The following is a 144179-nucleotide window of genomic DNA, read 5'->3' on the forward strand; positions in this document are numbered from 1 at the left end:
ACGTATCAGGCACTGGAACTATAATCATGAAAGAGACAGTTTCACTTCCACAGAGCTTATATTGGGAGGAATCTTTACATACATAATTACACAATATTACTCTATTTGAAATCTTTCAATGGCTTCCTGTTGCTGGTTTAAAAAGTTCTTTGTGATCCAGACCAAATACCTATCTGGTTTTATCTCCCAGAATTCCCTCTGCTCCAGTCACACCAGCTTCCCTTGACTTCTGGAAATCCTCTGAGGAAAAGTCCTTTGCGCCATCACTATACCTGGCACCTGCCTGTGGGGCCCTAAATGGGAAACCTTAAAAGAGATGGGTTAGCTTTGCGGTCAGAAACTAAGATGGCGCCTGGCGGAAGAGATAGGGGCGTGGTCTATGTTACAGTTTTTGATTGGCTCTCTTGATTTCTGTGCACGTGGACAGCGCGTGATCACCATAGACTCTTGTTATAATGAAGGCACATGACGATTTGACCTTTACCGAGATTGGTGCAACTATGGCACATGACGATTTGACCTTTAACATGATTGGTGCAACTATAGAAAGTCCCTCGCAAAACCCCCCTGCTTGCCTATATAAACCAAGAGTTTGTGGCAATAAAGCGCAACTGCTTAGACGGAACCCGTCACGTGTGATTGTCTCTCGCTTGCCGAGGGGCTGGGTTGGGGGACAGCAGGCTCACCTCTCCTCGGGACCCCTAGGCTTTGCTGAGGGAAGTTCCACTGCCTCTCTCTTTCTGTGGAGCACCCCCTGCACCTGCCTACTTTAAACTCTCATTACAGCATACTGGACTAATTTATATGCTACTGAACTATCATCTTTTGAAGGTCAGAGGAGTCTTACTCTATATCAGGGTTGGTGCAAGTAGTGAATAAATGCAAGGATTTTGGGGGGGGGGCACAAACTATTACAAGAGTTCAGTAGGAAGATGAGAGGTTACTGAGTTAAACCAAGAAAGAGTTCCTGGAGACAGAGGATATAGAACAGACGTACTTCCAGGAAACATCTGTCACCTTGGATAGCTCAACTTTTCTCTAAATCTACTTCATTGAAATCAAGTGAACAAGTGAGACTGCACAAGGATAGATCTTCTTGAGCACAGACTCTTTTAAACTGGCCTATATTTTGTTCCCCCAACCAAATAGTTTAACAGAATTTTTAATGTGTGATATTTTAATATGTATGTATCAGCATAAATGTCCTGAGTTCTGAAAAGAATGTGACGAGACTATCACTTCATTGTTATTTCACTTCCCCTAAATCCAATCTTACCAAAAACAAAATTTGCTTTCCAAAAAGAGGTAGTTGGATATAACAGATGACGTGTGTGTATACAGAGAAGAAGCCATAAGCACAATCATGACTACGAATATACTGTACCCATTTCCTCATGCCCATACATAATCCTTTTCTCCAGCTCCTTCCTGGAGCCCACTCACTCCCTGGCAGCCACTGACCTGCTTTGTTATTCTAGATTAGTCTGCAGTTTCTAACACTATGTATAAATGTGTGTATCAATAGACCATTCCTTTTTATTGCAGAGTAGTATTCCATTAATACAATTTACTCCTTTGTTGATGGGCATTTGGGTTCTCTGTAATTTTTGGCTTTTACAAATAGAGCTGCAATGAACATTTGTGTAGACATCTCTGTGTGGATATATGCTTTCTTTTGGCACGTATGCATTTCTTCTGGGTAAATACCTCCGAGAAGAATGGCTGGATCAGATGGTAGGTGTGTGCTTATCTTGAAGCTGCTCCACTGGTTTCTAAAGTGGACAACTCCTAGCGGCTTTACATTTTCCATTCCTGCCAGCAGTGTGAGTTCCAGTTGCCCCACACCCTTGCAAACACTTGATAAGATCAGTCTCGTTAATTTTAACCATTCTTGGAGAAGGAAATGGCAATCCACTCCAGTACTGTTGCCTGGAAAACCCCATGGACAGCGGAGCCTGGTACGCTAGTCTATGGGGTCACAAAGAGTCGGACACGACTGAGTGACTTCACTTCACTTCAGCAGATGTGCAGTGATTTCTTGCTGTGGTTTTCATTTGCATTTCTCTAATGACTACTGATTTTGAGCATCTTTTCACATGCATATCTGCCATTTTCATATCCCTTTTTCAGTGAAGTACCTGTTAAAAATCTTTTGCTTTTTAAAAATTTCGTTATCTTATTATTGAGTTCTTTACATATTCTCAGAGAATGGCACCCTACTCCAGTACTCTTGCCTGGAAAATCCCATGGATGGAGGAGCCTGGTGGGCTGCAGTCCATGGGGTCGCTAAGAGTCAGACACGACTGAGCGACTTCACTTTGACTTTTCACTTTCATGCATTGGAGAAGGAAATGGCAACCCACTCCAGTGTTCTTGCCTGGAGAATCCCAGGGACGGTGGAGCCTAGTGGGGTGCCGTCTTTGGGGTCGCACAGAGTCCAACATGACTGAAGTGACTTAGCAGCTTACATATTCTAGATATAACTTCTTTGTTGTGTATGTTTTGCAAATAGTTTCTCCTCATCTGTGGCTGCATTTTCACTATCTTGTGTTTTCTTTTAAATTGAAGGGTAATTACTTTGCAGTATTGCATTGGTTTCTACTAAACATCATGAATCAGCCATAGGTTTACCCATGTCCCCTCCCACCTGAACATCACTTCCACCTCTCTACGTTGTTACTGAGCCCCGGTTTGAGTTCCCTGAGCCATACAGCAAATTCCATTGGCTATTTTACATAAGGTAATGTATGTTTCCATGTTACTACCTCCATACCTCCCACCCTTTCCTTCTCCCTTTAAGTGCCTTTAAAAAAATTTTTTGCCACACTGCATGGCATGTGGGGGTCCTAGTTCACTGACTAGGGATTGAACCCATGTCTCCTGCATTGGAATCACAGAATCTTGTCAGGGAAGTGTATGCTCCTCGGTTCTGTCTGGTCACAACAAAGATTTGGAGTGATGGACATTTAAGCCCTTGGTGCGTCACAGCTCTCAGGTCTTGCACAGACCATGTTATAGCTCTTAGACAAATCAGTGTTACATACAGCTCCATGCTACAGCTCTATTTTATTTAGAAGGTAGCAAGAGAATCCATCCTCAGGCGCAAGGGCATGCCGACCCAAAGACGTGAAGAGAAGAGTGGGGGAGTGCAGCAGCGCGGGGGGCGGGGGCTGGGGGAGAGAGTGAGCAGGCTTTGGCTCCTCTTTTATGGTTTTTCCTTCCCCCTGGGCCTGCCTTATGTAAACTGGGCTAGCCAGGAGTGCTGTTTGTTCTACCTGAGGTCCTCACTCAGGTCCTCGGACCTTCCTTTGTTCTATTTTTGCGGGCTTTTCCCTTCCTTGTCTTTTCAGTTCAGTCGCTCAGTCATGTCCGACTCTTTGCGACCCCATGAATTGTAGCACGCCAGGCCTCCCTGTCCATCACCAACTCCCAGAGTTCACTCAGACTCACGTCCATCGAGTCCGTGATGCCATCCAGCCATCTCATCCTCGGTCGTCCCCTTCTTCTCCTGCCCCCAGTCCCTCCCAGCATCAGAGTCTTTTCCAATGAGTCCAACTCTTCGCATGAGGTGGCCAAAGTACTGGAGTTTCAGCCTCAGCATCATTCCTTCCTTCCAAAGAAATCCCAGGGTCGATCTCCTTGTAGTCCAAGGGACTCTCAAGAGTCTTCTCCAACACCAGAGTTCAAAAGCACCAATTCTTCGGCGCTCAGCCTTCTTCACAGTCCAACTCTCACATCCTTGTCTTTTAGCCACCGCCATTTTGGACTCATGTTTCCTATTCTAACTACCTAACAAACTTAACTACTGAACCCCCAGGAAAGTCCCTGAATAGTGTCTTTTAAAGAGCAAGTTTTTAATTTTGATAAAGTATGTCTTGGTTTTAAAAACTGGCGCATGCTTTATACGTTATATTTAAGAATCTTTGCTAACCCCAAGGTCACTAAAATTTTTGGTTATTGATTTTTAGCAAATAAAATCCTACCATATTCTTTTTAGAGATCCTTTGAAGCACAAGGTTTGAAAAAAATTTCTGAATAGTTGGGCTATGATTCGGTGACTATTTTTTAATCACTACGTCTGTTATCGAAATGGGAGAGATTATTTCAGCCCAAAAAGGATCACACTTGAAATTCTTCATATTAAATAATGAGTGTTTTTATTTCTCTTATAATTTAAAAAACATGAACATTCTGTAATTTAGCTGTAGCCATTACTTCCAGGTGACTTCATTAGGTTTCAATTCCCTGCATAGAAAGACAAAAAAAAAGGAGGAGCAAAAGTGTAAAGAAAACTTTTATGAAAGGAAGAAAAGGGAAAGTCATGAGAATATGAATTTGGTGTTTTATATTGTATTAAACAGACCCATTCAAAAATTATTAGATTGAGAATATTCATTCTATTGTGATTTTAAACCTTTTACCACCTCTTCAATTTCATTTTTCCAGATTAAACAACTGTAATTTCTTTTTTAACAACTGTAATTTCTCATTAGTCTATAGGAAAGCAATTATCCTCAGTGACTTCATTTAATGTTTTAGACCCTTTGTAGCTCATTTTATCTGTCTCGAAATCCCTAACTATGAATCTCCTCTGTACACCTCCTGTGGCTGCTGCTCGATTCTCTTGTCGTGTGAGCTTCCTCCTTCCCAGCATCACAGCCAGTGGTGCATACCCTGTCTTGCTAACTCTAACTCTGCTGCCAAATAAGCCATCTCCAGAGACACAATGGGACAAGGCGGCTGCCAGTTGCTATTTGATCACCCAACCATCCTGCCTAAAGCTCTTGAGGAGTGTTGCTTAGGCCAGTGCCTCAAGCCATTAGTGCTGTTGATTTCAGCTACATCATGGACTAAGTAAGACAGTATATGATAATATATGTTAAAGCTGCATACAGAATAGGCTTTGATGAGATGGTATAAAACTGGTACATTAAAATGTACCTTGAAATAAAAGACTTTCAAAGATCTGAAACAGCCTGTTCAGAAACTAAAGACTTGTTTACACTGCAGAAGTAATTATACTGCTTTATGTAAGGGCTTTGGAGGAGCAGGAATTACCCCTTCTGTTTATTTTTGGCACAAATGACATTAAGAAGATACTTCCAAAAGCTGACTGTTGGTTTAAAAAAATACAAAAACTAACCTTTTATATAACAGACTCTTGTTCCGGAAGGCAGTTAGTTTTTCATCATTCTTCCTGTCTAGATAATATCCAAAGACAAATCCCACAGGGACAAGTACATGTATCCAGTGGTCACGCACAACCTGAAGTAAGTTCATCATGAATGCTATAAAAAACAAAAAACAAAAAACCCTGAAATATAGCCACTTTTGAAATATCTTTCAAATCACACCTGAAACAGGAAAATAGCTCTAAATATAGGAGATAGATCTTAAAAGCATAATAAGCCTCTTCAGAATGTAGTATATTACTTAAAAATCTACTTAATGAAGATTACATAGGTGACAATGAGTATGAAAATTACCCTGCACTAAAGTCAATTTATTAATTTTCAAGTTCCACCAGTGATCTGATATATCACAGGAATGGAGAGAGTATTAAAAAATTCTACCTGCAAAAGCTGAGTATTTTCACCCTTCTAGAGAATTCCAGAGAGAGAAGAAGAAGAGAAGGCAGTGGCACCCCACTCCAGTACTCTTGCCTGAGGAATCCCATGGACGGAGGAGCCTAGTAGGCTGCAGTTCATGGAGTCGCTAAGAGTCAGACACGACTGAGCGACTTCACTTTGACTTTTCACTTTCATGCATTGGAGAAGGAAATGGCAACCCACTCCAGTATTCTTGCTTGGAGAATCCCAGGGACGGGGGAGCTTGGTGGGCTGCCGTCTATGGGGTCACACAGAGTCAGACACGACTGAAGTGACTTAGCAGTAGCAGCAGAGAATCCCAGAGATGGGGGAGCCTGGTGGGCTGCCGTCTATGAGGTCGCACGGAGTCGGACACGACTGAAGCAACTTAGCAGCAGCAGCTGCTGATTTAAAACTTTTACACATGTAAAAATTTTTAGATTGTAGCATAGCTCACAATGTTAAAACTGATATAACAATAATATTGTCAGAAGCAGAATTCTTTAAAGCTATGATTATTGAAAACTATTTTTTAAAACTGATTTTAGAAAGGAAATGAAAACATGAGAAATTTTTTTAAGAACCATACTGAATAATGTCACAGTAGATCTAAATATCAAATAACTCTACAAAAGATACGGAGAGAAGGGACCTTACTCTTGTAGAATGACTACTAGGCATCAGAGCCATGACATAGTCCAATGTATAACATGAAAAATTATTACTTATTTTACAGATAACAAAACAGTTTAACCCAAATAGGTATTACATATAAAGCTGGAATTCAAACACAGGTTCATCCCAAAGGCCTGCTGCTGCTGCCAAGTCACTTCAGTCGTGTCTGACTCTGTGCAACCCCATAGACAGAAGCCCACCAGGCTCCCCCGTCCCTGGGATTCTCCAGGCAAGAACACTGGAGTGGGTTGCTATTTCCTTCTCCAATGCATGAAAGTGAAAAGTCAAAGTGAAGCCGCTCAGTTGTTTAGCAACCCCATGGACTGCAGCCCACCAGGCTCCTCCATCCATGGGATTTTCCAGGCAAGTGTACTGGAGTGGGGTGCCATCTCCTTCTCCGTCCCAAAGGCCTAGATCCTATTATATTGAAATGCCTCTCATAGAGACCCGTCCCCAAACTGACATTGGCATTTATGGTACTTAAGACTTATTAAGTTTTTAAGAGTTTCCAGAGCTTCCCTGGTGGTCTAGTGGTTAAGAATCTGCTTGCCAATGCAGGGTACATGGGTTCGATCTCTGGTTTGGGAAAATCCCACATGTTCCAGAGAGACTAAGCCTGTGCGCCGTAACCACTGAGCCCATGTGTTGCAACTACTGAAGCCTGTGTGCCAAGGGCCTGTGCTCTGCGACGAGAAGCCACCGCAAGGAGCAGGCTGTATACTGCAATGGAGTAGCCTCTGCTTGCCACAACCAGAGAAAGCCCACATGCACAACAAAGGCCCAGTTTAAAAAATAGTGTTTAAAGAGTTTCCAAAAGGCAGAAGAGGATGACACCTTTATAGAAGAACTAGAAGTCATCACATGGAAAATGAATCTGCACTAATTCAACGGAAACATAGCTGAATCATCAATTTTCTGTAAAAATTTGGATCTAAAGATGAAATACATACGTATGCACATGAATCTATAATGAATAAATGCTATATAATGTCTGAGAAGACATGGCAACATCCCAGAAAAAGAATACATTACTGCTAATAAAAGGGCTTAGCTATGTTTGGGAAGAAGCTGTGCTTTCTTATCTTAGCACTCAACTGTGCTAGGATTATGTAGACTGGATTCCTGCCTCTCCTAAGAAACTGGTTCTCACACACATTCTAATTATTTCTCAAAGTCTACTCACTAGGGGCACTGAGTTAGGAAACAGACATGAAGTTAAAAGTCACACAACTATTATACACTGCTTTCATAGAGTATAATGTTACACACAGCAGATTCCAGTCTGAGTATCAGAGACCTAAGCAACATTACCTTGTTCCTAGAAGGCGGTGGTTTTCTTAGCATTGTACCTCCCCTAAGTAACATTATTTGCATTCAGATCTTTAAGACCTTAATAAAACCTATTAAGACCTATTTAATAAAACCTTTAAGACCTATTTAATAAAACACTCAGGAACTTTTTGTGATTCTGATCAAGTTAGCCACTTGCTTTTTATAAACTTAAGCCAGTCAAGTATGGGAATAACAATGTGTGCCTTAATCAAATTATGTAACCTGGAAAGCACTAACCTACAAAATACTAGACAATACAGGTCTCTAGAGAAGTCCTATATTGTGGAGAAGGAAATGGCAACCCACTCCAGTGTTCTTGCCTGGAGAATCCCAGGGACAGCAGAGCCTGGGGGCTGCCACCTATGGGGTTGCACAGAGCCGGACACGACTGAAGTGACTTAGCAGCAGAGAAGTCCAGGGGTCATCTATTCTTCCACCTGTCATAAGTTTCTTAAGAGGTGTCAATTTTAACCCTCAGCACAGCTGACTGTTAGATAACCGTACCATCACTGACTGGACAGACAGGAATTTGAGCAAACTCTAGGAGATAGTGGCTTCCCTTGTGGCTCAGACGGTAAAGAATCTGCCTACAGTGTGAGAGACCTAGGTTCGATCCCTGGGTTAGGAAGATCTCCTGGAGAAGGGAAAGTGAAGAGGAGCTAAAGAGTCTCTTAATGAAAGTGAAAGAGGAGAGTGAAAAAGTTGGCTTAAAATTCAGCATTCAGAAAACTTAGATCATGGCACCTGGTCCCATCACTTCATGGCAAATAGATGGGGAAACAATGGAAACAGTGACAGATTTTATTTTCTTGGGCTCCAAAATCAGTCACCATCTGCCATGAAATTAAAAGATGCTTACTCCCTGGAAGACAAGCTATGACCAACCTAGACAGCATATTAAAAGGCAGAGACATTACTTTGCTGACAAAGGTCCATCTAGTCAAAGCTATGGTTTTCCAGCAGTCATGTATGGCTGTGAGAGCTGGACCATAAAGGAGGCCGAGCACCTAAGAATTGATACTTTTGAACTGTGGTGTTGGGGAAGACTCTTGAGTCCCTTGGACTGCAAGGAAATCCAACCAGTCAATCCTAAAGGAAATCAATCCTGAATACTAATTGGAAGGACTGATGCTGAAGCTGAAACTTTGGCCACCTGATGTGAAGAACTGACTCACTGGAAAAGACCCTGATGCTGGGAAAGACTGAAGGTGGGAGAAGGGGACGACAGAGGATGAGATGGTTGGATGGCATCACCGACTCAATGGACGTGGGTTTGAGCAAGCTCTGGAAGTTGGTGAGGACAGGGAAGCCTGGTGGGTTGCAGGCCATGGCGTCACAAACAGTCAGACACGACTCAACGACTCAACAACCAGGAGATAGCCAAGGACAGGGAACCCTCGTGTGCTGCAGCCCAGGGCGTTGGAAAGAGTCGGATACAACTTAGCGACTGAACAACAACACAACACTGAACCAAAAAAAAAAATTAATTGCTGACTCTTGGTCCAAGACTTTAGCCCACAGCCACCTGTGGGCTAATAAGCCATTACTGTTTGCACTCTTCTAACAGGGCCAGCAATGGCACCCCACTCCAGCACTCTTGCCTGGAGAATCCCATGGATGGAGGAGCCTGGTGGGCCGCAGTCCATGGGGTCGCTAAGAGTCGGACACAACTGAGCGACTTCACTTTGACTTTTCACTTTCATGCATTGGAGAAGGAAATGGCAACCCACTCCAGTGTTCTTGCCTGGAGAATCCCACGGACGGGGGAGCCTGGTGGGCTGCTGTCTATGGGGTTGCACAGAGTTGGACACGACTGAAGTGACTTAGCAGCAGTAGCAGCAACAGGGCCAGCAGGCATTTCTGTCTGCCGTTTGACAGAATGTGGTCCACTGGAGAAGGGAATGGCAAGACACTTCAGTATTCTTGCCTTGAGAACCTCATGAACAATATGAAAAGGCAAAATGATAGGATACCAAAAGAAGAACTCCCCAGGTCATTAGGTGCCCAATATGCTACTGGAGATCAGTGGAGAAATAATTCCAGAAAGAATGAAGGGATGGAGCCAAAGCAAAAACAATACCCAGTTGTGGATGTGACTGGTGATAGAAACAAGATCCGATGCTGTAAAGAGCAATATTGCATAGGAACCTGGAATGTCAGGTCCATGAATCAAGGCAAATTGGAAGTGGTCAAACAGGAGATGGCAAGGGTGAACGTCGACATTCTAGGAATCAGCGAACTAAAATGGACTGGAACGGGTGAATTTAACTCAGATGACCATTATATCTACTACTGCGGGCAGGAATCCCTCAGAAGAAATGGAGTAGCCATCATGGTCAACAAAAGAGTCTGAAGTGCAGTACTTGGATGCAACCTCAAAAATGACAGAATGATCTCTGTTCGTCTCCAAGGCAAACCATTCAATATCACAGTAATCCAAGTCTATGCCCCAACCAGTAATGCTGAAGAAGCTGAACGGTTTTATGAAGACCTACAAGACTTTTTAGAACTAACACCCAAAAAAGATGTCCTTTTCATTATAGGGGACTGGAATGCAAAAGTAGGAAGTCAAGAAACACCTGGAGTAATAGGCAAATTTGGCCTTGGAATGCGGAATGAAGCAGGGCAAAGACTAATAGAGTTTTGCCAAGAAAATGCACTGGTCATAGCAAACATCCTCTTCCAACAACACAAGAGAAGACTCTACACATGGACATCACCAGATGGTCAACACTGAAATCAGACTGATTCTATTCTTTGCAGCCAAAGATGGAGAAGCTCTATATAGTCAACAAAAACAAGACCAGGAGCTGACTGTGGCTCAGATCATGAACTCCTTATTACCAAATTCAGACTCAAATCGAAGAAATTAGGGAAAACCACTAGACCATTCAGGTATGACCTAACTCAAATCCCTTATGATTTACACAGTGGAAGTGAGAAATAGATTTAAGGGCCTAGATCTGATAGACAGAGTGCCTGATGAACTATGGAATGAGGTTCGTGACACTGTACAGGAGACAGGGATCAAGACCATCCCCATGGAAAAGAAATGCAAAAAAAGCAAAATGGCTGTCTGGGGAGGCCTTACAAATAGCTGTGAAAAGAAGAGAGGCGAAAAGCAAAGGAGAAAAGTAAAGATATAAGCATCTGAATGCAGAGTTCCAAAGAATAGCAAGAAGAGATAAGAAAGCCTTCTTCAGCTATCAATGCAAAGAAATAGAGGAAAACAACAGAATGGGAAAGACTAGAGATCTCTTCAAGAAAATTAGAGATACCAAGGGAACATTTCATGCAAAGATGGGCACAATAAAGGACAGAAATGGTATGGACCTAACAGAAGCAGAAGATATTAAGAAGAGGTGGCAAGAATACACGGAAGAACTGTACAAAAAGATCCTCACGACCCAGATAATCATGATGATGTGATCACTACTCTAGAGCCAGACATCTTGGAACGTGAAGTCAAGTGGGCCTTAGAAAGCATCACTATGAACAAAGCTAGCGGAGGTGATGGAATTCCAGTTGAGCTGTTTCAAATCCTGAAAGATGATGCTGTGAAGTGCTGCACTCAATATGCCAGCAAATTTGGAAAACTCAGCAGTGGCCACAGGACTGGAAAAGGTCAGTTTTCATTCCAACCCCAAAGAAAGGCAATGACAAAGAATGCTCAAACTACCAAACAATTACACTCATCTCACATGCTAGTAAAGTAATGCTCAAAATTCTCCAAGCCAGGCTTCAGCAATACGTGAACCGTGAACTCCCTGATGTTCAAGCTGGTTTTAGAAAAGGCAGAGGAACCAGAGATCAAATGGCCAACATCCGCTGGATCATGGAAAAAGCAAGAGAGTTCCAGAAAAACATCTATTTTTGCTTTATTGACTATGCCAAAGCCTTTGACTGTGTGGATCACAATAAACTGTGGAAAATTCTGAAAAAAATGAGAATACCAGACCACCTAACCTGCCTCTTGAGAAATCTGTATGCAGGTCAGGAAGCAACAGTTAGAACTGGACATGGAACAACAGACTGGTTCCAAATAGGAAAAGGAGTACATCAAGGCTGTATATTGTCACCCTGCTTATTTAACTTATATGCAGAGTACATCATGAGAAACGCTGGACTGGAAGAAACACAAGCTGGAATCAAGATTGCCGGGAGAAATATCAATAACCTCAGATATGCAGATGACACTACCCTTATGGCAGAAAGTGAAGAGGAACCAAAAAGCCTCTTGATGAAAGTGAAAGTGGAGAGTGAAAAAGTTGGCTTAAAGCTCAACATTCAGAAAACGAAGATCATGGCATCCGGTTCCATCACTTCATGGGAAATAGATGGGGAAACAGTAGAAACAGTGTCAGACTTTATTTTTGGGGGCTCCAAAATCACTGCAGATGGTGATTGCAGCCATGAAATTAAAAGATGCTTACTCCTTGGAAGAAAAGTTATGACCAACCTAGATAGTATATTCAAAAGCAGAGACATTACTTTGCTGACTAAGGTCTGTCTAGTCAAGGCTATGGTTTTTCCTGTGGTCATGTATGGATGTGAGAGTTGGACTGTGAAGAAGGCTGAGTGCCGAAGAATTGATGCTTTTGAACTGTGGTGTTGGAGAAGACTCTTAAGAGTCCTTTGGATTGCAAGGAGATCCAACCAGTCCATTCTGAAGGAGATCAACCCTGGGATTTCTTTGGAAGGAATGATGCTAAAGCTGAAGCTCCAGTACTTTGGCCACCTCATGAGAAGAGTTGACTCACTGGAAAAGACTCTGATGCTGGGAGGGATTGGGGGCAGGAGGAGAAGGCGACGACTGAGGATGAGATGGCTGGATGGCATCACAGACTCGATGGACATGAGTCTGAGTGAAGTCCGGGAGTTGGTGATGGACAGGGAGGCCTGGCGTGCTGCGATTCATGGGGTCGCAAAGAGTCGGACACGACTGAGGGACTGAACTGAACTTACTCTGACAAGAAAAGATAACCACGCCCCACGGGCTCTTGCTTAATACAGATTCTCAAAGAGACTACAGATAAGGCAGTAGGAGTGACAGATAAAAGGATTCTGTACACTTAGAACCCAGAGTTGGAGTCAATCACCATGATGGATTTCCCTGATTGCTCAGTTGGTAAAGAATCCACCTGCAATGTAGGAGACCCTGGTTCGATTTCTGGGTTGGAAAGATCCCCTGGAGAAGGGAAAGGCTACCCACTCCAGTGTTCTGGAGAATTCCACGGACTGTAAAATCCATGGGGTTGAAGAGTTGGACATGACTGAGAAACTTTCACTTTCACTATGATGGAAGCTATTTCCATCCCTGAGAGAAGAGTGGCAAATCCTTTTCCCAGAGGCATTTCATATTACAACTGCAGAATCTACTACTTCATAATGGGCTTTGGGACCAGTGAAATGGAACGTAAAATTTGTCCTGCATATGTCACTGCAAGTGGAAAGACCTGGAAAGACAAAGACTGATGAACATAAAAAGTGAGCTAGATGTCTAGTAGAAACCAACATCATTCTGTAAAGCAATTATCCTTCCGTTAAAAAATAAACAATTTTTTAAAGAAAGTGAGCTAGAATGATCCCCTTGAGAAGGGATAGGAGGAGGAGTGTAGACAGGTTCATGGTCACAGGCCCAAGACCATAAGATGGCTCTATTTGATGGACGGAGGGCAGGAAGCATCTGGGACAGTCTCTAATGAGACAAGTCTGCTGCTGCTGCTAAGTCGCTTCAGTTGTGTCCGACTCTGTGTGACCCCATAGACAGCAGCCCACCAGGCTCCCCCGTTCCTGGGATTCTCCAGGCAAGAACGCTGGAGTGGGTTGCCATTTCCCTCTCCAATCCGTTAAAGTGAAGTCGCTCAATTGTGTCCGACTGTTAGTGACCCCATGGACTGCAGCCTACCAGGTGCCTCCGTCCATGGGATTTCCCAGGCAAGAGTACTGGAGTGGGTCCATTGCCATTGCCGTTTCTCAATGAGAGAAGTCTAGGTATGGATAAAGAGTGACATCCACACGGGTGCCCTCAAGGGCACTGTACATATTACTAGTGTCTTCTTTATATGAAGACTCAAGAAAAATTTTGCTTCTACTTCAGAACTGAGAGTAGCTATGGTATTCCTGAAAGAAAGAAAAAAAAAAAAACCTAAATGGTTTTTAATCTTCTGAACTCAGGTAATTTTGGTATCATACCAAAATTATCCAAAATTTTCTCCCTACTTTTGGAAAAAGCTGACTTTTAGAGCATTCTCTGTCAGGCATGGTTCTTAACTGCTTTTCATAATCCCCAATTCATGTAATCCTTACGTTACTATATATGCATTAACTAATGTCATGTCCCCAGTGAAGCAGGAATACTTTTTTCAGATGAGGAAGTCCAGGGACAATCAAGTCGTCTAAGGTCACAGAAGCAGCAAGTGCTAGAACTGGGATTAATACCCAGGCAGTCTGGTTCCTTGGTCCATGCTCTTTATTCATGCTTTTCTGTCTTTTGCAGTAAGTATAAAGGTCAATGTGTACATTAATCTTACTCTTGGCTTATCTTATTTTTCCTACTGAAAGCATAACTTGAGATACTACAAGTTTCATTCCAAACCCCTGCAATAAAGCGAATAGAGAGATAAAGTAAGTCATGAGAATTTTTTGGTTTCCCAGTGCATATAAAGGTTGCCATACACCTTCAGTTTGTAAAAAGTGCATTATCTGTGAAGCACGATAAAATATTTGCCTTATTACCTTTTCTTCAACCCAATTTTTCCCGCTTAACATCTATAAAGAAAATTGTATATGGTATGATTTTTTTGAGTCCTCCTAAATCCACACCGGAAAAACATGGATGGTTAGACATTAGTCCTTACAGCAATTTATGTGTATTGATCCAAAGTGTCGACTTAACCTATAAAAAAATCAGTTCTGGATGCAAGGAGAAACTGAACTCTTTGAGGTCCGGAACCTCGATTGAATGACATGTACACTCTAAAAATCAAGAACAAGTATTACTTTCTTAGAAACTACATTTTAAAAAAAGTGTGTATTTGGGGGCTTGGCGGCTCAGGAGGGTTTGAGACTTAAAAGACAGTAAGGTTAGTTTCCAATCCTGAATAACGAGGAAGACAGAACTCTGAAACTTGGCCGAATCGGAAATGCTCGCGGAGAAGCTGCCCCTTCCAGGCTGTATAGCCCGGGAGCTGTGATCCCTGTTTGGGAGCTTTGATCCCGGCCGGTTTCCCCTCCGGTCCCATAACATCTAAAGATGTTTTCCAGTTAGGACAACCTCAGAATACGCTTTCCCAAAAGCGCCAGGCGGGAAGCATGAGCGCAGCCTCCCACCTTAAAGTCCGCTCCTTTCCTTTCTCGATCTCCTTCGCCCAGAAGTCTCAGGAAGCCGTCCCAGCCCCGAGAAGGCCCAGACCAGCCCAACCCCGGTGCACACGCCGCCGCCGAGCGCTTTCCTAGAGGTGCACCCTCCCCGCCTGCACAACGGCGAGAGTCCCCGCTCCGACTGCCCTGGACCCGAGACCCACCTGCGGCCTCTGAGCCAACAACGACCCCACGACCAAGGACAGCGGCGAGCGCAGCCACTCGCGCCGGCGGAAGCGGCGGCCTCGGGACCCACCATTAGCCGCGTCCGGTCCGTGAGAGGGGTGGCTCCGGGAAATCATATTTCTTCTTCCTTTGACTGCTCGACTCCTCTCATATTTATTTTAGCTTCAACACGTTATAAATCCTTGAGAAGTGAAACTTCGGCCCCAGGTGATGAGACTCGGTGAAGCGCCACCCCCTTCCTCCAGTTTTGTCTCCCCCCGCCGACCCCCGAAGATGGTATCACCCCGTGTCTCCCCGCCTTCGCGGGGTCGCCATCAGTTTCAAAATGGCGGCGGCCGTTGCGGGGCTTCTCCTGGCTGATCGTTACCGGCGCTGCTGAGCCAACGTCAGCTTTTCTCGCTCTTGAACGTGGATTCGATTAGGGGGTTGGGAAGGGCAGTGGACCACGTTGGGGGAGGACTGATGAGGCAAGTGGGGGCGGAAGGAAGCTGTGCGCCTTTGGATGGGGGAGGGGGGTCTCGGCCCTCGGGGAGAGCCCGGCTCCGACTCCGCCCGGGTCTCCGCGCGGGGACGTGCCCCCCAGGGCTTCGGGTGCGACCGTCCGGGTCGTCCCTGGCGGAAGTACTCAGGGAGGGAAAGATAGTGACTTCTCCATGGATCCAAAGCTCCCAGTCTTTCGTGGCAGTTCCTACGATTCACTCCCAAGCTCTCCTTCCCTCCTTTCTGCCGTTTTCCTCCTCCCTTTCAGTCTCTCGATGCTGGAGGAGTTAATCCGACGCCAGCTTCGGTTCCTTAGCCTTTTGGCTAACTTGTTCTCAGCCCCCTTCCTCTGGGTCTTCCCGTCGTCTCGTACTGAGAGACGACGAGGCTGCTGGGCACAAAATAGGCGTTCTTTTTAGTTAATCGACTCCATAGACCTTGAAGACGTTACCATGCTTTTGAAAACAGTCTCCGCAACCCCACTCCCGGACCCTCCCCCGATCCCCGTATCGCCTTTGCGCGCTCCCAGCATCATCACTATATACATGCTCAGTGGTAAACAGGAGGTCAGAATAATTTTAACTCCGGCAGGTCTGGCTTCCTGTGACCTGGCGAACGTGCGTTATCAATTGCCCGTGCTCTGATTTTTTTTTTTTTTTTTTAATTTTAGAGCCTCTTGGAGCCTTTTATGAAACTAATGCTCTCCCGGAACTGACCAAGAGGAGACTTTTCTCACTCGAGCTCCAGAGCTAACCCAGACTCTTTCGTTTTCCCTTAGATTTTGCATGGTTCCCCTTTGTTGTCATCAGCGTATGCAGCCCTTATTGAGAACGAGTGGCTGTGACAGATAAATGAGGTGAAATGGTCAGCAATCCCCGCCTAGAAGGAATTTATATGGTGAGGATTCATTCCGTTCAGTACACATTTGTGTTGCTTTGAGCCTTGTGCTTGGCATTGGCGATAAAAAAAAAAGATTCATTTTACTCTTTTCCCATTCATTTAACATCCATTCAACATATATGCTTTGAACATACATTCTTTGTGCCCACTTGTGTTAACTAAAAATGAAAAACATGGCTTGGAGACACCAAAATAGCTTTCAGTTGAACTGGATCATTAAGGGTCAAAAGGAAAGTACTAAAATCAGGAAAAGGTCGTTCCTGGATACAGTACAGAGATGCAGAGACTGGAGAAGTTTTGGCTTACTTAGGGAGAGCAGGAGAAAGCAGCCTTGAGCATGCAGTGCAAGGGTGGTTGGTGAAGCAAGAGGGAGAGTAAGGTAAACTTGGGAAGGACCTTGCTTTCCAAGGAAGGTGTTCAGACCTAGTAGTTAGCTGGAAATCACAAGAAAGAGGCGCGAAGATGTTTGTTTTTTAGGATGGTCTGTGATTGCTTTGTGGAGAATCAACTTGGAACAGAAAAACTAGATGAGAGGAAATTGCAGTCATTCAGGTAAGGTAATGGGTGCCTCCGCTGAGGCAGGAGAATAAAGGATGTCAGAGAGACTTCTGAAATGTCAAATAGGGTTTAACTGATGGGAGCCAATTTGGTGATCAGAGGGTGACTTAATTTCTAGCCTGGGAGATTAAGTGGTTGGTGATACCATTAAAATCAAGTCTAAGAGGTGAATGTAAAAATAGTATGATGCGAGCTTGCACTTTAGGAGTGGCAAAGCACAGTACAAAGCATTGATTTTAGAGTCTAGACTTGGGCTATTACAGTAGCCACTAGCTACCTGTAACTGTTGTGCACTTGAAATTGTGGTTGGTTTGAATTGAGAGGTGTTGTAATCATAAAATACAATGAGTTAGTACCAGAATTCATTAATGTCTTAATGACTGCATGTTGAAATGATATTTTAGAAATATTGGGTTAAATAAAATGAACTTCACAAACTTCAGTGTGACTGTGAAAAAATTTTAATTACGCTTGTGGCTTGCATGATATTTTTGTTGGACAGAGCTGTTCTAGTCTAGACTAATGATACAGGGATTAGTGATGATGTTAGATTTGAGCTGGGCCTTAAGATGGTGATAGTGGTGATCTCAGGGCAGCTTGCTGGCGCCCTCCGTTGCCTGTTAAGGCATTCAGGTTTTGTTTTTTTAAACAGAAGCCTTCAGAGATTTTTCAGCAATGGATCATATTTTAGGGGTGTTTTGGAAGGTTAATCAGCAATTAGGTTTATGTTGAGGTAAAGGAAGGAAAGGCTGCAGGCCAAGAGAAACTCTAAGGTAGTGAGACCCTGTGTAAGGGTGCTTGCAATATGAATGGAAAGAGAAGAATAAATGTACAAAAGCATTCTAAGGGGGAAATAATCAGGAGTTGCTAACAGTCTAATAGTCCAAGGAGTAAAGGAAGCAGTCGAACATGTAGAGTTTCAAGTCTTGGTTACTTAAATAACAACCAGTGGATTCTGTGTCATAGAGTTATAAGGTACATGGGGCTAAAGAAAAGTGAAAGTGAAGTCACTCAGTCGTGTCCGACTCTTTGCGACCCCATGGACAGTAGCCTGCACCAAGCTCCTCTGTCCATGGGATTTTCAAGGCAAGAGTACTGAAGTAGGTTGCCATTTCCTTCTCCAGGAAATCTTCCCAACCCAGGGATTGAACCCAGGTCTCTCGCATTGTAGACAGACACTTTACCTTCTCAGCCACCAGGGAAGTCTGGGGCTAAAGAAAGTTAGTCTCAAAATAGAACCAGTAAGTTTGAAAGGAGGAAGTGGGCTGCTAAATACTCTCCTTTTTTTTTTTTTAAAAATCTTGCATTTTCTTTCTTCTTTATCCAATAAGTCATGTATACCAGCTAGTTTTTTTTTTTTTAATACAGAACTACCTGTATCATGTCATCTTGATAATTGACCTTAAAATGCCTCTGTTGCCTCTTCTCTGTTTAGCAATTATCATTAGGGCCAAAGTTTCTAAGGTCTTCCATTAGCTGACCTTTTTCTATTCATTAAGACTTTTTCATTTTTTTGATTCCATGAAATTGTGCCAGGCAAGTTTTTGTTTTGTGCTTTTGATCATGTTTTTCCCTTGTTTTGAATACCTTTTCTCTTTATCTCTTTTTACCCATGGCCTACCAGTCCATAATGAATAATTTAAGAGCCCACCTCTTTTATGATTCTCAATAACATAAATTAATGTCAGTTTTAAAAATCTTATTTCCAAGATTTTTTTTTTAAAGGACCATATATTATTGTATTTGCTGCTGTTCACTGTCTTTACCTTAGGAGAAGACATGGAAGTTAAACACCAAAATTAAAAACAGAAGTAAATCATTATACCACATTCATGAGACTCTTATTTATTTTTTAGATATATAAAGAAGTCTTCCTTTGAATTCATGGTGTTTCATCCCAAATACAACTGAGATACCAGTAAGTAAAGATTGTCTAATAAAGATACAGCTTTATTATATTATAAGCAGTTATAATAAAAATATCTTTTCATCTGTTGCAATCTGGGTTTGGCTGCAAAAGTTATAAATGAGCTCATTCGGTTCTATCTGTAAGACGCTTTGTATTTTCATGTCATAATCTAAATAAAGAAAGTGGGAGAGTAAAGTAGATTTAAGGTGGAAAAGGGTTTCTCTTAGGCCATTATTATAATTGGTACACGGAGATTTTTGACAGGGAGATCGAAGTCCTATTTAAAACTGTATTTATAAATGCGTTTCTTCAAATAGAGAATTAGTATCTGTGTATTTCTCATACCTTAAAAATAGGAACACACCAAGTCAATGTATTTTTAATTTCAGTTTGTTTGTTTTCGCAACAGTGATTGTTAAACATGCACTGTGTAAGACATGCTTATATAGTAAGGGTACAAACATAGAACAAACTAGTCCTGCGTTCAGAGAGCTCTCCCAAACCAAAGGAGGTGCATATAAATAGGTAGCTGTTCAGTTCAGTTCAGTTGCTCAGTCGTGTCCGACTCTTGGCGACCTCATGGACTGCAGTACGCCAGGCTTCCCTGTCCATCACCAACTCCCAGAGCTTACTCAAACTCTTGTCCATTGAGTCAGTGATGCCATCCAACCATCTCATCCTCTGTTTCCCCCAGTTTACCCCTCAGTCAGTCTCTCCCATTAGGAAGGTTCTGTAAGCTTCTTTTCCTTCTCCATCAGAGGGCAGACTGAATGAAAACCACAGTCAGAGACAACTAACCAATCTGATCACATGGACCACAGCTTTATCTAACTCAATGAAACTATGAGCCATACTGTGTAGGGTCACCCAAGACGGATGGGTCATGATGGAGAGTTCTGACAAAACGTGGTCCTCTGGAGGAGGGAATGGCAAACCACTTCAGTGTTCTTGTCTTGAGAATGAAAAGGCAGCTGTTAATGGTGTGGAAAAGCTCAGTATTAAAGCTCATTTAATACTAGCCATCTTCATTTATTCATTTAAGAACCACTTATTGTCCACCACTATGTGTTAGGCACTGTAGGGGTGCTGGAATATAATTATAATCAAAATAGACAAAAGTCTCTACTTTCATGGAGTCCTTATTCTGATGTAGGGGTTAAAAGGAGATAAGGGGTTGGACAAAGTGAGCAAATAAGCAGCAAATAGAGGTGGGTACTATGTATTTTGAAAAAAATAGAAGGAAAACACACATTATAGGATGTAACTGAGGTGGGGGTGGACTTTAGGTTTATCAGAAAATGTCTCTGAAAGAATGAATTTGAGGTCGGGAAAACAATAACTCAGACTAGTTAGAAATCTTGGTGACACCGGAGATAGAAGGAAATATATGAGAAATTATTATACTTGAGAAATGTAATAGAGGTAAAAAGGCAGGATTTACTGATGGATTAGATGTGAAAAACAAGTAAAAGATCAAGGATGATGCCTTCAGAGACCAGATGATCTTAAAGCTGTAAGACTGGAAGATTACCTAGAGAGAAAAGAGAAAGTCCTGCAGAAAAGCACTGCCTCGTGTAGAGATTGGGGGAGAAGGAGGAATTAATTAAGGAGCGTGAGGAATGGCCAGTTAGATAAAAGGAAAATCAGGAGAGGGTTGACCCAGAGGAGCAGAGGAAGGTGTTTCTGGGAGGATGGAGCTGTTAGTTTTGTTGAATGCTGCTGCAATTTCCAGTAAGTTGGGACCACAGGAATGTCCATTGGCTTCAGTTGTATAGAGGTTTGTCAGTGACCTTCATGAAAGCTCTTCTCGTGATATGGTGGACAAAGATATCAGATTCAGTGGTTTGAATGGAAGATAAGAAAGTAGAGACAGGTCTGTGGACAAATATTCTGAGAAATTTTGCTGTGAATGGAGAGCGTAGGAGTGATAAAGCAGTTCCAGGGGACTGTAGGATTGAGAGAGGGATCTTTTAAGTTGAGAAATTCTAGAGTATCTTTGTATGCTAATGGGAATGGTACATCGATAACGTAGAAGGAGGGGATGACTGAAGAAGTTATGGAGAAGATAAACAGGAGTGGGATTCTGAGCACACACACAGGATTGGCCTTGAATGAGAGCTGGGCTGTTCGTTCTGAATGATGGGAGACACAACAGCGTACGTGCAGATAGGTTAATGTAGTAGCTATGGTATTTGGAAAATGTGGAGTTACTGTCTGATGACTTTTGTCTTCTAATTGAGGAATGAGGTGAGATTATCAACAGAGTAGGGTGGAGGGAAGGGTGCGTGATGCTTGAGCAGAGAAGAGATGTGAAATGATGGTCTCAGATGGAAAGTCAACCTACTAGGAAAAATCAGATTGGTAGGTAGGACATAGTGCCTGTTTGAGATTTGGCCATGAATTTAAAGAGCAAATAGCATAGTTGTGTGATTGGCTTTTTCCCCCTCTGGCAGCATTGAGCTGCTAGAAAAGACAAGGTGCATGATTGGAGTGAGTGAGGGTTAGGATTTTGCCAGACTTGTACAAAGAAGGACTAGAGCTGCAAAACACTTCAGTATTTGCAAAATAATCATGATGGCTCATGGATCCATATAACATGAGTGAAGACAGGAGGTGGTCATGGACAGTGGAAAAGTAGTCAGTAAATTAGAGATACAGTGAGGCCAAAGGGTTTTTGCAGTGGGAATTCTAGAGTAGGGAAGGTGGGAGTGAGATGGGGAGATCATTGAAAGTGAAATTTTGAAAGTGCTGCAGTCATGATAAGGTCGTGATAAGGTCATGGTTTTGACTGTGGTGCCGGGTGGCTGAAGTGAAAAGAAGACTACTGGAGTTGAGAAAGTCAAGAAGAGAAGAGGTCAGTAATGAAGCTACTCAGAGGAAGACTGAGTCAGGAACTAAAGTCCTCCATTAATGAGGAAGGACAGGAAAGGCTCACAGCGAGCTGGCTGGGCAGCATGAGTTTAGCAGGACTCTCGTGTTTCCAGGAGGAAGGAGAAGACATGCACTAGAGGCTGCAGTGATGAACAGGGAGCACATGCTTCCTGCTTTTGAGGGCAGGGAATCCAGGAGAAAAAAGGCCTCTTGAGAAGGCTGGAGGAGACACAGAATCATTTGAGAAGAGCTAGGTTTCTGTGAAGATTTGCAGATGAGGAAAACCTTCAGAGAAGGGGTGAAGTTCTCGGTGAGTGTAATGGTTTCAGAGGGAATACTGAAAAGATTTGGAAGGCAGAAGAGGTAGTGAATTGATCCCACTAGGTGGACTTCAGTGATGATGGACAACCTCAGAGTCTTGGGTCTTTGGCCGTGACCGAAGTAAACAAGGATGGGAGATGTGACAGTCTGTTAAGAAAGCTGGGCAGTTTACCTTAATTTGTTGATACGACCTTGGGCAGATGTTGAAGGATCATCAGCTGTGCAATGACCTCTCTCTTTTTTTCACATAATAATAATTTTAATAATAGATGCTATAGAGCAATATTAACAGTAATGAAAAGGCACATTAATTAGAGGGAGGTCTAATAACTTAGAAAACTTTTGAATCTTTCAACATCCCCTTTTCTTCTAAGCACTCTAAGGATACATAACTGTGAATGAATAATTCTCTTACTTGCATAGTTAACCAGAAAAGGCAAATTTACTTTAAGAACCTAAGATCTGAAATCTTGCTGTGGAGTTGTGCTTTGCTAATGAATGTTTTTAATAACATCTATATCAGTTCAGTTCAGTTGCTCAGTCGTGTCTGACTCTTTGCGACCCCATGAATCGCAGCACGCCAGGCCTCCCTGTCCATCACCAACTCCTGGAGTTCACTCAGGCTCACGTCCATCAAGTCCGTGATGCCATCCAGCCATCTCATCCTCTGTCGTCCCCTTCTCCTCCTGCTCCCAATCCCTCCCAGCATCAGAGTCTTTTCCAGTGAGTCAACTCTTCTCATGAGGTGGCCAAAGTACTGGAGCTTCAGCTTTAGCATCATTCCTTCCAAAGAAATCCCAGGGCTGATCTCCTTCAGAATGGACTGGTTGGATCTCCTTGCAGTCCAAGGGACTCTCAAGAGTCTTCTCCAACACCACAGTTCAAACGCATCAATTCTTCGGTGCTCAGCCTTCTTCACAGTCCAACTCTCACATCCATACATGACCACAGGAAACATCTATATAGTAGCACACAATTCTAGATCCTAAATCCCAATAGATGTTTTCATGTTGTATCTTCTTGAAATACATAGTAAGTATCCAAACTGTATTCCATCAGATATGTTTTGAACACCTACTATGTGTCAGAATCTCTTCAGGAAGTGCAAACTGTAAGGTACTACAATTGTTGATCAGTTGCTCATGTTCCAGTGCGAGGCTTCTTAACAAAATTCCCTGAAAAATATGTGAATTGCTACATGTATATGGACCGTTTTGTTTTTTTAAGGACTGAGGGGAGCAGGAAAGATCCATAGCTTTTATCACATTGTCAAGCGGTCCTTTATTTAAGGACCACTGGTTTAGTAGTAGAGAAAGACACATAAACTAATAACATTGTAATGCAATGTAATCACTGCCATCTCAGAGCAAAATAAAGGAGGAGCAAATTCACCTTGAAGAATAAGTTCGCTAGTTTAGTACACTACATTTATTTACTGAGAAACTTGGTGGCCTCCCTTCTAGGTAATTTATACATCATTTGAAATCTTCTAACATCCTTTTAATGTATATATTAATATTCATATTTTATAGGATACATAAGTGAGGGAAAATTTAATTGACCTGCTCAGAACCATATAAGCATAGATTCCAATACAGGTCAGTCTGATTCCAAAACCTAGTACTTTTCATCAACCACAATGGGGGGCCACTGAAGGGCTCTATATACAGGAGGGTGTAAGATTATGTGTGTTCCTTCACACTTAACGATGATGGAAATAGGTCTTTAAAATGACTCTGCTTTTATGTTTAACTATGTTTTTATTTCCGTTGAAAGAACCTTTTGGATTGTTGTTGTTGAACCGAAAAAATGACATCTATTATCAAATTAACTACCCTTTCTGGGGTCCAAGAAGAATCTGCTCTTTGCTATCTTCTCCAAGTCGACGAGTTTAGATTTTTATTGGACTGTGGCTGGGATGAGCACTTTTCTATGGATATTATAGATTCCCTGAGGAAGTAAGTTACTGTTAATATTTCTACACTTTTAGTAAATCAACTTCTCTTTTCTATGCTGTAATACTATTTTGATGTTACATAGTGTTTGCTGTTTTGCTCTAATTTAGTTGAGAGTAAAACAGTTTTATTTAAACTGAGGAACCAAAAAATGACTTTTTATTTGCGTAGTTTTGATTGACTTGTAAGCTGTGTTTATTGAATGTCAGCAAAATCTTAAGTTAATTGTTACTTGATCAATGGATCTCAATAGAAATTTTTGCACCCTAATTTTAGAAAAGAGCAAAATTAAATTTGTAAGAATTTGAAGAGAGGAAAGCTGTACTTGTAAAAGTTCTGGAGTCAGATCAAATTAGCTTATTTTCTTTTAATCTTTTGATGCTTAGACATTTGAGAATTGGTGCTTAGAATAAAGCCCATGAGATTCAAAAGGATTTAATCCATCAAAGAAAAACTTAGTTGTGTTAGCAGTATTGTACTAATTATGGAATGGATGAGAACTTAAATATTGAAAAAACTGAATAAGAACTTAGAGCAAAAAATTTTTTTATTTCTTTTGTTAATGAGAATATATTATTCATTGACTAAAGTTACACTATCATGAATATACTGTCATTATGCTAAAAAGCTGAGACAAAAATCCATAATAAATATGTGGCCTTTTAAATGTCCTTTTCTTAACAATTTCTTAAATGCTGAGTTCTTGAACTTTAATAGTATATGAGATAGCCGCTTGAAATCAGTTTATATGTGGTGTCTACTGTTTTCCTTCCTTTTTTGAAAAAACATGTCTAGACACTATATATTTACGTGCAACTCATACCAGTTTTGATCTCTATGTAGGACAGGGGTAGTACTAACTGAAATTCATAGGTAGCGTAATTTTAGCTCTCAGTTGAACATGGGGTCTCAGAGTCGGACATGACTGAGTGATTTCACTTTCACTCTTTTACCCCATCATAGTCTTCAGCTCATAATACTGAGAGGAATCAGAACCGGCAGATTAATTTTGAGTATCCTGCCTGTTCCTTTAGGAACAAGACTCAGTAACAGTCGTCTTGCTTGTGTTCTAGGCACGTTCACCAGATCGATGCGGTCTTGTTGTCTCATCCTGACCCCCTCCATCTTGGCGCCCTCCCCTATGCTGTTGGAAAGTTGGGTCTGAACTGCGCCATCTATGCAACCATTCCCGTTTATAAAATGGGACAGATGTTCATGTATGACCTTTATCAGGTAATTTAAGCAATTTTAAAAAAAAACCTGTTTTAACACCCCTGCAGTGATCATTTTTAACCTTTTATTTGTATTATTATTTTTTTTAGTCCCGACACAATACAGAAGATTTTACACTCTTTACCCTAGATGATGTGGATGCAGCCTTTGATAAGATACAACAGTTAAAATTCTCTCAGATTGTGAATTTGAAAGGTAAAACATGTTTCCAGTAGCAAATAATTGGGCAAATGGTGTTTGAACTACTGAAAAGTACAAGGGAAATTTGTAGTAAAAATTATAGGCACTATTGTCTGAAGAATAAAAAATTAGCATTTTTTTCAGAGGGAACTGTGAACTTCCCCAAAATCATCTGAATTTTAAAATATTCCAGGCTAAATTTTAATAAAATGTAACAGCTCAGGCCTCCTTTTCACATTTAATTTAGGAAGACTTACTTAGTGATTACTGTATATAATGCACAAAGGTAACATGGTCAGATTCTCGTTCAAAGAGCTCACAGTGAGGTTGAGGAGAAAAAGTAGCTCAGATGACTAAATGGAGTGATGGAAGTAAATGAAGTGCTCTGGCAGCACAGAGTAGAACATGACTGAATTCTAGAAGATGAAAAAAATTTGTCATTTAATTAGGAAGTCATATATATATATATATATATATATATGTCCCTAAATATACATTTATCATCTGTAGAGAAGGACATGGCAACCCACGTTCTTGCCTGGAGAATCCCAGGGATGGGGGAGCCTGGTGGGCTACTGTCTATGGGGTCACACAGAGTCGGACATGACTGAAGTGACTTAGCAGCAGCAGCAGCAACAGAGAGAACTATTTAAATATTTTCATAAATTTGGTACCATAAATACGAAAAAATGGTGTACAAGTGGACTCTGAAGTTTAGCCAGAAGTAACAATGGTCTCAGCAGTTTGGCTGGTACTTAGTTTTCTATAGGATACATTCTTTACCATAATGAGATTTGAATTGTCAATTTAGAGGTTAGCGAAGATGGAAACACTTCATAATTTATGTGCACAATATGAATAGTAAAGTTTATTAGCTCATACTAAGTTATTGAATAGTAGTGGCAATCTCTAGCCTTTTATTTTTCAAGCACAAATATTATGTACAGAGGCATGATGAAATTATAAGCGTGCCTCCATGAAGGTATGAGGTAGCTGGGGGACTGGAGGGTGAGACTTGCATTTCACTGATGCCTTCTTACTTTTGAATTTTGTATCATTGCACATGTTACTTATTAGAGAATAGCTAATAATAAATAACCTTTCTTTAGACTTGTAATAAGAAATCTGAGTATTGTCATTATCTTGTTGACCTAGGCAAAGGACATGGCTTGTCTATCACACCTCTGCCAGCTGGTCATATGATAGGTGGAACAATATGGAAAATAGTCAAAGATGGAGAAGAAGAAATTGTTTATGCAGTTGACTTCAACCACAAGAGGGAGATGTAGGTATATCAAGATAAAAGCTAATGGAAATGCTGGTCTTGTTTCATTGTTTGGAGGGAAATTTAAAAACAGTTTTCTTTAAACTAGAAATCTAGGGCAATTTAAAAGTACCAAGTAGTGAATATTTTCAAAGTTACTTGAATTATTTGCATTGTAAGGAAAAAGTTTGATATGAGATATAAGATACTGTTTTGAAATTTACATGTAGATATCTACTCTATAAAAGAAGTATCTCTCTGGAGATGTTGCATAGGAGATTAATTTTTATGCATCAAATTATATTTTATATATTCTTGACTTGTTATTTAGAGGAACTTTGTGGGTGGGTTTTTAAAAATTTTTTGATAAAATTCATGAATACCATCTAATATAATGATTTAAAGTCAGACTCCCTTTAGAAGAGTAGGTAGCCTACCCCTTCTCTAGCGGATCTTCCCGACCCAGGAATTGAACTGGAGTCTCCTGCATTGCAGGTGGATTCTTTACCAACTGAGCTATCAGGGAAGTCAACTTAAAAGGGGACACAATAGTTTCATTTGAAAACTTCATTTTGTACTTACAGCATTTCTTTTGTAATTTTTGTACATTAAGTACATAACTTTTATATTAGTATATAGTATCCTTAAGATCTTTTGTATCATATTAAGAAACATTTAAGGCTAATATGTTGAATTTTAGGCTCTTGTAATTACAGGTTAATGAGAAAAGACGGGTATTTGAGTGAATGATATTCAAACATTTTGGGAAAAAGCTCATTTTATGTCCTTTTTATCACTTAATAAGATAAATTTCAGGTGGATTAGAATTAATTAGAAAAGGAAACAATACTGGTGAGTCTGATCTCTTGATTTGGAAGACTTCAGTAAGCAGAAAGGAAATGGACTAAGTTATAAACAAAAAAGAAAGACTCTGCTACATTTGATTACATACACGTTCAAAATGCCTGAAACAATAAACTAAGTCAGGGCCTCCCTGGTGGCTCAGTGTAAAGAATCTGCCTGCCAATTAGGAGACACAGGTTCAATCCCTGATTCGGGAAGATCCCACAGGCCATGGAGCACCTAAGCCCGTGTACCACAGCTATTGAGCCTGTGCCCTAGAGCCTAGGAGCTGCAACTACTGAGCCCACTTCTCGCAGCTACTGAAGCTCATGTGCCCTAGAGCCTGTGCTCCGCAGCAAAGAGAAGCCATAGCAGTGAGAACCTGTGCACTGCAATCAGAGAGGAGCCCCACTGCCGCACCTAGAGGAAGAAAGCCCGTGCAACAGTGCAGACCCAGCAGAGCCAAAAATAAACAAATAAAACAATTTTAAAAGACCTACATTAAAAGACCTATAAACTAGGGAAAATGTTTCCATAAAGTTGATCAAAGACTTATTTATAAGACCAGGTATTAATCAATCAGAAAGCTACCAGTTGCAAAATGGACAAAAGTTATAAAGTCAAAAAATAGAAAATTTAAATAATGATTTTTTAAAATTAAATACCATTAAAATTGCTTTTAAATGGTAATGTTCTTCTGGGAATTATTTCATGAGTTGGTCATTGTTTCTGTTTGAACCTTTCTGGAAAAGGGAGAGCTTTCTCAGAAGGGTCAAACCTTTCTGGAAAGCCATTTAGCAATTTGTATATTTTAGTAAAAACATTTCTAGGAATGTGTCCTAAAGAAACAATTAGAAATGCAACAGAAGCTTTTTGCAAAAGTTTTCTTTGAGAGTATTTATAATGACAAAGAAAAGTAACCTAAATATCAATAAAGGGAAATGACCAAATATTTATTGTACAAACACACAGAAAGCTTTTATACTTATTAAAAATTAGACTTAGAAAATGGTTTTAATGTCATGGGAGAAAACTAGGGTATAAACTGGATATATAAGCATCTACATGAGATGCCACTTTAGTGAAATACATACACAGATATATGCATAGAGAATATGTACTTAGAAGGATATGCACCAAGATACTATGGCGATTATCTTTGGGTGATGGTACTCTGGAAGAGCTTAGTTTTTAGTTTCTGAATTGACTAGATTTTCTTATCACTGAGCATGTAAACTGTTATAGTTAGAAGAGGAAAAAAACCTTATAAAAAGGTTTTTTTATTTTTGGTAAGAAAAGCTGTTGTTTATTTGAAGTGATACAAAGTATTCCTGTTCTTCAACTTCCTTATAGCCACTTAAATGGATGTTCCCTGGAAATGCTAAGCAGACCCTCCTTACTTATCACAGACTCATTTAATGCTACTTATGTGCAGCCCAGGAGAAAACAAAGAGACGAGCAGCTTCTGAGTATGTATTGCTTATGATCCTTTCTACAGAGCTGTGGAGGTGCATGGTAGTATAATGACTGTTGGACATTTTTCTTGTCATAAGAGATTGGCTAACTCTAGTATTTTTGAAAGAATATTTTGTAACCATGTCAGTATTTTTACAAAAAGATGCTTTTGTTGGTTTGAATTTAACTTTCCTAGAATAGGTATAAAGGTTGGTTTCTTCCTGTTATTCAGCACATAGCTAGCTTTCCTTGGCCTCATTGAATGTCAGACAACATATTTTGATGTCTAGCGAACATCACAACATATAAAGATCTCATATAAATACTAGAAAAACACTTATACTCAGAAAAATGAATGAAGGAGATAAATGAGGGTGTGCATAGTCTGTGACTTTGGTGTTTGGGTGTTTTATACTCTAATACAGTAGTCTTGGTTCTAAAGAGATGCATCCAGGCCATCCCTGGTTGCTTCTGCTCTGGCTTGAGCCCTTTTATCTTTTATTCTGTTTTTGTAAGCTGCATTGGAATTCAACAGGGTAAATCGGATTCCAGTTTCAACATGTTTGAAACCACCACCTTCATTTATCTACTTAAAAAGTATGACATATACTATGTTACTCTAAGATGATTTTCAATTCTTGGATTTTTGTTGTTGTTATTTATTTTTGCTAGAGTTTGATTTGACTAAATAATTCCAAGCAGATTTTCATCTAGAAAGTCTTTTATTGTAAGAAAGAATGTTAATTTGTCTTTTATTCTATAGGCATCCATACATATAAAGCATGTATGTATTAAAGTATAAGTGTGTGTGTATAAATTTTGGAATTATGTTTCATAATGAAATTCATGGAGGTGAGAGGTGAGGTGAAGCAGGTGAGACCAGAGTGACCTGGAAACACAAAGCTGATTGCATTTGGCTTGTTAGCCGAATTTTCCCGATACATTATACAAATGTCATTATCTGTGTGTACTATGGGTGGAAAGGGTTAGAAACCATGATTTATAATTTTTCAATTAAAAAAATGGAGTTAATGGCATTGTTATAAACCATAGTCTTAATAGTGAAAACATGAAGATAAAAGTCATCTTTATTCTTACAGCAAGACATTGATATGTCCTGTTGGGATTTTACATTCTTGTTTTCTAGCAAATGTCCTGGAAACACTCCGAGGTGATGGAAACGTATTAATAGCAGTGGACACTGCAGGCAGAGTTCTGGAACTTGCTCAACTCCTTGATCAGATTTGGAGAACTAAAGATGCTGGCTTGGGTGTTTACTCACTGGCGCTCCTCAATAATGTCAGTTATAATGTGGTGGAGTTTTCTAAGTCCCAGGTTTGTTTTCATGTGATGTGTAATAAAGAAGTTTGCTACAGAAATTGGACTTATGGAAAACAGTATCTTAAATGATCTTTGAATTTTCTTTTTCTGTTGAGGTTGATGATGATGATGATGATGATATAAACTAAAAATCAACCACTTACTGTTATGTATTCTTTACATGTATTATTTCACTTAATCCTTAAATATCCTATGAAGTAGGTTCTGTTTTTGTTCCCCTGTTACAGACTGGGTAGGTTGCTTCTCTAATGCATAGTATCACAATCTGTAAAACAGGGACAGAAATAGAACCCACCTCATAGGATATAAATGTTAGAATTCATTTTTCTCTTCCTTTTGAATAAGCTCTTTTTCTTGAAATAGCGATATCGCGGGTAAGATATTCATTTAGAACTTATATATGACCTTCTGAATAAGATTTAAGGCGACATAACTGAAACGTGGTGTAAAATTACAGACTTTTAAGGATGAACATTTGGCTGAGGAGATTTGTTGCGGAATAGAAACAGACAATAAGCTACTTGTCAGCATGGTACAAATTTAAGCAACCATTGGTGGAAAAAAAGACTTAAGATGGACCTTGAACGCCTGAACTATTGTAGAACACATTCAAGTTATAATGTAGTATTTTCTAATTATTGCCGTCTTTCCCCCCATTATTAGGTAGAATGGATGAGTGATAAGTTGATGAGGTGTTTTGAAGACAAAAGAAATAATCCGTTTCAGTTTCGTCATCTCTCTCTGTGTCACGGTCTTTCTGACTTGGCTCGAGTACCTAGCCCTAAAGTTGTACTTGCCAGCCAACCTGACCTGGAATGTGGATTTTCAAGGGATCTCTTTATTCAGTGGTGCCAGGACCCTAAGAACTCGATCATTCTGACTTACAGAACTACTCCTGGGACTTTAGCACGTTTCCTAATTGATAATCCTTCCGAAAAAGTTACAGAAATAGAGGTAAGTGCTTGTGTGTGAACCTCATCTTGAAATTGTTTGGGGGATACGTGATGGATGATGTTTATAACAGTCAGTGACCAAAAATAAAACTTGAAGTTGTTCCAGGATTTTTATCAGGCTGACTGTAGCGGGGCTTTAACAGCATGCCTGTCAGAGCTCCTAAACTGGAAGTTTTCAGTATCGAACCCTTAGAGTATCGAACCCAGAGAGTATGCATATATACTGTATTCTCACTCACTCTGAAAAATTCCTTTCACATTCTTCCCATAATTGAAATCTGGCTATCTCCTAAGATTTCTTTTTCCAGTAGCCTTCTCTTTGCTGTGTCATGTATTTAAATGGCATAGGTGTCCTTGTTCTGCGTTGTAGCTTTCAAGCTATTTCTCTTCCCTCTGTAGCTCATGCCGTCAGACTTGAAAATAAGCTGGCCTCCTCTTGTTCCAGACACTTACTGTTCTCTTGGTCAGTGTCTGTCATCCATTGGTGCCTTGAGACCCTAGTTCACAGCCTTCCTGTCCACTCATGCTCAGGACTCCGTTTGTGATGACTTGAGCATCCATATGTATGATTTCTCCAGTTCTTGCCCTCTCAGTTCTTTTGACACTTTATTTCTTTTCTTTTTAAAATTAATAACACTTTATTATTTATATCTTTGTGACCCTATGGACTGTCGCCCCCCAGGCTCCTCTGTCCATGGGATTTCCCAGGCAGGAATACTAGAGTGGATGGCCATTTCCTCCTCCAGGGGATCTTCCTGACCCAGGGATCGAACCCCTGTCTCCTCTGTCTCCTACACCTTGGTGGACGGATTCTTTACCATTGAGCCACCTGGGAAGCCCTGACACTTTATTTCTTAATTTTTTCTTCCACTCCACCTCAGCCATCCCTTCCCGTGATCTTGCAGTCCACTCCCACGGTCCTACCTTTAGCCTTGTTATGATCTGCAGAGCTCTCCTTCAGGCAGACCATTCTGGTCTCATAGCTGACTTTCTCTGGCACTCCCATGCCAACAGTGTTTTAGTCCCACTGGGACTTTGAGTTCATGAACCTTATCACTTCTACTTAATCATCATTGCTGTATCTTCTGGTCAATGGTCCAGCATTATTTTGCAGACACCTTTCTTTTTATTTATTTATTTGAAGTATAGTGTGATTTACAAGGATTCAAAGTGATTCAGTTTTACATATGTATATATATTTTTTTTCCTCAGGTTCTTTTCCATTATAGATTGTTAGAAGATGTTCAGACAGATATTGTTACAAGATATTTAACTCTTTTACCCTTCTTTCTGTTTATTGTACTTGCATAGCAGGCTCTAGTTAAACCATTTGCTTAATTCATGCCTATACGCAAGCAATCTGATGTTATTGGAGTTAAATACACTGTGTGGAGAGGTTTTCCTTCACATTATTGACCTCACATGTCAGACAGGCACCCAACACCAACACTCCACATTCTGTGGGATAATGCGTCTCCCATTCTCCAGGAAGACAGTATTTTCTTTCTCCGCAAATATCTTTCAGCCCATCTCAGCCCTCACCTGTAGCACATGACCTTGTTTCAAACTTAACTGAGACGTAGAAGCAGTCAGGGAGGAATTCTCTTACCTTCTCATCACTAAATAGCCTAATCTGTCCTGCATCCACATTGCAGCCTTGTCTCCTGTTGCGGGAGCAACACTTAGCCAAACGACCCAAAAGCCAAGAGATCATTTTGCTTAGTAACCAACACATCAAGTCTGCCAATTTTTCAAAACTAATATGATTTGTAAGGCTTCCCAGGTAGCGCTAGTGGTAAAGAATCTGCTTACCAATGCAGGAGATGCAAGAGACGCTGATTTGATTCCTGGAGAAGGAAATGGCAACCCACTCCAGTATTCTTGCCTAGAAAATTCCATGGACAGAGGACCCTGGTGGGCTACAGTCCATAGGGCCACAAAGAGTTGAACATGACTGAAGCGACTGATACTGAATGGTTAAGAGCTGGCATTCTTGTGCACACTTTTAGATGATTACTGTTTATTTTGTCTTCCTAGCAGTGATTTTAAGGACTGTTTAGTTTGTGAAAAGCTAAATGGCAAGGGTATTTAGTCTTTAACTCTGCTTAGTGCATGCATGCTAAGTCGCGTCAGTTGTATCCCTAACTCTGCTTAAGAAAAGCATAAATAGTAACTAAAATCTGATATACATTCACTCTAAAAGCAGAATTGTTGAGGAAAGATTCAGAGCGGGCATATCAAAGTAAAATACATACTATCTTTTCGGCTATTTAATAGCTTAGAAATACAAAGTTAAAAGAAAATATGAAGTTCAGAACTTGAAATAGTTTCATCAGATATGAAATACTAAATTTGAAAATATTAATTACTGGAAATACAATGATGGCTGGTATGCCATTTGAGAAATTAGTAAAAGACTATGAACAGTGATTTAAGTTTGAAAAAGAAAATGACATTCTGAGCTGAAACTTGAAAATGTTTTAGGTTTTTAATATTTTGGTAAGTAATACTTGTGTCTAGGGTCTTTGCCCTCTCACCTTGTTAGGGATATTTCTTCTGTGGTTATCCTTTTTCCTTTCCATTATCTGTCACCTCTTTCCTTTATCATGTCCAAAGTAGTTTTTACTGTTCCTTGTTCCCCGTTCCCAAGCTTGTTCTTTTCTGAGTCTTCCTCATCTCATGGAATAGCAGCACTTTCCACGTACTTACTCAAGCTCTAAGTATAGATAATTTTAAAACATTCATTGACATATAATACATACATATAATATAAAGTTTGTGTATTGTAAGCAAACAGCATGATAAATTTTCACAGATTGAACATACATGTTCTGGCTTATACCCAGATCAGAAATAAATTATTACCAATTCTCCCAGATGCCCCCTTCCTCATCCTCCCTATGTTTCCAAGGGTAACCACTTTCCAGACTTCCAGTATATAGACTATTAAAATTTATTTTCGATTCCTTTTCTCTCACTGTGTGTGTGTTAGTCCCTTAGTCGTGTCTGACTCTGTGTGACCCCTTAGACTGCAGCCTGCCAGGCTCCTCTGTCTGTGAAATTTTCCAGGCGAGAATACTGGAGTGGGTTGTCATTTCCTCCTCCAGTGGATCTCCGTGACCCAAGGGTGGAACCTGTGTCTCTTGAGTCTCCTGCATTGGCAGGCGGTTTCTTTACCACTGGTGCCACCGGGGAATTTTCTCTCATTACCCATGTCCAATCCAGGAGCAATTCCTATTGACTTGACTTCCAGATATATCCTAAATCTGTCTGCTTTTCTCCAGCTCCACTCCCATCATCCTAGCCCATGGTAAGCGTCTTGCCTGGGCTGTGCAGTGGTTTCCTAATTGACTTCACTGTTTTTACTTTTATGCTCCCTTAATGCTTTATTCTCGTAGCAGCCAAAGGCATGTCTTTTCCTTTCTCTCTGTTTCTGTCTCTCTATTGTTTTATTGTTTTAAAACCACATAACATGAAATTTACCATCTGAACCATATTTACGAGTCCAGCACAGCAGTGTTAACTGTGTGAACACTGGTGTGCAACAGACCTCTAAAACTTCTCAACTTGTGAAACCCAAGCCCTGTAACCATCGAACAACCCCCAAAGGCATCTTTTAAAAATTTGTCATTTCGTGTCACTCCCTTGCTTGAACCCTCTGGTGACTTCCTTCTCTTTGAAAAAAATCCAGACTCCTTTCCCAGGGTTTCAAGTTCGCACTGACCTGATCTCCATCCACTTTCCTGACCATATCTCATTCTGCTTTCTTTATGCTCCACACTGCTTCCCTGCATCAGGGGCTCCTTCTGCCTCTCCTGTTCCTTCACAGCTTTGCACCTGTTTACTCCTTTACTCAGGTCTCAGTTGAAAGGTCACTTCCTCAGGTAGGCCTTCTCTGACTGCCAGTCTCCTACTCAGTTGCCAGCCCATCACGTTGTTTTCCCTAGCTGTCATTACTGTCGGATATTTTTTCATGAGAAAGGGATCTTGTTTTTTTATATCCACTAGTATGTGGAAGGTCCTCAATAATGTGTAGGTTAACTTCATGAAACACCAGATGAGTGAATATGTAATAAACCAGACTTCTGATCATGTTAGATAAGAGTTTACTATGTATGGTTTTTTTCCATCTACATTTATCCTTCTCTAGAGTCAAATCTTATGCATTTAAAAAGAGCCAAAACGGTAAATGACTAAGGATTAACGAATTGGAGTAGATTTGATTAAGAAAAAGGAATAACTTGGAGACAATGCAGTGAAGAACTAGGAAGAAAAAATCTTAGGGTTGATTATCCTAGAAATCTGCTTTTGAATTTAGCCATTAATTTTAGCTATCTTATGTGAAAATAAGATGGAAAGTAAAATTTATTATAGCAACAGGCATAAGCTAAATCATGGGGTAAATGTTTTTTTCAAGTTTATTTGTGGTTAAAACAGACAACTGTGTAAATTGCCAAGCGTATACTACAGGAAAATAATGATACTTTTCTAAATTGAACTTACATTCAAGTATACTGCTAGGTAAATGTGAAATGCCAGAGGTAACATGTAAATCACCCTTTCATTCTACATAGTAGAATCACTTGATTCTGGTTTTATTTTTTTGTTACTTTTTATTGTAAAATAAAGGTTAACAGAAAAGCTGTAAAAAATATACCCAGATTTCCCAGTTGTCAGCATTTTATTGGCTTTGCCTTATGACTTCTTCATACACAAACAGACACAGTATGAGATACTGTTTTGAAAGTAAGCTGCAGATACTCCATCATTACCTCTAGTCACAGCAGTATGCAATGCCTAGAAATGAGGACATGCTCCTGTAAGACTGTATCTGTATGATACATCACTTGAAATAAGGAAATAAGCACTGATATCATACTGTTGATATTAATACTGTTTCATCCATTGACCCCACTTGACTCTTGGTGATTGCTCCAACAGTGGCCTTTCCTTTTTGTTTGGAATGCCATCCAGGATGACATACTGCATTTGTTGTCAAGACTTGATATTTTTGAAGCATATATGTTCTAGATTTTTTTTTTTCTATTCACATACAAATATCTATATGATTTTTTTTTTAAAAAAGAAATGGGACCAAATTTTCCATATATTTTTGAATAATGAAGGTTGCTACAGATTTACCTTATTCAATACTTGGTGTAATAAATTTTAAAATGTTCTTGAATAAGTGATTGAATTATTGGTAGTGATTCTTTAATAATATATTATGTATACATACTTTGATTATTTAACCCAATGGTTCCCAAAAGCATGGTGCAAGGACCCCTGGGGGCTACCTGAGACCCTTTTATGGAGTCCACCAGTTGTTTATCATGGTGATATTAAGATGTTATTTGTCTTTTACTGTGCCTACAATATTGACAGGTGAAAGCAGTGGTGGGTAAAGTGCTGGTGCCTTAGCATAAATCAAATCTGTGGCACCAAGCTAGGTTAATCACTGCATTTTTCATCACCATACACTTGTCGTTCAAATAAAGTTGCAGTTAAGAATATCCTTGATGAAGTAGTAAAAGTTATTTTATTAAACTTACAAACTTTTATTAAACTTTAATAAAGTTATAACTTTATTAAATCCTTTTATAAAGAACCTCTTAAAATAATCTTGGGGTCAAGATGGGAAGTATACAGAAGCACTTGTGTTACATACTAGGTTGGCCAAGAGTTTGAGTTTTTCCCTAACATCTTACAGAAAACCCAAATGACTTTTTTTGGCCAACCCAATATGATGTTTGTCTTGAAGAAATCACTTGGGTAATTGCTTGAGTTGTTGAGTTAAACTAGCTACTTGATTTCCTGGAACACCAGTTTTACTTGAAATGACATGGTTATTCAGACTTGTGTATTTGGGAAAAATTTTCCCAAAAAAGAATAATTGAGCTTGTGACTCTAAGGAAAATAATTGACAGCATTTCTTGCCTCAGTCTGATAAAGCTGAAACTTTCAAGTGAAAAGTAGCATTTTGGAAAATTTAGCCTGTCACTGTCAGATTGACAACATGATTTTTCTGGTGAGATGGTGGTGTTATTTGCAAATGTTGATTTTTAAAAATATTGTCAAATTTGTGTAATATTGTGTAATTTATGAACTAATATTCATGTTAATGAACTTAACTGTGTGACTTAATGAACTAATCTGTGTAACTTAATGAACTAATATTTTCCAAATATCTAATGCATGAAGTTGCAAAGTAATGTACAAGTAAAATATCCAAGTAAAAAAAGATCAATCAGTAAATTTTAATGTAACAGAGTACAGAAGTTATGGGTATGATTAAAGATTCCACATTACAGCTAGCCTTTAAGAAACCACCACTTTTTGAGTTTTAATGTAATATCAAAGAAGAATATTCATGAAAAGGCTATTTAAAAGTTTTTCCAGCTATTCATCTGTGTGAGGCTGGATTTTCTAAATATACTTTAACCAAAACGATATATGGCAAGAAGCAGAATGTGAGAATCCAACTGTCTTCTATTGAGCTAGATATTAAAGAGACTTGCAAAAATGTAAAATAATGCCATACTTTTTACTATTTTTTTCTTGCTTTGGAAACTCATCTTTTGTGAAAAATGATGTTAACATTAACATGATATGAGTGATTTTATTTTTAATGAACAAATTTTTAAAAATCTCTCAGTTTTAATTTATCATATGGTAAAATATAAATAAATATAACCTACAAAAAACAAAAGTTCTTCAGGGTTCTCAGTAATTTTTAGGAGTTTGAAAAGAGATGAGTGGAGAAGGAAATGGCAACCCCTTCCAGTATTTTTGCCTGGGAAATCTCACAGTCAGAGAAGCCTGATGGGCTACAGTCCAGGGGGTTGCAAAGAGTCAGACACAACTTAGCAACAACAGCACACAGTCAGGTAGATCGTGATTTGGGGAAATACTTCTTGATGGAAACGTGGCATAAAACAGAGTGATACGACATAGCAATATGGAATATGGAGTTTTGCAAGAAATAAAAATATGTGTATGGAATATGCTGTGCTGTGCTTAGTCGTTCAGTTGTGTCTGACTCTTTGCGGCCCCAGGGACTGTAGCCCAGCAGGCTCCTCTGTCCATGGGGATTCTCCAGGCAAGAGTACTGGAGTGGATTGCCATGCCCCCCTCTAGGAGATCTCCCCTACCCAGGGATTGAACCCCAGTCTCCCACATGGTAGGCAGATTCTTTACCCTCTGAGCCACCAGGGAAGGCCATGTATAGAATGATTGTTCCAAATATTCAAATAATAAGGTCTGGGGCTAAAGAGGAAAAATAGAGATCAGCAAATCTGAGAACTACTGATTAGATCATTCCATGCGGATGGATTTTAAAGTTGTGTCCGGTTTTTCAGTCTCGTAAACATTGCTGCCATGTACTTTTTTCCCCTCACGTGTGTGTGATCGTTTCAAGAGATAACTTCCTAGAAGTAAAAGTGCTGTGTTAAAAGGATAGGTACATTTTTAGTTTTAGATGTTGACAAATTGCTTTCGAACATAGTCGTCGTATTTTCCCATAGTGGATGAAAGTAACCTTTCCCTATTAGTGATTACTATAGCCAGTTTCATAAATTAAAAGATGGTTTTACATTAAAAATTTTTGTATTTTTCAAATATCATTTGGGTCAAGTGGTAGAGAATCACCTGCCAGTGCCGGAGATGCATGTTCGATCCCTGGGTCAAGAAGATCCCCTGCAGAAGGAAATGGAAACCCACTGCAGTATTCTTGCCCGGAGAATCCCATGGCCAGAGGATCCTGGTGGGCTACAGTCCATGGGTTGCAAAAAGTCGGACATGACTTAGTGACTAAACAACAACAAAAATTATTAGTAAAATTGGATATGTTTTCCTGGCTATTAATCATTTTTATAAAGTGCTTATATATCATTTTGTCCTGTTTTATTGTGTTGACCATCTTTTTCTTAACATATTTGGAAGAGCTCTTAGGAAAAAGTAGCTTCTGATAGTCAATAGTGCTGCAGATAATTTTCTCAGTTTCTTTTCATTACATGAGATTAGAATATCAGAGTTTTTTTCCCCTCGTTACCATATTTATTCCCTTTTCTTTTCGGTTTTGTGTCATTTGTAGCTCTCACCTACACCAAGTTATAAAAATACTTTTCTGTATTTTCTTTGCCTGATTGGTGATTTTTACCCAGTTTGATTTAAATTAAACCCATCCTGGAAATGTGACAGCTCAATTTTAGTACTAATCTAAATAGGACCTGTGATTGCACGTAATAGAAACTTGAATATTTCAGAGGAAAACTTAGTTTAAAGATGATGAATCAATTTAGAGATGTAATGTATTTCTCACACCCCACTGCCTTAACCTCCTAGTATTAATACTTCCTTTCATCTGCTGTTTTTCTGTAGTTGAGGAAACGTGTGAAACTTGAAGGGAAAGAACTTGAAGAATACTTGGAAAAAGAGAAACTAAAGAAAGAAGCTGCTAAAAAGCTTGAGCAGTCGAAAGAGTAAGTTGTTTTCAGGCAGATTAGAAGTTTTTATAATTTGAGAACTTGTTTCTACACAAAAATGTTTAATTGAAAATACTTAAATTTTCTTTTGACTTTATTGCTTTCCATACATCTTTCCAGTGGTGCTAGAATTCTAAATTCTTCTCAGTGCTAATGTTAGCATATATTGATTAGTTGGCCTGTTACTAACTGGCAGTTTACACTATATTTCACAAAATAGCAGTCCAATAATACTGTATTATCAATGAATTAATATTGACTGTTAATTTAAGAATAATTTTATAAATATTAATTAAAAATCATTTGGGGACCTGCTGCTCTGTACCTTTTCACAAACCCCCTTAGGGCGGACATAGATTCCAGTGATGAGAGTGACGCTGAGGAAGACATTGACCAGCCATCAGCGCATAAGACCAAGCATGACCTGATGATGAAAGGTGAAGGCAGTCGTAAAGGAAGTTTCTTCAAACAGGCTAAAAAGTCTTATCCTATGTTTCCTGCCCCAGAAGAAAGAATTAAATGGGATGAATATGGAGAAATTATCAAGTACGTGAGCAAAACAAGCTTTTCTTGCTTCTAGATTGGAGGTAGTAACTGTGTTGTCATTTGAGTTCAATGAATTTGGTCCTTCTGGTCGTCATGTATGTAGTTTCTGAGTATCTCAGCTTGAAAGATACAGAAAACTTTTAATTTAAAGTGGAAAAATAGGTTGAGGAACATCTAGAAAGTTACTATTAAAGGAGAACTGATAATTTTATTACTTAGGTATGTGAAATGTTTTAAAAGATGATCACCACTCTTTCCCCTCTCCCCACTTTAAAAGAGAGGTAAGGGCCATGCAGGGGTTCCCAGGTGGCGCTAGTGGCAAAGAACACCAGTGCAGGAGACGTGAGAGACGTGGGTCCGACCCCTGGGTGGAAGGATCCCCTGGAGGAGGTCATGGCAACCCACTGCAGTGTTCTTGCCTGGAGAATCCTATGGACAGAGGAGGCTGGCAGGCTGTGATCCATAGGGTTGCAAAGAGTTGCACACCACTGAAGTGATTTAGCACGTGTACAAGGGGCATGCATTGGAAAAAGATGTATGATAGGAAGAACTTTTGACAGCTAGAGTTAAGTTGGGGACATGGGTTATGTTTCAAGTATTGCATACCTGTTTTAGTTATAAGAGGAATAGGAGATATCATTAGTGGAACCATGGAAAATCTATCTACACCTTTAGAAAAACAACTGAAATCACATGTTTGAATCACATATTTGAAAACACTAGTGTCCTGAATAAAGATCAGTAAATGTCAGATGCCTTAGCATAGTGCCTGACGTCTTTCACAGCTGGGTCTCTCCCTACTTTCCTATTATATTTCTCTATATTTCTGTTACATTAGTGTGTGTTCTCCATTCTGGTGGTACCAGCCTGCTCTCAGTTTCTGCCTGCTCAGCCTTTTCTTTTTTTCTTAATTGGAGTATAATTGCTTTACAGTGTTCTGTAAGTTTCTGCAGTAGAATGAAGCGAGTCTGCTACATGTAAACATATATCCCCTCCCTCCTGGCCTCCCTCCGACCGCCCCTCAACCCCACCCATCTTGGTCTTCATGGCTGCTCAGCTTTTTCATGTCATGCGTTTACACATTTCTTTCCTTCAGCCTTGTTCCACCTTCCCACCCCAGGCTTTCAGGCTGCTGAGTCTGGCCTCACAAACTCCTGGAAAGCGTCCCTCTTCTCCCCCACCACCCCAACACAGTTAGCTCCCTCTCTTGTACCTTCTTTGTTCTCCTTTAATGGTATCTTGAGCATATGGTCTTAGGTCATCCTTGGGTTTAATTAGGAAAATTCTACTGTTTATTTGGCCCTCTAAAGTAGTAGGGAAAAAGCTAACGATCTAAACAGTGCTGGAGAGTTTGCTTACCGCTTCACTTAATTAGCGCCAGTCTGTTTAGCATATGGACAGGGCTCTTTAGCTTCAATTTTCTTATCTTAAAAATGGAGGTAAAATAGGTTGTGCTTTTAAGGCACTCAGCATAGCACCTGACTCGCAGTAAATGCATGTTAAGTGGTTGCTGCTTGCCATTGTTATGTGGATTACAGTTGGCAATGGGCTACAGTTGCTCTGTGGATTACAATCAAAGATACTGGGCTCCTGCAGCAGTCTAGGTGCTGGTGGTAGAGGCCTGGATTGTCAGAGAGTGTGAGGGGATTTGGGGCTAGGGCATGATAAATACTGAGATTAGAGAGAATGTTTTTTTTAAAAAAAAAGTTTGCCTTTTAATTTTAACATAGAACTCTCTCTGATACTTAAAAATGAATGTGCTAGTAGTTTGTTGAAATAAAAGTGAAGGCTTTTGAGGGAGCTAATGATTTGTATCTTGCTCTTCTCTGTAATAAGCACAAATGGAGAGTCCTCTGCTTTCATCAGGCAGGGAAGGAATAATGGGTGGAGGGCCGTCTTAGGGAAACTAAAGGAGATCTGAGATTTGTAAGATTGGAAACTGACAAGAGAAGCCACAGAAACTGAGAAAATGAATTACTGGAACAAAGGAAGGGCCAGGTTCCAGTAGTGCTTGTAGCAGCCTCTAAGGTCTTTGAAAGACCTGTCTAGATAGGGCCTTTTCACTCCTCACATGGTGTGTTTTATAGTGTACTTAAAGAACCTAATATATGCTGTCATTTGATTACTGAAATTGTGAAGTTGCATTGACTTTGCATCAAATGTATATTTGAATCCTGAGATATGTGAGGAGTCTAAAAATTGTGCCATCTACTAATTAGTTGTATATATTAAAGAACATTAGCTTGCTTGTTACTACTTCTAATTAGAGGCTTATTATTTAGACCAGAGGATTTCTTAGTGCCAGAACTTCAAGCTACTGAAGAAGAAAAAAGCAAATTAGAGTCTGGCCTGACAAATGGAGATGAACCCATGGATCAGGATTTATCTGATGTTCCTACTAAGTGTATTTCTACAACAGAATCTATTGAAATAAAGTAAGTGCTTTTGTTGCATTTTGCAAATAGATTACAAAGTAAAATTTTAAGTACTTGAATTATATAATTGACATTGTTTCAGAGGTTATATTTCTGAATATTCACTAGCAAGTTTGTGCTTAGTTAATTTTTTTTCTTCTTGTGATATATGGGAGTTTTTCCCTTTATTAATGACATTGGAATGCCAAAGTGAATTGGTGGTGAGGAGGGGGTTACACTTACATTGTACATTTATATGAAGAAACATTCTTTCTGGTGTTTTTAGTAAGTTGAGTAGCAGGTGAACTTGTGTAATTCACAAGTTTAATTTTTCTAAGAGCTTGTTTAGTAAAATAAACACCTTGACTCAATTACCTCTAGGGCACTAATATCTTAAAAACACCACTGTGTCTTAAAAATATCAATTGTGAACCTTTTTCCCCTTTCTGTTTAGTACAGTTAACAGCAGCAAATGATCATTTTGGAATATATACATTTTTAAGGTTATCAGAGAGCAGAGTGGCTTATTTGTCTAGTATCATTTAGTATACATTCTTGAGTATAGCTAAGCACTTAATAATACATGTTAACAATATAACACAGGTATATTCCTTAAATCCTCATGCTACATGTTGATACATTTCTTTCCTGATGATAAAAGCTATTAAAAACCTAATTTTAGAAAAGGAAACTTGAATAATCATCTAATTACAGAGCCAGGGTTACTTACATAGACTATGAAGGACGCTCTGATGGGGATTCCATTAAAAAAATCATCAATCAGATGAAACCACGCCAGTTAATCATTGTCCATGGACCACCAGAAGCCAGTCAGGATCTTGCAGAGTGCTGTCGTGCGTTTGGTGGGAAAGATATTAAAGTATACATGCCGAAGCTGCACGAGACGGTCGACGCCACTAGTGAAACTCACATCTACCAGGTAAGTGTGCTGGCCTTCAAGCAGCAAGTCCTAAGGGGTGAGATTATTGGTGGTTTCCAACCTCAGCTCCACATCAGGAGAGCTCTGGGGGGAGTCAGGAGGGGTGCAGTGTTTTCATTACATTAGAATCACTGCAGGTGGGACCCTGGCATCAGTAGAAAGGAAAATTTGCCATGTGGTCCCAGTGTACAGTCGAAGTTAAGAACCTTTACTTCGGGAAGTATACAGGGGCCCTAATGATCTTACGGGTCATTGGGTCATTACCAGTTACAGTGAAGACCAGATGAGTGAAAGATTTTTAAACTTTAATACACAGTACTAAAGTTAGAAAATTATAATAATAGGTCATATTTAATTGTCAAGTTATACTCTGTGGGCTTTATTTCTCTTTTTCCCCTTTGCATCATATCTAGGTGAGATTAAAAGATTCACTTGTCAGCTCCCTTCAGTTTTGTAAGGCAAAAGACGCTGAACTAGCTTGGATAGACGGTGTCTTAGACATGAGAGTTTCCAAAGTGGACACGGGAGTTATTTTAGAAGAAGGAGAACTAAAAGATGATGGAGAAGACTCCGAAATGCAGGTGGATGCACCTTCAGATTCCAGTGTCATAGCGCAGCAGAAGGCCATGAAAAGTCTTTTCGGAGACGATGAGAAAGAAACAGGTGAAGAAAGTGAGATCATTCCTACTCTGGAACCCTTACCACCTCATGAGGTAAAAAAGCACGTGGTGCTTCTCCTCTCTCCCTTAATTTACCCTTTGAATTTTCCTTCTATGTTTTGAACCATTTAAAATGTGTCCTATGTGGACTTATTTTGAAGTTTTTAAAAAAATTACTAAAGATAACGTCCCTGTGCTTGTGCGTGTGTGTCCTCTATGGCTAGAGAATAACGAGAGTTGAGAACCCTTCAGCCAGTCTTCCTTCTAAGACACGTAATTGTTCCGTGATTTGTTTTTTCCAGAATAGATTTTTAAATGTTAAGTTTGATGATTGGGAGGGTCACCTATTTACTTCTATTATAGTTAGGAGATTTATAATTCCATTTTTCTATGTTGCCTATTCAGTTGAACCACTTTTGTTTTTTATATAGTTAGAAATGTTTTATTTAGTAGAGATATAGTTTTAGTTTGGTATTGTGTTTATGTGTTCCCAAGAGATATGTAGTTAACTGGCAGAGCTGTAAAATAGTTTAACATACGATAATGTTAAAAGCACATCAGGAGAGTCTTACACGACTGTCCAGTTGTCTTTAGCCCTTCTATGCAATAAGGAATGAAGAGATGGCCTCTTTGATCAGATCCCCTTCGAGCACAACTCTTGAAATTACAGGAAGGAATTAGGAACTTTTCTCTCTGCGCCAAAGCTGGCACTCTCCAAAACAACTTCAAAGTAGCGGCATTACATTGAACCACTTGCCTTTCTGATTCTAAAACCCACGGTGTCCACCGCATTCACAGTGAGGCGGGAAGGACAGTGGAAGCAGGATCAGGGACAATTATCCTCTGAACTATATACAAAGGACTGGGATCTGGAAAATGAAATTTCAGTTCAGTTCTGCCTACTGGCACTCTCGTTGACCCCCTTTGGCAAGTGGGTGAGTGAAGAGCATAACATTATCAAATGTCTTTCTGTTATTATGAGGCATGACTAATAAACTTAATTGTGAAACATTCAGAAAATGTGAAGGGCTTTGTAATGTTAAATAAGGAGGTAAAACTCAGAATAACAACTGGGAATGTGATTTACAGACTTGAAATGATCTGTCAAAGGAATTCAGGGGATAATAGAAATTATCTTTGAGATCATGTGTTACTTCCCTTTATTCAGTACAACTCGGTGTCTGTTTGAAATTCTTTCCCCTCTAACCTTACCTCAGGTTCCTGGACATCAGTCAGTTTTTATGAATGAACCAAGACTGTCAGACTTCAAACAAGTTCTTTTACGGGAGGGGATCCAAGCTGAATTCGTAGGAGGTGTGCTCGTTTGCAACAATCAAGTGGCAGTCCGTAGAGTAAGTGTGTTTTTAGTAAGGAAGGACCGAGTGAACAAATACTTCTGGTATTTTGTTATTTTGAATTCTGTAATTCTTGATTGAGTTAATTTTACAAACTGGAGATCAGTAAATTAAATTTATAATGATGACCTTGAAGGCTTTTAAAAGGGACTGTCAAAGATGTGATATATAATTTTATTGTAGATTTATATTATTTGAATCCTCTGACATTTATATGTCTATGTAAAATTCATGACTGGAATATTATGTTCATATTCTGTGAATCAGAACAATCACTTCCTAATCAATCATAAAGTAACCTAGTTAATATGTTTTGGTTATCATGTCTGCATATTAATGGATAGAGAATGTACTAAAGAACTGTTTTTTTTCTACTTGGTTTCTAGACGGAAACTGGACGCATTGGATTAGAAGGCTGCCTTTGTCAAGATTTTTATAGGATAAGAGACCTTTTATATGAACAGTATGCCATTGTGTAAAGGACATGATGTCAAAAAGTATCTGTTTGACCTTTCTAAGAAAAAAGGATTTTTATTCTAAGCTTTTGCTTTTTTGTTTTGTAACATATAAAAAGAATCTGCCAGAAAAACTTAACATGCATTTGATTTTTAAAAATGTAAATAGAAACCATATTGCTGATGCTCAAATGAGCATGCTGCCTTTTGGCTTTCAGAGTATCAGAGATCCTTACAAGTGCACAGGCCTTGGAGGTGAAGGTAACTGGCTTCCTTTACAGACTCCTTATTTTAGAAGGGCTTTTACTTGAATTAAACAGTGCAGCTTAGCAAACCTGTTCATGGCCTTAGAGAAGCATGTTTGCATGAATTCTTGCAAACTGCTTCTTATATTTTCTGGAATGAAAATTTGCTATAAAAAAAACCAAACTGATAACACATTTTTTGAGGCCTGTGTATTTAAAAAACAGAAAAACCAAGAGTATGTGCTGTAACTCTTGAATTCCTGTATGCAGTTTCCTTCACATGGAGCCTCTCTTCTCCGTGGCATCTTTCCCAGTGATTCACTCTTCCATGAGATGGGATACATTTCGTTCAGAAGTCAGTTTTTATTTCCCCCATTTCTTATTTTATCAAGATTTTGTTCCTGTTATTGTTGTTCAGTTTAAATTATAACACTGTCATTTGGATATATGTAATTGAAAAAAACTCCTAGTCTTAAACGTCTTGGGTACTTTTAAACACATCTTAACTCACAGCTTGGTTACTGTATTGGAGACTGTTCAGTGCTTTGCTTTCAGAGGAACAAATGTTGAACTTTACATTTTTATAAGGTAACAGTATAATTAAGAGTTGTAAATGTGTTCATCTCTTAGGCTTGCTTTCTCCTAAGGTTGCCCAAACAGTGGTTGAATTTTATACATATTGCTACAAAAATAATACTGAAGTTGGACAAGACCATCCTTCCTATGTTCATGTCTTTCTCGGGGCCAGCAGCCTCGATACAGTGTAAACCACTTGTGTTTAAGAGTAAAAACAGTACATGCAATTTGCATTGAACTTAAAAATGAAAATCATGTCACCCTGTTGTAATTTGTTGGTGCTTTTTTTAGAATGTAGCTTAATCATGACAGACCTTGATGTTTACTTCTTAATTATTTAACCCCTCCTTTCTCTACACTTCACCATTTTTAGAAGAATCAGTCTTCTTGTTTAACTTATATGGAACTATGCATAGTACAACCCAGTGATATCAGACAAGAATTAATATTTCATTCTTTTCAAATGCTTACAGACCTCTTACTGTGAGTTAGATTGCTGATGCAAAGTTTACAGCCTTCTGGTACTGAAAACCAGATATACAAAACAATGTTGCGGGTGATGAAGATAAAGGGTATGTCTTTTTTGTAGAGCTTTGAAAAAAAATCACTTCAGCTCTTACTGCTGAATAGAGTAAGCCTAGAATTCTATTTATATTCCAGGGAAAAGAAAGTCTGCACTTGTTTGATGGCTTAAAGCATCAGGTTATACATATTACATTGCAGTACTGATACTGAAAAATCATTTCTTGCTTTGTCTTCCTATTGTCCTATGAACAGGAATTGAAGATTGCTGTGCTAACTAATGTCAATGTAGGAGCAATGTTTTCATCTGTTTCTAGATGACAATATTACTGAAATATCTAAAGTGAAGATATTTGTTTAGTCTCAGTTGCATAAGAAAAACGTAAATTTTAAAAAGGACTCTGAGATAAATCATAAGCTCAGAGGAACTTTAGATTATTATTTTTCAGAAGCAAACTAAATACAGTGGACTGTCAGTTGATATCTATAAATAATTTGGTTAAAAAGAAATTTTATTCTGCGATTCATGTCAGTGGGATTATAAATGTCAAATATTACAGATTTTTAAAAAAATTTTCATGAACCAGTAGGTGGCCTGAAACAGAAGTGAGGAAATCAGTTTTCTAAGGAGGGCCTTTGCCTTTAAAGATTTTTTTAAGATACAATTCACATACCGTTAAAATTCACTCTTTTAAAGTTACATTCATTGGGGTTTTTTTTAGTATATTTACAAAATTGTGCAACCATTACCACTGTCTAATTCCAGAGCACTTCATCACCCCAAAAAGAAATGTCATATTCATTAGCAGGCACTCCCCATTCTCACTTCTCAACTCTGGGTAACCATTAATCTGTTTTCTGTCTTTATGAGTTTACTTATTCTTGATAGTTCAAAAAAATGGACTCATACCGTGTGTGGCTTTTTGGGTCTGACTCTTCACTTGGCGTAACTTTGAAGATTCATCAGTGGTGTAGCGTGTATCAGTATTCTTTTTGTGGCTGAGTAATACTCCATGTGGACGTACCACATTTTGTTTTAGTCCATTCATCCGTTGAAAGGCATTTGGTTTGTTTCCACTTTTTGGCTATAATGAATAATGCTGCTCTGAATGAATATTTGTGTACAAGTTCTTGTATGGGCATGTGTTTTCAATCTAGAGAGGCATATACCTAAAAGTAGAATGGCTAGATCTTATGGTAGCTCTGTGTAACCTTTCGAAAAATTGCCAGACCGTTTTCCAAAGTGGCTGCACCGTTTTCCATTCCTGCCAGCAATGTATTTGGATTCCAGTTTCTCCATGACCTTGGCAGCACTGATGAGCCATTATCTTACTTTAGCCATTTTAGTGTGTATGAAGAGGTATCTCATTATGGTTTTGATTTCCATTTCTCTAATGACTGATGGTTTTGAGCTTCTTTCTTGTACTTATTGGCCGTTTGTATATCTTCTACAGGTAAGTATCTGTTCAGATCCTTTGCCTATTTTTAAATTGGGTTATTTATCTTTTTATTGTTAAGTTAAAGAGTTTTTTTTTTTTTTAATGTTTTCTGGATACTAAATCCTTAACATATGTGACTTGCAAATATTTTTTCCCATTTGTAGACATTTTTTCCCCTCTCTTGATGGTGTCCTTCGAGACAACAAAACTTTTAAATTTTGATGAAGTCTAATTTATCTTTTCCTTTTTAGTTCCCTGTACTATTAGTGTCGTATCTTAGAAAGCCATTGCTTCATCCATTGTCACAAAAATGTATGCCTATTTCTTTCCTAAGAGTTTTGTGGTTAAATATATTTCTTATATTTAAGTCTTTGATGCATTTTGAGTTAATTTTTATATGTGATGTGAGGTAAGGGTCTGATTTCATTCTTTTGCACTTGAATATCCAGTAGTGCTGGCATCGTTTGTTGAAAGACTGTTTCCTCATTAAATTTTATTGCCACTTTTGTTGGAAATCAGTTGCTCGCGAATGTATGACTTTCTTCCTAGAGTCTTAGTTCTGTTTCACTGATCTATTCATCTACCCACATCTATCTGTATGCCTATACCACATTGTTTGGAATACTGTAACTGTATCAAGTTTTTAAGTCAGCAAGTGTACATCCTCCAACCTTTTTCAAGATTATTTAGGCTATTCTGGTTCCCTAGCATTTTCATATGGATTTTAGAATCAGCTTATCAATCTCTGTAAAAAAAGCCCTCTCACTTTTAATAGGGAAAAAAGGCAGTTAGAATATGTAACTTAAAATCTTAGAACATTAAGGCTGAGCGGGACTGTAGAATTCATCTAGTTTGACACACTTGTTTCAGTGTTGAATGAATGGGCCTGTGGAAGGGAAGGGATTTGCTTAAGATAGGTAGCTAGTCAGAGACAGAGGTGGAATTGGAACCTAGCCTTCAAGTTCATTCATTTGATACTAAATTAATCTAGAATCCTTATAGAATCCACTAATTCATTACTCAAATAAATATGTTGAACTAGATGAATTCTGCAGTCTGAGATTTTAAGCTGTAAATTTCAACTACTTTTTTTTCCTGCACTGCTGTACTACTCTGGTTCCTTAGTTATAGTCACTTTGCTTAGGGTGAATATATTCACTTTATCTGCTGTAAGAACAGCATGAACAGTACCTGCTCAGAGAGGACTGCTTCCATCCTGTGTGATGGCCAGTAAAGGTGGGGCGGGGAGGTGGGGGGGTGCAGACAGGGTGGGGACAGAAAGGGTAAATGTCACATCCTGTACTTTTCTTTGATTTTAAGGTTCTAGAGGTTTACATAAAATAAGGCTTATTGTCCTTTAAATATTGATGAACCCGTTACCACTGAAGTCAAAGGGTGTAAATAGTGGTTGGTGATTGAGAGATCGATTGTGTTTGCTTGTTTATTTGGGTGGTGGTTGCTCCCCACCACCCCAACCCCTTGTGTATCCAGCCATGTGTAATCTACAGAGTGGATGGATATGTGACGATACATGGAACTAGCGAAGGAACCTTCAGATCTGCTGCCTGGGTGAGCATCAAGGGAAGGTTTTTCTCCTTCTTGTGCTTTTTCTCTCACTCTAACCACCTAAATTGTGTTTATGAGAAAATACCCCAGATTGTCAAAATAAAAATGGAGGACTTTGCTGAAAGTGAGGGTATCTTTGTTTCTCTCTCCCATCCATCTCTGTGCCCACCTCCCCTACCCCACACACATGCCCACACAGCTCTAGTTTTTTGGTGCTTTTTCCTTCATTACTCAAGTCCATTTCATTTTAGTTCGTGAAGTTAAAATGTGATTTCGAGGAGCAAAACAGTAGAAGTTTGGGGAGTTTTGCATCTTTCCTCACTGTTGAAGAGAACTGCAAGTGTATGTGCTGCTTTTGTGAAATTGTTACTGATTCTGTGGATCCTACTCAAACTTGATACTGAGTGATAATTTCAAGTGGAGAATACACAAAGGACTCATAAGGATGTACTATATCACTTTCTGAATTTATTTTTAATGTTCAGTATCCAATTTATCATATGTATTTCCTTTTTTCCTCCCTTGACACAATTGTAATTTTTTTTGAAAGTGAAAGTCGCTCAGTCGTGTCCGACTCTTTGGGACCCCATGAATTGTAGCCTGCCAGGCTCCTCTGTCCATGGGACTCTCCAGGCAAGAGTACTAGAGTGGGTTGCCATGCTCTCCTCCAGGGGAATCTTCCCGACCCAGGGATCGAACCTGCCGTCTCTTACATCTCTCCTGCTTTGGCAGGCAGGTTCTTTACCACTAGCAAAAGGCAGTATTAATTGTTCATTGGAAACTAGTGAAGGCTTGAAACAAATCTCTCTGGGAAGCTGTTTTTATTCTAAGGGTGCTGCTGCTGTCCTTGTTTATTTTGGGACCTCTCATTTCTCTTCAGATTCGTGTACCAAGCTTATGAGAAATGTAATTTATTTCAGAAACACACTGTGGCCTTGGCCCAACATATGCCATTACCATTTGACTCTAAATGATTCCCCTCACCCCCTCAAATATTTAAAAACTTCTTTTATAGACAGACATTTGCTATCATAGAAGATTTTTTATATTAAAGAGTTATCTATTAAACACCAAATTATAGTTGAAATAAAAGTAGTGAAATATACCACAAATCATAAAGATACTTATGGTTTGGGTTAAATTTCATACTTAAGTATCAAAGGATGTATGTCTCTGATGAGATTATGGAAATCCTGTTATAAGAAAAATATTACTTTAACCTAGATGTACAGGATTTAAATTCTCAAGGTTTCTCAATATCTCCCATATGTAATTTTTCTTAAGGAGACAGACATATTGTAGGAAGAAAGAAGTATGTCTAATGAGAAAGATTCAGTTCAGTTCAGTTCAGTCGCTCAGTTGTGTCCAACTCTTTGCAACCCCATGGACTGCAGCACATCAGGCTTCCCTGTCCCATCATCAACTCCCGGAGTTTACTCAAACTCACGCCCATTGACTCGGTGATGCCATCCAACCATCTCGTCCTCTGTTGTCCCCTTCTCCTCCTGCCCTCAATCTTTCCCAGCATCAGGGTCTTTTCAAATGAGACAGCTCTTCGCATCACATGGCCAAAATATTGGAGTTTCAGCTTCAACATCAGTCCTTCCGATGAACATTCAGGACTGATTACCTTTAGGATGGACTGGTTGTATCTCCTTGCAGTCCAAGGGACTCTCAAGAGTCTTCTCCAACACCACAGTTCAAAAGCATCAATTCTTCGGCTCTCAGCTTTCTTTATAGTCCAACTCTCACATCCATACATGACCACTGGAAAAACCATAGCTTTGACTAGACGGACCTTTGTTGGCAAAGGAATGTCTTTGCTTTTTAATATGCTGTCTAGGTTGGTCATAACATTCCTTCCAAGGAGTAAGAGTCTTTTAATTTCATGGCTACAATCACCATCTGCAGTGATTTTGGAGCCCCCAAAAATAAAGTCTGACACTGTTTCCCCATCTATTCACCATGAAGTGATGGGACCAGATGCCATGATCTTTGTTTTCTGAATGTTGAGCTTTAAGCCAAATTTTTCACTCTCCACTTTCACTTTCATCAAGAGTCTCTTTAGTTCTTCACTTTCTGCCATAAGGGTGGTGTCATCTGCATATCTGAGGTTATTGATATTTCTCCCAGCAATCTTGATTCCAGCTTGTGCTTCATCCAGCCCAGCGTTTCTCATGATGTACTCTGCATAGAAGTTAAATAAGCAGGGGGACAATATACAGCCTTGTTGTACTCCTTTTCCTATTTGGAACCAGTCTGTTGTTCCATGTCCAGTTCTAACTTGCTTCCTGACCTGCATACAGGTTTCTCAAGAGGCAGGTCAGGTGGTCTGATATTCCCATCTCTTTCAGAATTTTCCACAGTTTATTGTGATCCACACAGTTGAAGACTTTGGCATAGTCAATAAAGCAGAAATAGATGTTTTTCTGGAACTCTCTTGCTTTTTCAGTGATCCAGAGGATGTTGGCAATTTGAAAGATTCAGAACATTGTGCATTTTTAACTATTAAGCAGAATCTCATATCTACATTATTGCCCATTAAGAAAAGCTTCCTTCACATTTATTTCAACTATTCTTTTGAATAGTTTTACTCCTTAAGCAGAGATTTTTGTAGTATAAAAACCAGAGTAATAAATTCCCAATAGGTCAAAGACCACTTGTGTGTGTCTTATTTTTTCACTTATTATTTTGAAATAATTTTAAGCTGACAGAAAAATTACACAGATAGTTTAAAAGATCCTTTATAGCCTTCTGCTAGTATCCCCTGTTAACATTTTTGCCATATTTATTTATCTTTCTGTGCGCACACACACACATATATAGAGTTGTTCAGTTGTGTCTGACTCTGCAATCCCATGGACTGCAGCACACCAGGCTTCCCTGTCCATCACTATCTCCCAGAAATTGCTCAAACTCATGTCCATCGAGTCGGTGATGCCATCTCATCCTCTATTGCCCCCTTCTCCTGCCTTCTGTCTTTCCCAGCATCAGAGTCTTTTTCTAATGAGTCAGCTGTTCGCACCTGGTGGCCAAAGTGTTGGAGTTTCGACTTCAGCATCAGTCCTTCCAATGAGTGTTCTGGATTGATTTCCTTTAGGATTGATTGGTTTGATTTCCTTGCGGTCCAAGGGACAGACTCTCTCAAGAGTCTTCTCCAGTGCCACAGTTCAAAAACATCAATTTTTTGATGCTCAGGCTTCTTTATGGTCCAACTGTCAGATCCCTACATGACTAGTGGAAAACCCCACACATATATACTATTTTTTGAACTGCTTGATAGTAAGTTTTTCTCCTTTAAAGCAAGAACTCTTCTACCTAACTACAGTACTTCAAATCAAAGTCAGAAAAACAATGTTGATAAAATCCTACCATTTAATCCGCAAACCCCATTCACCTGTCACGAATTGGTCCAAAGTTTCTTTGTAATAATCCTTTCCTTTATGGTCTAGGGCCCCGTCCAGGATGATGCATGTGTTTAGCTATGTTTTCCCTTCAGTCTTCCTCAAATCTGGAGGACTTGCTCAGTTTTTCCTTTCCCTAAATTTGGTTTGTTTTATGACCTTCACATATCTGAGGAGTGCTGGTCAGTTGCTTTGTAAATAGCCCTTCCTTTGAATTTGATGTTTCCTCGTGACTAGATTCAGGTTACAGGTTTTTGACAGGAATACCAGAGAAGTAAATGAGGCTGTGTTCTCTGTACAACATAAGAAAGCTCATAAGAGTCCATTTTTCCCATTACTGGTGATGTTAATTTTTCACAGTTGGTTATGTTTCCAAGGTTTCTCCACAGTCAGTATTTTGTGGGGAGCTACTTTGAGACTGTCAATATCATGTTCTTTATAAATATTTATCCTCTAGCTTTAGCATCTATGGATGATTCTTATCTGAATAAGTTCTTGCCAAAATGGTGATTTTCTAATTAAACTGTGGCTTCTGTGTTTACTTGGCATTCTAGTGTAAGCACTTTCTCTTCCCCTCCATTTGTTTATTCTTTGTTTATGTCATTGTGGAACATGGATTCTGTTTTGTAATCTATAAATGATCGTGATTCATTTTGATTCTACACAGTGCTGTCACTAATTTTCAAGCTGGCTTCTGTGCTCTTTTGACATAGTCTCAGGTTCTTTGTTTTTGTTGTTAATTGTGGTTAAAAACCATTAAATTCACCATGTTAACCTTTTTTAAGTGTTCAGGTCCAGTAGTGTTGAGTGCATTCACGTGATTGTGCAGCAGACAGTGACCATCTTCATCCTGCAGCGCTGAAACTCTGTACCCACTGAACACTAATTTCGTTTCCTGCCTCCCCCTGCCGATCCCCCAGCCTTTGGTCATCACTTCGCTACTTTCAGTTTCTATGATTTTGATTGCTCTAGGTACTTAATGAGTGGAACCATACAGTATTTGTCCTTTTGTCCTTATTTAACTCAGCATACTATCCTCAAGTTTCATCCATGTAGCATGTGACAGGGTTTCCATCCTTTTCAAGGCTGCATAATATTTCATTGTATGGCTTCACCACGTGTTCTTCTTTCATTCGTCTATCTTTGAACACTGGGTTGCTTCCACCACTGGGTTCTTGTGAATCATGCTGGCATGAACGTGGGCGTACAGATAGCTCTTTTGAGATCCAGCTTTCAAGTCTTGGATATATACCCAGGAAGGTTGCTGGGTCACATGGTAATCGGGTTTCTATACTTACTTCCTTAATGGCTGCACATCCCCCTGGTTCTTTGAGCACTTTATTACTTTGAGTCACCACAAGATGTTTCAGGCTCCATCTTGAATTTTCATTACTGCAGTCCTGGCATCAGCCGTTTTTCTGGAGTCCTGGTTCACTCTCGGGGAGAACGTCATTTAAAGCCAAGATTTGGGCGCTGTGTTATATGCACTATCACGGTGCCGTCACTCCTGCCAAATCCTCTTAGTGCACAGTTAGGAAATACCTCCGTCTCTGCTTGTTTCCTCATCATCCATCTCTCTGTGTTAAAAACCGCAAGTTCACACTGATCTACGTCCAGGTCCACTTCTACTCCGCAAGATTCAGTCTAGCTTTCCCTCTCTCTCCACCTCCTTTGTGCTCAGTCGCTTCAGGTGTGTTTGACTCTTTGTGACCCCATGGACTGTAGCCTGCCAGGCTCCTCTGTCCATGGAGTTCTCCAGGCAAGAAGATTGGACTGGGTTGCCATTCCCTTCTCCAGAGGATCTTCCTGACTGAGGGATCGAACCCAGGTCTCCCGCATTGCAGGAGGATTCTTTATCATCTGAGCCACCAGGAAGCCCAAGAATACTGGAGTGGGTAGCCCATCCCTTCTCCAGGGGATCTTCCTGACCTAGCAATCGAACCAGGGTCTCCTGCATTGCAGGTGGATTCTTTACCAGCTAAGCTGTCAGGGAAGCCCTAATCTTCAATACAGTCACTTACTTGTTCACGTCCCTGTGATTAATCAGTTTTTGACCACACAGCTGGCTGCTTTGCTCGAAGCCCCCTGCACACGGCTGTCACAGCGAGAGGGATTCTTTGCATTCCTCGATCCATGGCAGCCCCTGCCAGCTGAACCCCGTTGGCTCAGATGGCAGTGCCTCAACTGGTGTTCTGTCCCGGTTCACGTGATGGTCCAGCAACGGTGAAACGGCACAGTTTCCAAAGGTTTCTACTTTGCACGGAACTTGGATAGTCTTTGGGTATTTGTCTTGGTCATTTTGCTACAATATTTTCCTCATTATTTTCTAGGGTTAAGTCAAAGTAATGGTCACTGTGGAGTGGGGTTAGTGGAGAATATGAAAACAAAGAAGGTGGAAACCCAGTCTCAAGGGAGTAACAGGTATGGCGGGAGGATACACACAGCGGTGATCACCATCCAAAGTGCCGTCTGATCTAAAATAGCAGTGAAAGATCTTAAGTTCTGCGTTAATATTATTTTATAACTGTCCTTGCAGAAATCTTTGCCTGTCAGTTCATCATTCAGGTCATCCACCCCCTTAACTCTTAAGCTTTAGGAGTGTCAGGACCAAGTTCACCCTATTGAGTGCTGAGATGTTCTTTTATTAAACAGTCAGTTATCCTTCCTTCTGAACAGTTTGGAGTGGGAGGAATTATATCATGCCCCTGGACGAGTGATTTCTTAGTAAGTTCAAGATGGAGTCCAAGAGTTATATAACAAATGTGGGAACCTGTATAATACTTATGAGAACGTAATCCTACCCATGGAAAATGGAGATTATGGCCATAATTATTTCCATATTAGAGATTTGGTTCACCTAATGGGAATCATTGCTCAAATGCTATTCACTAAAAATAATAACAACTGAGCCCCCGCCTAGTAGCTGACACTCAATATTTTCTTTGTACCAAGTACGGTACCAAGTATTGGGTTGGCCAAAAAGTTCATTTGGGTTTTGCCATAAGATGTTACGGGAAAAGCCAAATGAACATTTTGGCCAACCTACTACTTTGCATGCATTGTCTCATTCAATCCTAATTATCATGGGCAGAACAGATACTGTGATTAGCCCCATTTTACACATGTGGAAACTGAAGCTTACGGCCTGTTGTCAGCCTCCCAATTTTCACATATAATAGGTGTTACAGTGTATACTAGTTTTGACACATCATTAGAGTTCTTTGGTTTTGGGGTACCTCTTTGTGTGGATTGGGCCTGTTCCTTTAAATCTTGTTCAGTTGCTAAGTCATCTCTGACTCTTTGAAACCCCATGGACTGGAACACCAGGCCTCCCTGTCCTTCACTATCTCCTGGAATTTGCTCAAACTCATGTTCACTGAGTTGGTGATGCCATCCAACCATCTAATCCTTTGTCGCCCCATTTTCCTTCCTTCAATCTCTTCCAGCATCAGGGTGTTTTCCAATGAATCGGCTCTTCTCATCAGGTGGCCAAAGTATTGGAGCTTCAGCTTCAGCATCAGTTCTTCTAATGAATATTCAGAGTTGATTCCCTTTAGGATTGGCTGGTTTGATCTCCTTGCTGTCCTTTAAATCTTAGCACTTCAAATATATGGGGATATATATGATGGTAAAAGTAGCATCACCTAGGGTTGCACGAGGATTAAATGATGTGAACCTTGAAAGCGCGTGGAGTGTCTGGCACATGGTAAGCAGCTCACTACGTAATTATTTAGTGCACTTTTACATCCATCGCCTCATTCAATCTTTATTACAACCCTAAAGGCTGGGTATCACCTCATTTTCACAAAAAAAGAAACTGACTCTCGGGGATCTAAGTGGTTTATTCAAAGCCACATGGCTGATCAGCAGTGAACTGGGTGCTTTTACCACTTGATCCGTAAAAGTGCTCTAATATTTATCCTTTCAGCTTCTAGATAAGGGTCCTTTAAAGTAACTTCTAATATATTACAGTTTACTTTAAATAACAGTGGAATTTTCACCGTATGCCCTAATGTAGATCAAAGACATTTTTATCTTCAGACTTTCCTAAGACAGGTTAAATGCAGCAGATATTCTGATTTGATCCAAGTGATAATGCATTAATCTAAATACTGAATCTTTTGTCTTTACTGCTGACTTTATGCTATTCCCCGTAGAATTACAGGAAAGTCTTCTCTTGGTCAAAATGAGAAAATCCACAGGCTGCTTGAGAATCTTGGAACATATTTTTCTAGAAATGCTTATATACTGATTTCAAAAAGCCATCTAACACTTTTGCATAAGATCTTTGGATAAGACAGAGAGATGGGGGTTGGGTTAGGGTTTAGTCAAGTGGGTTTGTCCAAGGTCATTTCTAAAGGCTGGCCATCGATGGATTCATGGAGGGCTGAATTGGCAGGCTCTGTCCTTGTCTTCCCAGGTGGCCTTCCCAGGTGGCACAGTGGTAAAGAATCCACCTGTCAGTGTAGGAGATGGCAGAAGCACCGGTTCAATCCCTAGGTGGGGAAGATCCCCTGAAGTAGGAAATGGCAACCCACTCCAGTATTCTTGCCTGAAAAATTTCGTGAACAGAGGAGTCTGGGGTGGCAAAACAGTCCATGGGGTTGAAAAGAGTCAGATGCGACTAATCGACTAAGCACACTTGCATATCCCCATCTTACCTTACCTGACATTTTCATAAATTTTCTGGTTTAGGATATTGGTGGTAGGTTAAGACAATTGCAAATGACCTGCCACTCAACGAAATAGCTCTTGAATGAAAAGACAACATTGATACCCAAAAGCATCCTGCTAAGTTTGGACTATGGTAGAATCTGAGAAAATGAAATTTCATCTGTCTTTCCAAAGCAATGGCACAAATATATAACGGAGAGAAAAAGCCTAGCCTAGAATGCTAGGTTTATAAGAAAGCATTTCACTGGACAGTAAGCTGAGTATAAAGATAGCTGCCAGAAAAAGTAATGACTAAGGGCCATACTACTAATAGACTCATGGGCTTTTTAATTACCAAGACACTCTTTGAAGGAAGTGAAAGTGAAAGTGGCTCAGTTGTGTTTGACTCTCTGTGACCCCATGGACTCTACAGTCCATGAAATTCTCCAGGCCAGAATACTGGAGTGGGTAGCCTTTCCTTTCTCCAGGGGATCTTCCCAACCCAGGGATCAAACCCAGGTCTCCTGCATTGCAGGCAGAGTCTTTACCGGCTGAGCCACAGGGGAAGCCCAAGAATACTGGAATAGGTGGCCCATCCCTTCTCCAGGGGATCTTCCTGACCCAGGAATTGAACCAGGGGCTCCTGCCTTGCAGGTGGTTTCTTTACCAGCTGAGCTATAAAGATTCTGATAGGCCTGGTATGTCATTCTACTGCTGAAATCACGCCTAGTTCAGTAAACATTTTCCCCCTTCCCCCTTTTAAACTTTCCCCTCTAATAAGTAATAAATGCACATTATAGGAAATTTAGAAAGTATAGAAAAGCATAAAGAAACAAGGCCCATACTAAATGCAGTACTTTTATCATTTTGGCCCCTTTCCATCTTTCTCAACAAAATGTTTATGTAATTATGTGTACAATTTTGCATTTGTCTTTAGAGAAAAATTTCCTGTGTTTGTAAACACATTTTCATGGCTGCAAAGATTCCATCATATGGCTGTATCATTATTTACTTAGCTCTTCCCAGTTTTTGGATAGTTTCCAATTTTTCTCTATAATCTGAAATGCAAACAGATTTATTCATAAAGTCATGTTTCATGGTGATATTCGTACTAGCACATAATTACAAACAGCCTAAGTATCACTTTTAAAGACATTGATATCTGAATGAGGCCCAGAGGAGAGTAGCTTTATATCCAGCTCTCTTTCTCTGGAGAAGCAAAATAAGTCTTTAACATTTAACTAAGTGAGAGTGTCAGTAATATACCCACCACCAACCCTCAAAGTAACTGTTCCAAGAATTCGCTTCCAGTGCCAGCCTCTTCTCTGTAAGTATCTATGTCAATCTTTCCTTCTCTTGCTGCCTTTTTCACACTCAAGGTTTCTCTCTCAAAACTTATAGATCACATTTGACCTTGATCATTCTGGGGTAGACAGAATGAAATTTTTAAAAGATTTGTTAGAACTTGTATTCTCTTCATTACCTTATTATAAACTAATAATGTTAAAAATGTGTTTCACAGTGGGAAAAAGAGCACACGAGCAATTGTGCAGAACTGGCCCACAGCCATTAGCCTCTAGCAGCCATTCGTAGAAGCAGCAATGCTTTAGTCTTGGGTGAGTTCTTCATTTCATGACCTTGGTTTCCTGAAAAATGGCGTTGATATAAGTATTTAGCTCCCAAGTGCTCAGAAAGGATCAACTCCTTTTGGCAATCCTACAAAATCGGTGGACAACAGAAATAAATTATAAGCTATAACAATACAGTACATAGCACACTGTTTAATACACTAGGGAAAGAAACGATCTGTGTTTCCACTGAGCTGCTGACCCAGAATGAAGAGGACTATGATTAACTCTTACTGGGTATCACACACTTGCTCATCATTACTTTTACGTAACTCTTGCAGTTATCCCCACTTTACAAATGACAAAGTGAAGGCGCAGGCTAAGAGTTTCCCAGGTGTCAATCACTAGTGAACAACTGCAGCCAGGATATGGATCTGTATTTTCTAAGTGTTCCAAAGTCTACACTTAGGATTAGAGCTTCAAACGGTTGACTTACAATTGTAGACCTGTCCCAACATGGCAAAAAGCAGATATTCGTGAAAAAAGAAGGGAAGAGTAGTATGGACTGAAGGGATGTGAAGATACTAATAAAACAAGGCAAGGGTGTTTTCCTATCTTTCAGAGTAGGAAACCTCCGTGTGTCTCTGTCCCTTGGGTTGAAACTTCAGGATGCGTTTATTCCCAGGACTTCAACTGTCTTTCCTCATCACTATTTCAAAATAGAAGCAGTGGTCATCTTAAACCTGACATTTAATCTGTGATCATGTGATGTTCACCCTGTTCTAAATATTTCCACAGCACTTTTGAAGCATTTTTCTGCTGCCGCTAGAGTTGTTCCCAACCCCTTTAACATTTTGAGATGTCCTTTGAAATAAATTAGGGAAAGGACTAGTGTCAAACGCAAATTCAAAAAGTAAGACATACCCACAAACTCAGGAAGCAAAGTTGTACAAACTGATTAGTGGGTTTTTGGAGTTGTTAACTTGGACTCCCATTCTAATTCCATTTCTGGTTACGAAGTCACCAACAGCCAAGGAAGCCAGGGAACCTGACATTCGGTGTGTCTCTACCACAGGCACGGGCCTGGGCCTGAGCACTTTATCACTGCATTCTTTGTTGTTTGCAACAGCAAATCTGATGAACACTGAACATCCATGAAAAGGGAGAGATTGAGTTGATTACCATGTATCTGCACTGTGAAATTTTTTTTCAAATTTATTTTTTTGGCTGCATTGGGTCTTAGTTTCAGTACATGGGGTCTTAGTGGTGTCATGCCGGATCTTTTGTTGTGGTTCACGGACTCTCTAGTTGTGGCGCCGGCTCCAGAACCTACAGGCTCAGCAGTTGCAGCGCAAGAGCTCAGCTGCCCTGTGGCCTGTGGGATCTTGGTTCCCAACCAGGAATTGAATCCACGTCCCCTTCTTAACCACTGGACCGCCAGGGAAGTCCCCACACCATGGCATATTTTTTTCGCCGTTGCTTAGTTGCCAAGTTGTGTCTGACTCTTTTGCAGTCCCATGGACTGTAGCTGGTCAGGTTCCTCTGTCTGGGATTTTCCAGGCAATAATACTGGAGTGGGTTGCCATTTCATTCTCCAGAGGATCTTTCCTGACCCAGGGATCAAACCTGATTCTCCTGCATTAGCAGGCAGGTTCTTTACCACTGAACCACCAGGGAAGTTTATGGAAGGTGTGTGTGTGTGTGTGTGTGTGTGTGTATGTGGCTCAGTTGTGTCCCATTCTTTGCAACTCCATGGACTGTAGCCTGCCAGACTCCTCTGTCCATGGAATTCTCCAGGCAAGAATACTGGAGTGGGTAGCTGTTTCCTTCTCCAGGGGATCTTCCCAACCCAGGGATCGAACACAGGTCTCCCATATTGCAGGCAGATTTTTTACCATCTGAGCCACCAGGGAATATTTAGCACCATTAAAAAAAATAATTTTGATTGATACATTGATATCAATGTATCAATGAGGGAGCAGGAGAAGAAGCGGGCAACAGAGGATGAGATGGTTGGACTCAATGGACATGAATTTGAGCAAACTCCAGGAGATAGTGAAGGACAGGGTAGCCTGGCATGCTGCAGTCCATGGGGTCGCAAAGAGTCAGACATGACTTAGCGACTGAACAACAACATTGATATTACCTACTGATCTGGAAAGATGTTCACATTGACTAAAATGATAAAAATAAGTTGCAGAATAATATATGACTGCATTTTTGTGAAACCATATATGCAGATGGCTGAGAGGATTTTATCCCTGGTCTACTGAAGATGAAAAACTTCCCAGTTTTCAGCTTATAATTTCACTAATTTGTTTCTTTTGCCTCAGTGAGTACTCAGTCTGAAAGGACAGTTTTGTGGATGTCACAGGAAAATTCCCACCTCCCCTTTTCATCAGCAGTCCTCAGGGCACTATACACAGGAGCTGCAGAGAGGCAGCAGGGGAGGGGTGGGGGGAGAGGGGAGGAGGAGGAAAGAGCAGGAAGGAGAGAGGCTGCCTGGAAGCGTCTCTCTTGAAGCCTCACTGCCCTTAGCTTTCACTGCCCTCCTTTGCCCACTTTTGCAGTGCACCGACCCCTGTCCATCCATCGAGGCCCACCTCATTTCCGCCATATGATTCACTGCCCTTGAACAGTGCTACAGGCTGGACTAGTTCTGATGTCAAGTGTGGTTTCAGGCGACATGTTTAAGAACAGGTACATTTGGTTTGATGTGAGTATTTTGGGTCTTGTCCTCAGCTTGGCCACCCAAAATGGATGAGAAAGCATGGTGAGTGAGGACCAGTGAGTCTCAGTGCAGGAAGAACACTGACTAGAGGTTTGGAAAGATGGTCTTGTCACTTTCTCGGGGACCCTGACCGTGTCTCTGGTCCTCTGTGGTCCTCAGTTTATTTATCTGTAAAATGGGCCCGGGGTGGAATTAGGATAATTTACAAGACCTTGCCTACATGGTGATTTTGCCACTCAAGTAAGCATGGTATGGTGCTTAGGGTGTGAGATTCTGGCTTTTTTTTTTTTTTTTTTTAGATCCAGGGCACTGTGGGGAAGAGGTAATAAAAGCAAGACCTGGCAAACGAAGTCTTTCTGATCCCCATAGCTCTCATCTTCCACCAGCAACCCCCCCGCCCCACTCATTCTCATTACCATTAGAACCCAGTGGGTAGAAAACAAATATCACATTAATTCAGCCCATTGCTCACAGCTAAGGGGAAAACTGCTCACGTAATTTTAGTACTTCTGACCGACATCCCTTTGTTGAAAGGATTTACTGTAGATCTCCTCAAACTTGAATTGCAGAAAATCTTTCTTGTACAAATGGCTGTCCCCTGGAGGTATGTTCATATTGAAACCACATTTTGTTCATAATAAATTGGTTTTATTAGTAGTTGTCAATGGAGGGAAACCTAAAACGTTTTACCTAACATCTAATCTTAAAAAGGGTAATTAGTTGGAGTTATTAAAAACTCACCATCCAACAGATTTTTGAAAACTCATGCAGAGCTTCAGAAAATATTAATTCCTTTTTCGTTTGCAAAATAACCTAAGCAAGTGAGATATTCCTTAGAAATAAGAGAAGTCCCATAAAGAACGATGGAGGTGATAAATCTTTAATGCTCTGGATATTCTAACTCCCTATTCTCAGCCTGAACTAGGGGATAGAATCTAAAGGAGACACATTAAAATTTGAGGGAAATGAAATATATTTAATTCATCTATATCTATCTATAGAAAAAAATGAGGGCCTCAAAGAATGGACAGAAATATGAAAGGGGGGCTTTTATTGGGAGGAATTAGGTTAAGAAAGGACATGATTTGGAGAAATTATTTTCTAAAAAATACACTGTAATGCAACTGAAAGATGCTTTGATTAGAAAAATAACCCTAAGAGCAATTGATACCCCATATAATGCTTATGGAATTGTTCCCATCCACTCTGGAGCAATCTGTGGCTTCTGGAAAAATCTGTGGTCAGAAAATTTAGAGAAATGAGTAATGCCTATCACTACTTCTTCTCGTAGTCTATTGACTGTTCATCTTTTAAGATACCCCCAAAGTAGGGATAGTGCAAGTCAGAATCATTTATGAAAAACCAGCCACATGCAGGGTGCTGGACTAGTCACTCTGGGGAAAAAAGAAACAAGGTGCCATCCCTGGCATTAAATTGCTGTTGTTCCATTGCTAAGTCGTGTCCAACTCTGTGACCCCATGGACTGCAGCGTGCCAGGCTTCCCTGTCCTCCACTAGTCTCCCAGAGTTTGCTCAAATTCATGTCCATTGGGTCAGTAATGCCATCCAATCATGTCATCCTCTGCTATCCCCTTCTTTTGCTTTCAGTCTTTCCCAGCATCGGGGTCTTTTTCCAATGAGTTGGCTCTTGCCATCAGGTGAGCCAGTTTTGGAGCTTCACCTTCAGCATCAGTCCTTCCAATGAATATTCAGGGTTGATTTCCCTAGGATTGACTGGTTTGATCTCCTTGCAGTCCAAGGGACTCTCAAGAGTCTTCTCCAGCACCACAATTTGAAAGCATCAATTCTCTGGTGCTCATTAAATGGTTATATGTTTAAGAACACATGCACAACAGTCCCTTAAATAGATCAGAGATGTATTGAATAGATCTGGGCTCCCCAGGTGGCACTAGTGGTAAAGAACTCACCTGCATGCTGATGCAAGAGACATCGGAGATACTGGTTCGACCCCTGGGTCAGGAAGATCCCCTGGAGGAGGGCAAAACGACCCACTCCAATATTCTTACCTGGAGCATCCCTTGCCTGGTGGGTTACAATCCACAGGGTCACAACGAGTCATGACTGAAGCAACTTAGCACACACACTTATTGATTAGACACCCACAAGCAGAGTGATGGAGACAAGGAGATAAGCAGGAGGATTAGGATAAACACTACTGAGCTCGTCCTACTAGCTGGGGAGCAGGAGTCAGGCAGGGCCAACTCCAGGAAGAAATGGAGGCTGGGGCCTGGCTGGCTTTCCTGTTGTCTCCTAGCAGATCTAAGGGAAGAGCATGCAAAAGCTTGACCGTTGACTTAGTCTGGGCCTGAGAATATATTCTCTCTAAATGACTGGTTGCTTTACTGGGGTGGTGGAAGCTGAGCTAACAATGCAAAGAATAGTAGGATGGATATAAGCTCGTATTTCTGGCAATGAACATGAGCTTTGTGCCAAACAGCAGATGGACCAAGTTCCAGTATCAGTTCACCCAGTTTAAGGCATGTTGATGGATTTGTCTCCACCAATATGCAAAAAGGTCATGGCGTCTGGAGTCTGGGATCCGGCTACAAGTCAGGACAACGCCTCTGTACTTGAGTTTTCTCAACCGAATGATGAGACTGGTGAATGGAACAGACTTCTGTAGGGTCTGTCTACCCAGCAGCCATCCCCGCTCCTGCTGGTTACAGCACCTGGTTTGCCTGAAAGAGACGTATCCTCTCCTTGGCTCTTGTCATGTGACCGGAAGGGGATGACCACACCCCAAGGAGCAACTGGTGCAAGGCAGAGCCCCAGTGACTGGTTCAGGGGTGGAAATGGGACTTGGCCAGGCCAAAGAGGTCCAGCACCAGACTTTTATTGAAACAGTGATGGGAAAGGACCTTACTTTCCACTGGACTACTAAACTGGCAACATCTGACCCTGGGGATGGTCATCTCTGCTCCTTGGGGAACAGCCTGCTTGAGAATGAAGCCAATACAAAAGAACGATAAAGTTGGAAACAGAAGGAGTGATGGGGTTGGAGAGGGAGAGAGAGAGAGAGAAACAAAAAATGGAGTCTGGTCCTGGCTGCCCTAAACTCAACAAAGAGGCAAGGTTGGTGGAAAGGAAAATTTGCTTTATTTCAGAGGCCAGTAACCTGGTGTGTGTGTGTGTGTGTGCGTGCGTGTGTGTGTGTGCTCTAAAGCCAACAAAGAGGCAAGGTTGGTGGAAAGGAAAATTTGCTTTATTTCAGAGGCCAGTAACCTGGGGTGTGTGTGTGTGTGTGTGTGTGTGTGTGTGTGTGTGTGTGTACACGTGCGCACACGCATGTGCAAAGGGCAGACTCCTGTCCAAAGGCTGACTCCCTGCCACTGACAATTAGTGGGCATGAGCTTTTATATAGACCGATGGAGGAGGCTATATGCAGAAAGAATACATTCAGCTCTGATGGTCATCTTGAAATTAGTCATGTGGTGGGCTAGTCAGCATTATCTTGACTGTTTTAAGTACAGTTAACCTTTAGTTCCAGGGTTGGTTAATTCCCATTTATTCGAGGCCAGTTCTTATCATTGTGGCAGCTTATGTCATGGATATTAGTGAAGGACAGGGAAGCCTGGCATGCTGCAAAGAGTTGGACACAGCTTAGCAATAGAACATGTTATGGCTACAGTTTGGTCACCATGTAGCTGACTTCTTCCACTGGTGGGGGTTTCAGGATCCATAAGGCAGCTCACACGATGGGGCTCAGAATATCATCTATAGCCCTTGAGGAACTGAACGTCCTAGACTTACTTTGCTTTAATGACTAAACTATCATCATTGTGTTTGGTCTTATTTGACTGTTTTCCTTTATTTCTGCATTTTCTCACTTCTCTGATTAAACTTCTTGTTTGGCTAAAGTTTTGCCACAGACAAAAGGCAGACAGAGGACAGGGAGGGAAGAGACCACAGGGTCTGAGCAGGCTCAAGTGGGGGTGGGGGTGGAGAGGGCTGAATTCACCCCTTGAACTTCTTATAGGAACCAATGAATTCCCTTTTTTGGTTTTGTTCATTTGTTTTAACTGGTTTGAGCTGGTTTTTCTGAAACTTGCATGAGAAGGGTTTTAATTTAAAGAGGGCATACCCCATAGGACCAAACAACTGTGAGAACTGCACAAATTCTTGTTAGTTCTCATTTTTCCCTAAACCTAAATCTTCTCTGATCTCCAAACTGGAGATAATACTTGCCCTGTTTACTTTGAAGGGTTGCTGGGGGGATCAAAGAAAATCACAGCACTACACAACTGTACCACTAAATAATTTTTAGTCAACTCTCCCCTTGAATCAAGATTCTTTAGGGAATTCTGAGTGGAAATGTTGCTAAATCTGAGATTTTCCTTAATTTTTCTTATTTTAGTTTTTCAAAACAGGACCACAAATTCCTTTCAAATTTTTTCCTTTTTTGCTTCTTGTCATCCAGAGAAGCACTAACCAGTCCCTGTGGAGAGGAAAGCAAATTGGGTTTGGATTTCCAAAAGTTCCTTAATGATAAGGAAAATGATAAATTGCTGGAAAGAGGTAAAGGGTAGCTTGGATTAGAATTTGCTAACGCTTGATCTGGAAAATTCTTAAGACATTGAACTGAAAGGGGTAAATTGTCATTAGTTACATCTTCGAAGGCAAACGAGGAACTCAGACCTCCACTGGAGGGGGTCATTTCTCTCTTCTTTCTGCTCTGTCCCACTCTTCTCTGAAGAATTCTGGGAAAGCCAGGGCTTTCATGTTACAGCTGGGACATTTTCGCTTTAGAATCAATCTCTGATGAGGGAACCCTGCCACACTGTTGGTGGGAATGTAAACTGGTACAGCCATTATGGAGAATAGTCTGAAGGTTCCCTAAAAAACTAAAAGTAGAGCTCCCATATGCCCCAACAGTCCTGGCTTCCCTGGTGCCTCAATCAGTAGAGAATCTGCCTGCAATGCGGGAGACCACATGCAGTGTGGGAGACCCAGTTTTGATCCCTGGGTTGGGAAGATCCCCTGGATAAGGAAATGCAACCCACTCCAGTGTTCTTGCCTGGGAAATCCCCTGGACAGAGGAGCCTGCGGGCTACAGTCTGTGGAGTTGGAAGAGTCAGACATGGTTCAGCAACAATGCTACTCCTAATATCTGAAAAGATACGTGCACCCTGGTGTTCACTGCAGCACTGTTTATGATAGCCAAGACATGGACGCAACCTAAATATCCATCAACAGATGAATGGATAAAGAAGATATAGCGTATACCTGGAGACCGTCATACTGAGTGAAGTAAGTCAGACAGGAAGACAAATGTCATAGATGCTGCTCATGTGTGAAATCTAAAATACAAGTACAAATGAACTTATCCACAAAACAGAAAGAGTTACAGATACAGCAAACAAACCATTGTTACCAAGGTGTAAGTGAGCAAGGGATAAATCGAAAGATTGGGATTGACACCTACACACTACTGTACATAAAATAGATAACTAATAAGGACCTACTGTACAACACAAGGAACCCTACTCAATATTCTGTAGTGGCCTATGTGGGAGAAGAATCTAAAAAAAGAGTAGATACGTGTGTGTATAACTGATTCACTTTGCTGTACACGTGAAACTAACACAACATTGTAAATCAACTCTATTCCAATAAAAATTTTAAAAAGTGTCTTGGTTACTAATACCTGCAAATACCTAGAACTCTTGCAAGTATTAAGCAATTACAACATTCTTATATATATATTAAAAAGACCGAATGAGAAAAGAACACTAGTTGAATTTACCTTTCCCTCCCCCTCCAATAAAGTCTTCTGTAGGTGTTGCAAAGAGAAGGGATTCCCAGCCTCATGCTTCCACTGACAATGGTAAGAGGCTCACCTGGCCCTTGTGTGTCTCAACTGTTTCAACGACTGCTCTTCAAGTCGCAAATATGGAGCCATTATCCCAAAACTGCAGGTAAGTGCAAGTTTTAGTTCCCTTCACACCAAAATATAGTCTCTAGGCTCATTCATTCTGTTCCTTATTATGCCCATATATGCCCAATTCATATATGCAACTCTAAATAGAAAGCAATTTCCCATTTTCCCAATGAAAATATTTAAAACATCCTCAAAGAAAACCAGTCAACCAACCAACCAAAGAAATGAACAAAGGCCAATCTTTTTGGCCAACTTGAATATGTAAACTTTTAGAGAAAGAAATAGAATAGTCGAGTATTTGTAAGATTCAACATTTTAATGTAACCTCCCATCTAAAAGTCACACATTATATAAAAGGATATATTAATTTAGAAATTGGCTCTTTTCCACTTATCTTTCGTGGAGCAATTTCATCCAAGCTCTGCTGGAGGTTGGTTGGCATCTGGATCTCTATCCTCATTCGTTTGAATCCACAGTTTACCACCTCAGCCCGTGTCAGGAGAGATGCAACCTCTCTTGAAACTATATGTGATGCTGTCATTGGAAACACAGGAAACAATTCCTCCTGTGGACATATATGAAAACCTCTGCATCATAAGTTCTAAATGCATTGCCTTTTTCCCCCTTCAAATAACAAGTTTATTATTTTACTGTTCTAGTGGTCAAAATCTGACAAGGTCTCTTTCATTGTCAAGGAGCTGGCAGGGCTGTATTCCTTCTAGAGGCTTGAGGGGGACAGTCTGTTTCCTTGCCTTTCCCGGCTTCTAGAAGTTGCTGCATTCTGGGCCCATGGTCTACAGCTACGTTGCACACACCAACCTCAGTTTTGCTGTCGCACCTTCTCTTCCCACCTCTCCCTTATAAGGCCCCTTATGATGACATTGGGTCCACTCGGATAATCTCCCCATCTCAGAACCCTTCATCACACCTGCAGTGACCCTTTTGCCATGTCAGGTACCGTATTCATGGATTCTGGGGATTAGGAAGTGGACATCTAAAGCTGTTGTTCTGTCCCCCTACAGAGGGTCTGCCAGACTTCAGCAGATGGGACTTCTCTAGCAGTCCAGTGGTTAAGACTTCCCCTTCTAATGTCTTGGGAGCAGGTTCAGTCCTCGGTCAGGGAGCCAAGATCCCACATGCCTAGTGGTCAAAAAACCAAAACAGAAGAAATATTATAATATATTCAATATAGACTGTTTAAATGGTCCACATCAAAAATATCTTAAAAAAAAAAACACCTCGGGGGAGGCTCTCTGGGTGAGCTCATTCCCCCAGGACCATGTTGAGTTAGGTATGAAAACCCAAGAGGAGTTCAGAGAGCATCCAGGATGCCTGACACTGGTAGGGACCCGGCTGGTGCCCAGCCCTGCTAGATGCATTGCTCTTTAGCAGTGTTTAAAAAACTGTTTTAAGAACCACATTTCACATAACTGTAAGGCCCTTCCCCTCACAAATCTGCGCTAAGTGTCTGTCTCCTTTTTTACTGTTTTTATCGGGTGATTAGAAGGTGTTTCTATCAGGATCTTTAGAGGCATCCCTAATTAGCTCTGACTGATTTTTTATTTTTCCAGACCGATATGTCTTCTCAAAACAGTATTTTAATGTTTTAAAGAAGAGAGCGTCCTGTAACATGCTAGATTTTGTAAGGATGTAAGGCAACTCCTTTTTTTGAGGGATAATTTTGGGGGAGGGGGGAACCTTGATACATATTTGTGCATATATACTAACAGCTTAGTCATCAGGAGAACTTATCCTTTGCAATATATTTACTTGCCAATCATGAATCCAATAGCTGCTATGTGATGGGTGAAGAGGTCACGTGTGCGTGTGTATTAAGTCACTGCAGTTGTGTCTCTTTGTGACCCTATGGACTGTAGCCGGCCAGGCTCCTCTGTCCTTGGGATTCTCCAGGCAAGAATACTGGAGTGGGTTGCCATGCCCTCCTCTAGTTATTTCCAAACAGGCATACAAGAGAAAAGTATCTATTCAGGGGTAGATACTGAATATGGGGCTTCCCTTGTAGCTGTCGGTAAAGAATCTGTTCACAGTGCAGGAGACCTGGGTTCGATTCCTGGGTCGGAAAGATCCCCTGGAGAAGGAAATGGAAACCCACTCCAGTTTTGTTGCCTGGAGAATCCCATAGACAGAGGAGCCTGGCAGCATACAGTCCGTGGGGTCGCAAGAGTCAGATACAACTTAGCGACTAAACTACCACCACTGAAATAGGAGGAACTGAAGAAAAGAGAAAGGCCATTGTGGGCTAGGCTTTCTCTCTCTCTCCCCTCTTCTCCCCACACCTCTCTCCATCCCCTTTGGTTTGGGAGTTCACAGGGAGGGAAAGGGGAGGGAGGAAGACAGACTGAATTTGAAGCCTGAATTCTGTTTCCAGGCAGCTACTAAGGTGATGCTATAAGAGATTCACATTGTATCACACAGAATAAGCAAGAGAGACGTTGAATCTCTTTTCAGAATTTTACCAGGGACTAGCATAATTGAAGATTTAAATTGCTTTCCAGTTCCTATTGAGATTTCTTTTGAAGGTAGGATGCTGAGATGAGACTGCCCAGCAGCCTGGGCGTATGTATTTTGACTTGTAGTATTAGGAAATTCAATTCATAGAGTGCTTCACAATTTTCAAAGTGCAGTTGTTATTCAACACCTATTTTGTTGACAGTCTGCCTCAGAAATGCCTTCCTCTTCTGTTAATGGGTTCAGGGCTGCGACCACCCAGGTGATGAGCAGGAGGGCTGAGATTCAGGGTCTCCGCCCTCCTTCTTCACTCCTCTCGCTGGGGCTCACCTGCCCTTTCATGTCCCTTCCCTGCCCTGCCCTCTGCACAGGGACAGGCCTTCCTGTGACCTTCTGTGTTTACTGCAAGAAGAGCATCCCTAAGGGGCATGAGGCTAAGTTTTACCCCATAAGCAATCTGATGCTGATCCGTGTGCGTCTCTCTCTGCGAGGCTGGTCCTTTTGCTTCCTCTCCTTCCACGACCTCTTGGGGAGGTGGGTCACACAGCGGATTGGAAACAAGTAGGCTCTGTTGTCAGAACAGGTCTTGAAAACCACTCATCCTCATTTTCCATGTGACCTTGAATGCATAACCAACCAAGGTCCGGATTTTTTAATCTATTAAATGAGGATTATCTCATATTTCATCGATTCCAAGAAGCACGTTTTCCCACATTTTGTGTGTGCTAAGTCACTTCGGTTGTGTCTGACTATTTGAGACCCTATGGACTGTAACCCACCAGGCTCCTCCATCCATGGGATTCTCCAGGCAAGACTATTGGAGTGGGCTGCCATGCCCTCCTCCAGGGGATCTTCCTGACCCAGGGATCTAACTGCCTCCTGCAGCTGCCTGCTGCAGCTTCTGCATTACAAGCGGATTCTGTAATGAACCAGCTGGGAAGCCCTATTTTAATTCCACATTTTAATACCTCTGATATTGGAATGAGTCTTAAAATTGTTTGCATGTCAAAGTTTCCCTACTAGGGGGACTTCCCTGGTGGTCCAGCGGCAAAGACTCTTTGCTCTCAATGCAGGGGGCCCGGTTTGATCCCTGGTTAGGGTATTAGATCCCACATAGTTGCAACTGAGTTGTCACGCCACAACTGAAGGTCTTGCAGGCTGCAACTAAGATGTGGGACAGTCCCCCCAGTTTTCCTTAGTAGCATTTTCCCTTTTTCTCAGTAGTTTATAAGATAACAGTGTGACTTAGAGTTGATGAAAAAGGTGTATTTACCTCCGTGGGCCATTGTGTGGGCGGGAAGTCACATGTCTGTGACTGAAAAAGGATTCATCTGATATTCCAGCCCTCTGCTGCCAACCAGGAGGGAACCAGTAAAGGCCGTGATCTGCTTGAGGTCAATTTTAAGCAGTAAAACTAGCCTGAGAACCCGAGCTCCCCACAAACTCTTACCCAAACTTCTAGGCCCCTATATTGTGCAGGATTTGGGGTCAATGCCATCATCTGGTAGGAAGTCTGGAACCTGTTCCTGGGTCTTCATCTTGAGGAAATGTTCTGCAGGAGGTGGCGTAAGGATCCTTGTGTAAGTCCAGGCCTGCATGTGGCCCAGGACTGCATGTGGCCCAGGCCAGCAAAGGTCGGGGAAGGGAGTGGGGAGGCTGCCCTGCCCCACAGCCCTGACTCCGCTAGTGACTGGGAGGGAGCATCGTGGCCTGGGTTCCAGGCAGCGAGCAGTTGAATTACGAACCTGGTGCCTGGCAGAGCCGGTGCAAGACACGGGGGAACCCGAGGGTTTCTAACTGGACAAACTGGGGAGTCCAAAGCTTAGCCCTTCTGTCCCACTCAGTGTGGAGAACTCTGCCCCAAGAAGGGGTGACCGGAGCGGGTCTCGGGTAAACAGTACATACCTCAGGGGCACGTGGCCAAGCTTTGTTCTGACCTAAGAGCCCTTCTGGCTGCTACGAGGTGAACCTGGGTAATGTTAGCCCGTGGGCTCTGAAGCAAGACAACTGGGTTAGCCTTGGACATTTCTGTGCTTCGGTTTCCCCATCTGTAAATTGGGGGTTATGATATTATCTACTTTATATTGTTGGGAGGATTAAATGAGGTTATAGTTGTAAAACCCAAAGAACAATGTCTGGTAACTGCTCAATAAGGGCTACTGTTCATATTTAGTATGTGAATAATTCTGATTGTCTTTATTTTATGGGGATAATTGGCCTGCAGAAGCAAATTGAGTCATATTATTTCCATGTCCTTTGGAGGAAACTGTTGCCCTTTAGTTGTCCTGTATATTAATCACATTTGCCATTTCATTCATTCATTCCACATTGAATTCTGTCTTCCTGTCAGTGTCAGTTTCACCTTCTCTGCTGTTGTTGCCTTCAAACCCACTGGGAGCCCCTAGTTGATTTTCCCTCCTCATACCCCCTCTCTTCCAATTTGAATGCTTTCTCAAACATTAGAGGCAGGTAGGAGACCACCTGGAGAAGGAAATGGCACCCCACTCCAGTGTTCTTGCCTGGAGAATCCCAGGGATGGGGGAGCCTGGTGGGCTGCCGTCTCTGGGGTCGCACAGAGTCAGACACGACTGAAGCAACTTAGCAGCAGCAGCAGCAAGAGACCACGTGCACCAGTTCTGCAGAGGATGGGCAGTTGGTGACTGAGAATAAGGACAGCTGAGTGGTTGTAGGCCCCACACTCTCATCTCGGGTGCAAGCATGCTCAGGTGAGGAAACAGAGGCCCAGGAAGGCATCTTACAGGTGAGGAAACAGAGGCCCAGGAAGGCAAGGTGGCTCACCTGGGTCTCACGGTGAGTGACAGGACAGGCATCTATCTACTCAGTGTCCTTGTTTCTAGCCACCCCCTGCAGAACTGGTGCAGCGGGTCCCCTGTGAGGGGGAGGTGGGGGTAGGGCAACACCCCCAAAGGCTGAGGTGTTTCCTTGAGCTGCTTCTCCAGCTCATAAGAGACCCTTCACCCATCAGTGCCAGCTCTCAGCTAAAGGTGGCACCAGTCCATTGCAGATGGCAGTGATAGATGAGCTGTTGGCCAGAAGTGTGTCCTAATCCTGCTCTCTCCTGCTCTAATTCCCTGCAAATAATCTTCCCAGGCTGGCGTTAGCCTACTTAGCCTGGGCTGGAAAGCACACGAGGTAAGCCACCCGGCTTAACCATGGAATGGCTGGGTTCAGGAACACAGCATGTCATGAGCCCTGGAAGGCAGGGGGTGCTGGTACCTCGGTTCACAGGCCAGGACGCTGAGGCCCACGAGGGTAAAGGCCCATCACAGGCCACACAGTGGCTATGGAGGATGAAGAGGGCTAAGTACATACCCGGAGGCCTTCCTGACACTGAGCTAAGGAGTGAGAGAGCAGCCCCTGAGGGGAATGTCTGCTTGGGTGTCCTGAAGTGCCAGGACCTCTTAACCACCACCACTTACAGCCTCTGTATGAACAAACACCGTGGAGCCTGGTCCTCTGTGGGTGGGCGAGTGGCTGGACCCCTGCAGCAGAAGAGCAGCCTCAGAGGCCTGAGATGTCCATTCATGCAACATATGCTGATAAAAGCACCTACTATGTGCCACTGTTAGGCGAGGCTCTCAAGTGTTAGTCCTCATAGCAACTCTAGGAAGTAGGTTCCATTACCGGCCCTGGTTCCTCAGTTTAGTGATGTGCAACACAGAGGATAGAGAAAGTCAGTTATTTGCTGAGGCTGCACAGTGAGAAGGTTGGTAGAGGTGAGATCTGAACCCACAACATCCAGCTTCAAAGCCCCCACGTTCTTAACCACCTGCTGTATAGTCACTTTTGAATGTTGCTCCACATGCAACCCTCAGAGATGGTTAAGATGGAAACAGCCTGGCCCCTTCACTGTAATAGTAACACCTGAAACCCAAGGCACAAAGGCAAGTGTAGGGAAAGAGCAAATTAGTCAAGATGGTGTGGTCAGGCTCTCTTGCCCCACGCCCTCTCGCCCTCGCCCCATGTTTTAGTGAATAATGATTATGTAACAGCTGAGAATATTCAGTCCTGAATATTCATAGGAAGGACCAATGCTGAAGCTGAAGCTCCAATACTTTGGCCACCTGATGCAAAGAACTAACTCATTAGAAAAGACCCTGAAGCTGGGAAAGATTGAAGGCAGGAGAAGGGGATGACAGAGGATGAGATTGTTGGATGGCATCATTGACGTGATGGACATGAGTTTGAGCAAACTCCCAGAGTTGGTGATGGACAGGGAGGCCTGGTGTGCTGCAGTCCATGGGGTCGCAAAGAGTCGGACACGACTGAGCGACTGAACAGCTGAGAATCACTTACAGCACTGTGTTTGTGCGTCTCGAGGTACTCGCTTGGCCACGGGCTACTTTTGTTTTGTAAGCATGTATAAACTCCACCTGGAAAGCCCTTGCGGTCAGGTCAGGTCTGCTGTTGCGCCAGCCAGGAGAGAATAAATGCATCTGCAGTTCCTACGGCTCCTTGAGTTTTCTTCCAGCCTCTTAGCTTGTGTCTTGCCTACCATGGGTTCAGCAAACAGTGCACACGGTGAGATACAGTGAGACAGCAAGTGTGCCCAAAGCCAAGGACAGATAAAACTCCCAGGACTTTAGAGAAAGAGGGCTATCATTTACTGTATTGACGTAATTAATTTGAATTTTTTTTTGTTCGGCTCTACTTACTTGATGGCTTGCCTGTTGTCTGTTCCCCACACTAGAAAGTAAGTTTCAGAAGAACAAGAGCTCTGTCCCATCCCTTCTGTATCCCCAGTACTTACTGTAGCACTTGCCTGGCAGTATGGTGCTCAATATTTATTTATTGTTTAATAAATGTAGCAAATTAAAAATGGTGCCCATGAATTCTTTGCTAATCTTCCCATTGAAATGGGGTGAGAGGGTCTATTTCTCCTCTCTTTGAATCTAGGTTGTGTTTAATGATGTGCTAGAATATGGCAGAGTGATGCCCTGGGACTTCTGTAGCTCAGCTGTAAGAAGCTTTACAGGTTTAACCTGGGGTTTTGGAACTGCTCGTGGAATGCTTTTTCTCGGAGCCTGTTCTTGCATTGAGTACTCCGAGGCACATGATGAGGTCACATGTAGATGCCCTAGTCAGTAGCCCCACCTGAGCTCCCAGCTGACAGCATCCACTGCAGGCCACAGTAGTGAGCCAGAGGAGCGTTCAGATGGCCTCAGCTCCAGCGAACAAATGTGTACTGCAGCTAGACAAGAGGCCCTGTGAGAGAACGGGCCAGCTGAGCCCAGTCAATCCAAGTACCACGAGAGATGGTGAAGACGAGAAGGGTGGTTCTGGTGTTCTGGAGGATACCCATGCCCATGATAAAACAGCGTGGATGTTCTGGTCTTATTTATGTAGCGTCATGAATAATGGTGGTTTTTTCAGAACGGTGACTTCTATGTCACCTTGACTCTATACTTGAATAAGTTGCTCAGGTTCCTTACAATGAGTATATGTTGTTTATATCATTTCATCTAATAAGCAAGGTTATTGAGGGTGGAGTTAGTGAAAAACAATAACTTAACCTCAAGGTTTTTCTACAACACAGTAGATAGCCTTGAAGATTATCATGGCTATTTTCTTTAGGAGGTAAAGTTAAAAAGACTTAAGTTTTCATCACCAGGATTTAATTAAAATTCTGGGTCAGATGATGTTAAGGAATTTGCCCAAGGTTGCAAGGCCAGTAGTATATGTCAGGGCTGCTATTTGCAATAGGAACAGATGCAAGCTGATTTAAGCAGAAAAGAAATTTATTAAAAGGTCATTGGGCACCTGTTTTTCATAAAAACTCTCAGCGAACTAGGAATAAATGGGACCTTTCTCCCCTTAACAAAGAGCATCTACAAAAAATCTACAGCTAACATTATATTTAATGGTGAGAGACTGAACATTTTCCCCCAAAGTCTAGGGGAAAAGTCAAGGATATCTGCTCTCATCACTCCTAGTCAACATCTTAGTCAGCACAACAAGGCCAGGAAAAGAAATAAAAGGCATAAGGATAAGGAAGAAATAAAACTGTAGGCAGTATGGCCCACATGGAAAAGCCCAAAGAATTTATAAAGACACTGTTAGATCTAGCAAGTGAGTTTAGCAAGAAAACAGGCTACAAGGTCAATATACTATCAATAATTTATTTATTTATTGCATCTTTGTGTGATAGGAAGGCCCAAAGGGAAATGAAAATTACAGTAGCACCAAAACCATGAAATACTTAGGGATAAGTAACATGTAATGTTTCTAAGCTGAAAACTATAAAATATTGATGAGAGAAATCTAAGAAAACTTAGATAAATGAGATATATTTTGTTCCTGGATCAAAAGACTCAATATTGTCAAGATGCCAGTTCTCCCTAAATTGATCTCCAGATTCAATGCAATCCTAATCAAACTCCCAGCAGGCTCCTTTGAAAAAATTGACAAGCTGATTCTAATATTTATATGGAAAAATAAAGGACTTAAATTGGTCAAAACAATTTTGATAAAGAATAATACTGTAGGGGTCATACTACCTGATTTCAAGCTTTATTATAGTAATCAATACAGTGTGCTATTGGTGAAAGGATGATAGATAGATGGATTAAGAGGACAGAAAACAGAATGCAGATATAGGCCCATACATAAATCAATTGATTTTTTATACAGATACCATAGCAATTCATTGGAGAAAGAATTGTCTTTTTAACAAATGGGGGTATTGGATATCTATATACAAAAACAAAACCAAACCCCACCCCCAAAACCCTCAATCTATAGCATATACAAAAAGTAATTTGACATGCGTTGTAGCTCTAAATGTAAAAGCTAATATAAAACTTCTAGAAGAAAACAGAAGAAAGTCTTTGCTACTTTGGGTTAGGCAAATATTTCATAGGCACAAAAGTATAAATTGTAAAAGAAAAAATGATAACATGAACTTCATCCAAGTTAAAAACTTCTGCTCTTTGAAAAACACTTACGAAAATGAAAAGACCAGCCACAGACTGGGAGAAAATATTTGCAGAACATAAATCTAACAAAGTACTAGTAACAGGACTACACATTAAAGACTCTTAAAACACAATAAGAAAATAAGCCAACTTTAAAAATTAGCAAATTATTTGAACACTTCAACAAAGAAATATATGAATGACAATCACATGGAAAGATGCTTAATAGTAGTTGTAATTGGCTTCCCAGTGGTGCTATCAGTAAAGAACCTGCCTGCCAGGTCAGGAGACATAAGTAAGACACATGGGTTCGATCCCTGGGTTGGAAAGATATCCCCTGGAGGAGCGCATGGCAACCTACTCCGGTATTCTTGACTGGAGAATCACATGAACAGAGGAGCCTGGCGGGCTACAGTTCATGGGGTCACAAAGAGTTGGACATGACTGAAGTGACTTACCATGCACTTCAATTCAGTTCAGTCACTCAGACTTGGAACCGGTCTGTTGTTCCTTGTCCAGTTCTAACTGCTGCTTCCTGACCTGCATACAAATTTCTTAGGAGGCAGGTCAGGTGGTCTGGGATTCCTGTCTCTTTTAAGTATTTTCCACAATTTGTTGTGATCCACACAGTCAAAGTCTTTGGCATAGTCAATAAACCAGAAGTAGGTATTTTTCTGGAACTCTCTTGCTTTTTCCATGATCCAGCGGATGTTGGCCATTTGATCTCTGGTTCCTCTGCCTTTTCTAAAACCAGCTTGAACATCAGGGAGTTCATGGTTCACGTATTGCTGAAGCCTGGCTTGGAGAATTTTGAGCATTACTTTGCTAGCGTGTGAGATGAGTGCAATTGTGCAGTATTTTGAACATTCTTTGGCATTGCCCTTCTTTGGGATTGGAATGAAAACTGACCTTTTCCAGTCCTGTGGCACTGCTGAGTTTTCCAAATTAGCTGGTATATTGAGTGCAGCACTTTCACAGCACCATCTTTTAGGATTTGAAATAGCTCAGCTGGAATTCCATCACCTCCACTAGCTTTGTTCATAGTGATGCTTCCTAAGGCTCATTTGACTCCACATTCCAGGGTGTCTGGCTCTAGGTGAGTGATCACACTGTCATGGTATCTGGGTCACTGAGATCTTTGTATAGTTCTTTTTTGTACTCTTGCCACCTGTTCTTAATATCTTCTGCTTCTGTTAGGTCCATACCATTTCTGTCCTTTATTGTGCCCATCTTTGCATGAAATGTTCCCTTGATATCTCTGATTTTCTTGAAGAGATCTCTAGTCTTTCCCATTCTATTGTTTTCCTCTGTTTCTTTGCATTGATCATTGAGGAAGGCTTTCTTATCTCTCCTTGCTATTCTCCGGAGCTCTGCACTCAGATGGGTATACCTTTCCTTATCTCCTTTGCCTTTCGATTCTCTTCTTTTCTCAGCTATTTGTAAGGCCTCCTCAGACAACCATTTGGACATTTTGCATTTCTTTTTCTTGGGGATGGCCTTGATCACTGCCTCCTGTACAATGTCATGAACCTCTGTCCATAGTTCTTCAGGCACTCTGTCAGATTTAATGCCTTGAATCTATTTCTCACTTCCACTGTATAACTGTAAGGGATTTGATTTAGGTCACACCTGAATGGCCTAGTGGTTTTCCCTACTTTCTTCAATTTAAGTCTGAATTTGGTAATAAGGAGTTCATGATCTGAGCCACAGTCAGCTCCTGGTCTTGTTTTTGCTGACTCTATAGAGCTTCTCCATTTTTGGCTGCAAAGAATATAATCAATCTGGTTTCAGTACTGACCATCTGGTGATGTCCATGTGTAGAGTCTTGTGTTGTTGGAAGAGGGTGTTTGCTATGACCAGTGCATTCTCTTGGCAAAAGTCTATTAACCTTTGCCCTGCTTTATTCCGTACTCCAAGGCCAAATTTGCCTGTTACTCCAGGTATGTCTTGGTTTCCTACATTTGCATTCAAGTCCTCTATAATGAAAAGGACATCTTTTTTGGGTGTCAGTTCTGGGATGTCTTATAGGTCTTCACAGAACTGTTCAGCTTCCTCAGCATTACTGGTTGGGGCATAGACTCGGATAACTGTGATATTGAATGGTTTGCCTTGGAAACGAACAGAGATTATTCTGTCATTTTTGAGATTGCACCCAAATACTGCATTTCAGACTCTTTTGTTGACTCTGATGGCTACTCCATTTCTTCCAAGGGACTCTTGCCCACAGTAGCAGATATAATGGTCATCTGAGTTAAATTCACCCATTCCAGTCCATTTTAGTTCCCTGATTCCTAAAATGTTGATGGTCACTCTTGCCAGCTCCTGTTTGACCACTTCTAATTTACCTTGATTCATAGACCTAACATTCCAGGGTCCTATGCAATATTGCTCTTTACAGCATTGGACTTTACTTCCATCACCAGCCACATCCACAGCTGGGCATTGTTTTCACTTTGGCTCCATCTCTTCCTTCTTTTTGGAGTTATTTCTCCACTCTTCTCCAGTGGCATATTGGGCACATACTGACCTGGAAAGTTCATCTTTCAGTGTCATATCTTTTTGCATTTTCATACTGTGCATACTTTTCTTCCACTGGAGAAGGCAATGGCAAACCACTTCAGTGTTCTTGCCTTGAGAAGCCCATGAACAGTATGAAGAAGCACACACTTATAATTAAGCAAATGGAAATTCACACCACAACTAAGTACCACGAAACACCTATTGAAATGTCTCAAGTTTGAAAAACCTGACAATATCAAGTGCTGGTGAGGATGTGGAGCAACTAGAACTCGTATACATTGCTGGTAGAAGCTGCTGGTAATGCAAACTGGTACTGCCACTTTGTAAAATAGTTTTGGCAGTCTTGTATAAGATGAAACAAATAGGTACCATATGACTCGGCAGTTCAGCTTCTTTGTGTTTATCCAAAGGAAATGAAGATATGTCCACACAAAAATCTATATGTGAAAGTTTATAGCAGCTTGATGCATAACCACCCCAAACAGAAAACAGCCCAAATGTCTGTTAACTGGTGAATCAATTAACAACTCCTGATGCATCCATAAAATAGAATATGATCCTTGTGGCTCAGATGGTAAAGAATCTGCCTGCAATGCAGGAAACCTGGGTTCAATCCCTGCGTCAGGAAGATCCGTGGAGAAGGGAATGGCAACCCACTTCAGTATTCTTGTCTGGGGAATTCCATGGACAAAACAGCCTGGCAGGCTAGAGTCCACGGGGTTGAAAGAGTCAGACATGACTGAGCAACTAACACTTTTTTTTTTCACAGCAGTAGAAAAAAAACAAACTCTTTTATATGCAGCAACATGGATGATTTATGCTCTGTAAAAGAAGCCAGATTTAAAAGACAGCATACGGTAGGATTCCATTTATATGACATTCTAGAAATGGTCAAACAACAGGGAAAATAAATCAGGTCAGTCACTGAAGGTAGGTGAGGGGACTGGCCAACCTGGGGGGGCACATGTGAATTTTGGAGCATAAAGGAACTATTCTCTATTAAGAAAGTGGTTATGCAAATGTATACTTTTGCTAAAATTCATAGAACTGTACACTTAAAAAGGTGAAAAAGGTATAACAAGCACATGAAAAGGTGCTGAACATTACTAATCATTCAGTTCAGTTCAGTTCAGTCACTCAGTCATGTCCGACTCTTTACGACCCCATGAATCGCAGCACACCAGGCCTCCCTGTCCTTTACCAACTCCCGGAGTTAACTCAAACTCATGTCCATCGAGTCGGTGATGCCATCCAGCCATCTCATTCTCTGTCGTCCCCTTCTCCTCCTGCCTCCAATCCCTTCCAGCATCAGGGTCTTTTCCAATGAGTCAACTCTTCGCATGAGGTGGCCAAAGTACTGGAGTTTCAGCTTTAGCATCATTCCTTGCAATGAACACCCAGGACTGATCTCCTTTAGGATGGACTGGTTGGATCTCCCTGTAGTCCAAGGGACTCTCAAGAGTCTTCTCCAACACCACAGTTCAAAAGCATCAATTCTTCGGCACTCAGCTTTCTTTATAGTCCAACCTTCACATCCATACATGACCACTGAAAAAACCATAGCCTTTGTGGACCTTTGTTGGCAAAATGATATCTCTGCTTTTTAATATGCTATCTAGGTTGGTCATAACTTTTCTTCCAAGGAGTAAGTGTATTTTAATTTCATGGCTGCAATCACCATCTGCAGTGATTTTGGAGCCCAGAAAAATAAAGTCTGACACTGTTTCCACTGTTTCCCCATTTATTTGCCACGAAGTGATGGGACTGGATGCCATGATCTTTGTTTTCTGAATGTTGAGCTTTAAGCTAACTTTTTCACTCTCCACTTTCACTTTCATCAAGAGGCTTTTTAGTTCCTCTTCACTTTCTGCCATAAGGGTAGTGTCATCTGCATATCTGAGGTTATTGATATTTCTCCCGGCAATCTTGATTCCAGCTTGTGCTTCATCCAGCACAGCGTTTCTCATGATGTACTCTGCATAGAAGTTAAATAAGCAGGGTGACAATATATAGCCTTGACGTACTCCTTTTCCTATTTGGAACCAGTCTGTTGTTCCATGTCCAGTTCTAACTGTTGCTTCCTGACCTGCATATAGGTTTCTCAAGAGGCATGTCAGGTGGTCTGATATGCCCATCTCTTGAAGAATTTTCCAGTTTATTGTGATCCACACAGTCAAAGGCTTTGGCATAGTCAATAAAGCAGAAATAGATGTTTTTCTGGAAAACTGTCTTGCTTTTTTGATGATCCAGTGGATGTTGGCAATTTGATCTTTGGTTCCTCTGCCTTTTCTAAAACCAGCTTGAACATCAGGAAGTTCACGGTTCATGTATTGCTGTAGACTGGCTTGGAGAATTTTGAGCATTAGGGAAATGCAAATCAAAATCACAGTGAGATATCACCTCACACATGTTACAGTGGCTATTTTGAAAAAGATGAAAGCTAACAAATGCTGGCAAGGATGTGGAGAAAAGAGAACCCTTGTACTGAGTTGGTGGGAAGGTCACTTGGTGCAACCACTGTGAAAAACAGTATGGAGGTTCCTCAGAAAATTAAAAATAAAACTACCATATGGTCCGTGGTACCCAACCCTCTCCTGGGTATATATCTGAAGAAAATGAAATCACTGTCTCCAAGAGGTATCTGTACCCTCTTGTTCACAGCAGCATTAGTTACAATAATCAAGACCCGGAAACAACCTAAATGTCCACAGATGAATGACTAGATAAAGAAGACAGACAAACACACACACAGACACACACACATGCACACACACAGACACACAGACACACAAACACACACAGACACACACACATGCACAGACACACAAACACACAAAGACACACAGATACACACAGACACACACAGACACACATGCACACACAGACACACAACAGACAGACACACGTACACACGGACACACACACACAGTGGTGTTTTATTCAGCCGTTAAAAGGAAGGAAATTCTGCCATTTACGACAACATGGATGGAACTTACCTGCATTTTTTTTTTTTTACTTTATTTTACTTTACAATACTGTATTGGTTTTGCCATACATTGACATGAATCCACCATGGGTGTACATGCTTCTTACCTGCATTTTGCTAAGTGAAATTAGTCAGAGAAAGACAAATACTGTATGATCTCATTTATACGTGGAATTTAAAAACATCAACCTGTAGAAACAGAGTAGGAAGGAGATGGCCGGCCACTGAGGGGTGGGGAAAATGAGGAGTAGGTCACAGGGTACAAACTTTCAGGTGTAAGGTGAATAAATTCTGGGGGTCTAAAGTGCAGTGTGGTGATTACATTAATAATACTATACTGTGTGCTTCAAAACTGCTATGAGAGTAAAGCTTTAATGTTCCCACCATAATAACACCAATGGCAGAAAAATGGTAATTATGTGAGGTGAAGGATTAATTAACCTTATTGTGGTAAATGTTTTGCAATATATTCGTGTGTATCAAATCATCACTTTGTACGCTTGAAGGTTACACACTGATGGACATCAACTGATGTCTCAATAAAGCTGCAAAAAATGTACTGCAATAAATCTGATAAAAGCAGGGGGGTCATTGGAGGGCCAGAGGATCTAGCTTTGAGACTGAATGCCATGAGAAATCCCCAGATTCATACTGGACTCTGAGCTTAGCCCCAGTGAGTGTCCAGTTAAAAAAACAGAACGCACCTCAGGCTTTCAAGCAAAACACAGCTTAATCCATAAGCTGAATGGATGGAATACATGGGGCCCAGGTCGTGTGCCTGTACCTTAGCAGCAAGGGAGGTGGGGGGGTCTGGGAATCTCTGGCACGTTCACCATTTCAGGTGGCGGATTCACCATCAACTGAGGGAGTCCAGATGCTCGAATGACAAATGGGAATGACAAATGTCCACTGTAGCTAGTAATTATGAACACAGGGTTTCGAGCCCTGATCAACCAGGGACGAGGTCTTCATCACAACACGGCAGCTCTTGAGGTGGTGCCTGAACACTGCCCCCAGGATCCAGAGCCAGGCGGTCTGGGGTGGGTCAGTAACTGAGTCCGACAACCATGTTCTCTCCGGGAGAGTGGGGAGCTCTGGGTTTCCCCTTGGCTCCAGCCATTCTCAGCCCTGCCCGCACTGGGGTGCCGTCATGGGCCCTTGGGCACCATGAGCGACTTCAGCCAGGAATGTCTCTTTTGGCTAAGGAGCAGCCAGGTCCCCAGAGAACCAGGGGCGGGGCGTGGGGACAGCCCCATCTGGGGCACACAGATGGGAAGGCTGGAGTTCTGAGTAGCGTCAGTGTCCTGACAGAACAGGAAGGAGGAGGAGGGGTCAGGGTGGGCTGAGGAGGAAGAGTAGAGGTCAAGTTGAGGTTTTGAAATATAAGCCCTTTCTTCCCCTCTGTCCTCGGCCCTATTCCCTTGGCCTCAGCCTTTGCTGGCCCTCCCAGGCTGCTCAGCACCTCGTCTTCCTCCCCCTTCCGGCGATCTCTGGATATCTTTCTATCTACTTCTTACAAACCCTCAGTACATCCTGGATCTCTGCCTTGAAACAGTCACACACCTAGAAACACCACCTGCCGGCCATTCTTTTCAAACAGAGAATAACACAGCTGAGAGGTATGGACTTCCCGAGTCAAAACCATCCAAGCCTGGGAGGGTACCTTGGGAAAAGGAAACGCCTGCAGAGCCGAGAGGAGAGAGAAGGGAGGGGCAGGAGCCCTCTGGGATGCCCCCCAGCCCAGCAACCACTCTCCAGCCCTGCTTCCTCTCCTCCCACAAAGAGGCTGAAGTGGCCCGACGTGTGAGAGGAGGGCGTCTGCTCCAGTCTGGCCAACAGGACCATCAGGAGGAGGAGTTTGTTGGTGTTTTTGAAGGTGTTCTTTCCTAACGAAAGGAGATTCGTGGATGGGAATGCTCTTCTCTAGCCAGGTGTGGTCACATCTGCATGTGATGTTGGAAGTGTGGCAGCCAGTTGTGACCGTAAGGCCAAGCCTAGGGCCAAGCTATATGCTGAGGAAAGATGAAAAAAGGGTCTGGGTCCTTGATGATGTCACTGAGAGCCAACACTGAACTTTCCCTCAAGTAGGTGAATTATGTGAAATAACGAAACCCCTACTGTTTACAGGCTTCCCTTGTGGCTCAGATGGTAAAGAATCTGCCTGCAATGCAGGAGACCTGGGTTCAATCCCTGGGTTGGGAAGATCCCATGGAGAAGGAAATGGCAACCTGCCAGTATTCTTGCTTGGAAAATCCCCTGGACAGAGGAGCCTGGCGGGCTACAGTCCACAGGGTTGCAGAGTCAGACACGACCTAGCGATTAATACTTTTCACTTTCCTTTCCTGCTGTTTACTCCTCTCATAGTTGGAACTTTTGCTCTGTACAACTGAAAGTATTCTGGCGGAAACAAATAAACCAGCATTTTCCAAATTCCCCAGTGTGTAAGCCTGTGTTAGGAGCCTTTTAAAGGTCATTACTATTTTATTTCCATCATACGTTTGAGGAAACTGAAGCTTTTTGTTTTTGATGGTGGTGGTGTTCAGTCACTAAGTCGTGTCCGACTCTTTGGGACCCCAGCGACTGCAGCATGCCAGGCCTCCCTGTCCTTCATTGTCTCTCAGAGTTTGCTCAGACTATGCAGTATTGTTCTTTGCAGCATCAGACTTTCACCACAAGACACATTCACAACTGAGTGTCATTTCTGCAGTGGCCCAGCCACTTCATTCTTTCTGGAGCTATTAGTAATAGCCCTCCAGTCTTCCCCAGTAGCATACTGGACACCTTCCAACCTGGGGGGCTCATCTTCTGGTGTCATATCTTTTTGCCTTTTCATACTGTTCTTGGGGTTCTCATGGCAAGAACACGGGAGTGGTTTGCCATTCCCTGATCCAGTGGACCATGTTCTGTCAGAACTCTTCGCTATGACCTGTCTGTCTTGGGTGGCCCTGCACGGCATAGCTCATAGCTTCACTGAGTTATGCAAGCCCCTTTGCCACGATAAGGCTGTGGTCTGTGAAGAGGTACTGAGGCTTAGAGCATTAAGTAACCTGCACAAAGTCACATACTAAGTAGCAGAGGCAGAAGTCTAGTCTGTTGTAACTTCAAAAAAATTTATAGAGCACTTGCTACATGTTGGGCTCTCTCCAGGGGCTGGGAAGGCAGTGCAAAGGAGACAGACAAATCTGGGCTTTCATGGAAGTTCCATTCCAATAGAGGAGGCTGGGCTTTAAAGAAGTGAACCAATAAGCAAGGTTATTTTATTTATTTTGTTTGTGGTGAGTCTTAGTTGTGGCTTGTGGGATTTTCACTGTGGCACGTGGACTTCTTCAATGTAGCATGCACACCCTTAGTTGTGGCACTGGGATCTAGTTCCCCAACCAGGGGTCGGACCCCAGGCCCCCTGCATTAGGAGCACAGAGTCTTACCTACTGGACCATCAGGGAAGTCCCAAGGAATGTTACTTTGTATTAGTGACGATTACTAAAAAGATCATAAACAGGGTGATATGGTAGAAAGTAATTGGGTTTCCGGTGTGTGTTGGAGGGGGAGTGAACATTTGAGATAGGGTAACTGGGGAGTGCTTTGTAGAGGAGTCACATTTGAACTAAACCTTGACAGACAGGAAAGAGCTGCTGTTGCCATGTGGGGACCCAGGGAAGGGCCTTCCAGGCAGAGGGAGCAACATGTGCAAAGGCCCTGAGGCAGCAAAGAGCTGGGGACATTTGAGGAGGTGAAAGGAGGTCACTGTGACTGGAGCTCTGGAAGCAATGGAGGGGGCTAACTTTCAAGAGAGTCGGGAGTCAGCTACTGTAGGATCTTGTAGGGCCTTACAAAGAGTTTGGATATTATTCTGATTGAGATGAGGAGTCACTGAAAGAGTTTAAGCAATGGAAAGCATTATCTGATTTGCATAAAAAAAATTTTTGGCCACATCCCGAGGCATGCAGGACCCTAGTTTCCTGACCAGGGATCGAACTCATGCCCCCTGCATTGGCAGGCAGTCTTAACCACTGGACCCCTGGGGGAGTCCCTTTGATTTACATTTTTGCTAGGCCTCTCTGGATGTTGTCTGAGAATTGAATAGTAAGGGGTAGCAGTGGGCAGCAAGACAAGTTGGGAGGCCATTGGTGCAGCCTTAGAGCGAGGTAACGGTGGCTTAGAATTAGGGGGTGGCCTGGAGAGGGCGGAACAGATTCCAACCAGGTTCCCAAGCCACAAGCAACAGGACTTACTAATGGATTATATGCACACGGTGTGGAAAAGGGATAAATCAGGGTTGGCCTCAGGGCTGGGGCTTGGGCAACTGGGGGAGTGGTGACATCTCAGGGGAGAGGAAGAGGTTTGGAGTTCTGTTCTCGAGTCCAGAGCTGGTATTCTTTCCATCCTACTCCACTGCCTCCTTAAAGTTAGAAAATACAAACTTTACCCAAAGAGTTATCACTGCCTGTGGGTACCTCTGAGTGGTGAGTGATGGAAGCAGTAAAGGACTCCGGGAGACAGCAGAAGCTCTAAGAGAGCATTTTCTTGCTTCCTCCAAAGTGCTTCTGAAGCACATTTGTTTCCTGGGATCGTTAACTTAGCACGGTGTCTCCTAAGGCTCCCGCAGAAGCAGATCCTGAGACAAGAATGTGAGGGCACGTAGTTAACTGGAAGGTGATCTCAGGCAGAACTGCAAGCAGAATTTGGATGGGGGAGAGGAGGGGAAGGAGACAAGATGCAGTCTGTAACCAGCAGGTTACTACCATGGGCAACTGGAGCGTAGTCTGGCTGGGGACCTCAGAGAGTATAGAGCATGCAACAGAATTGTCCCATCCAAGGGACAAAAAGCTGGGTTCTGCTACTCCAAATCCCTTTCACCGACCAAGGGTTGCTCCCAGGGGCATCAGCTCTCAGCACCTCTGTCTTCCCCTCATGCTGGCCCTCAAAGAAAGCCCTCAGGTGGAATATCACAAGTGCTCGCAGGAAGGAATTGTCAGCATGGCCTCTAGAGTGGCCAGTGCCGAGGGGATGGAGAGGGACACCCACAGCTCTGCCATCGCTAAACCGGCGCCTTTTAGAGTGAGTCTCGCAGCTACTAGACAGTCATGTTCAGGGCGCAGCCAATCAATCAGCGTCACAGACCATTACCATTCACAACGAAGAATTTGTAAATCAACCCCCCCCCCACAGCTTCCTTCATTGAGAAAGTCTTAATATAAAAAAAGTCAGCTGATCTAGGCAGTGTGCCTCATGATGAAAATCGATTCCCATTATGGTACAAGCGCTCTGTCTTCTTGCAGACCCGTAACCATTTGCCACACATCTTCTGCAGCGGCGTGCTAGACTGTGAGATCCTTGACGACACATGCTGTGACATGCCCGTCTGTATCCCCAGGACCCGGCGCAGTGTTCAGTGTGGAGGAGGACCCAGTGAGGAAACAGGAAGGCAGGGAGATTGCCTCCCAGTTCTGCTCCTTGAAGCCTCTAAACCCCAGCACTGCCTCCTGGCCTGACAGATCCACTTGGGATGACCTCTCTCCTAAGGGTGACACCAAGTGGAATCGACCAGTGTCATTGTCCCCCTTTAAGAGTTGTATATTGGCTGTGTCTAGCCCTAGGACCAGGCATGCAGCCGAAGCTCTTTCCATCCACGCTTCTGCCTGAGCCAGGCTGCTCTCCATTCCTCGGACCACGAGTAACTAGGTGGCCACCACTGAATGCTGTCTTGATGAGGCTAATGGAGACTGTATGATTCTTCGATGAAGTGGGGGCTTTCTCTGGTGGCTCAGATGGTAAAGAATCTGCCTGCAATTCAGGAGACCTGGCTTTGATCCCTGGATCAGGAAGATCCCCTGGAGAAGGGAATGGCTACCTACCCCAGTATTCTTGCCTGGAGAATTCCATGGACAGAGGTGCCTGATGGGTGACATAGGCTTTAGGGTCACAAAGAGTCAGACATGACTGAAGGACTAACACTTTCACTTTCTTTTCAATGAAGTGGCAAAACTCAGGCATGGGGAGTTGCTTCTTGGTGGTTCTTCTTTTAGCCACATAAGGCTGGCAAAGGACTCAGAAATTCTTGAAATTCTGAGGGGAATTTCAAAATCCCCTTGCCAATGAGGGAAAACTACTTGGTCTTCGTCACACCGATTCATGCACAGAAGTGTCCAGTGGGTGGGCTAGGTTACGTTGTACTGCAGTGAAAGTGAAAGTGAAGTCACTCAGTCGTGTCTGACTCTTTGCGACCCCATGGACTGTAGCCTGCCAGGCTTCTCCGTCCATGGGATTTTCTGGGCAAGAATACTGGAGTGGGTTACCATTTCCTTCTCCAGGGGATCTTCCCCACCCAGGGATCAAACCTGGGTCTCCCGCATTGGAGGCAAGCACTTTAACCTCTGAGCCACCAGGGAAGCCCTGGTCCACTGCAGTAGCACCCCCCAATCTGAGTGGTTTAACACAGATGAAGTTTATTTCTGGTCATGTGTCAGCAGAGGGTTCTGCTTATGTGTCCACTCAGGGATTCAGGCTGGCAGAGGCTCCGTCTTGAGACGTTCTGATGGGACACTGCAGCCATGAAGAAAGAGGGTGGAGTGAACAGCTCACCTGTTCTTAAAGCTTCCTCCTGGAAGGACACATGCCCTGTGGGTTTCACTGACATGAGCAACCCACACGACTCTCCTGACTCCAGAGGAGGTGGGGACGTGAAATCCTACCCAGTGCCTGGAAAACAGGTCAGTGCTAATGGGAACAGCTCTAATGATGACGACAGCTATGCCCTCTGCGGTAGGCATGATCTTCGCCTTTCTATCCTCTAACATTTGCAGGCAGATTCTTTACCAGCTAAAGCACCAAGAAAGCCCAAGAATAATGGAGTGGGAAGCCTATCCCTGCTCAAGTGGATCTTCCTGACCCAGGAATTGAACCAGGGTCTCCTGGATTGCAGGCAGCTTCTTTACCAGCTGAGCTACCAGGGAAGCCCATGCATTTATGTTAATTGTTGTTGTTCAGTTGCTAAGTCGTGTCTGACTCTTTGCAACCCCATGGACTGCAGCACGCCAGGGTTCCCTCTCCTTCATTATCTCCCAGAGTTTGCTGAAACTCATGTCCATTGAGTCGGTGATACCTAGTCTGTTTCAAAAGGCATTTAATTTTGCTGACCTTTGAGCAGGAGAACTTGAAGCATCTCATGCCCAACTCAGTGAAACCCATCGTGTGTGTGTTAGTCACTCAGTCTGGTCCAGTTCTTCGTGGCTTCGTGGACTGTAGCCCCCCTGGTTTCTCTGTCTGTGGAATTCTCCAGGCAAGAATACTGGAGTGGGTTGCCATTTCCTTCTCCAGGAAACTCACCATACCTTAACTCAATCTCAACCCTTAGGAACGATCACCAGATTATACTACCCACCCCACCTATTGGGTTGTTAGCTATTCCCTGCACCTGGATTCCCCATTAACATCACACTGATGCTTCCTCCCTCTCTTTATCTGGACTACTATTGACTGCTAATCACTCTTCCCATCAAGTATCATTGGCTTTGTTGAGTATCAGTTCAGTTCAGTCGCTCAGTTGTGTCCGACTCTTTGCGACCCCATGGATCGCAGCACGCCAGGCCTCCCTGTCCATCACCAACTCCCGGACTTCACTCAGACTCACGTCCATCGAGTCTGTGATGCCATCCAGCCATCTCATCCTCTGTTGTCCCCTTCTCCTCCTGCCCCCAATCCCTCCCAGCATCAGAGTCTTTTCCAATGAGTCAACTCTTCACATGAGGTGGCCAAAGTACTGGAGTTTCAGCTTTAGCATCATTCCTTCCTAAGAAATCCCAGGGTTGATCTCCTTCAGAATGGACTGATTGGATCTCCTTGCAGTCCAAGGGACTCCCAAGAGTCTTCTCCAACACCACAGTTCAAAAGCATCAATTCTTCGGCGCAAAGCCTTCTTCACAGTCCAACTCTCACATCCATACATGACCACTGGGAAAACCACAGCGTTGACTAGACGGACCTTAGTCAGCAAAGTAATGTCTCTGCTTTTGAATATACTATCTAGGTTGGTCATAACTTTTCTTCCAAGGAGTAAGAGTCTTTCAATTTCATGGCTACAATCACCATCTGCAGTGATTTTAGAGCCCCCCAAAATAAAGTCTGACACTGTTTCCACTGTTTCTCCATCTATTTCCCATGAAGTGATGAGACCAGATGCCATGATCTTCGTTTTCTGAATGTTGAGCTTTAAGCCAACTTTTTCACTCTCCTCCTTCACTTTCATCAAGAGGCTTTTTAGTTGCTCTTCACTTTCTGCCATAAGGGTGGTGTCATCTGCACATCTGAGGTTATTGATATTTCTCCCGGCAATCTTGATTTCAGCTTGTGTTTCTTCCAGTCCAGCGTTTCTCATGATGTACTCTGCACAGAAGTTAAATAAGCAGGGTGACAATATATAGCCTTGATGTACTCCTTTTCCTATTTGGAACCAGCCTGTTGTTCCATGTCCAGTTCTAACTGTTGCTTCCTGACCTGCATGCAGATTTCTCAAGAGGCAGGCCAGGTGGTCTGGTATTCCCATCTCTCTCAGAATTTTCCACAGTTTATTGTGATCCACACAGTCAAAGACTTTGGCATAGTCAGTAAAGCAGAAATAGATGTTTTTCTGGAACTCTCTTGCTTTTTCCATGATCCAGCGGATGTTGGCCATTTGATCTCTGGTTCCTCTGCCTTTTCTAAAACCAGCTTGAACATCAGGGAGTTCACGGTTCACGTATTGCTGAAGCCTGGCTTGGAGAATTTTGAGCATCTCTTTACTAGCATGTGAGATGAGTGCAATTGTGCAGTAGTTTGAGCATTCTTTGTCATTGCCTTTCTTTGGGATTGGAATGAAAACTGACCTTTTCCAGTCCTGTGGTCACTGCTGAGTTTTCCAAATTTGCTGGCATATTGAGTGCAGCACTTTCACAGCGTCATCTTTCAGGATTTGAAATAGCTCAACTCGAATTCCATCACCTCCACTAGCTTTGTTCGTAGTGATGCTTTCTAAGGCCCACTTGACTTCACATTCCAGGATGTCTGGCTCTAGATGAGTGATCACACCATCATGATTATCCGGGTTGTGAAGGTCTTTTTTGTACAGTTCTTCTTTGTATTCTTGCCACCTCTTCTTAATATCTTCTGCTTCTGTTAGGTCCATACCATTTCTGTCCTTTATCGAGCCCATCTTTGCATGAAATGTTCCCTTGGTATCTCTAATTTTTTTGAAGAGATCTCTAGTCTTTCCCATTCTGTTCTTTTCCTCTATTTCTTTGCACTGATTGCTGAGGAAGGCTTTCTTATCTCTTCTTGCTATTCTTTGGAACTCTGCATTCAGATGCTTATATCTTTCCTTTTCTTCTTTGCTTTTGCCTCTCTTCTTTTCACAGCTATTTGTAAGCCCTCCCCAGACAGCCATTTTGCTTTTTTGCATTTTTTTTCCGTGGGGATGGTCTTGATCCCTGTCTCCTGTACAATGTCACAAACCTCATTACATAGTTTATCAGGCACTCTATTAGATCTAGGCCCTTAAATCTATTTCTCACTTCCACTGTATAATCATAATGGATTTGAGTTAGGTCATACCTGAATGGTCTAGCGGTTTTCCCTGCTTTCTTCAATTTAAGTCTGAATTTGGTAATAAGGAGTTCATGATCTGAGCCACAGTCAGCTCCTGGTCTTGTTTTTGTTGACTATATAGAGCTTCTCCATCTTTGGCTGCAAAGAATATAATCAATCTGATTTCGGTGTTGACCATCTGGTGATGTCCATGTGTAGAGTCTTCTCTTGTGTTGTTGGAAGAGGGTGTTTGCTATGACCAGTGCATTTTCTTGGCAAAACTCTATTAGTCTTTGCCCTGCTTCATTCCGCATTCCAAGGCCAAATTTGCCTGTTACTCCAGGTGTTTCTTGACTTCCTACTTTTGCATTCCAGTCCCCTATAATGAAAAGGACATCTTTTTTGTGTGTTAGTTCTAAAAGGTCTTGTAGGTCTTCATAGAACCGTTCAGCTTCAGCTTCTTCAGTATTACTGGTTGGGGCATAGACTTGGATTACCATGATATTGAATGGTTTGCCTTGGAAACTAACAGAGATCATTCTGTCATTTTTGAGACTGCATCCAAGTACTGCATTAAGAGATGGCAAGAGTGAACATTGACATTTTAGGAATCAGCAAACTAAAATGGACTGGAATGAGTGAATTTAACTCAGATGACCATTACATCTACTACTGCGGGCAGGAATCCCTCAGAAGAAATGGAGTAGCCATCATGGTCAACAAAAGAGTCCGAAATGCAGTGCTTGTTGAGTATAGAGAGTTTTTTTCCTGACACTCACTACGGATTCCTTCCTCCAGCCTAGCCCCAGTCTTTGTTCTCACCACCCCGCCATGGGCAGGTCTAGACCCAGCCCTTATCCCCGCCCAGTCCATTCATCCAATTAAACTGGACCATGAACATCTCTCCTGAGATGTTTGAATTCTACATTACAGTAAAGCTTCCTGTGGCTCAGATGGTAAAGAATCTGCCTGCAGTGTGAGAGACCTGGGTTTGATCCCTGTGTCGGGAAGATCCCCTGGAGAAGAGAATGGCAACCCACTCCAGTACTCTTGCCTGGAGAAGTCCAGGGACAGAGGAGCTTGGCGGGCTACGGTCCATGCGATCGCAGAGTCAGACATGACAGGACGACTAACACTTACTTACTTACTTATGAACATCTCTCCTGAGACGTTTGCATTCTAGATTACATTAAAGCTACATCCATATAAACGATGCATTCACCCATTTTTTTCCCCTCCATACCTTTCTGCCCCAGGAGATGTAGCTAAGATTTATATAGCACCTGCCTCAGTTCTTCCCCTTCTGCTCAAGCCCAGGTTGCTAAGTTTAAGAACATTTTCTTTTCCTACTTGTGGTGCCCAGCCCGAGCACCACCCACAGCAAGTGAAGGATGGCGGAATTAGAGGGTGTTGGGACCAGGCTGAGCTGGGATGAGCATCTGCTGAAGACAGCACACCCACAGTGTGTTGGGTGGAAGCCAGAAAACTCTCAAGGGGAAGCCAAGGTCAGAGCCAGAAAGGCAGTGCCAAGGACAAGAGACAAAGAAGATGGAAACACAAGACACATAGCCCAGGGCCCTTAGCCAGGAGGAGCAAGGGTGGGACAGAGTGAGGTTACAGGTGAACAGGACACAGCCCAAGGCCACACAGAGCCCGAGAGCTCTGGGCCACCTCCCTCGCCTCTCAGCTCCCCACACCTTGCAGGCACTTCTAACCCAGTGACAGAACGATTGGCTTAAGAGACCAATAAACAAACAGAAGCTGAAAATCTGTGTTCCTGTGGCTGTGGCTAAATTACCTCTCAGCTAGAGCAGTGAACCGGTGGGGGGAATCAAGAATGACAAATACAGGTTTGCAGCTGGAGGAGTTCTTGCACGGGGCTCCTGAGCAGAAAAGGACATGGGGTTGGAGTCTCTCTGAGGGACTCCTTGGCCTGACCCCGTGAGGCTGAGAGCTAGAGGGACCCGCAGAGCTGCAGAGCCAAAGGGCATCAGCGGTGCTACTTAGATGCCTGCTGTGAGCCTAGGGGAGGGCCGCACGCTGCTCCCCTGCTGGTGGAATCCGGCAGGGCTCTGCGGCGCGAGGAAGCGCTGCACTCCCGCCCCCTGCCGTCAGGCGGCGCTGTGGAGCCGCACCCTCCCCTCATACGCCGATAAAACTGGTTTCACAGGCCCCAGAGGGACCTCAGTTCAGTCGCTCAGTCATATGCAACTCTTCACAACCCCACGGACTGCAGCGCACCAGGCTTCCCTATCCTTCACCATCTCCCGGAGCTTGTTCAAATTCATGTTCAGTGAATCAGTGATGCCATGCAACCATCTCATCCTCTGTCGTCCCCTTCTCCTCCCGCCTTCAATCTTTCCCAGCATCAGGGTCTTTTCCAGTGAGTTAGTTCTTCGCATTAGGTGGCCAAAGTATTGGAGTTTCAGCTTCAGCAGAGGGACCTGGGAGTGGCCAAACCCTAGAAGAGGCCTCATGAGAGTGCAGGTGCCTTTGAGCGGGGAGAGTGGGGGAGGGCCTTTACTTGAGCTGTGTTCAAACTGGCCGAGGAAACCTCAGATACCATTGGTCTGAAACCTGAAGCTTGCAAGTGACTCTTGACAGGCAAACCTCAGCCTGTCAAGGGTCCTTCCAAATCATACTCGTGGTGGTTAGGCGGGGGGAAGGGGGGGCGCCTTGGAGAGATTTCTGTCACAAATTATCGTGTCCACTGAAAAAAGATGCATCACTTGAGAGCTGAGGGTTGAGTTTTATTTGGGGCAAAATGAGGCCAGTGGAAGGAATGATGCTGAAGCTGAAATGCCAATACTTTGGCCACCTGATGAAAAGAACTGATTCATTGGAAAAGATCCTGATGCTGGGAAAGATTGAGGGCGGGAGGAGAAGGGGACGACAGAGGATGAGATGGTTGGCTGGCATCACTGACTTGATGGACATGAGTTAGAGCAAGCTCCAGGAGTTGGTGATGGAAGGGAGGCCTGGTGTGCTGCAGTCCATGGGGTCACAAAGAGTTGGACACAGCTGAACGACTGAACTGAACTGAGGACTGTAGCCTGAGAGGCAGAATCTCAGATAACTCTAAGAGAGAGAGTGCTCCAAAGAAGCCGTGAGGGGAGGTCAATATGTAAGATTTTGGGGAAGGGGGAATTCAGTGCAATCAAGCCCTTACTTTACAAGAGGTTCTCTCCTAGTCAGGAGGATCTGATGTCACCATGAAGGGATTTAGTTCTTCTCTAGACATGAGGAGATGCAAGGATTTGGATCATAAAATCTGTTCCCCCTAATATCCAGCTAGCTCAAGACCGGTCCCACCAGATTCCCTGGAGCACAGAGTGCCTCACTCCACCCTGAACTCCCGCAGGGGTTGTTGAAGGCCAACACCTGCAGCGGCACCGGGTCCAGTCTCCATAGAGGCAGGTGGCAAAACGCCCTGTTGTTCAGTTGCTGGCAATGCTCTCTGCAGGTGCTAGCTTGTAGTTGACAATCGCAACAGTCGCCCTGCACCCAGCATTGGGGACTGCACTCCCAGATCCCAGCAGCCCCCCCAGGCTCTGTCTCCTGCTCTCTGAGGTCCTATGGAGGACATATCATCAACACGGGGGCCCCTCAGGTGGGGGCCGTCTGTACTCTGAGGGCAGCGGGCAGCACCCCACACCCTCTCGTTCTCTCCAGCCATACCTTTCCTTCCTTTTGTCTTCTTGCCTCCTGACTAAGGAGAACCCCAAACCTCCACGTGCTAGTTGAAGCGGTATCTTTATCCGTAGATGCAGTGGAGCCTCCCGGAATACCCCATGCCATTGTTCTTCCCTCTGTGTCTTGGAAGCAGAGAAGAGTGAGGATATCATACCTTGGGTGTCTCGTCCCACCCAGAAAGGTGCCAGAAATGCCCATGACTCACCATAGTTTTAACACCTGTGCTGTACTGACCCACAGGGTTTCCAACTCACTTCAATAAAGCTTCAGAAGAGACAAGGCCCAGAACCTATTATCTCAGTCCCCTTTGGGAGTGCTTGCTGCCTTCAGGGTTTAGCAAACACAAGCCCCCCATCTCTATGAGCAGCTCCCCTGCTTTTAAAAAGTAACAGATGCAACATGCCTGCTAGAACCAGGGTAGTCTGCATGTAGAGATTTTTTTTTTCCTTCTGGCTTATGTCCAGCTACATTTCCAGGAGCCCCGAGGGAAAGTTACAGGAGACTCTCTGGTCAACTCCATAATCCATCGTGCCTGAAAAATAATGCAGAGAAACTCTCTAGAACGTCTGCCGTCATGGTCTTGTCACCTTCTGATGAAGCGCGTCTCCAAGGTGAGATTCGCCTAAGTTCTTGCTGAACCGAAAGAGGTTGTTGGCTTAGAAGTCGATTTATCAGAGAGAGCTGGAAGGAAGCTGGCTGGAGCAGCTGCTCAGGGCCCCGTGCAGAAGTGCTGAATATGTAAACCGTATCATTGTTTAAAAATGAGCCAGCCCACAAACTCTGGCTTCAAAGAGCTCAGCTTCATACAGTGGTGGGAAGCGGTCAGGAGAGGCTCCTCTGTGATCATGCCACACAGAAGGGGTTCACCGGCCCTCGCGGTCATCCCAGCCACAGTAAAGAGCAGAGCTCCTGCCAGGGCTGGAAGGCTGGCTCTCTGGGGTGGCAGTGCAGGGCGCCCAGAGGCCAGAGGGTTTGGGCAGCTGTGAGCCAGAGGCCAGGTAAGGGGGAGGGGGAAAAAAGGCAAGGAATGTGGATGAAGCATGTGCTTGTGCGCTTAGACAGTGCCCGTCAACACTATAGACACACAGTAAATTTTTGTTGAGTGAATGAATGACTAACACGGGTCAGGAACTGTTCTAGGTATGGGGATATATTCCTGTGTGTGTGTGCTGTGTGCTCAGTCGTGTCTGACTCTTTGTGACCCTATGGACTGTAGCCTGCCAGACTCCTCTGTCTGTGGAATTTTTCAGGCAATAATACTGGAGTGGGTTGCCACTTCCTACTCCAGGGGGTCTTCCCGACCTCGGGATTGAACCTGTGTCTCTTGCATCTCCTGCATTCGCAGGCGGGTTCTTTATCACTGCACCACATGGGAAGCCCCGTATATCCATGAGCAAAAACCGAAACAGACATTCCCTGTGGAATCTCCATGTTACAGGCAGGGGAAACAGACAATAAAATACCAAATATAGACACCATAGAGCATCCTAGAAGGAGTTATGTACCTGGAAAACACAAAGAAAGCTCAGAGACTTGGAAGTGCTGGGGGTGGGTGTGGGGGGTGTTGGAACTGTAAGGAGGAGGATTCAGGGTGATTCCTGATACTCTCTGATACTCTGTGATTCCTGTTGTGTGACATTCTGAAAAGGCAAAACTATGGAGACAGCGAAAAGATCAGTGGTTGCCAGAGCTGGGGAAAGGAAGGACGACTAGGTGGAGCACAGAGAATTTTTAGGTAATGAAACTACTCTAATACCATAATGAAGAACAGATGTCATTATACATTTGTCTAAACCCATAGAATGTACGACATCTAGAGTGAACCCCAATGTAAACTGCAGACTTTGGATGAGGATGTATCAGTGTGTTGTAGAATCTGGAGTCACAAAACACTCCTCGAAGGACACTCAAGACAGTGGAGTTCAGTTTCTTATGCTACAGGGCCCAAGGGGTATCAGTTCACGACAGGGACCCAGTGATTTCGGAGGACTCAGTTTTATATCCCCCGCTGCATGGCTGGCTACACATTAGTAATTAGTTTTATAACATGCAGGTGCAGGCGCTGTCGTTAATCTAACTGAGACGGCCTGACCTTTACTTCCAATCTTTGTTTGCCATTTGTGAAGAGGGGGTTTCCTGGTTTTTCTTTAATGATGGTTAACAGGGTTCAGGCCCAGTTCACATCCTGCCTTAAGACGGCTGACAGCCTTCAAGATGGATTCCCTCTTGCTCCTCTGCCAGCGGCCCCAACAAGTGTAGGTTCAGAACTGTAGCACATACGCCACACTGGCGAGAGCTGTTGATAGTAGGTGAATGCGTGAATGTGTGCTAAAGTCGCTTCAGTCGCATCCGACTCTTTGTGACCCCACAGTCTGTAGCCCACCAGGCTTCTCTGTCCATGGGATCCTCCAGGCAAGAATACTGGAGTGGGTTGCCATGCCCTCCTCCAGGGGATCTTCCCGGCCCAGGGATCGAACCCATGTCTCTTATGTCTCCTGCACTGGCAGATGGGTTCTTTACCACTAACTAGTACCACCTGGGAAACCCTGTTGAGAGTGGGGAGATTATGCCTGTTGAAGGGAGGAGATATACGAGAAATGTCCATACCTTCCACTCAATTTTGCTGTGAACTTAGAACTGCTCTAAAAGGATAAAGTATTAATTTAAAAAAAATGCAAAATAAAATTAAAAAGCCTGTGTAAAGGTGAGAGTGAACCTGGGGAGTCCAAGGCGCAGTGAGGTGGCCAGTGTGGCTATGTGGATGGAGCAAGGGGAGAAGGGCGGAGAGACGAGAAGGGGAGCGTCGGTCAAGGTCCTGCCTGGAAGCTGATGGTCTGCGCACACTGGGTGATTGGAGGAGAGTTTAATGAAAGGACTGCTTGCAGAGTAGACAGGATTCTGGGGCACCCCAAGGGATAGTTCAGTAACCCCTGGGTGCCATTACTAGTTCTGAAGCTGAAGGGGCAGGAAAAGAGAAGCTACTCGAACCTGGGCAGAGAGGAGATGGCTCGTGCTGGGCGAGTCACACTGGGAGCCATGTAGAGCCCTGCAGGGAGGAAGCTGAGGAAACAAGCACCCCAGGTCTACTCTGCTTTCTCCCTTGGTTGCCTGCCCAAGGTCCCCTGTTGTCTGAACCCTCCTGGAAGCCAGAGAACCCACTGCAGGTCGGCCACTGGGCGCTGAGAGCAGGGTGAAGGGTGGAGAATGGGGGAACGCGGCGAAGGGTGGAGAACCGATGCACAGGGCGGTCTGTGCAGGGCCCGGGGAACACCTGAGGACTTTTTTGGGGAATACAATTACTTTACAATGTTGTATTAGTTTCTGCTGTTCAACAGTGTGAATCAGTCATATGTATACATATATCCCTTCCCGCTTAAGTCTCCCTCCCTTCCCCATGCCACCTCTCTAGGTCTTCACAGAGCACCGCGCGAGCGGAGCTCCCTGCACCATACCGCAGCTTCCCACTGGCTGTTTTACACACAGTCGTGTATGTTTGTAAGGACTTTTGCTCTGAGCAAGAGGGACTTCTCTGGTGGTCCAGTGGTTAAGACTCCATGCTTCCACTGCAGGGAGCATGGATTAGATCCCTGATCAGGAGCTAAGATCCTGAGCACCACCAAAAAAGAAAAAAGAAGAAATACTCTGAGCTAGACAGAAGCCCTCTGGGCTGTTGGACAGAGGAGTGGTGTGATCTGTCTTCTGTCATGAATGAATATATCGGTGTCGTAAATAAACACCAAGCACAATCTTCGGTGCTGTCAGTAGTGACCAGGGGCTGACAGAAGAGCAGGAGCCCCGCGGGTCGGTGGAGAGATGCATGAAATCAGTAACCATAGTTCGTACATCATCGTACACCGGAGGGAAGCAGAACAGGACGGGGTTGGGGGGAGGGCACAATCACCAACAGCTCCAGACCCGGCAGCCGGGACTTGCTGGGGTTGCTGTATCCTCCTGGCCCCCGAGAGAAGTGTTCTGGGTCAGTGGTTTCCTCTAAGATATCCCGAGCCTGGGAGGTGGGGCCCTGGAGGCCTGCCACGGAGACACCAGGCTTGTGGCTGTGGGCCCGACGATCCCAGGGGGCTTGATCAAGCCCCAGGCGCCAGCCTGCATTTGACTACACATAGCGCTTTGCTTTTAATTTCATGACTGCAGCCATGAAATTAAAATATGCTTGCTTCTTAGAAGGAAACTTATGATAAATCTAAATAGTGTATTAAAAAGCAGAGACATCACTTTGCTGACAAAGGTCTGTATGGTCAGAGCTATGGTTTTTCCAGTAGTCATGTGTGGATGTGAGAGTTGGACCATAAAGAAAGCTGAGCTTCAAAGAACTGATGCTTTCGAATTGTGGTGTTGAAGAAGACTCTTGAGAGTCCCTTGGATTGAAGGGGATCAAACCAGTTCATCCTAAAGGAAATCAGTCCTGAATATTCATCAGAAGCACTGATGCTGAAGCTGAAGCTCCAATACTTTGGCCACCTGATATGAAGAGCTGATTCATTAGAAAAGATCCTGATGCTGGGAAAGATTGAAGGCAGGAAAAGGGGACGACAGGGGACGAGATGGTTGGCTGGCATCACCGACTCAATGAACATGGGTTTGAGCAAACTCTGGAAGATAGTGAAGGGCAGGGAAGCCTGGCGTGCTGTAGTCCATGGTGTCACAGTGTCAGGCATGACTTAGGACTTAGCAACAACAATAGCAAATCTTTGCTCACTGTTAATGGGCTGAATTGTGTCCTCTCAAAATGTACTTCGAAGTCCTAACCCTATGTCCTCAGAACATGACCTTATTTGGAAATAGGGTGGTTTTAGATGCAATTAAGATGAGGTGGTAACTAAGTCAGTCTAGTATGACAAGTGTGCTTATAAGAAGAGGAAGATGACATGGGGACAGACACACAAGGAGAAGGCCACGTAACCACAGGGGCAGAGACCAGAGCGGTGCTGCTGGGACCCCAAGAATCACAACCAGAAACTAGGAAGAGATGGGAAGATTCTCCATGAGGACCATAAGGGGGAGCACCCCCTGCTACACTCCGATTCCAGTCTTTTAGTCTCCGGAGCTATGAAAGAATACGATTCTGTTTATTCTGGTTTCAAATACAATTCTAAATTCTGGTTTTAAACCATGCAGTTGGTGGCTGTCAGGACAGCTCCAGCGAACGAGTGCCCTTCAATCCCAGATCAAAAACCCGAGTAGGTGCTTCCAGGCTGCTGTGCTATGCAGACTACGTTGTACTGGCTTCCTGGCTGAGCACTTTTGCTAGGTACCCACGATCAGTTCACAGCAAGGCTGACCAGCAAAAAGGGACCCTTTGCTTGGTCAGCCCGGGTCCTCCCTGGCTTGCTGGGAACAACAGCTGCTGGGGACAGTGGCTGTCCAGCCAGGTGATGACTGTGAAATGAGAGTGGAGTAGTTCCTTAAGACACTGCTGGACCACAGGTAGGGGGTGTTGTAAAGGAGACCCCACTCTGCAGAGCCTGGCATGGAGCTGGCACTCAATAAATCCTTCAAGAGCAAACTTTTCAAGACTTTTAAATTAGCTGGTGTAGGGGGTTGAATGGTGACCTCCAAAAAGATGGGTCCTGGGAGCCTAGGAATGTGACTTTTTTGGGAAAAAAGTATTTGGATCTTCGAGATGACAGGTGAGTCATCCTGGATTAACCCCATGGACTCTATTTTTAATGACACATGGCCTTACAGAGAAAGGAGAGGAAACGCAGACATCCGCAGAAGAGCTGGTGTGAAGATGGAAGTGGGGATTGGAGGGATGAGGCCGTGAGCCGGGGAGGCCAGGGAATGCTGGCATCCTGCCGAGGCTGGGAAAGCAGAGGACAGAGCTGCCCAGGAGCTATCGGAGGGAGCTGGCCCTGCCGACACCCTGCTTTCAGACTTCCAGCCTGTAGAACCGGGAGGTAATAAATTCCTGACATGCTAAGCACCCAGTTGGTGGTTATGGGTTGTGGCAGTCTCCGGAAACTAATAAAGTTGATAAGCTTAACTAAGGAAAAACTGACCCTGATGGGGACAGAAGCCACTGACAACTAAAGAAAGCATCTAGGTGGCATCGAGTCATCAGCCAGACGGGAGGATTCAGCTCTAAGAAGGGCCAAGGTGAGTTAAATCTGTTGAACCCAGAGACAGAACTCAGACGGAGAAGTTCTCGGCCAAGGCTGGGTGTGTGCATGCCTCTTGGTCTGACTTCCATTTGTCCTCCTGTTTTGTTGTTCGTCCCACCCTAGTTAGCATCCCTGACGAAAACTTGCGCTCTTTAATGAATGGGTCCCCGTTGATACAAATGGCCTAGTTAGAGGCCCGCCTCAGGAGATGGTCCTGTTACAGACAATCCTTGGTCTTCCTGGGGTCCCGTAGGCAGTGGTGCAGTCTCTCCAGCCCCCAGGAAGGTGGTTTACTTTGGTTTCCTGGACAGTTTGCATGATGTGGGCGGCGGGAGCTGATTCCTCACCTCGTTGCCCAGCGGTTCTTCCTGGAGACAGCAGGGCGCAGCACCATCTGGCTTCTGAGATGAAGCCTCACTTGGAATGAGACAGTTCAGACCGAGGCCAGGCCTTTTGCCCCATGGCCACCTTGCCAGCCCTCTAAACACTCAAGGCCCAAGTCAGAACATAAGAATCGAGCTTCCTGCCCCTACCTTCCTCCCTCTCATCTGCTCTTTTGGACGGAGGGTTCTTCTGACCAGATGAAAATACAAGTAGGCTAAGAAGAAAAGATGGAGAAATTGAGGCTGTTGATTTAGTCCAGAAAGGAGAAGAAACAAGGGCCTGTGAATGTGGCCTTGGAAAGGTATGCCACAGAAGATGGACTGGACCTGGTCTGGAATGTTCCTGACTGGTAAGGGGCAGATTTAGGAGATGAATCTTAGCCTCAAAGGAAAGCACAAACATAATGAGCTACCAGAATGTGGTGGTTGTGTGTTGGGTGCTTTTGCTCTGAGAACTACCCAGCTCAGTGCTGCAGTGGAAGGAGCCGGTCAGGATGCCTTCCCAGACCCTGACCACCCAGCCTTGGGTGAGTGGAGTGAGGGCTACCATGTGACCCAATACCAACCAGCCCATTGGCTGGACAGGGACCAATCAGGTGCTCTCCCTTGAGAATTTACACTGAGACAGATTCCTCCACAGGGGTGGGTGCATGCAGAGGAGATGCTTCCAGAGCCCCGCACCCTCCCCACCATGTCCCCTCTACCCTCCTGTCTGCTCACCCAGGGCAGCTAGGAGCCACACCTGTGCTCGCCACCTGAGGACGTCTGTCTGACAGTGGGAGCATGCATAGCACCAGGCCAGACAGAAATGCCAGCGAGTTAACGCCCCGGGAAGCAGCCCTCAGCCTGATGAGTAGATCCAGGGGGTAAATAGGCAGCTTCCTCAGCCCCCGGTTGGGATGACTCCGTTTTCTAGGGTTTCCGAGCAGGACTGAGGTTCATTGCATGCGGTGGTAATTTGCCCAGTGAAATCTTTTATCTTGACTTCCTTCTTCTCTGTCTTACCTCCTCAGTCTCCACAGGGTTCATGGGGTGCCCTCCAAACAAACTACATCCCTAGATTCCTTTCGTCAGGGTCTGCTCCTAGAACAACCCACTCTAAGACAGGGCTGGGTCTCCTGGGTTGTGTAGACGGGGAGCAGAAGGCTGTGTGGGGAGGGACATTAGCATGATGGCAGGAAACGTGGGTCGGAGAGGAGCAGACTCTGCGGGTCAACGAGGGCTCTCGGAGACAAGAAAATAAAAGGCCCACGCCCACAAGAAAGGAGAGAAAGAAACAGAAGCCGCCTGAGAAATAGAGGGAACAGCCCTGTGCCCCTCCCTGCCACAGCCCCCGTTCCCTGTGCTGAAAGGGTTCCCCTTGGCCCTAAAGCTTTAACAACAGCGAAAGTATACACTACTGTGCGTAACACAAACAGCTGATGAGAACTTAACAGCGCAAGAAAAAGGAAAAAGAAGGTATCGTCTGTTTGTAGCACATATATTATTGTTGTTTAGTTGTTACGTTGTGTCCAACTCTTTGCAACCCCATGAGATTCTCTGTCCATGAGATTTCCCGGGCAAGAATACTGGAGTGGGTTGCCATGCCCTCCTCCAGGGGATCTTCCCCACCCAGGGCTCGAACCCAGGTCTCCCATATTGCAGGTGGATTCTTTACTGCTAAGCCACCAGGGAAGCCCAGGATACATATTAAGTTAACTTTTAAAATGCATTCTGAACTGAACTTTTAAAATGCATTCCAATATACACTGGACAAATACTGTTTGATTCTCCTTATTTGAGATACCGAAAATAGTCAAATTCAGAGTCAGAAAATACCTTAGTAGATGCCAGGGGCCAGGGAGGGGGTGGTGGGTGATGGGGAGAGAAGATGGGAAGTTAGTGTTTAATGGGGGCAGAGTCCCAGTTTATAAGAATTCAGTCCTGAATATTCATTGGAAGGAGTGATGCTGAAGCTGAAACTCCAATACTTTGGCCACCTGATGCAAAGAACTGACTCCTTGGAAAAGACCCTGATGCTGAGAAAGATTGAAGGCAGGAAGAGAAGGGGATGACAGAGGATGAGATGGTTGGCTGGCATCACTGACTCAATGGACATGAGTTAGAGCAAGCTCCAGGAGTTGGTGGTGGACAGGGAAGGCTGGGGTGCTGCAGTCCATGAGGTTGCAAAGAGTCGGACACGACTGAGCAACTGAACTGAACTGAACCGATGGTGAGGGCTGCACAACAATGTGAATGTACTTAGTTCCACTGAAATGTGCAGTTAAATATGGTTTAAAAATATGTTTATATCATGTGACTTATACTATAATAAAACACTAAAATACAATAAATAAAATGAAATTTAATAAAACAACAGTTAACTCTATGTAACTTACTCTATGCCAGGCACTTTCCCAATGGCTACACCAATTCAGTTGTTAGATTTCAGCAATGAAAAATCCAGGCTGCTCTAATATTTTTGGAACATACATTTCCTAAACGTTTGTTTATTTTACATTTCCTTTATTTGTTATCTGAAATTCAGATTTATCTGGGTGTTGCCTTGAATCTGACAATTCAATGTACCATAAGGTGAGTACTCATGATCATTTTATAGATGAGGGACCAGAGTATTAACTGCTCCTGGTCTTTGCCATTAATTCGGGTTCACATAGTGGCCAAGTAGTAGGGCCCAGGCTGTGTACCCAGATGATCTCAAAGCAGTGGATTCTCTGTTGCTAATTCTTTGTGGTCAAGTGGGGACATAGTGGATTGGTGTTTGAGTCTTGCCTCAGTTCAGTTTAGTTGCTCAGTTGTGTCCAACTCTTCGCGACCCCACGGACTGCAGCACCCCAGCCTTTCCTGTCCGTCACCAACTCCCAGAGTTTGCTCAAACTCATGTCCATCGAGTCAGTAATGCCATCCAACCATCTCATCTTCTGTCATCCCCTTCTCCTCCAGCCTTCAATCTTTCCCAACATCAGGGTCTTTTCTTCACATCAGGTGACCAAAATATTGGATTTTCAGCTTCAGCATCAATCCTTCCAATGAATATTCAGGACTGATTTCCTTTAGGATTGACTGGTTTGATCTCCTTGCAGTCCAAGGGACTCCCAAGAGTCTTCTCCAACACCACAGTTCAAAAGCATCAATTCTTCAGTGCTCAGCTTTCTTTATAGTCCAACTCTCACATCCATACATGACCACTGGAAAAACCATAGCTTTGACTAGACGGACCTTTGTTCGCAAAGTAATATCTCTGCTTTTCAATATGCTGTCTAGGTTGTTCACAGCTTTTCTTCCACAGAACAAGCGTCTTTTAATTTCATGGCTGCAGTCACCATCTGCAGTGATTTGGGAGTCCAAAAAAAAAAAAAAAGCCACTGTTTCCATTGTTTCCCCATCTATTTCCCATGAAGTGATGGGACCGGATGCCATGATCTTAGTTTTCTGAGTCCTGCCTAGGAAGTCTTTAAGACAAGAAAGATGAGCTTGTAAGTTACCTTGGTGGAGAAGCAAAGGGGGGTTGCTGCTGTGTGTGCATCAGAGCTTGTCCAGGCAAGGATGTGAGAGGTTTTGCGTGGACATCTTGGGGACCATCAATAAACAACCACCTGCCCTAATTTGTGGAGGCAGTTCTAGTTTAGATCAGTTGTCTTGAGGTCTCATTCTGTTCAGTGTGTTGTTCATAAACAGTCTGTTTTTTATATTTATTTGATTTGTTCTCCAGATTGTGGGTTGCCCACCTGGCAGGTATGGAATTTGATTTTATCATGTTTGCACCTCTCTCAGCCACAGCTCGGTGTGGCTTCTTCTTTGTCTGTGGACATAGAGTATCTTCTTTTTCGGTGGGTTCCAGTGTCCTTCTATCGATGGTCATTCAACAGCTAGTTGCAATTTTGGTGCTCTCACAGGAAGAGATGACCACATGTCTTTCTACCGAAAGCCTATATTTGTTTTATTTATTATGTATTTATTTGGCTGTGCTGGGTCTTAATTGCAGCATGTGGGGTCTAGTTCCTTGACCAGCGATCGAGCCCAAGCCCCCTGCCACTGGCCCACAGGGAAGTCCCCACCAAAGTCTGTTATAAATAGTTTCATTCAAATAAACTGCATAGGTGTGGTGGACCTCCCTTGACACTTGCAGCTGCCACTATGCCCTCATCTAGTTGTGTGTGACATGTGTGGCTCAAGCCAGATGTTTGCTACCAATGTCTGTCTTTTCCAGGTGCACAACTTAACCAACACCTTTCTTTGAAGGACAGCACGCAGGGTGCTCACAAAGCAATGAAGTGCACGGTGACATGGGTGACCAGGGGAAGCCAGCTGCTGCCAGTCTCATCTGACAGTAGAAGAAAGTGTTTGATACTGATGATCTGGTGACCATTTGTTGTGCCAGCCAGTTGTGCCAGTAAGGCTGTGATGCTCAAAGCCACCAGGCTGCTCGTTGATGGTGTCAACGGGAGGTATGGAGGCTCTAGATGAGGTGTATGGCATGTGTGTGGGATCAAAGCTGAGCAGTTTTATCCTGCAGCACGGGGAGAAGTCCGCGTGCTCTCTCACTGTAGGGGTGCTGTCCCTTATCACATGGTGGAGCTCTGTTTATTCGTTGCACCGCTTTGTAACACTGTTTACATTTTCAATAAACCCCTCTGGTCATAATGAAGCTCAAAAACATCCATGTGCATATTTAATGAAAGCTTAGGCACTATTTTTCTGCTTCTCAAGAAAGTTGATGATGAGCATGTATCTAGCAAAAAACGCTGATGTTTACGCAGACACCACCGGAGCTATGGTCACTGAAGACAATGAAATCAGAAGACGTGAACCTACTGAAGAAGCATCAACATCCACTGCAAAAGGTAGTGATTATTTTTAGGATGTGATGCCCTACGTGAATGACTTTAACATGCGCAGCTCCAGTAAAGTCCATTGACACATCTCTCTGTGAACAAGGACTTTTCATTCCTATCAAATGACTGCGCCTTAAAATTAATCTTGCATATCTTGGGGCAAAGAATTTGAAAAGACATGTCTTCAAAGAAGATATAGAAATAGCTGAAAAATATGAAAAGATGCTTGATGTCCCTAACCCTTAGAGAAATGGAAATTAACATCACAGTGAGAGACCAGCTCACATCCATCAGAATGACTGTTACTAAAAAGCAGAAAATAACAAGTATTGGTGATGATGTGGGGAAATTGGGTCTCATGTGTATAGTTGGGAATGTAAAATGGAACAGTCTCAATGGAAAATGGGATACCAGTTACTCAAAATAGTAAACATAGAACTGCCATTTGATCTAGCAATTCTACTTCTAATAATAAGCCTGAAAAAGTTGAAATGAGGGTCTTGAACAGATCTTTATAGTTCCATGTTCATAGAAGCATTATTCATGATAGCCAAGAGGTGGAAACAACCAAAATGTCCGTCAACAGATGAGTGAGAAACAAAAGGTGATAGATATATACAATGGAATATTATTCAGCTTAAAGAAGGATATTTGAATATGTGCTACAATATGGATGAACCTTGTGGACATTATGCTGAGTGAAATTGTGTCCATGCTAAGTTGCTTCAGTTGTGTCCGACTCTGTGCGACTCCGTGCACCCCAGGCAAGAATACTAGAGTGGATTGCCATGACCTCCTCCAGGGGACCTTCCTGACCCAGGGATCAAACCTGCATTGGCAGGGGGTTCTTTACCACTGGCGCCACCTAGATACAAAAAGATGAATATTCTATGCTTCTACTTGAAGTGTTCAGAATAGTTTAATTCATACAGAAGGAAAGTAGAATAGTGGTTGCAAGAAGCTAGAGGGAGAGAGAAATGAGTATACATTTTTTAACAGGTGCAGAGTTTCAGTGTGGGATGATGAAAAGGTTCTGGGGCTAGCTGTGCAACAATGTGAATGTACTAAGTGCCACTAACCTATACCCTTAACATGGTAAATTTTGTTATGTATGTTTTACTGCAATAAGAATCAATCATATATATTTTTATTCCCAGTTTCCTTGTACATATACAAAGAGAAGTGATAACTGTTAGTGTGTGGGCTCCACTGGTAAAAGAATGACCTTCAGTTCAGTCGCTCAGTCGTGTCTGACTCTTTGCGACCCCATGAATCACAGTGCGCCAGGCCTCCCTGTCCATCACCATCTCCCAGAGTTCACTCAGACTCACGTCCATCGAGTCCGTGATGCCATCCAGCCATCTCATCCTCTGTCGTCCCCTTTTCCTCCTGCCCCCAATCCCTCCCAACATCAGAGTCTTTTCCAATGAGTCAACTCTTCGCATGAGGTGGCCAAAGTACTGGAGTTTCAGCTTTAGCATCATTCCTTCCAAAGAAATCCCAGGGTTGATCTCCTTCAGAATGGACTGGTTGGATCTCCTTGCAGTCCAAGGGACTCTCAAGAGTCTTCTCCAACACCACAGTTCAAAAGCATCAATTCTTCAGTGCTCAGCTTTCTTCACAGTCCAACTCTCACATCCATACATGACCACAGGAAAAACCATAGCCTTGACTAGATGGACCTTTGTTGGCAAGGTAATATCTCTGCTTTTCAATATGCTGTCTAGGTTGGTCATAACTTTCCTTCCAAGGAGTAAGCATCTTTTAATTTCATGGCTGCAGTCACCATCTGCAGTGATTTTGGAGCCCAGAAAAATAAAGTCTGACACTGTTTCCACTGTTTCCCCATTTATTTCCCATGAAGTGATGGGACCAGATGCCATGATCTTCGTTTTCTGAATGTTGAGCTTTAAGCCTCCTCTTTCACTTGCAAACAGTTAAATGATGGCAATTTGATATCAGTGTCATCCAATGTTTTAAGTGTATCAGTTGACTCTAGTGAACTGAACTGAACTGACTCTAGTGGGGATTTGATTTTTTCAGTCAATTAGTGAAATCAAAATAAAGCTTTAAGCAGTTCATTCTGCCAAGGATAAAACTTCAGAAATTAATGTACACATAATTGTAAATCTAGTTAAAATATCCAACACTGAAGATAAAATTGTTTCTGTGGTCTCAATATACATATATACTCTGGTGAATCACAGCTTCATGATCAAAATGATGTCTTTACTAAATCAGCAATGACCTTGGATTTGGTTGTGATATACATGTAGTTTTTAACTCATTTAAACTAACTGTGATATTCACCAACGGAAATAAAAACTGCAGTTGTTAAACATTACGAATATTTTTATACATACTCAGAATAACTGATATCGCTGAAGCAGCATTAAAAAATGCTTTCTTTTTGTGCTGGCGAGTCATTAATCAGATGTTAGAAATGCTTGAGCTGTGGAAGAATTACTTTGTTTTTTTTTTTTTTTTAATTTTAATTTTTTATTTTTTTAATTTCAAAATCTTTAATTCTTACATGTGTTCCCAAACATGAAACCCCCTCCCACCTCCCTCCCCATAACATCTCTGTGGGTCATCCCCATGCACCAGCCCCAAGCATGCTGTATCCTGCGTCAGACATAGATTGGCGATTCAATTCTTACATGATAGTATACATGATAGAATGCCATTCTCCCAAATCATCCCACCCTCTCCCTCTCTCTCTGAGTCCAAAAGTCCGTTATACACAGCTGTGTCTTTTTTCCTGTCTTGCATAGAGGGTCGTCATTGCCATCTTTCTAAATTCCATATATATGTGTTAGTATACTGTATTGGTGTTTTTCTTTCTGGCTTACTTCACTCTGTATAATAGACTCCAGTTTCATCCATCTCGTCAGAACTGATTCAAATGAATTCTTTTTAACGGCTGAGTAATACTCCATTGTGTACATGTACCACAGCTTTCTTATCCATTCATCTGTGGATGGACATCTAGGTTGTTTCCATGTCCTGGCTATTATAAACAGTGCTGCGATGAACATTGGGGTACATGTGTCTCTTTCAATTCTGGTTTCCTCGGTGTGTATACCCAGCAGTGGGATTGCTGGGTCATAAGGTAGTTCTATTTGCAATTTTTTAAGGAATCTCCACACTGTTCTCCATAGTGGCTGTACTAGTTTGCATTCCCACCAACAGTGTAGGAGGGTTCCCTTTTCTCCACACCCTCTCCAGCATTTATTGCTTGCAGATTTTTGGATCGCAGCCATTCTGACTGGTGTGAAGTGGTACCTCATTGTGGTTTTGATTTGCATTTCTCTGATAATGAGTGATGTTGAGCATCTTTTCATGTGTTTGTTAGCCATCCGTATGTCTTCTTTGGAGAAATGTCTATTTAGATCTTTGGCCCATTTTTTGATTGGGTCGTTTATTTTTCTGGAATTGAGCTGCATGAGTTGCTTGTATATTTTTGAGATTAGTTGTTTGTCAGTTGCTTCATTTGCTATTATTTTCTCCCATTCAGAAGGCTGTCTTTTCACCTTGTGTATATTTTCCTTTGTTGTGCAGAAGCTTTTAATTTTAATTAGATCCCATTTGTTTATTTTTGCTTTTATTTCCAGAATTCTGGGAGGTGGATCATAGAGGATCCTGCTGTGATTTATGTCTGAGAGTGTTTTGCCTATATTCTCCTCTAGGAGTTTTATAGTTTCTGGTCTTACATTTAGATCTTTAATCCATTTTGAGTTTATTTTTGTGTGCGGTGTCAGAAAGTGATCTAGTTTCATTCTTTTACAAGTGGTTGACCAGTTTTCCCAGCACCACTTGTTAAAGAGATTGTCTTTACTCCATTGTATATTCTTGCCTCCTTTATCAAAGATAAGGTGTCCATATGTGTGTGGATTTATCTCTGGGCTTTCTATTTTGTTCCATTGATCTATATGTCTGTCTTTGTGCCAGTACCATACTGTTTTGATGACTGTGGCTTTGTAGTAGAGCCTGAAGTCAGGCAAGTTGATTCCTCCAGTTCCATTCTTCTTTCTCAAGATTGCTTTGGCTATTCGAGGTTTTTTGTATTTCCATACAAATCTTGAAATTATTTGTTCTAGTTCTGTGAAAAATATGGCTGGTAGCTTGATAGGGAGTGCGTTGAATTTGTAAATTGCTTTGGGTAGTATACTCATTTTCACTATATTGATTCTTCCAACCCATGAACATGGTATATTTCTCCATCTATTAGTGTCCTCTTTGATTTCTTTCATCAGTGTTTTATAGTTTTCTATATATAGGTCTTTAGTTTCTTTGGGTAGATATATTCCTAAGTATTTTATTCTTTTTGTTGCAATGGTGAATGGAATTGTTTCCTTAATTTCTTTTTCTACTTTCTCATTATTAGTGTATAGGAATGCAAGGGATTTCTGTGTGTTGATTTTATATCCTGCAACTTTACTATATTCATTGATGAGCTCTAGTAATTTTCTGGTGGAGTCTTTAGGGTTTTCCATGTAGAGGATCATGTCATCTGCAAACAGTGAGAGTTTTACTTCTTCTTTTCCAATTTGGATTCCTTTTATTTCTTTTTCTGCTCTGATTGCTGTGGCCAAAACTTCCAGAACTATGTTGAATAGTAGCGGTGAAAGTGGACACCCTTGTCTTGTTCCTGACTTTAGGGGAAATGCTTTCAATTTTTCACCATTAAGGATAATGTTTGCTGTGGGTTTGTCATATATAGCTTTTATTATGTTGAGGTATGTTCCTTCTATTCCTGCTTTCTGGAGAGTTTTTATCATAAATGGATGTTGAATTTTGTCAAAGGCCTTCTCTGCATCTATTGAGATAATCATATGGTTTTTATTTTTCAATTTGTTAATGTGGTGAATTACATTGATTGATTTGCGGATATTGAAGAATCCTTGCATCCCTGGGATAAAGCCCACTTGGTCATGGTGTATAATCTTTTTAATATGTTGTTGGATTCTGATTGCTAGAATTTTGTTGAGGATTTTTGCATCTATGTTCATCAGTGATATTGGCCTGTAGTTTTCTTTTTTTGTGACATCTTTGTCAGGTTTTGGTATTAGGGTGATGGTGGCCTCATAGAATGAGTTTGGAAGTTTACCTTCCTCTGCAATTTTCTGGAAGAGTTTGAGGAGGATAGGTGTTAGCTCTTCTCGAAATTTTTGGTAGAATTCAGCTGTGAAGCCGTCTGGACCTGGGCTTTTGTTTGCTGGAAGATTTCTGATTACAGTTTCAATTTCCGTGCTGGTGATGGGTCTGTTAAGATTTTCTATTTCTTCCTGGTTCAGTTTTGGAAAATTGTACTTTTCTAAGAATTTGTCCATTTCTTCCACATTGTCCATTTTATTGGCATACAACTGCTGATAGTAGTCTCTTATGATCCTTTGTATTTCTGTGTTGTCTGTTGTGATCGCTCCATTTTCATTTCTAATTTTATTGATTTGATTTTTCTCTCTTTGCTTCTTGATGAGTCTGGCTAGTGGTTTGTCAATTTTATTTATCCTTTCAAAGAACCAGCTTTTGGCCTTGTTGATTTTTGCTATGGTCTCTTTTGTTTCTTTAGCATTTATTTCTGCCCTAATTTTTAAGATTTCTTTCCTTCTACTAACTCTGGGGTTCTCCAATTCTTCCTTTTCTAGTTGCTTTAGGTGTAGAGTTAGGTTATTTATTTGACTTTTTTCTTGTTTCTTGAGGTATGCCTGTATTGCTATGAACTTTCCTCTTAGCACTGCTTTTATAGTGTCCCACAGGTTTTGGGTTGTTGTGTTTTCATTTTCATTAGTTTCTATGCATATTTTGATTTCTTTTTTGATTTCTTCTGTGATTTGTTGGTTATTCAGAAGTGTGTTGTTCAACCTCCATATGTTGGAATTTTTAGTAGTTTTTCTCCTGTAATTGAGATCTAATCTTAATGCATTATGGTCAGAAAAGATGCTTGGAATGATTTCGATTTTTTTGAATTTATCAAGTTTAGATTTATGGCCCAGGATGTGATCTATCCTGGAGAAGGTTCCATGAGCACTTGAAAAAAAGGTGAAATTCATTGTTTTGGGGTGAAATGTCCTATAGATATCAATTAGGTCTAATTGATCTAATGTATCATTTAAAGTTTGCGTTTCTTTGTTAATTTTCTGTTTAGTTGATCTGTCCATAGGTGTGAGTGGGGTATTAAAGTCTCCCACTATTATTGTGTTATTGTTGATTTCCCCTTTCATACTTGTTAGCATTTGTCTTACATATTGCGGTGCTCCTATATTGGGTGCATATATATTTATAATTGTTATATCTTCTTCTTGGATTGATCCTTTGATCATTATGTAGTGGCCTTCTTTGTCTCTTTTCACAGCCTTTGTTTTAAAGTCTATTTTATCAGATATGAGTATTGCCACTCCTGCTTTCTTTTGGTCTCTATTTGCGTGGTATATCTTATTCCAGCCCTTCACTTTCAGTCTATATGTGTCCCTTGTTTTGAGGTGGGTCTCTTGTAAGCAGCATATAGAGGGGTCTTGTTTTTGTATCCATTCGGCCAGTCTTTGCCTTTTGGTTGGGGCGTTCAACCCATTTACGTTTAAGGTAATTATTGATAAGTATGATCCCGTTACCATTTACTTTATTGTTTTGGGTTCGGGTTTATACACCCTTTTTGTATTTCCTGTCTAGAGAATATCCTTTAGAATTTGTTGGAGAGCTGGTTTGGTGGTGCTGAATTCTCTCAGCTTTTGCTTGTCTGTAAAGCTTTTGATTTCTCCTTCGTATTTGAATGAGATCCTTGCTGGGTACAGTAATCTGGGCTGTAGGTTATTGTCTTTCATCACTTTAAGTATGTCTTGCCATTCCCTCCTGGCCTGAAGAGTTTCTATTGAAAGATCAGCTGTTATCCTTATGGGAATCCCCTTGTGTGTTATTTGTTGTTTTTCCCTTGCTGCTTTTAATATTTGTTCTTTGTGTTTGACCTTTGTTAATTTAATTAATATGTGTCTTGGGGTGTTTCGCCTTGGGTTTATCCTATTTGGAACTCTCTGTGTTTCTTGGACTTGGGTGATTATTTCCTTCCCCATTTTAGGGAAGTTTTCAACTATTATCTCCTCAAGGATTTTCTCATGATCTTTCTTTCTGTCTTCTTCTTCTGGGACTCCTATAATTCGAATGTTGGAGCGTTTCATATTGTCCTGGAGGTCTCTGAGATTGTCCTCGTTTCTTTTAATTCGTATTTCTTGTTTCCTCTCTGATTCATTTATTTCTACCATTCTATCTTCTATTTCACTAATCCTATCTTCTGCCTCCGTTATTCTACTATTTGTTGCCTCCAGAGTGTTTCTGATCTCATTTATTGCATTATTCATTATATTTTGACTCTTTTTTATTTCTTCTAGGTCCTTGTTAAACCTTTCTTGCATCTTCTCAATCCTTGTCTCTAGGCTATTTATCTGTGATTCCATTTTGATTTCAAGATTTTGGATCATTTTCACTATCAATATTCGGAATTCCTTCTCAGGTAGATTCCCTACTTCTTCCTCTTTTGTTTGGTTTGGTGGGCAACTCTCCTGTTCCTTTACCTGCTGAGTATTCCTCTGTCTCTTCATCTTGGTTATATTGCTGCGTTTGGGGTGGTCTTTTTATATTCTGGTAATTTGTGGAGTTCTCTTTATTATGGAGCTTCCTCACTGTGGGTGGGGTTCTATCAGTGGCTTGTCAAGGTTTCCTGGTTAGGGAGGCTTGTGTTGGAGTTCTGGTGGGTGGATCTGGGTTTCTTCTCTCTGGAGTGCAGTGGAGTGACCAGTGATGGGTTATGAGACATCAAAGTTTTTGGAATGATTTTGAGCTGCCTGTATATTCAAGCTCAGGGGAGTGTTCCTGTGTTGCTGGAGAATTTGAGTGATATGTCTTGTTTTGGAACTTGTTGGCCCTTGGGTGGAGCTTGGTTTCAGTGTAAGTATGAAGGCATTTGATGAGCTCCTATTGCTTAATGTTCCCTGAATTCAAGAGTTCTCTAATGTTTTCAGGCTTTGTATTTAAGCCTCCTGCTTCTGGTCTTCAGTTTTTACAGTAGCCTCTAGACTTCTCCATCTATACAGCACCGATGATAAAACATCTAGGTTAAAGATGAAAAGTTTCTCCACATTGAGGGACACTCAGAGAGGTTCACTGAGTTACAAGGAGAAGAGAAGATGGAGGGGGTAGTTAGAGGTAACTGGAATGAGATGCGGTGAGATCAAAAGAGGAGAGAGCAAGCTAGGCAGTAGTCACTTCCTTATGTGCGCTCTATAGTCTGGCCCGCTCAGGTATTTACGGAGTTATACAGGGAAGAGGAGAGGGAGGAAGTAGACAGAGGTGACCAGGAGGATAAGAGAGAGGAATGAGAAGGAGAGAGACAAATCCTGCCAGTAACCAGTTCCTTAGGTGTTCTCCACTGTCTGGAACACACAGAGATTCACAGAGTTGGATAGAGAAGAGATGGGGGAGAAAAGAGACAGAGGCCACCTGGTGGAGAAAAAGGAGAGTCCATAGGAGAAGAGAGTGGTCAAGCCAGTAATCTCGCTCTCAGGTAAACTTGGGTAGTGAAGTTTGGGTTTTTAAATGAACATAATTGACAACAAAAACCTAAGAACAAAGGTTAAAAATCTAGAGTAGAGGTTGGATTTTCAAAAATACAATATTAAAGAAAAGAAGCAGAAGGAAAAAGCAGGAAAGAAAGAAAGAAAAAAAACCAAGAATTATTAAAAAAAACAAACAAACAAAAAAAACAAAACAAACAAACAAAAAAAAAACCCCACCAACAACCATCCAAAGGCTATATATGGTGTTTGCCTTAAAAAAAAAAAAAAAGTCTTTTTTTAAAAAAAATAGTAATAATAGGTTATAGTAATAAAAATTAGAGGAGAAATAGAAGACTTAACAATTTAAAAAAAAAGGTTAGAAAAAAAAAAGAAAAGAAAAAAAAAAAGGAATGATTTTTAAAATAGTAAAAATATATCTGGCTCTTCTCTGATGTTTTGGGCCGTGTGGGATCACTTCCAACGTGGTTCCCTCTGTTTAACTTCTTCCGTTTGCTGGTTTTTCAGGCTCACTAGTTCAGTCGCGCTGTGGGGAGGGGGGATACCGCAAACAAATAGCGCTGTCGTGTGCTCACAGTGTCACAGCCCCGCTTGACCTGTCCCTTCTTGCGGCGCACAAACCGCTCCGGCTCTACGATGCACAGCCGGGAACCGTCTGGGGCCGGCCCTAGGCTGCGTGCACTTCCCGGTCCAAGCCGCTCATGTTTGGCGCTCAGGCAGCCCTCAGAGGCACAGATTCGGCTGGGACTGCGCTTTGCGCCCTTCCCAGGTCCGAGTAGCTCAGGAGTTTGGCGAGCGTGATCGCCGCGGCTTGTCACCTTTTCTGTCGCTGCTGCTCAACTTCCTGGGTGGACCGCTGGCGTCCCCCGTGAGGCAGATTGTGACTGTCCAGCACCCCCAGAAGTCTTAGCAAAGAAGCCCGCTTGCAGTTAGGTAAGTAAAGTCTCTCCGGGTCTGCAATTGCCCCTTTCCAGTCCTTACGGCTCTGGCTGCCTGTCCCCGGCGGGGGATGGTCTGCAGCCGGCTTTTTCTGTTCCGTCCTTTGTTCTGTGCTCGGTCCTGGCGGCGTCTTATGTTCGAGCTTTTCGTGCGGTAGCTATCACACAGTCTGGTTTGCTAGCGCAAGTTAGATCGTTCTGGTTGCGCGTGGGGCGTTCCTGCCCGATTCTTACAAAGCACTGCAGCCCGCGCCTCCCGCGCGTCCCTGCCCTGCCCCCACTTCCCAATGGCGGATGCCGGCGTCTGTGCTGCTTTTCCGCTGGGGGAGTTACTGTTGGGCTTGTAATCTCTTGGTTTTAATTATTTCTTTATTTTTCCTTCCTGTTATGTTGCCCTCTGGGTTTCCAAGACTCGCCACAGACTCAGCAGGGAGAGTGTTTCCTGGTGTTTGGAAACCTCTCTTCTTAAAATTCCCTTCCCGGGACGGGCTTCCCTTCCCGGGACGGAGTTCCCTCCCCACCTCCTTTGTCTCCTTTTTCGTCGTTTATATTTTTTCCTACCTGTTTTTGAAGACAATGGTCTGCTTTTCTGGTTGCCTGCTGTCCTCTGCCAGCCTACAGAGGTTGTTTTGTGGAGTTTGCTCAGCGTTGAAATGTTCTTTTGAGGAATTTGTGAGGGAGAAAGTGGTCTTCCCGTCCTATTCCTCCGCCATCTTTATCTGTAATCCCCGAAGAATTACTTTGTACATCAGCCCGAGAGTCTTACCAAGCTTCTTCTTTTCTTAAAGGGAGTTGCAACATTTTTGTCAAAAATTAGTTGGAAATATTTAATCAAAGTACTCAATGAATGGAGCACTAAAATAAAACTTCAGCTTTTTAGCAAAATGCAGTGATTGAAGACAAAGCTTGCAAATAGGAAACCATGACAATGAAAAAGAGGAATTGAAAAATTCTAGGATGTGCTTTGGGAAATCTTAACTTGAGGGGAGAATCTTTGGGTGGAACTTCTGTTTTTAACTGTATACATTTATATTCAATACCAGATGGAATAACATTAAGAAAGGCCTACAATCCAAGTCTAACAGAACATTCAAGAGTCATAAATGGAGATCCATTAGTTGATGCCTTTTTATCTTATAATGACACTTACTAAGGAAAAGTAATCTGAAAGGAGGCAAAAAGGCAATGTGTAAGAATACCTTGGGTGAAATGTTATACATTTTGATATGAAATAAATTAGAAATGAGAATCTCCTTCATCTAGCAAAATTTCCTTTGAGCTTACCAGGCACCTCAGCACCTGTAAAGAATATTTTCTCAATTAAAAATATCATGGTCTGCCTGTGGTTGCTGCAAGGGCAGGGGGTGTGGGAGGGATGGATTGGGAGTTTGGGACTAGCAGATGCAAACTATTATACATAGAATGGATAAGCAACAAGGTCCAACTGTGTAGCACAGGGAACTATATTCAATATCCTGTGATAAACCATAATGGAAAAGAATATAAAAAAGTATAAAAAAAAAGAATATTAACTGAATTACTTTGCTATAACACAACATTGTAAATCAACTATACTTCAATAAAATAAATTAAAAAATAAAAAATCATGGTCTGTAGAGGAGTCTTTTAAAGATCTCAGTAATTTCAAGTGTACTAACAAATGCAACTTTGAAGATAATTTCAGGTTATGTTATAAAAACCTAAAAATACTGAGTCCAAGTTGAAAAAAAAACATTTTTCAGAAGAGTATGTATGATATAATATTATAATTATATACAGCTACAAAATAAAGTACTTGATTGTGTACCTAAAGTAATGATCCTTCTAATTTTTGTTTAATGTTCATGCAATTAGTATAAATACTTTAAAAATTTTGTTCAGGTACATACAGATATGTTATTTTTCCTTTGAGAATTCTATTTTTAAATACAGTTTTTGAATCAAATTATTTTATGGGTCCACCAATGTCATAAAACCAGTTTGTTGATCAATATATAAATATATTTAATACAACTTTCCAGATGGCGCAAGTGGTAAAGAACCCACCTGCCAAAGCAGCAGATGTAAGAGACACAGATTCAATCCCTGGGTCAGAAAGATCTCCTGGAGGAGGGCATGGCAACCCACTCCAGTATTCTTGCCTGGAGAATCCCATGGACAGAGGAGCCTGGCTGGCTACAGTCTGTTGGGTAGCAAAGAGTCGGACACAACTGAAGTGACTTAGCATAGCACACAACACAACTGAAATGGCTTTTAGTATCCTCTAACCAGTCCTGGGTGTGCATTGGAAGGACTGAGGCTGAAGCTGAAACTCCAATACTTTGGCCACTTCATGCAAAGAGTTGACTCATTGGAAAACACTCATGCTGGGAGGGATTGGAGGCAGGAGGAGACAGGGACGACAGAGGATGAGATGGCTGGATGCCATCACCGACTCGATGGACGTGAGTTTGAGTGAACTCTGGGAGTTAGTGATAGACAGGGAGGCCTGGCGTGCTGCGATTCACGGGGATGCAAAGAGTTGGACACGACTGAGCAACTGAACTGAACTGAACTGAACCTCATGGGAGAGAGACCAGTCCAAGACTTTACAATCCTGCTCAGAAGACTTTTTGGAAAGGCTGGGACGCCGTAGTGACCATGCAAAGTGAGTGGACCAGAGGAAAAGAAAAGAATGTTTTGCCCACATTAAGGTGTTGCAACTGCAGTGCCCCAGCTGGAGCCCCTGAGAGAGCCACGGTAATGTGAACAAGGTGACTCAGGTGAGCCATTTTACTGTAGAATCAGTCAGGTGGCAAATCTCGTGCCTCCCTTCCCTGCTTTCCCTCCTCCACAGTCCAACCCACAGAAACCAGACAGAAACCAGAAACTGGAGTTAGCCGGAGAGGGAGAGGGAAAGGAGCGAAGGACCACAGTCCAGTGCTGGAGCACGAGGGCTGGAGGTGGGACAGACGTCTTGGTGTTGTCTCATCTGAGTCAAGACGTGGGTATTGATTGGACTGGAGAGTTGAATTTCTGAATTGAGACGATGGTTGCCAAGAAAATTACCCAAAGGACTTTTCATTAAAAAAAAAATATATATATATATATATTAGTTATTTTTATTTATTTTTTATTTTTTTACTTTACTGTATTGGTTTTGCCATACATTGACATGAATCCACCACAGGTGTACATGAGTTCCCAACCCTGAACCCCCCTCCCACCACCCTTCCCGTATCATCTCTCTGTGTCATCCCAGTGCACCAGCCCCAAGCATCCTGTATCCTGTATCGAACCTAGACTAAAATGTTTATTTATTTATTCAGCTCTTTTGTTTTCGACTGTGCCAGGTAGCAGGCGGGATCTTAGTCCCCTGACTAAAGATCAAACTCCTGCATTGGAACCACGGAGCCTTAATCGCAAAACAAAAATTGAGAGGCTAATAAGGAATGAAACACTGATGTTACAATGTGGATGGACCTCAAGAACATTATCCACAGCAAAAGAAGTCAGACACAAAGGTCACATATTGTATGATTCCATTTATGTGAAACCCCCAGAACAGGTAAATCCATGGAGGAAGAAAGTGGACTGACTGGAGGTAGCTGGGGTTGGGGTTTGGGGGCTGTGGGAGTGGTTGGGGGAGGAGGGAATGGGATGGGAAGTGGTACAAGGTCTTGTTTTAGGGGGGAGGAAAATATCTTGGAACTCGATAGAGTTGACAGTTGTACAGCTCTGTGGATGTATTAATACTAAAAGCCTTCGAATTGTTCACTTTAAATGGTTAATTTAATGTTATGCGAATTTTATCCTCATTTAAGAAAAAATCAACGGGCTGGCTGGCCCAAATGTTCATCCAGGGCCTGGAAAAGGATGCCCCCTACTGGGATGGTTTAAAGGTCAGTGTCAGGAAAAGAAAGTTTTTTTGTAAGGACTCTTATCTCATACATTCTGCATGTAACTCATACTACTAAACAGGGCTGGATGCAACAAACCATGTCAACTGTACTCCAGGGGATTTCAGGAATTTTCGAGGACTTCCCTGGTAGTCCAGTGGTTAAGACTCCAAGCTTCCACTGCAAAGGCATGGGTTTGATCCTCGTCTTGGAGATTAGATCACACGTGCTGTGTGATATGACAAAAAAAAAAAAAAGAATTTTCGAGGGTAAATTTGGTCTCTGCTGGAATTTCACCTACTGCGCTGACTTTAAAGCATTACCTCCACATACTCTGAGCAGCAGTAAAGCATAAGACAAGTAAAGACAACAGAGATAAACAGCCTGAACTCTCTCTCTGGGAGCTGAGTCTCATTAACAGGAACATTCCAGGCAGGGGTGAAATTCTACAAACTTTGCTGCCCCTGACTCTGGGTCACCTGGTTTGGACCAGAACCAGCCATCCCCTCCTCATCATTCTGAGGTTCAGCTCTTTGTCTTGTCCTAAGTTCCCCTGCTTCTGGATTCTGACCATAAATCCCCCAATCCCTGAGAAAACAGGTTCTGTGCCAAGCCACCAAGGAGCCCAGACAGCTTGGAGTCCAAGAAACTTGCTAGTTTGGAAAAAAGCTCTTGCTCCAGAAGAGAAGTGACTGGCAGCTGGCAGGCATCCTGGGTGTCAGCTTGGCTGTTGTGTGCCCAGGGGAAGGTGGGCAGACTATTTAAAAAACTAGCAGAACACTACAGAGCTTTGAACTTATAAATGTGCATTAAAATGGGAAATTATTAACCAGAGAAGTCGGGAAGTAATTATGGCCCAAACAACATTATTAATTCAAGAGAGCAGATCAAATCGACCTCTCCACATCTCAGTCTTCTCTTCTGCAAAATGGAAATCCTTTAGATTTAACCAGACGGTTGTGAGATTAGAATGGTATAGATATATGTCGAAATGCTTTGAGAAGTACAAAGTGTAACACAAAAATTTAAGGGTTTTACACGTAGGAACTTAGTAAAAAACACACCTAGTGGCAAAACCAAGGACTTTCAGTATTTAGCGATGAGGTGGGCCAGTGGATGCATCTCTAGCCAGAACTTGCTGTCTCATAAAGGGTTGGAAGATCTGTTTGAGTTGTGTGCAGTCATCCTGTTCTCAAATTTGTTTTTTATTAGAAAGAAAAAACTGGCCAGAAGGGGTAAACCCAAATGAGAAAAATTAAACATCAATTTCTCATTATAATTGCCTTTGTTTTTCAGCATTAATACATCTTAGGTCATAGAAATAATACAAAGGTTTCAGAATTTAAAATTGGGAGCATTAATTAGTACAAGGAACAAATTTCAAGTGTTTCTTCTTTGTTTACCTGGCTGGGAATATGAAGGAGATGAGGGATGTGTGTTTAAGTTGGCTTATTTGGAACTGAAAGAGTTTGATCTGGATGTTCCATTCTCTACCACTCAGGAAGAGATTAAGTTCAACTCAATAGATATTTGCTGTTTCCATTTTGCTCCCAAGCTGGGGATACTGGGGTGAATAGGATAGCTGTTCCCTCTTTTAATTTGTACATAGGCCTTGGAGATGAGCTCCAGCCTTAGCCTTGGGTTTGAAGGAGACGAGGGGACAAAATCCATAGACGCGCACACTGGACGCACTTCAGACTGTACTCTGGCCAGGGATTTCCATGGAGTGAGCACCAGCAGAGGGGAACAACTGGGTTAGAAACCATTCCTTTGAATAGCTACCAGACTCTCTGGTTCCTTAAGCACATCCTGAAGTAAGAGTCTGATATTTAAACTGACAGCCACTCATCACATTTGAAGGGCAGACATCTGAAATTAGAATGTCCAAAGGTCAGGAAAGTGGAAGATGGTATTTGGCGTGTTTTCACAAGGTGGTATGTTTTAAGATACTACAGTCATCTATATGGTGGTTGAAGGTTTTTTTGTTTGTTTGTTTTTAAGACCACCTCTAAAACTCCAGACCCATTTTCAGCCCGAGTACTCCCCATAATTTTGCTCCACATACTGAACAGATAGGCACTGAATTAAGTTTTCCTGAATCTAAGGACCAGCAGTGTTGCCCAGCTTAGAAATACAATAAGTAAGACTTATCCCAAAGTACATAGACTGTTTTTAAGAAAAGAATTTCATTCTTCCAAGGATCACAAAATATTTACCCCGAGCTGCCTGCAAGTGCAAATTTCTTCCGAGGCTTCCAATTTCCCCTCAGTTGTCTAGACCAGCCAAACCCACAGACTCTCATCCAGTGTCTGTCTCCCAAACAGGTGTGGGAAGTGCTGAGAAAGGGGCTGAGGATTCAGTTTTGCCCTTTGGTGATGGAAAGGAGGGATCTCCTCTTATGCTCTGTTGGCACCAAGAAACTTAGAATTTCAGAGCTGATGACAGCTTAGATTTGACCCAATGACTGCTCTTCATTTTCCATCTCCAGAACTTTTTATCTTTCCTAAACTGAAACCCAGTACAGTAAGTCTCCTGCATATGAACAAGTTCTGCTCTGAGAGCATGTTTGTTAAGTCCAACGAAGTTAGCCTAGGTACCCAGTAAACATAGTCACTATACTGTACTTTACTGGAATTGGTTTATAATACTTTTCACACAAATAACACATAAAAAACCAAAACATGAAAAATAAAGAAAACATTCTTAATCTTACAGTGCATGCATGCATGCTAAGTTGCTTCAGTCGTGTCCAGCTTTTTGATACCCTAGGGACTGTAGCCTGCCAGACTCCTCTGTCCAGAGGTCTCTCCAGGCAAGAATACTGGAGTAGATAGCTCTTCCCTCCTCCAGGAGATCTTCCCAACCCATGGATCAAACCTGTGTCTCCTGCACTGGCAGGTGGGTTCTTTACCACTAGCACCACCTGGTACAGTCTAGAAACGTGCAGTAGTACACTACAACGGTTGGCATACAGAGGCTGGCACTGACTGAACAGGCAAGAAGAGTTAGTGACTCAGGAGGGAGAGGAGGTGGGAGATGGTAGAGCTGAAGAATCATCAGTAGTAAGCGATGGAGGGCAAGCTGCAGTTTCACTCATGCCTGGCATTTGAATCCATGAAAGTTCGCTACTTGAAGGTTTGTATGTAGGGGACGTACTGTACCCATTAAACAATAACAAGCAATAACATTAAACAATAACTTTCCAATCTCCCCTCCCCGAACTCCCAGCAACTACCATTCTACTTCTGTTCTCTGTGATTTTGACTACTCTACTCTAGGAGCCTCATATAAATGGAATCACACAGTATTTGTCCTTTTATGACTATTATTTCACTTAGCATAGTGTGTTCAAAGTCATCTATATTGTTGCATGTGATAGGATTTCCTTTCTTTTTAAGGCTATGTAATATCCATTTTTATCGGTGTTAATTAATGGTATTAATATCCATGAATACCACTTTTTATCCATTCATCCATCAATGGTTGTTTCCGCTTCTTAGCAAATGCTGCTATGAACATTAGTGTACAAGTGTATGCTTGACTCTGCTTTCAGTTCTTTTGAGTATATACTCAGAGGCAGGATTGCTGGATCATATGGTAATTCTATATTTACTTTTTTGACGGATTATCATAATGTTTCCCACACCAGCCGCACTATTTTACATAACCGCTAACAATGCACAAGGGTTCTGATTTCTCTGTATCTTCATCAACATTTGTTATTGCCAGTTATTGATTATGGCCATCCTAATGGGTGTAAGGTGGTATCTCACTGTAGTTTTTTTTTTTAAAGATTTATTTCTGACTGTGCTGGGTCTCCATTGCTGTGCACATGCTTTCTCTAGTTGTAGTGAGTGGGGGTACTCTTTGTGGTGTGCGGGCTTCTCATTGCGGTGGCTTCTCTTGTTGCGGAGCATAGGAGCTAGGGCATGTGGGCTGTAGCAGTTGCAACATGTTGGCTCAGTAGTTGTACATGGGCTCAGTTGCCCTGCAGCATGTGGGATCTTCCAGGATCAGGGAACAAGCTGGTGTCTCCTGCATTGGCAGGTGAATTATTTCTTTTTTATTATCTATTTATTTATTTTTGGCAGGTGAATTCTTAACAACTAGATCATCAGAGAAGCCCCTTGCTCTAACTTTAATTTGCACTTCTCTAATGATTAGTGATATTGAGCATCTTTTCATGTACTTGGCTTTCCTGATAGCTCAGTTGGTAAAGAGTCTGCCTGCAATGCAGGAGACCCTGGTTCTATTCCAGGGTTGGGAAGATCTACTGGAGAAGAGATGGGCTACACACTCCAGTATTCTTGGGCTTCCCTGGTGGCTCAGCTGGTAAAGAATCTGCCTGCAGTGCAGGAGACCTGGGTTGGACCCTTGGGTTGGTAAGATCCCCTGGAGAAGGGGAAGACTACCCACTCCAGTATTCTGGCCTGGAGAATTCCATGGATTGTATAGTCTATGGGGTTGCAAAGTGTTGGACATGACTGAGTGACTTTTACTTCACTTCACTTCACTTTCTCATGTACTTATTGGCCATCAGCATATCTTCTTTGGAGAAATGTCTATTCAAGTCCTTTGCCCACTTTAAAATAGTTTCTTTTTGTGATTGTTGTTAACACCTCACATTATATATGTTATTAAATGGGTCACAGGAAGGTTGCACTTATCCAAAGATCCTCAGTCAGATGGTGGCAGAGCCAGAATCAGAATTTAAGGGCTCCAGTAACACAACAGGGCATTGTCCCACTTCATTCCTTCAGTTCAGTTCAGTTCAGTTCAGTCACTCAGTCATGTCCAACTCTTTGAGACCCATGGACTGCAGCACGGCAGGCTTCCCTGTCCACCACCAACTCCTGGAGTTTACTCAAACTCATGTCCATTGAGTCAGTGATGCCGTCCAAACATCTCGTCCTGTGTTATCCCCTTCTCTTCCTGCCTTCAATCTTTCCCAGCATCAGGGTCTTTTCAAATGAGTCAGTTCTTCACATCAGGTGGCCAAAGAATAGGAGTATAGGAGTTTCAGCTTTAGTATCAGTCCTCCCAATGAACGCTCAAGACTGATATCCTGAGGATGAACAGGTTGGATTCATTCTTTATAGAGGAGGGAACACAGGTGGAGAGGTGAGGACATGCTCTTCTACTATTTAGGGCTGTGGCCTCCAGGCTCCACTTGCTGTATCTTGCTGAGTGATTGGGGCCCAGATTCTCAACCCTGGTGCTATGCTCTCAATTGTGTCTCCTGTCCCCAAATCCGCATGTTGAAGCTTCAAGCCCCAGTGTGACTGCATTTGGAGATAGGGCCCTGAAGGAGGTAATTCCAGTAAAATGAGTTCATGAGGATGGGGCCCTAATCCAATAGGGCTGGTGTCCTTATAAGAAGAGGAAGAGATGCCAGAGCTCTCTCTTTTTCCTCTCCATGTGTGCACAGAGGAAAGACCATCTGTGGACACGGTAAGAAGGTAGCCGTCTGCAAGCCAGGCCGCGAGGCCTCACCAGAAATCAACATTGCCAGCACCTTGCTTTTGTCTTCTAGCCTCCAGAATTGTGAGAAAATGAATTTCTATTGTTTCTATTGTTCAACAGTAGAAATCTGTAATGGTAGCCTGAGCTTACTAAAATCCCTGGATTCAGAGTTACCGGTTGGAGAGGAACCTGGAGAGAAGTGCCAGGGTGGGTGTGGGAGGTCAAGTGAGCCAACTGGGTCTCACAATGAGTGTGGCCATGTTAAGTTTTTCTGGAATCTTAGAGGCTTTGATCTGATATCCAAGTAATCTTCTCCTGGCAGAACACAGTTTCCCGATGTTGAAAATAGAGCTTAATAAAGCCTATTAAAATAATTCCAAAGGCTTCCTGGATATCAAATAGCTCTCACCAGAAAGTATTCTGATGATAAAACGTCTCAGACATGTGCATATTAGGTTTCCCTCAAAGTATACATGGTTTCACCACCGGTACTGAACTTCTTCTGTTTTCCTCTCTGTGGTCCCTGGTTTGGGTGGATTTTCTCGGCTATTTCTGATGTATTTGTTATCCTTCCTTCCCCGTCCATCAGATTAACTGCCAAATCCCTCCTAGGTTCCTTATTTCTGTAAGTTCTAGTTATACGTCAGATGGTCTAGACTGTAAGGCAAAGAGGATCCAGCAAGCAAGGGCGGATGGGAAGAGGAGGAAGCCAAGAGCATCTGTGGGTGGGGCACTGGTGTGGTGGGAGATGTCAGCACCACACGGCCTGCCCTGCACACTTCTTGGGGATGGAGAAGGAAAGAGAGGTGCCTCCAAGTCCCGCTTCTACCACTTCTGGGCCATGCTGGGAAAATCATTTCACTTTTGGTTAGTTCTTTGAAAATAATCTGCTCATTTGTAAAACAAGAAAAATAATATACGTCCTTAGAACCAGTCACTGTGAGTCTGGAAGATCTGTGGGGCCTAGAAGCACTTTGGAAATTGTAAATTTCCAAATGCAAAGGATTATCTTAGACAGAGAAAAGTTCAGGGCAAAAATTCCTGTATCAAATTATGAAAAAATGATTTCACCTGGGCTGTGGCCATAGGCACAGTGGGTGAATGCAGAACACAATGAAGGCAGTAGAATATTTTGCTGTTGGTCCTAACTTAATCCAAGCACAAGTCTTCCAAACCTTTGGATTTTGACCAACTCCAAAGGAAGCCAGTTGGGTATGATTATTGTTGTTTAGTCGCTAAGTCATGTCTGACTCTACGACCCCATGGACTGCAGCATGCCAGACTTCCCTGTCCTTCACTATCTCCCAGAGTTTGCTCAGATTCATGTTCAGTGAGTTGGTGATGCTATCTAACTATCTCATACACCTTCTCCTTTTGCCTTCAATCTTTCCCAGCTTCAGGGTCTTTTCCAGTGAGTTGGCTCTTTGCGTCAAGTAGCCAAAGTATTGGAGCCTCAGCTGCAGCATCAGTCCTTCCAGTGAATATTCAGGGTTGATTTCCTTTAGGATTGATTGGCTTGACTATCTCTCCCTTAAAAGTTATTTAAATTGTCAAGTGTACATTAGCACAAGCAACAGCTAGAGAGTAACACAAAACGGCACTGACCTCCATCTAGGATCAGTAGGGTTTCAATGGCGACCCCCTCCAGTGTTCTTGCCTGGAGAATCCCAGGGACGGGGGAGCCTGGTGGGCTGCCGTCTATGGGGTCGCACAGAGTCAGACATGACTGAAGCAACTTAGCAGCAGCAGCAGCAGGGTTTCAAAAGCAAGTGAATTTTTTGGCACTGACTTCGTTTCAACTCAGCCAATGTTGTGAATATCATTTCTGAGTGAGCCCCCAAACACATTAAGACCTCTTAACATAGCTAAAACTTAATAAAACTCGCAACAATGATGTGTAAAGACCATTATGATTTTGAAGTATTTGTATATTCACTAATTTTTACTTTCTTTCCCTTTTAACAATTTGGAAACCAAGGCCTGGAGAGGTTAAGAGAGTAAAGATGATAGAATCAGTCACAGGAGCTTGAATCTGGTCTGCTGATGTCACATTTGTGATCTTCTAGAACTAGTCCCAGGGAGCAGGGTTTGAAGCAGTTCATCTCGGATCATCCTGTACATACCTATTCCTGTAACCACATTCCTGGACATTCTCCTTTACTGGCCTAGTCTCCCACCTGCTGGTGGGGGATTCAGTAGGCCATGGCCAAAGGCAGAAGTATTAGTCAGGAGAGACAAATGACCTTAGCAGTTTTTTGAGGGATATGTTTTGCCCTTTGGGCTCCCAATTAGACTTTAATTCTAAGGGGTCTGTCTCATTTCTAATTGGAAGCAAAGTTACTGTCTCTGACTTAAGCAAGAAAATGGGTGCTTGCTTAGAATTTATTGTGGTTGCTAATGACTGAGACTTGAAATAATATCAGCCCATATAATCTGAAGGATTGTTTATTTTCTCACCTCAAGTCTGAAGGTGGGTAATATAGGGCTTCCCCCAGAGCTCAGTCAATAAAGAATCTGCCTGCAATGCAGGAGACCCGGGTTCGATTCCTGGGTCCAGAAGATCCCCTGGAGGAAGGCATGCAACCCACTCCAGTATTCCTGCCTGGAGAATCCCATAGTCAGAGAAGCCTGGGGGACTACAGTCCATAGGGTCACAAAGAGTCAGACACAACTGGAGCAACTTAGCACACACCCACGGTAGTTTCACAAATTCCTCAGGGACTCAGGCTCCTTCTGCCTTTCTTGTCACCATCCTCTGGGCTGGTTTCCATCCTCAAGCTCACTTTGTGGCTGAAATATAGTCATTGTAACTCGAGCCATCAGGCTTCCCAGGTGGCGCAGGGTTAGGATTCGTCCCAGCAATGCAAGGAGATGTGGAGAGGCAGGTTCAGTCCCTGGGTGGGGAAGATCCCCTGGAGCAGGCAATGGCAACGTACTTCAGTACCCCTGCCTGGAAAATTCCAAGGACAGAAGAGCTTGCTGGGCTTTAGTCGATGGGGTTGCAAAGACTTGGACACAACCGAGCAACTGAGCAGACACACAGCACAACTCTAGCCATCACACCAGCACTTCAGAGGAAGGAGGGATAAAAAAAGTGCATCTTCCAAATGGGTTAGTGCTTTTAAAGCTGGGTATATTTACACACCCAATAAACTTCATGTTTTGTTTTCAGGGAAGAAGGGAGAGTAGCTATTGGCACCTATCCTTTGTTTTTTTCTTTTTCTTTCTTTCTTCTTTTTTTTGGCCATGTTGTGCAGCTAACTGGATTTTTAGTTCCCTGACCAGGGACCAAACCCAAGCTCCTGCAGTGGATGCATGGAGTTATCATCACTGGACTGCCAGGAAGTCCCAGGCTTAGTTGCTTTTGGGTAGCTCATGGAACTGAAGGTCAGGGACTCGAACATCTCAGGAACCCATGGAAAGTCTCTTTAGAAAGCTGCTGTGAAATCATTTTTCTCTGTTGCCTTCAGCCTCTGTGACCCTACTCAAAGAGAAAGAGGCTAAATTTAAGTTTGCCTGAGCTGCTGACTGGGGGATAGGGGAAGTGGACCTGCATAGGACCCCACACCATAAGTACTGGAACAAGATCCTTGCTCAAAAGAAGGGATTCTAGACAGAAAAATGTCACAGATGTCTCCCAGGCTTCATATGTTGTCCCATCTCATCCTCTCTTCCAGCCCCAGACTCTTCTCGGCAGAGAGAAGGCTTGGTAGGGTGTGGAGTGGAAACAGGGCTTTTGAGATCCACACACCTGGATTTATTCATGGTTCTGCCATGGCGCAGGTGTCTGACGCTGGGCCCATGTTACTTTACTTCTCTGAGCCTCAATTTCTTCAGCTGTTGGAAAGGGGATAATCGTATGTGCCTTAAAGTTGGCTGTGAGGATGTCCTACTCGTATGATTCTACTTTATTTAAAACAGAAGAGAGATCCTCTTAAATTTGTCATATTTGAAGGAATAAATAAATTTGTTGCCTTAAAAAAAAGTTGGCTGTGAGGATTAACATAGTGGGATTGTCACAGTCTCACTGGTCTTGAGGATCAATAGTGTCACTTTGGCAGTAGTAGCCTAAGGTTCACTGGTTCTCCATGACCTGTGAACCCCGCCTCCCCTGCTTCAAGTGTTGGTGAGGACGTTTAAAACACACCCTACACATGTGCAGGCCTCCCAGGCGGTGCTAGTGGTGGAGGACCCACCTGCCCAATGCAGGTAGACATAAGAGAAGCAGGTTCGACCCCTGGGTCAGGAAGATCCCCTGGATGGGGGCATGGCAACCCACTCCAGTATCTTTGTCGGGATAATCCCATGGACAGAGAAACCTGGCGGGCTATCATCCATAGGGTCACAGTTAGACACGGCTGAAGTGACTTAGCACTCACACTACATACGTGCTCACCAACACATTGGATACTCCCATGCCTGGGTGCTGCCCCATCAGGCACCTTAACCTTTGTCCTTCCCTCAGCCCAGGGGAACCTCTATCAGAGATGAGCTATGGTTTGGGAACATTGCTGGAAAAAAGCTCTTCTATCCTATTTACTGTTACTCTGAGTGGGAGGGATCCCATTTAGCAATCCTTAGGCCCCCAAGTCTCAGTTTTCTGGCAGCCTGCCCCCTCTCTGAGACTCAGACACGCAGCCATGGGGCTTCCCATCTGGATTTCAATGGCTGAAGTTTGTCATTGCCTATACAGAAATTCATCTTCTCCTTTCTCCTTGGGCAGTGAACACTGATTTCCAGCTGGGCCCCTTGCTACCTAGAGTAAAAGACAAGATTTCTTTGCTTGCCTTGGAACTTATGATGTCCATTTGACTAAGTTCTGGCCAACAGGACGTAAGCAGAAGTGTGTTGTGTAAGAAAGGCTGATCACAGCATTTCTCAGAAGTCAGTTTGTCCCTTTTTGCCCTCTTTCCTCTATCCTCCAGGTGACAGCCTGAGGTGTGATGACTGGAGCTCCAACAGCCATTTTGGAGCCTGAGGAGAGCTTGTAGATAGAAGCTATGTCCTTAAACAGTGGAGCAGAAAGATTGAAGTCTGTGTCCCTAATGAAACTGTGAAATCTCCATGCCAGTCCTGGATTGTTGGTTCTGGACCTCTTTTGCATCAAAGAAAAATAAACTTCAATCTTATTTTTGGGATAGTTATTTCGAGGGTGAAAAAAGGAAATAATCAGCTGAAATTATAACCAGCTGAAACTGATCCTAATGGATGATACCACACTCACTCACGCTAGGTAATCTCCTTGGGGTGCATTCTTGCCAGGTGATCTCTCAGTCTTCATGAAAATAGATTTCTGAAGAGATCGTCTCCACTGGTATTCCAGATGTGACCAGGCACACCCAAATCCCACCTAGAATCAAATGGCATCCCTCATAACCTATGCTAAGTACTTGACACAGAGTCTGTACTCATCACATTTTAGCTGTTCTGTTATTTTTAAAAATGGTTTTGAAGTGTAGCTGCTCTACAGTGTTGTGTTATTTTCTGCTGTACAGCTAAGTGACTCAGTCATACGTACACATATATCCTCCCTGTTCTGGATTCCCTTCCCTTTTAGGTCACGGCCGAGTACTGAGTAGAGTTCCCTGGGCTATACAGTAGATCCTCGTTAGTTATCTATCTCATACATAGTCGTGTATATACATCAGTCCCAACCTCACAGTTCGTCCCCCTCCTCCTTTTCCCCCTTGGTGACCATATGTTTGTTCTCTATGTCTGGGTCTCAATTTTTGCTTTGCAAATTAATAATGCATGGTCTGGCACAGTTCTGAGCTGCTGCTGCTAAGTCGCTTCAGTCGTGTCCGACTCTACGCGACCCCATAGATGGCAGCCCCCCAGGCTCCCCTGTCCCTGGGATTCTCCAGGCAAGAACACTGGAGTGGGTTCCCATTTCCTTCTCCAGAGCATGAAAGTGAAAAGTGAAAGTGAAGTCACTCAGTCATGTCCGACTCTTCGCGACCCCATGGACTGCAGCCTACCAGGCTCCTCCATCCATGGGATTTTCCAGGGAAGAGTACTGGAGTGGGTTGCCATTGCCTTCTCCTGTTCTGAGCACAAGGGCTTAATAAAAATTAGTTGGCATTCTCTCCATTCTTTATATGTGTAGATGGTTGACTTCTTCCACCTCCTAGTTCTGGGCTGTAACACAGAGGGCTACACCAGGTAGGGAATCCTAACATAAGCAGCTAAAAATGAATTTTCCCCCAGAGGTCCCTTTCCACTTTCCACCCTTGCCTCCATTTCAGGACATTGCTGGGCAAGACCCTGAGCTCAGAGGGGCAGCCACCATCAGTCAATAACACTTCCTGCTGAGCCATGGTTGTGGTGGGGGGTCCCAAAGGGAGAAGATGAAGCTTCTGTCCTCAGAGGCATCTCTACACAACTAATAATGTTGAATGGAACATTAATGATGGAACTAATAATGTTGAATGATTTCAGTTGAGACCAGACTCAGGAACACCAGGCCAGCTCAATCCATCTTCTCCAACAATCCATCATGGCCCTCTGAGGTCTGCCTCATCCCAGATACCCTCTGGATCTCCTGGGTTGCCTCCTCCCCTCCTCTACCTCACACTGACCGGAATCTAGGCTATTGTGGATGCAGAGATTCTCTTGATTATGAGAGACACATGTGGTTGAATGACTTCTGTTATTTTAATGATTTGTCTTGAAGCAGGAAATCAGATCTAAGCCAGTTCTAGAAATTCAGCTTGTTAAATGAATTGAACTAAAGAAAAGGAGAGTAAAAAACATTCCTAAACAATGGAATGAACGGGCCAAGCCAAGAGACAACTTCATTCCACGTCTCTGAGAAATATGGGAAGCGTGCTTCTCTAGTCCAAGACGGTGAGGGCTGGAGTCATCATCCTCCTTTTCCCCTTCCTCACTTTTCCTCCTCAGCCCAGCCTGGGATGAGGAGTCTGGGCTTTATTTTCCACCAAGATGCCTGAGGAATCCAGGGGTCAGGCTGAGGCTGGTGACCCAGCATGCATCACAGTGTTCAAAGTGTGCAGCCCTCCTTCCTTCCTGCAGTCTCCAGTTATGGCCGGGGAGGGTCTTTGCCCCATGGAGATGCTGAGACAGCAGAAGACCAAGGCTGATGTGTGGACGGTGAGACCTGGGGAGGTTCAGGAAAGTTCCGCAAGCCAGCGTTCCTAGGAAAATGTTCCTCAGAGTGGTGGTTCCTTCCCTTCACAGGGTCCTCGCTCAACCACGGACTCCCCTCTGCAGCTCAACAGAAGTAGACTCAGTTCCCTATGTCCTGTAAACCCAGGCTCCTTCCTTTGAGTATGTGGGAAGGAGTTCAAGGCCCTGAGGGAGCAAGTTTTCCTGCCAGTATTCCAAATTTTATGGAGTAAAACCACTCCTCCTCCCTTGGAAAATTCTAGCAAACTATCATATTTTGCACTATGCACACATTTTCCATAAAAGCAAAAATTAAATGGTGCTTTGGGAAACAGGGCCTTGGGGTGTCTTGCACAATAGCCTAGAAGAGCTTAGAAGTTTCTTTTATTATACCTAGTCCTCATCAAGCGAGATTTATTTTTACCATGCCTAGCTCTCCACTCAAGTGATCAGTACAAATCCAGTTACAAATGGCAATATTTCTTTGAAATAGTGACAATGACAGAATCTTAAGTTTCCAGTATGCAAGGGGTGGTAAGTGGAATATAATATAAGGTAGTCTTTTTTTAAACCAAATTATAATATGTAAACTTTGGCCACCTAATGAGAAGAGCCAACTCATTGGAAAAGACCCTGATGCTGGAAAAGATTGAAGTCAGGAGGAGAAGCGGGTGATGGAGGATGAGATGGTTGGATGGCATCATAGACTCAATGGACATGAGTTTGAGCAAAATCTGGGAGATAGTGAAGGAGCGGGAAGCCTGGCGTGCTGCAGTCCATGCGGTAGCAAAGAGTCAGACACGAGTGAGCAACTGACGTGTAAACTGTCACTGGCAGTCTAATTTGTGTCTTAGTTATCTATTGCTGTATAACACATTACCTCCAAACAGCAGCATGAAGCAGTATTTATTATTTCATAGCTCCCGTGGGTCAGAAATCAGGAGAGGCTTAGCTCAGGGTTTTTGGCTCAAGATCTCCCAGGAGGTTGCAGTCAAGCTGTCGGCCAGGGCTGCAGACTCATCTGAAGCCCCGACAGAGGTGGAGGATCAGCTTCCGAGCTCATGCCCCTGCTGTTGGCAGTCCTTGGTCCCTCATGATGAGGGCTTCACTACAGTGCTGCCTTGAGACATGATAAGGGGCTTCCACAGAGTGAGTAGTGCAAGAAAGCATGAAGCCCAAGACAGACACCAGTCTTTTTATAACCTAATCTTGAAAGCAGGGTCCCATTACTTGTGCCACATTCTGCTTGTTAGAAGCAAGTCATTTGCTCCACCCATACTGAAGGGAAGGGATGAAACAAGGATGTGAAAATAGGAGGTAGTGATCATTGGGGGTGGGGGGGGAGCCCGCATCTCAAAGGCTGACTTCCACAGATTTTGCCTTTTCTTACAGTCCATGGGGTCCCAAAGAGTTGGACACGATTGAGCAACTAACACACAAGCATCACAAATACTTCAGGAATTTCTGTGGCTTAATTATTATCCTGGTATCCCTACTATGTTTTTCTTTAATGTTAGAAGTTCCTCAACCACAAGCATTACTGCAAAGGAGTTTTCAGGAATCTACATCTTGGCACTGGAGAGGAAATTCTATCCTGGGGTTACAAAGTCTTTATCTTCTGTGGTTTGAGCATAAATGTTCCACAAAGTGGATTTTCCAGACAACCGAGGTCTTTTTCCTTTGAGCACCCAAGTTCTTTCCACACTGTACAGGAGATCTGTGTAATTCTGGAATCTAATTCCTGAGACCACTGAGAATACCTAGATTACAAAAGAAAAGTGGTGTATGTATGATTGGATTTCTCAGGAATCACAATTCCATGATGCCTCCTTTCTTGTAAACACATATTATGTTAAATAAACAACTTTGTAAGTTTTCCTGAAATCTCTCACTTGATTAAAAACTTTTGTGCAGGTTGAAGCAATTGCTAAAATAGCTTTGAGGATCAATTTTTCTTGTTTCTAGGGGACTTGATTATGTCCTATATATGCACCACCATTGAATGAAACCCTTCAGTCTTTCTTTAAAAAATGAGTATTATCTTTTATTCCAAGCCGAGCTGTCATTCAAGTACACAGGCAACTGAGAATTCCTGTATGTTTGAATCACAGGATCTATTAGAGGATAAATTTAGATCCCTTGAGAGATGATAGGAAAATCTTCAACAAAAGAACAGGCAAAGGGCATTGAATTTATACCACTGTAAACTAAGACAAAACACATGCAATGACTTTGAGGAAGAATAGAGTCTAAACCATCTAGAAATGATGTAACTGACAAATAGTCAGATGCAAAGGGTGAACAAAGGTATTTACAGTATAAACACACTGTGGTATAAATGAGACACTTTATTCTGTAGGTTACTCTAAACATCTATTTCCCGCAAAAGAAGCACCAATTTCTTAGTTCCCCTCACTTTCTCTTCACCTGTGTTATAGCTCTAAAATCTGTTTCCCTGTGCTCTTTTCTATGCCTCAGCTTCCTCTTTGAGCAGGGCACCGTGGTTAGGCCGGGATGCTCTGCAGCTACACAGTCTTGGCTCCACTGCTTACTGGATGTATGAATTTAGGCAAGTCACTTGACCTCTTTGGCTTTAGTTTCCTCATCTGTAAAATGGGACTTATTATGGTTCCTACACATAGGGATGTTGTGAGAATCAAATAGGACAATCCGCACAAAGCTCTTAAGAAAGTGCCAGGGACATAGTAGGTGCTCAATAAATGTTAGCGGTGATGGCCGCTGGTTACAGGAATAATAGACATCATCAAGGTCTGAGGGCAGGTGCTGGCTGTTGACAGGTGTACTTACGTGCCCAAATTCTTAACCTGTTTCAAGGCAAATCGCATCTAACCTTCAGGGTTGCTGGTGAGTAGACCAGATGCCTGCTCTACTTAGAGTCCTTCCTGCTGCTGCAAAGAGAGAGATAGCACACTGAAGTGACCCTTCTCCTCATCAGGAGCCAGGGTTGATATGCAGGTGAGTCTCCCATATCTCAGAGGTGTGTGCTTGGGCTGTTAGCCCTTGAACAAAATGGCCCAGACACTAGTGTGTTCTAAATGTAAATGTCTGCATCTCATACTTTTCTGCCTCCTCTTTCACTGCCAGCTGCTGCTGTGGGCATTGCCAGTGTGCCCACTTCCAGCAGCTCCCTTCCTTCTCCTTCTAATTCTTACTTCCATGGGCTGGGAAACTTGAGAGTGAACTTAACTGCAATTTTCTGTGAAAGACAAGGCTTTGAGTGAGGGTCTGAGGACTGTGCTGTGAACAAAGCTTGGAGTCTATGCAGGCTGCGTACTCTGGTAGAGATAGCATGGGCAAAGAGTTGAGCTGGTGTCAAATCACCAATTTTTTGAAGTTTTATTTAAAAAAATGATTATCCAGCAAGATGATGATCTTTTTTTCCCCTTTTCACTAAGTTTAACACATGTGTAAATGTATGTAACCACCACCACAATTGGGATATAGAATAGTTCTATGACCCCAAAAGACTTCTTTATAGCCATGTTCTCCCCGACCCAGAAACTGGCAAATTCTGATGTGCTCTGCATCGTGATAGTTTTGTCTTTTCCAGAATATTATGTAGATGAAACCATATGTGATTCTGAGACTGGCTTCTCTCACTCAGTATAAAATCTATGCTATTCATCCAAGTTGTCATCTATCAGCAGTGTTTTTTGTTTTTTTTACTGCTGAGTGATATTCCATTGTATTGCTTATTCACTTCTGGTGAGGGACATCTGGGGTTTCCCAGCTTTGGCTATCAGAAGTAAAACTACTATTAACATTTCTGTACAGGTTTTGTGTGAATATAAGTTTTCATTTCTCTAAGGTAAATATTCAGGACTGAGACTGTTAGGTTATGTGGAAAGTATATATTTAAATTCATAAGAAGCCACTAAACCATTTTCAGAGTGACTGTACCATTTTTGCATTTCCACCAGAAGTGTTTCAATAATTCTGTGTCCTTGTCAGCCCTCGGTATTGTCTGTCTTTTGTATTACGGTTATTCTAGTGGGGATGAAGTGATATTTCACTATAGTTTTGATTTGCATTTTCCTAATGGCTAATGATGTTGAACATCTTTTCATATGTTTATTTGCTGGTCTTACATCCTCTTTGGTGAAGGTCTATTCAAGACCTTTGTCATTTTTAAAAGTGTGTTGCTGGTTTCCTTACCATTGAGTTTTAAGAGTTTTTTATGTATTTTGGATAGAAGTCCTTTGTCAGATCAGAGACAAGGTTTAAGCAGATAGTTAAGTACCTGGGCCTTCCCCTCATCAAATGGGGATAACGTATGTAGTTTTCTCTGCCTGTTTCCAAAGGTTGCTCTGAAGATCAAATGATAAACGACAGTGAAATATTGGTAGTTGGGAAGGAACCACCTTTTCTATTTAGGCTACCCAGGTTCTTGTGTGAATGGTCTGTGACCAGCAGGTATTTTTTGCATAATATTATGTTCCTTCTAAGCAGGTACTTGACAAATAAAAAGGTTCAAGATGAAAGGAAATTGTGCAGAGAAATGACAACTGCTGACACCTATACCTTGTGTATCACTGCTGGAGCATAATTTCCTCCCCAAAAGCCCAGGAGACTTGGCCAGGAGGGTGCTAGAGGTTGATGGTGGCTGAGTAGCTGATGTCAGGAGTTCCTTAGCACATCACCTGCCCCAGCCTCAGGAAGCAGCTCTTGCTGGCCCAGGCAGAGCCCAGCACTCTTATTGGGAGCGGATCACATGTCACAACTGAGGGCTGAAGAAAGACATGCCGGAGAGGATGTGTCCAGCTCCCATTGCTTTGCTGGGTTGCATGTGAGTGAGCCAAGCTTGAGGGTGGCTAAGAGGAGGCAGTAGTGGCAACATGTGTAGGACATGTGTCCTTGCAGTGCTCAGCTGTGTCTTCGTAGTGCTCACCTGTAATCTAGGAGTGTGTGTGTGTGTGTGTGCGCACAGTAGCCCACCAGGCTCCTCTGTCCATGCAATTTTCCAAGCAAAAATACTGGAACAAGTTGCCATTTCCTACTCCAAGGGATCTTCCTGACCCAGGGATCGAACATGCATCTTTTGCATTTCTGCATTGGCAGGCATATTCTTTACCACTGAGCCACCCGGGAAGCCTAGTCTGTTAGTGCTCACCTGTAAGCTACTAGTGCTAAGCTGTATTCTAGCAGTGCTCATGTTATAATAGTGGGTATAGTGGTGGCCTCCCCACTGTCCATTCCACTCCTCCCATTAAGCACAGGACAACTTCAGTTTGAAAATTAACTTCAGCTCACAGGGTGACCCTGAGGCATTGGAGGACAATCCCATCCACCCTGCTACTGACTGGTTCTTTAATGCACATGACCTGATTCTGTTAATGGGACACAAGGAATGGTTTGCTGAAGGTCTCTGGGAAGTAGTTCTGCCTTCCTTTGGGGAGATGAGAAGCCAGATCCATTCGCTGTGTCTCACCCTGTTGGTCTGTGTGTCTCTCTGTCTCTGACTTTCTTCCCCTCTGCTGGGGTGCTGGCAGCTAAGACCACAGGGGCTTAGACTTGGAAGGAGTTGGTGTTGAGGCTGGACAAGAAGAGATGTGAAAAGGACCTGAGTCCTTGGTTCCTCCCTGAGCCTGAAGTCCATCCGGCCTGGAAGTCTTTGCTGGAGCTGACCATCTTCTCTACAGTTTAATTTGGCTTGAGTCCAGTCTCTTCTTTGCAACCCGAACGCAGCAGCTGTTATACGCTGTCCCCTCATTAAACTTAGTTCACGAGTAAGGCTTCAAAGGTACAGCGCGACTCTGGGAGTGAGGACGAAGGAAAAAGGAGGAAAAGACAATGACTTCTCTCTTTAATGGTGCAACATCAAGACAGTTGCATGGACCTAGTGTCATTTTTTCCTCTTTTATCATGAAAGCATTAAAAATCACCTAAACCTTATTAACCTGGGTTTAAAGGGGGAAAAGTTCTGAATTACAGCCTCTGTTCAAAGGAAGGCAGTTGGTTTTTACTCCAGTTTGATGTGCACAGTAACTGGACCAACACCAGGTAGAGGTCTTGCCGGCCTGCTCCAGGGAAGACGCTATTAACATATTGTTGCTATGCCAACACGAATCACGTCTTTGGGGGAGTTTCTACCGGCCACAGTGGCTGAGTCAGCAGTGTGCACCCAGGAACAGAGGCGGTGGAGGAGGGTTTAACCTATTTCAGGGAACGGACCTCTTGCGAGGAGCCGTAGCCCCTGGCAGAACAACACGGTGCTAACTATGCATATACCACAGCAGGTACTGCCCCAATGCTCACAGTTTTAAACCCTGACGGACGAGGCTCCAGGGCACATGCACCGGAAGCTATGCACACGCCTGGACTCACGTTCACGGGCGGTGACAACGCAACGCACACGAGAGTTGGCGGAAGAAACTTGCTTGGGCCTTGTGCACTGGCGGAGGATTTCTTCTCCTGGGAAAGTGGCTGCGTTTGCATTTTTTTTAGTAGCCGCTGGTTACCAAGGCAGCGTGTGCGTGCCTGTGTGTGTGTGTGTGTGTGTGTGTGTGTGTATGTGAGAGAGAGAGAGAGAGAGAGAGAGAGAGAGAGAGAGAGAGAGAGAGAGAGAGAGATTGAACATCAGCTGGCAAGCGCCTCACTTGAACTGTGGAGATTTTGCCACAAGCCCTCATACCTGGGAGACGAAAGTCCTTGGTCTGGACCACAGTTCAGTTTTCCTTGTTGGCCTCCCAGATTGTCACTGAAATCTTAAAGACTAGAGCAAATCAGACTATTGTTTCCCTAAGCAGATAAAAACTCGTTCATTTTTAGGAAAAGCAGCCATCTAATACTGGTGCGTATTTGGGAGGCAGTTTGTGACCCCATGGACTGCAGCCCCGCCGGCTCCTCTGTCCACGGGGATTCTCCAGGCGAGAATACTGGAGTGGGTTGCCGTGGCCTCCTCCAGGGGGTCTTCCTAACCCAGGGATCCAACTCAGGTCTCCCGGATTGCAGACGGATTCTTCACCGCCTGAGCCACCAGGGAAGCTGAAGCTTGGGGGAAGGCCCCTTTTTAGCATAGGAAATGGCTGTGGAGGAGAGGGCATCCCTCGGCACCTGCCAGGTGTTGAGCTACCTGGGAGCCAGGTCCCCCTCCTCCCTTCTCCGTCCCGTGTGATTTGAGCATCTGAAAATGTCAGGCACTGTGCGTTACGGATGCGGAGATGAATGAAACAGAACTTGACCATAAGGGGCTTGCAGTATAAGGGGGGCTGCACACACACACACGCACAGAAGCACACATGCAGCTCTAACGTGTGTTGAGATGTACACGGAGCAAGGAGCACAGAGGAGCATTGAAGCTGGAATTTGAAGTTCAAGGAGGCATCCCGAGCACGGGAGGGAGAGCTGACAGCACACACAGAGGCAGCGGGAAGAGCGGAGAGGCAGTTTGTTTGGGGTCCAGGGAGGCCCCCAGCCTGGCCACGTGGTGCAGGGCTGTAGAGTGCGGGCATGGTGGGCAGTTAGGTGGGATGCTGTCAATAGGACAGGACCAGGAGCACTGCATCCACTCTCTCGAGGCGCTTGTCTGTGAAAGGGGGGTAGTAATCACGCTTGTACGAGGCAACTGTGATTAAATGAGATGATGCAGGTAAAGTGCTTGGGGCCCTCCGGGCGCGCGTTCAGAGTGTTTCACAGGCATCAGTGTCAGAGGAGTTTGTGCGCTAGTTCAGTTCTTCCAAGGCACTTTGGTCCTGCCAGGGCAAGATCACTGTTTTCTAAAAGTGAGATTCCGCAAGACATTATGTTGAATTGGAACTGTTGATATAAATCCACAGTCTCACAAAGAAGTGTTTCCAACTGTGTCACAACCAAGGGTAAACGCCTTGTGGCCAGAGTTTGGCTTTTAACATTTGTTCTCCACTAATGGAATCAGGTCTTCTTGGAAGGTAGGTGATCATGTCTTGGATGGGGGAGGGAGGAAGACAAATCAGGCTGGAAAGTTCTGGATCATCTTATTATTGTCAGAAAGGAAAGAATGCTATCAAGGAGGCCAAGGGCATCCTGAAGGTGCTCACATGGACACGTTTGACAATTTGACCTTCTAATCATGTGGTATATTGGAGAGAACTCGTGAAAGGCCATGGGCTTTTTATGATATGTAAATAAGAATGGTTAGTTTGACCTTGAACGAAAGGGTAATTGAATGATTTGAGGTGGATGACTAGTAGGGTACAGTATTCACTTCTTATTCTAAGATTAAGGGATTGTTAACATGTATGCATATTTTATTTCTTCTCTAAGTCATGTGACTGGTTGTAATAACTGGGGATGAGTGTGAGAACCTTAGGTTCACTCCTGGCCTCTTTCCTCTGCTGCTTATCACACAGGCACTGGCTCCCACAGGCTGGGTTTCCCAGGCTTCTGGCTGGGCATGGCCAATTGGGAGGGAGGCTGGAGAGTGAGAAGGAAGGAGAAGCCAGGCTGTTTCTCCCCACGCTTCTGTCTCCAGCATCGGCTGTCTCGCCTCCCAGCAATGCCTTCCATACCTCCAGCTGCTGTCCAGTTGGAGGCTCCACACTGCCAGGTTCTTTTGAGGGTCCCCCAGCTCCAGCCCCAGGGCTGCACTAGCCCCCAGGGCTGCACTAGCACCTCTCCTTTGTCCCACCAGCCCAAAGATGCTAGCAGTTTCCCTGAATCGCTAATCTCACTGTCCTCTGTCTTCCCAGCTGTATAGTCAGTTCAATGAATCCCCTCCATGTAAATTACTGAAATGACCTGTTTCCCAGTTAGTGTCTAATAGGATATGTTACTATTTATATCCACACAGGCAGGAAAGAGTAAACACCAGAAACTGTGAATAAACCAAATAATCCCAGAATAAACGGACACAGTGGCAAGGGTGAGAACGGTCAGTGAGCACTTCCGTGGCATAAAATCCAGGCAGGGGACTCAAAGCCAAGAGGCAGTCCATGCAAAAATCGAGGCAGGACAGGGTTCTGCAGGACGTTCCTGGTGACATGTTCAGCACATGTCCTGAGGGGGGGACTCACTTTGCTCATTCAATCCCAGGAGATGCAGTTTTTAGATGGTCTTATATGAATTATAATAAAATGCAAATAAAAGAACAATAAATTTTAAATAATATTGTTGGACCAAGTCAGTACATACTAATAAGACGATGGGTTAGATGCTCTCAGCCAAGAGACGTCTAAAAGTGAAATCAATCCTGGGAAAGCTGCCAAGAGAGGCAGGAGTCATCTGTGTCCTGTCCAGCTCCCTTTGGTAACCATCCTTTCCTCACCTCACTGGACAGCTTTGGACCACCAGCCCTGCCACTCTTGGCCTGAGGTCTGTCTCTGGCCACTGGAACCTACAGGGTCCACATGAGCAGCCCGGAAGTGTCCATCTCCAGGGCAGCCCTCAACCAGTATTTGAGGAGAAGGGTGGATAAATATTCCAGCATCCCTGCCTACCACTTGGGGTAACCGAGGTGCCGATCTACACCATCTCCCATGTTCCTGGGCAGGACTGCTCCTGGTCACCCACAGTGGTCACCAGCTTGCTGACACGGCCTCTCTGGATTCCTCCTTTCCTGGTCTCACATCTCTGAGTCCTTTTGGGTAATTCCAAGAATCGCCTTCCAAAAAAAACTACTTCCACTTATATTCTTGTCTCACTGTCTGCTTCTGGGGGAGATGAGACTAAGGCACCATTTAAAAGATAAACTCATTTGGAATAATTTTAGATTTGGAGAAAAGGTGCAAAGATAATACAGAGACTTCTCACTCAATTCCTTCCAAATTTAATTTCTTAAAAAAAAACAACCCAGCTTTATTGAGGTGTAATTTATATACCAAGAACTGCACATATTTAACCTGTACAATTGGAT

General features: G+C 42.8%; 1 protein-coding gene across 1 annotated transcript; it reads left to right on the forward strand.

The window, feature by feature from the left end:
* The first annotated feature begins 16406 nt into the window (after window positions 1-16406).
* Window positions 16407-47486, forward strand: CPSF2 (cleavage and polyadenylation specific factor 2). Its single transcript, XM_068991070.1, has 16 exons — window positions 16407-16520; window positions 18938-18999; window positions 23959-24140; window positions 25211-25370; window positions 25460-25565; window positions 26706-26835; window positions 29011-29126; window positions 30260-30447; window positions 31117-31407; window positions 39786-39886; window positions 40235-40435; window positions 42718-42870; window positions 43564-43789; window positions 44203-44502; window positions 45666-45800; window positions 46190-47486. Exons 3-16 carry the CDS (start codon window positions 23992-23994, stop codon window positions 46280-46282), a joined length of 2349 nt encoding a protein of 782 aa, XP_068847171.1. The 5' UTR covers window positions 16407-16520; window positions 18938-18999; window positions 23959-23991; the 3' UTR covers window positions 46283-47486.
* Window positions 47487-144179: the final 96693 nt, after the last annotated feature.

The sequence above is a fragment of the Capricornis sumatraensis genome, chromosome 19, assembly GCF_032405125.1.
Source record: "Capricornis sumatraensis isolate serow.1 chromosome 19, serow.2, whole genome shotgun sequence".
In the NCBI taxonomy this organism is placed as follows: Eukaryota; Metazoa; Chordata; class Mammalia; order Artiodactyla; family Bovidae; genus Capricornis; species Capricornis sumatraensis.

Excerpts from the sequence above, each read along its gene's own strand:
- CPSF2 (XM_068991070.1), top strand. The coding sequence starts at position 23,992 with ATGACATCTATTATCAAATTAACTACCCTTTCTGGGGTCCAAGAAGAA. Across the intron at positions 26,836-29,010 it reads TTCAACCACAAGAGGGAGAT|CCACTTAAATGGATGTTCCC; the intron begins GTAGGTATATCA and ends ACTTCCTTATAG. Across the intron at positions 40,436-42,717 it reads GAATATGGAGAAATTATCAA|ACCAGAGGATTTCTTAGTGC; the intron begins GTACGTGAGCAA and ends CTTATTATTTAG.